General features: G+C 55.2%; 7 protein-coding genes and 1 pseudogene across 22 annotated transcripts in view; 4 read left to right on the forward strand and 4 right to left on the reverse strand.

The window, feature by feature from the left end:
• Positions 1–5,847: 5,847 nt before the first annotated feature.
• ABHD16B (abhydrolase domain containing 16B) lies at positions 5,848–7,424 on the forward strand. Its single transcript, XM_004458227.3, has one exon. It carries the CDS (start codon positions 5,889–5,891, stop codon positions 7,395–7,397), a length of 1,509 nt encoding a protein of 502 aa, XP_004458284.1. The 5' UTR covers positions 5,848–5,888; the 3' UTR covers positions 7,398–7,424.
• TPD52L2 (TPD52 like 2) lies at positions 6,255–26,259 on the forward strand. 7 transcript variants are annotated; one of them, XM_004458230.4, is made up of 8 exons: positions 6,255–9,278; positions 12,603–12,697; positions 14,604–14,752; positions 15,567–15,626; positions 19,768–19,869; positions 22,591–22,632; positions 23,616–23,664; positions 24,565–26,259. In XM_004458230.4, the coding sequence occupies exons 1-8, from the start codon at positions 9,260–9,262 to the stop codon at positions 24,658–24,660; spliced, it is 612 nt and encodes a 203-aa protein (XP_004458287.1). In that variant the 5' UTR covers positions 6,255–9,259; the 3' UTR covers positions 24,661–26,259. The 7 variants fall into 7 exon arrangements, with proteins under 7 accessions (XP_004458287.1, XP_058143312.1, XP_058143313.1 ...); XM_004458228.5 differs by having other exon boundaries at positions 9,116–9,278; positions 12,552–12,697; XM_058287329.2 differs by lacking the exon at positions 22,591–22,632.
• A 4,661-nt stretch (positions 26,260–30,920) lies between these two features.
• DNAJC5 (DnaJ heat shock protein family (Hsp40) member C5) lies at positions 30,921–85,561 on the forward strand. Of its 2 annotated transcripts, XR_009183297.2 has the most exons (6): positions 31,012–31,257; positions 80,739–80,856; positions 81,667–81,880; positions 82,404–82,575; positions 82,667–82,739; positions 83,043–85,561. XR_009183297.2 is itself a non-coding variant. In XM_058287331.1 (5 exons), exons 2-5 carry the CDS (start codon positions 80,750–80,752, stop codon positions 83,144–83,146), a joined length of 597 nt encoding a protein of 198 aa, XP_058143314.1. In that variant the 5' UTR covers positions 30,921–31,257; positions 80,739–80,749; the 3' UTR covers positions 83,147–85,561. The 2 variants fall into 2 exon arrangements, 1 of the variants encoding a protein (XP_058143314.1); XM_058287331.1 differs by lacking the exon at positions 82,667–82,739 and having other exon boundaries at positions 30,921–31,257.
• On the reverse strand, positions 70,185–70,661 carry LOC101412759 (ubiquinol-cytochrome c reductase complex assembly factor 2 pseudogene; annotated as a pseudogene).
• Positions 85,562–93,541: 7,980 nt separating the features above from the next.
• UCKL1 (uridine-cytidine kinase 1 like 1) lies at positions 93,542–105,350 on the reverse strand. 7 transcript variants are annotated; one of them, XM_058287335.1, is made up of 15 exons: positions 105,225–105,350; positions 98,951–99,141; positions 98,766–98,872; positions 98,366–98,536; positions 98,218–98,289; positions 97,515–97,704; positions 97,380–97,441; positions 95,838–95,857; positions 94,941–95,039; positions 94,782–94,875; positions 94,630–94,692; positions 94,448–94,570; positions 94,093–94,200; positions 93,861–94,017; positions 93,542–93,778 (listed from the first exon to the last, which is right to left on the reverse strand). In XM_058287335.1, exons 1-15 carry the CDS (start codon positions 105,335–105,337, stop codon positions 93,699–93,701), a joined length of 1,650 nt encoding a protein of 549 aa, XP_058143318.1. In that variant the 5' UTR covers positions 105,338–105,350; the 3' UTR covers positions 93,542–93,698. The 7 variants fall into 7 exon arrangements, with proteins under 7 accessions (XP_058143318.1, XP_058143316.1, XP_058143319.1 ...); XM_058287333.1 differs by having other exon boundaries at positions 94,448–94,585; XM_058287336.1 differs by lacking the exon at positions 95,838–95,857 and adding an exon at positions 96,776–96,792.
• A 622-nt stretch (positions 105,351–105,972) lies between these two features.
• On the reverse strand, positions 105,973–116,273 carry ZNF512B (zinc finger protein 512B). Of its 2 annotated transcripts, none has more exons than XM_071211813.1 (17): positions 114,330–114,580; positions 114,027–114,169; positions 113,577–113,705; positions 112,858–113,459; positions 112,537–112,763; positions 112,370–112,441; positions 112,137–112,283; positions 111,892–112,016; positions 111,725–111,817; positions 111,473–111,571; positions 111,134–111,304; positions 110,748–110,942; positions 110,275–110,376; positions 110,018–110,080; positions 109,551–109,675; positions 109,031–109,246; positions 105,973–106,257 (listed from the first exon to the last, which is right to left on the reverse strand). In XM_071211813.1, exons 1-17 carry the CDS (start codon positions 114,451–114,453, stop codon positions 106,116–106,118), a joined length of 2,775 nt encoding a protein of 924 aa, XP_071067914.1. In that variant the 5' UTR covers positions 114,454–114,580; the 3' UTR covers positions 105,973–106,115. The 2 variants fall into 2 exon arrangements, with proteins under 2 accessions (XP_071067914.1, XP_058143325.1); XM_058287342.2 differs by lacking the exon at positions 105,973–106,257 and adding an exon at positions 116,155–116,273 and having other exon boundaries at positions 107,437–109,246; positions 109,551–109,649; positions 114,330–114,576.
• A 2,091-nt stretch (positions 116,274–118,364) lies between these two features.
• Positions 118,365–124,368, reverse strand: SAMD10 (sterile alpha motif domain containing 10). 2 transcript variants are annotated; one of them, XM_058287343.2, is made up of 5 exons: positions 123,018–124,368; positions 120,629–120,810; positions 120,331–120,502; positions 119,877–120,017; positions 118,365–119,686 (listed from the first exon to the last, which is right to left on the reverse strand). In XM_058287343.2, exons 1-5 carry the CDS (start codon positions 123,223–123,225, stop codon positions 119,664–119,666), a joined length of 726 nt encoding a protein of 241 aa, XP_058143326.1. In that variant the 5' UTR covers positions 123,226–124,368; the 3' UTR covers positions 118,365–119,663. The 2 variants fall into 2 exon arrangements, with proteins under 2 accessions (XP_058143326.1, XP_004464994.2); XM_004464937.5 differs by lacking the exon at positions 123,018–124,368 and adding an exon at positions 122,633–122,990.
• A 66-nt stretch (positions 124,369–124,434) lies between these two features.
• The window catches only part of PRPF6 (pre-mRNA processing factor 6), a 59,755-nt gene continuing 57,119 nt past the window's right edge, over positions 124,435–127,070 (forward strand). The window contains 2 exon segments of the mRNA XM_071211832.1: positions 124,435–124,630; positions 125,911–126,090. Coding sequence (XP_071067933.1) covers positions 124,560–124,630; positions 125,911–126,090 — 251 coding nt within the window. The 5' untranslated portion in view covers positions 124,435–124,559.

Raw genomic sequence — 127,070 nt, forward strand, 5'->3', positions numbered from 1 at the left:
CCCGGGGCTCGCCGCCTGGGCCGCGGAGGGAGCGGCGCCCGCGGAAGGGAGGCCCGGGGGTCCCGGCCGCAGGGCGGGTGCGCGTGGGCTCAGCCAGGCGCGCGCACGCCGGCCGCTTCCGCGTCCACGGGGCCTCCCACCCCGGCGCGGGCGCCTGGTTGCCTGCGCGCGCCGGGGCTCGCCTATCCTCCCCCAGCGGCGCCCTCGCCCCGCCAGGCCTCCGGCCCCTCTCCAGGCGCTCCACGCGCTCGTGCGTCCCCACCTCCGCCCGTCCGGGCCACTCTTCTGCCCTGAGTGGGCCCCAGCCCGGGACCAGGGCTCCTAAGGAGGCGTCATAATAATGCCCGGCCAGGGTGCCCCCAAAGACGCCCCGCTGCGCCCCTAGGACCGAGCCTGGAGGCACAGGCGCGTAGGAGGATTAGAGGGTCCCTGGCCGAGCCCCCTGGCCGCTCCCCCCATCCTCCCGAGACCGCCGGGACAGCCTCCTCAGCGACAGCGCCCAGAGCCGCCCTGTGGAATGGACCGACTTGGAGGAACCAGGAAGGGGGGGCGGGGGCGGCCAACCTCTGTGCCCACGGGGCCTCAGACCTGCTCAGGGAGTCGGAGCCCCCAAGTGAGGCTCAAATCCTGGAAACAGGGGGCTTAGATTCGGCAGTTGTGGGCAAAGTGGGATGGGAAGAGCCCTTACACCCCTCCCATCCCTGGCTTTTGGGGTCCCGCGCAGGCACGGCAAAATGAGACTGGATCCTGCAAACACCGAGCTGGTTCTCGGCTGAGGTGCCCCGTCCTTCTCCTGCACCCCACAGCCTCTCCTCCTCCACAGCCAGGGCTGGCTGAGATCCAGGTGTGGTTTCTGACTGGGTCCCACAGGTGAAGGATCCCCAGGAGTAGCCAGGGAAAAGCTGGACCGGATCCCCGGAGTGGACGGAATGGCTTCTGGTGGCCACCTTGTCGGGCATCAGGACCAGGTGCTGTTAAACCCAGACACCCACACCCACACTCATGCATTCATCAGAGGGACAAAACCTGACAGCACCGTGCAGCCCAGGGGTGCTGCAGAGCCCCAGAGACGAGGTGGGGGGTGAGTGGCCACACCTTTGGGGAAAGCAGACTGACCACATTTCCAGACACAGGAACAAACGCCTGTCGAGGCAGCGTCGCCACTCCTGGGACTGCCGCATGGTGTAGGGAAGCAAGGGCCAAGAGGCCAGAGAGGCGGAAGTTCTAAAACCTGCTAGAACTGCACGGTACCTGCACCCAGGGAGCTGTGTGCTGCTCCCTGAGAGGAATGAGTGTGAGCTGCCATCGGCCGAGGGGTGCTGGGGATGGTGTCGAGTGAGAAGAAGGGGCTGCTGAGCAGCACACCCCTCCTCACTTCTGGGAAACCAAGGGACAGAACAACCCCCTGGCTGAGTCGACGTGTTCTGTTGGCAGGCGGGTAGAGAAGGATGCGAACAGCCAGACTGGCAACCTGGACAGGTCATGCGTACCTCCTTGCCTCACCAGTGCAGTGAGCACCTTTACAATTTGAATAACAATTCAAAATAACTCAACGTGCCCCTAATATCGAACCCAATGCTGCACGTAGCAGTGCTGGAAAGGCTAAGGCCCCTTCTCCGGAGGGCTCCTGGAGGCGCGTCCGGGCCCCAAACCCCTCCAGGGGGCACCACCCTCCCAATGGAGCCTGTGCAAAGGTGCAGGCCTGCCCTGACCCTGGGCGAGGGTGGGGGGAGCCCCAGAGTTCAGCCCTTCTCTCGTTGGCCTGCAGGGCTCCTGACCCCAACCCCAGCTTCACCTTGATGGGAGTGGGAGGGGCGGCCTATGGCTGCCCCGGTCAGCACACTGAAGGCCTGGTGGAGGACTCTGGAGTGACCCTTCCCATCCCACAGGCGAGGAGCAGGTCTGGCCGTATCGTGGGTCGATGAGCACTAGGAGCGGGGCTGTGCTGGGGCAGCAGAAGCTGCTTTCTCACGGCGGTGGGTGGGGTTGGGGCTGGGGCTGGGTGATGAAGCCAGCCACTGAGGGGGTCTTCTGGAGAGGGTCTCTGGGGTGCGGCCCTCCTGCTCACACAGAGCAGGGCCACCCATGGGTGTGTCCGATGTGGTCAGAGGCTCAGAGGGACAGCTATGGCTTCCTCGCCCCCAGGAAAGAGTGGAAAGGGACCGGCTCTGGGTGCCCTACCCAGCACCAGGGGCTGGGGCCGGGGCTGGGGGGGGCAGGCGATGGGCTGGAGGGGCCAGGGGCAAGGCCGGGGCTGGGGGGGGCAGGCGATGGGCTGGAGGGGCCAGGAGCTGGGGCCGGGGCTGGGGGGGGCAGGCGATGGGCTGGAGGGGCCAGGGGCAAGGCCGGGGCTGGGGGGGGCAGGCGATGGGCTGGAGGGGCCAGGAGCTGGGGCCGGGGCTGGGAGGGGGCAGGCGATGGGCTGGAGGGGCCAGGAGCTGGGGCCGGGGCTGGGGGGGGCAGGCGATGGGCTGGAGGGGCCAGGGGCAAGGCCGGGGCTGGGGGGGGCAGGCGATGGGCTGGAGGGACCAGGGGCAAGGCCGGGGCTGGAGGGGGCAGGCGATGGGCTGGAGGGGCCAGGAGCTGGGGCCGGGGCTGGGGGGGGCAGGCGATGGGCTGGAGGGGCCAGGGGCAAGGCCGTGGGTGCATGCCCCTCCCCACCGACACCCCCGTCCTTAAGGGCTCTGGGTGACTCTGGGATTCCAGATGTTCAGCAGCTGTCTTGGCCATTTCCGCCCCTTCTCCTGACCCCGCATCCGCCAGGAAGCTCCCCTGCCTGTCCTCAGGCCCTGACCCACCCCACCTTCCCTGCACCCCATTTCCTGAGCAGAGGCGTTTGTGCAGAGTCAGCTCCCAGCTCCCAGCTCCCTAGAGGCGGCCTCCGCTGCTCCCAGGGCCCCGCCGCTGTGGTCTGCGCCCGCTGGGCTGGCTGCCCGTGCCAGGGGCTCGGCCCAGCCCCGCCCCGCCGGCCTCTGGGGCTGTTTTTCTCTCTTCCTCCCGCCCTTCCCCAAGGTTGGCTCTGCTGGCCCCAGCATAAATCACGGGCCTCCAGGGAGGCAGAACACAGGCAGGGTGGGGGGCTCTGTGGGGGAGGGAATGGAGCCAGAGGTCAGAGGGCCACGGAGAAACCTGTGGGGGTGGGGTAGCTGCTCAGATGTCTGCCCTGGGCTGGCACTGGGGGGCAGAGGGGACTCTGAGCTGATAAGCAGGGACGCAGCCCCACCCCCGGCCCCACTGCCATGTGCCCCTGAGCAGATGGGATGGGGGCACAAGCGACCCTGCTGCTGCAGCTGGTCCCGTCTGGGGGGCCTTGTGGAGAGGGGACAGCAGGGAGGGCTCTTCCTGTCACATGCCTTCCTGCCTCACAGCAGAGACGGTGCTGAGGCGCTCCCAGGAGCCTGCGGGAGGCTGGAGGGGTCAGAGGCCAGGCCAGGCGCAGGGTGAGGGTGCAGCCCCAGGGGCAGCTCTCCAGCCTCTGACCTCTGCCCCTCAGAATCCGGTCTCCAGCTCCCCGCCCCCTCCCTGCTTCCCACCCTTCCCTGGGAGCCAGGCTTTTGCTTTTGGGGACGAGGGCTGGCAGGCCCTTCCAAAGGAAAACCTCCATCCCAGACTCAAATCTCAAAGCAGACAGAGGCAGGGAGAGGCTCACCCGCAGCAGGAGATTTTCTTGGGGAGTCAAAACAAAACGGGCACGACAGAGCTGACTGCCGGGACGGCTCTCCAGCCCCCCACGGCTGGTCTGCCCCATCTGGGGGCCCAAGTGGCCAGGCGCCCTCAGGGTTCCCTCACCCCACCTGGCGGGGACTCGCACCCTCCAAACGAGGGCTCTCCTCTGGGCCTTGGGATCTGCTCTCCCCACACACGGGGGGGAGGGGGGACAACATGTGTTTATGTACGAGACACCTGGTGAGAACATGTCCCCACGCTCCCCCAGAGGATCCCACACCCACCGCAACGCTGTCTTCCCTTCCCTGCAGGGTCAGCGGTGGACGACCCAGGAGGATGCAGCCCTGCCCGCCCCTTGACTCAGGTGTTGGGGCTGGAGGGCTCTCCCCGGGGCACAGTGGAGAGGTGCGACAGGACAGAGGGAATGGGGGAACTTTGGCCAGGTGGACAGTGTACCCTGAGGTACCCACTTGGCCCTCAGGACTGGACCAATGAGCAGAGCAGCCCAACTTGGGATGAAAGCTGGATAATCAGGAAAATCTGGCTCTCAGCTGGCTGGTATGAAGGGGATTTCTGGGAGCAAAGTAGCCAAATTCGGCAACAAACACAATACCCACAACAACAACAAAACAAACACAAAAACCCCAGGATATCCACTCAAATTTGAATTTCAGAAACAATTTTCAATATAAGCATACCCTGTACAATATTTGGGACATACTTAAAAAGTATTCAATTTTTATCTGAAATGAAAACGTAACTGCTAGTGTTCTCTATTTATTTGGGTACCTGGGGGTGTCAGTCCCCAGTCCCCATCCAACTCTGTGGACTGACCACTGGATTGCCCGGCAGTCCTCAGCTCTAATCAGACTGGATTGGGACTGATAGGGTCTGGCAGTGCCCCCCACCCAGACTCGCAGAGCAGGAGGGCAGAGGTCTCTGGGGCCCAGGAATCCCCCACTGCAGAGGACTGGGGTCTCTCAGACGGTCTTAACTCTTGGCTCAGAGGGTCTGGCTGCGTTTGCCAGATTCCTTGATTTTAACATTATGCATTTCAGGTCAAGAGCTGCCACGAGGGAGACCCCTGCCCCACACCCATCCCCGGGGCTACCCTCAGGGCTTTAGTCGTGGCCCTCTCAACCTCAGTGGCGGGGTCTCTCCTGTGCAGGAGAAAAAGGGGAACCTGCCAGCGCCTTCCAGAAAAGAGGAAGGTAGAGCTTGTGGGGTGGTTAGGTGGGAGGGGGCTCGGACCAAGGGCTGAGAAAGAGGAACCCCGGCCAGGCAGAACCCACCTGGAGAAAGTCACTGCCACCCTGGGGCCAGTGAAAAGCGGATCTGGACTAGGCCGGGGGTTTCCAGGCTGTGCGCACCCCTTTCCTGGGAAGGAAGGCGCGTAGGAGCCCAGCCAGCCCGCCTGAGAGCAGGAGGGCTGCTCCGCTGCGGGGCAGCGCAGGCCCACCAGCAGACCGGCCAGGCCACTCCCCAAGGGGTGACACAGAGGGGTCCATTCCTGAGCCTGCTCCCCTGTGCAGGGGAGGCTGAGGGGCTCTGCACCAGCACGCCAGACCCTCAAGCACTCACACAACCTGAACCCCGCTGCGGCCTCTCTCCGCCCCTGGCATCCTTTCCTACCCAGCGTGGGCACGTCAAGTGGCACAGGAGGGTGTCGAACACCCCCCCCCCCCCCCCCCCCCCCGCCTCCGCGAGTTTGGGGAAAGGCTGGGGAAGCCGCGCGTTTTCCCGGCGAGACTTCGCCGGTGAGGGCAAGGCTGTGGGTTTCTGGTGGGTTCAGCCATCCCTCTGCGGGCGTGGCTAGTGGGTGCTGCTGGAGGCGGGAAGGGCGCCGGGGAAGGGCGCGGGGAGGAGGTGGGGGAGACAGGGCCCGGGGAGGGCGTGGCCGCCGCAGGCTCCCGAGACGTCTTCGGGGGCGGGGCAGAACTCGAGGTCCCCGGGCCTTCGAACCCTTTGTGCGCCCATCGCCCTGGCGGCGCGTCTTCCCCAGCAACAGTGACTCACAAAGCCCGCCTGCGCCGGGCGGTCCCGCCTCCCCGGCCCCTCGAGGGCCCAGGTCACAAAGGCCGTTAGGGCCGAGCCGCGAGGAGGCATGCCCCAGGACAGCCGCGCGCGGCGCTCGCCCCAGCAGCCGCCCGCCGGGCCGGGCCTGGGCGAGCCGCGGCGACCCGCCGTGAGGGCGCGCACAGCGCCCGGTGGCCTCGGCGCCCATGTGTGTCATCTGCTTCGTGAAGGCGCTGGTGCACGTGTTCAAGATCTACCTGACCGCCAACTACACCTACAACTTCCGCGGCTGGCCCGTGGACTTCCGCTGGGATGACGTGCGCGCCGCCGGCGGGGGCGGCCGCGGGCACCGGGCGCTGACGTGCGCGGCGGCCGCGGCGGGCGTGTGGCTGCTGCGGGGCGCGGCGCTGGGCGGGGGCGCGCCGGGCCGGCCGCCGCGCGGCGCGCGCAACCAGGTGCAGTGCCTGCTGCGGCAGATCCGCGAGCTGCCGGGCCAGCTGGCCAGCTACGCGCTGGCGCACTCGCTGGGCCGCTGGCTCGTGTACCCGGGCTCCATGTTCCTGATGACGCGCGCGCTGCTGCCGCTGCTGCAGCAGGGCCAGGCGCGCCTCCTGGAGCGCTACCGCGGCCGCCGCGCCAAGCTGGTGGCCTGCGACGGCAACGAGATCGACACCATGTTCATGGACCGCCGTCGGCACCCGGGCAGCCACGGCCGCGGCCTGCGCCTCGTCATCTGCTGCGAGGGCAACGCCGGCTTCTACGAGATGGGCTGCCTGTCGGCGCCGCTCGAGGCCGGCTACTCGGTGCTGGGCTGGAACCACCCGGGCTTCGGGGGCAGCACGGGCGCGCCGTTCCCGCAGCACGACGCCAACGCCATGGATGTGGTGGTCAAGTACGCGCTGCACCGCCTGCACTTCCCGCCCGCGCACGTGGTGGTCTACGGCTGGTCCATCGGCGGCTTCACGGCCACCTGGGCCACCATGAGGTACCCGGAGCTGGGTGCGCTGGTGCTCGACGCCACCTTCGACGACCTCGTGCCGCTCGCGCTCAAGGTCATGCCCCACAGTTGGAAGGGGCTGGTGGTGCGCACCGTGCGCGAGCACTTCAACCTAAACGTCGCGGAGCAGCTGTGCCGCTACCCCGGCCCGGTGCTGCTGCTCCGGCGGACGCAGGACGAGGTGGTCAGCACCTCGGGCCCCCTGCGCCCCCTGCCGCCCGGCGACGTGGAAGGCAACCGCGGCAACGAGCTGCTGCTGCGCCTGCTGCAGTACCGCTACCCCGCCGTGATGGCGCGCGAGGGCCGCGCCGTCGTGGCCCGCTGGCTGCGAGCTGGCAGCCTGGCGCAGGAGGCTGCCTTCTACGCGCGCTACCGCGTCGACGACGACTGGTGCCTGGAGCTGCTGCGCTCCTACCGCGCGCGCTGCGAGGAGGAGCAGGAGGACGAGGAGGCCTGGGGACCGCACGGCCCCGCCTTCCCCTGGTTGGTGGGTCAGGGCCTGAGCCCACGACGGCGCCGGCAGCTCGCTCTGTTCCTGGCTCGCAGGCACCTCAAGAACGTGGAGGCGACTCACTGCAGCCCCCTGGAGCCCAGCGACTTCGAGTTACCGTGGGTGCTGTCCTCCCTGTCCCCACAGCTCTCAGATTCGCTTACTAGCTCACTCACTAGCTCACCTGGGTCCTGGGTCCGTTCCCCTCCCCACACCCCCAACCAGTAAAGCTGGCCCTGCCTGGTGGATCCGGAACAGGACTTTCTCTCTGGGCGGTGGACCGTCTGGGCGAGGGTGCGGCAGCACACGGGGCCTGATATCTGTGCCTCACGGGTGCGTTCTGACCGTGTCCCTTCCATCTTCCCAGCTCCTTCCCTCCTTTCTCTTTCTCCCACACTTTTGGGCACTTAGTACCTAAAGGGACTGCAGAAATTAACCGGGCTCAATTTATGGCAATTCTGTGCGATAGGTGCCTAGACAACGGTAAAAGGACAGTAAGGGACCAAGAGGGGCCCTGAGTGCAGCCTGGGCTCCAGGAAGTGCAAGGACGTGTATAAGTTGCCCCAGCTGTGAAAAGAAGGCATTGGCGTTGGCGGCTAGGAAGCAGGGCTTTGCAGCTGGACATCCCGGAGCGCCACGGTCTGTAGGGCCTCCTCCCCACCTCCAGGGTTCTGGCTGGGGGGGGGGGCGGTTCACATGTGAACCTCAGGCTTCGGGTAACTGGTGCACACAGCACAGTGGCATGTCCATGTGGGGCAACAGACACGCCTGCGCTTAGCACTCATTCCTGAGCATCCCCTGGAGCCCGGCCTGAGACAAGGCCTCTTGCTCACTGACATCTGTCATGTACTACGCACTGTGCTGTCGGCCCTGAACAGCGTGAAGCAGGGGCTATTGGCCATCCCTGTTGGCCCCAGCCCCTGAGACGGCCTGGCAAGGGTGAGTTGAGCAACAATCTGTGGAGTGAAAGAAAGGCCATGCTGCTTTGATCGCAAAGCCCCTGGGCCTGTGAGCAGAGGCACGTAAATGTGACTTAGGACGCTAGGCTGTGGTCCCAAGAGAAGTTAGCCTGGGAAGGGGAGCAGCGGTGGGTCAGGATGGCCTGGACAAGTCTGATGGCAGGGAGAGGGGAGGGCAAGCCAGAGGGGCCAGATCTTTCTTCCAGGGGCCAAGAAAGGGAAGTGGTCAGACTCGTTTTAGCAGGGCCGAGGCGCCTCGTGGCCCCACACCAGGCAGTGCTGGAAGCCCCTCAACCAGCTGAGAGATCGTGGGCAGGTTTACTTTCCCTCGCCCCAAGCCGCAGCATCCTCAGCTGTAAAATGGAGAGGGCGCTAGACCTGGCTCACCCGCTGCTGTGAAGAAGAAACGAAAGGACACTGGCGGTGCGCTCAGGGCTGGGCGTGCGGGGCGCGCGCGTGTCCTCGCCGGGGATGAAGTCCCGGCGGGCAGCGGCGCCTGCAGGGCAAGGGGCGACGGCACGGTCACATCTTTTTCTGCACAAGACCCGTGCAATTAAAAATAAATAAATAAATAAATAATAGAATCCCCATTGGAAGGATAGCTCGGGGGCGAGAGGCTGATCCCAGAATCAGGGGTGTCAGGCCTTGGGGAGGGGTGCGCGTCTACCCACCAAGGCGCTGGGGCCGAGGCGCTCTAGCGCCCAGGGCTCCCGCAGCAGCCCTGCGTGGCCCGTTCGCCAGTTAGGCGGTTCTCCCACTTCCCACCTCCCCGTGCTCCTGCGCCGCTAGACCGTTCTACCTGCGCGTCTCGCTGGTGGAGCCGGCCTGGGCGGGATTCCCTCTGAACCCAGCCTCCCGTCCAGCGTCGTCCGCAGCCTCGGCCTATCAGGTTGGAGCGGTTGAACCCGCACGGCTCCGAAGAACACCCTCATTGGGCACCGCCCACGGGGGGCGGGACGCGCGCCAAACGGAAGTGGCCGTCGCGCCGCTGACTACGTCATGCCGCGGCGGCCGAGGCGGTTCCGCTGGCTGGTGTGTACGCGGCCGCCGATCCCGCTGCGGCCCGCTGGGCTCTGATCGCGCCTGCGACGCCGACCCGGACGCCAGCTGCGGCCCGGCCGCCGTCTGGACATGGACCCCGCAGGCCAAGGTACCCGCTGGGCTCGGTCTGTCCACCGCATGATCCCGCCTTGCCGCGCCCTTCCCCGGGGGTCGTGTCTGGAACTCCCGGTCCGCTCAGCCTCTACCGCCTACCCGGCAGACCCTCTTCAGTTCCTAGGGCCCTGTCTTTGAAGCCCCGGGTGGTCATAGTATGCGTTCCCCGCCCCGGGCCGGACCGCCTCGCAGCCTCCCCTGGGACCATTCCGGAGACCAGCTCCCAGAGTTTTGGGTTTCCTCACCCCAGGCCGTTCCATCCCGCTTGCCCATCCCCAGCGCGGCGATTGCCTGCCCTGCTTTCTTCCATCCCTGTGCACAGGCCGCCGGGGACTCTCCATCTTGCCCTGGACCCGGGCCGAGGTGGTGTGGGTGGATCCCGGGAAGGGAGGGGAGGTTTGAAACCATCCCCGTGTTTCCCGCAGCGCCCCTTGGGTGACAACGGTGCTGGGGCCCAACCTACTTGGGAGTTGCCTCATGGGAAGAAGGGTGGAATAAGCCTGGGCACACTCAGCATATGATGCCTGTTTGCAGAACAGGTCCCCTAGACCGGTTTGAGGTGGCACTGCAGGTGCAGAGCAGGCCCTGAGATTAGAATCTGGTGAAGAAAATGTCACAAGGCTCTGCTCTGTTCTGGGGCTTTAGAGAGGCAATGCTAAATTTGCCTAACACCATTTTACTGGATAGGTTCAGGATGCTTTTCTACTGTGTGACCTGAGTCTGGATATTAATTAAGCTTTAGAATCCCCACATCCTAATAAGTTCTAGAAATTTTCCTACTGTCAGCATCTGTTTACTAAGTAGTTGAACATCAAAAGCCCTGGCCTCTGATGAGTTCAGGAGACTTTTTAAATTGTTTGATTTGCATATGTAATTTAGTTAAGCATCAAAAGCACTGGATTCTGATTGTGAGATTTACTGGGAACATTTACTGAGCACTTGATTTATGTGAGACCCTGCACTAAGCCTGTTCCTCTAATTATCATGTCTTTACTCAGAACAACCCTTTGAGATCCATCCTTGTATTCCACCCACTTTAAAGATGAGTATTTTGGGAAGTGGATGTGGCTCAAGTGATAGAGCTTCCACCTACCATATGGGAGGACCTGGATTCAGTCCCTCGGGCCTCCTGGTGAAAAAGAAGAGAAAGTGTGCCCGCGCAAGTGCCTGCGGGAGTGCCCCCATGGTGAGCCAGTGCCCCACACAAATGGGTCATACAGCAAGATGATGATGCATCAAAAGAGCAACAAGGGGAGAGTTAAGGTAAAGTGCAGCAGAGACCAGGAACTCAGATGGCACAATTGACAGGGAACCTCTCTCCCCATCAGAGGTGTCCAGAATCGAATCCCAGTGAATCCTAGAGGAGAGAAAAGGAAAAGAGGAGACCATACAGACAGCAAAAACAGCAGGGCGGGAGGAGGGGAAGGGGGGATATAAATAAATAAGTTTTTTTTTTTTTAAAAAAAAGATGAGTATCTAGGCTCAGGGAGTTGGGGCTCACCCAGGGCAAAGGACTCCAGCACCCTTGTTTTGCCTGTGGCACGAGTGCCAAGCTTAATTCTTTGTAGGACCTTAGGTAATACCCTATCCTGGCTTCACTCTCCTCCCTTGTAATTGCAGGTGTGAATGGCATCTCCTCACAGGGTGTGGTGAGAATGAGTGTGCCTGGCATGTGTTTGGTCGTGCCCAGTTTTATCTGGCAGTGTTTTCCATGGGACCCAATTTTAGCTTTATAGGCTAAGACCTTCATTCGTTTTTTTTACTAGAGAATAATAATTGTAAAGATTTCAAGGTATTTATGAACTTGAGTAGGTTCAACACAGTGGGGTTAAATGATTAAGTGAAAGCATGTAAGTTGCTCTTAGTTGAAAACGAGAATCAACTGATTTTAAAAAGTGGCTGTTTCATTTAGTAAACTATTGAGTGCCAGGGAAGTGTGCAATTCCAGTTGTTGGACACACGAAAAGAACAAGACACAGCTACTTTTTAAGCAACGTATCTTGGGTTTTAAGTACCTTCAGCTATTTTTAGCAGACAAATATCTGTGATAAAGACACTTCAGTTTTCAATACAAAAATAAAAATTCCTTTTATTTTTAATTTCTTTTAAAGTTGGTAGCATGAAATGTGCTGGTCAGGAGGAAGGTTGTTTTCAATGTTGTCTGTGGAAACACGCCAAACAATATTAATGCATTTGGGGTTGTAGAGAGAGGAAGCAGGCCATTGTTCTTTGTGCAGTGTCTTATGGACTTTTAGTGCAGACAGGTAGATGCATTTGCAGCGAAGAGAAGATAACACCTGTGATGGTGTGCCCCTTGGCACCTTGTTGCATTCTTGCAGGCCACTTGACTGTGGGGTGAGTGTTGAGGACTGGCTGGGAGATTTTTGTTTTGTTGCCTCCCTGCAGGGGCTGAATGACTAGCACATGCTTCTTGTATGTAATTTTAGTATGTGCCTTGGCAGATGAGCCGAGTGCAAGGTGGTACTTCCTGTGTTTACAGCCATGTTATGTGCCTTTGCTCTAAAAAATAGAAGATCTAACAGATCAGTTGCCTTGGTTCCAGCCCCAGGTCCAAGAAGGGAAGCCAGAGTCAGGGTATGGCTGCCCTTGCACCAGCAATTCTAGGGCCCAGAAGCACAAGTGGTAATGGGTTTGCATCTAGGGTAGATGGAGATGTGGCCGCCTAAGTCTAAGGCCTATACTGTCTTTCCAGAACCTTTCACAGAAGAGGCTTTAGACTTTGCAGGCCTTTCTTCCTAGGAACTCTCTACTCCTGGCCACCTGCCCTCCCACCTTTGCCTTCTCCTTTTATGGAGAGCTCTATTTACTTCTTTTTTTTTAAAGATTTATTTTTATTTATTTAATTCCCCTCCCCTCCCCTCCCCCAGTTGTCTGTTTTCTGTGTCTATTTGCTGCGTCTTGTTTCTTTGTCCGCTTCTATTGTCGTCAGCGGCACAGAAGTGTGGGCGGCGCCATTCCTCGGCAGGCTGCTCCCTCCTTCGCGCTGGGCGGCTCTCCTTATGGGTGCACTCCTTGCGCGTGGGGCTCCCCTACGCGGGGGACACCCCTGCATGGCAGGGCAATCCTTGCACGCATCAGCACTGCGCATGGGCCAGCTCCACACGGGTCAAGGAGGCCCGGGGCTTGAACCGTGGGCCTCCCATGTGGTAGACGGACGCCCTAACCACTGGGCCAAAGTCCGTTTCCCTATTTACTTCTTGATAACTTCTTTTCTTGACACTTGTTGACCTCGTTTTTTGTCTGGCAGATATCAATCTGAATTCTCCTAACAAGGGTTTGCTGTCCGACTCCATGACAGACGTTCCTGTCGACACAGGCGTGGCTGCCCGGACTCCTGCTGTTGAGGGTCTCACGGAGGCTGAGGAGGAAGAGCTCAGGGCTGAGCTTGCCAAGGTGCTGTGGCTTGGCTGTCCTTGGGTGCCCTGAGGCAAGGCCCTCTCAGGGTAATGAGGGCCAGTGCTTGTCTGATTGAGGAGTTGCTGTGGGGGGGTCGCCCTTGTTCCTGCCGTGTCCCTCAGAAACTGCCCTCTGCAGCCCTCATCTGGTTTGTGCCCAGCTCCATGTGCCAGACTCAGAGTTGCCTGGTAGTGGGTCTGACTCGCACGTCTGTCCCTGGCACTTTGTAGGTGCTTGGTGACGTTAGGGATGGCTGCTCTGAGCATGCCATCTGCTGGGAGTTTTTCTGTTGTAATTAACACTTGGCCATTCGTTTTCAATACCCCCAAAATGTCATGTGCTGTCTGCCCTAGGTCTTAATCTTTCTTTTAAAAATATATCTTTTCTAAAAAGTGTTTTATTGATCTTCTTTGAGTAAGAGTCCTTTTAGAAGAAAATGGGAATTAAGAACAAGAGCCTCTCAGCATAATTTTTATTCAGACCCACTGCCGGGAGAATGATCTAATGTTTCTTTGCTTCAGAGTTTAATAGTGACTCACTTTCTATTCTGGAATCTGGGGAATGAACTTGCTGACTAGCAGACCATAGCCTCCACACAGGCAGAGGGTGGAGTGTGCGTGCCAGTCTTCGCGCCGGGCTCCAGGGCGAGCCCCGTGCTGTGTGTTCTGGGTCCCCCCTAGGTCTGAACCAGCTAGTCACACACAGCGTCAGTCCAGGGACCAAGTTTTGGCTCACTAGGGGAAATCACACGGCTGTTTTCAAGCCGAAAGGAGGTTGTTAAGAGGTTAAGGGAGCTTTAGCAAGAAGTCCAAGGGGTCTAATGCTTTGATTTTATTTTAGAATACGTTGGTTTAAAAACCAAAACCAAAACTACGAGATCTTTTTCAGAGTGGAATTGCAAAGTGAAGGTCTCATGTTACTTGAAAATTTCAGCTTGCATGCTCTCCAAGACAACTAGACTATATACTCTTAAACCCTGACTGTCTTTATACCAGAAATGCAATGTTCTGGTTACAGGTCATAAGTGTTGGAGTGACTGGAGTAGTTTGGCCTTAGGTGATCCTATTTGATTTTAATTTTTTCTTGTGTCAACTACTTTCTAAAGTATAACCTAGTGATATTCAGGGTTCTAAATTGTCTTTTAGTGCCTTAATCCAAACATTTTTTAAAGAAAAGGTATTTTTTAGAATGGCTATCTACATAGGAGCTGAAAATATTGAGATGTCTTTCTAAAGCAGTACAGCTTTAAAGCATGCTCCTTTCAAAAGTCTTTTTCCAATTTCTTTTGTGATCTGAGAATGTTAAAGTTCTTATTATCAAGAATGTTTGTGTTAGTTATCCAAATCAAACTACCTTAAAGACAACAGAGAGTTTTCTTTTTGCTTGGGCTTTGGCCCAAGATACTATCCTCAGGGCTGTCTGTCAGCAGGGTCTCCGTCCATCTGACTCTACCAGCTCTGCTTCTTTCCCACTGCTATGCGATCCCCGACAGCTGCAGATGGGGCCTGGCTGCCAGCAATTTTGGGCTTCCCTTGTCCATGCCTAGACCAGAGCCCAGAGAGGAAAGGGGCTCCTCTCTTCTGGCCTATGTCCAGTCCCAGAGAAGAGGCCTGCTGAGCCTCACCTGGGTGAGTGCTCATCCTCCCCAGTTCCTTTCATGGCCCTACCAAAACCACCTGGCCTGGGGGGTTGTGCGGGACCATTCTCCAGAAGAAATTGGTGTGCCAGTACCAGAAGAAACAAAGCCTTTGTCTGCCATAGGGTCTGTTCATAAGGTCAGTTATGTTTCTGAAGCAGAAAGCTCTTTGATAATCCTGAGAAACGTCTCGTTGCCGTGTGCATAAGGATGTTAGTCACTTCCTGCAATAGGAATGGCTAATCCCGTCACTGTGTGCTTCTGCAGGTGGAGGAGGAAATTGTCACTCTGCGCCAGGTCCTGGCTGCCAAGGAGAGGCACTGTGGGGAACTGAAAAGGAAGCTGGGCCTCTCTGCCTTGGAGGGGCTGAAGCAGAACCTGACCCGGAGCTGGCATGATGTGCAGGTCTCTAACGCGTAGGTACCAGTCCTGTGGGAAGGGGCGAGGGGTCTTATAGGAGCAAAGGGTATGTGTGCAAGGACCTTGGTGTATGCACTTCATTGCACTTACTCAGAGAGCTTCAGGTCTGCGTATGTGTAAAGGTGGGTGGATGCACTAGCTAGTTGTCCAAGAATAAATTGACAGGAAGAATGCGTTTCTGGGTCCAAATCTGAAAGAACCCTAATCCCGTCCACATAGGCCCTGTGACTGGATATCTGCTGTTGTGCACACAGGTCCTTGCTGTGCACACCCCTGGCCTGGGGGTGCCCTCTGACCCAGTCCTGCAGTGTGGTTGCTCTGAAAGTGGGAGTGCCCCCACTGTCTAAGAAGCTGTGTCCCTGCAGAAAGACAGCCCGAGTTATGCTCCATCAGTCTCCTCTCTGCCCTAGGAAGCCAGAAGTTTTGAATTCCCAAGGACGTCAGAGAAGTGTTTTCAGGGGTCTGGGCCGTTCTGGCTGCTGGCCCCCACCCTGCCTCCTGCCCCTCTGCAGCAGCAGTTGCTATCCAGAGTGCAGTTTTAGTGAGAATGACAAGGTGCCCCCTCAGTGTGTTGGAGAAGGAACCAGTCGGTTCTCCCAGGGCCTTCACCTGGCCTCACCTGGCTTCACGAGGACGGTGCTGGACACAGGTGGTGGGTTGTGGTCATGGCAGTGGCCACTTCCCGGGCCAGCTCGAGATGTTGCTGCTGCCGGTGGTTCCTCGGCGGCCTTCCCCAGAATCTCACAGCAGCTCGAAGCCTGCGTTGGAATAGCTTCTCCAAGTAATTCACCACAGACTTTCTGTTTTTAGCTATGTGAAAACTTCTGAGAAACTTGGAGAGTGGAATGAAAAAGTGACGCAGTCAGACCTGTGAGTGCCTGAGGCCCATCTCACCACGCTCCCCCTCCTGACCTCGCCCTCTGACCTCCCCCTCCTGACCTCGCCCTCTGATCTCCCTCTTCTCATCTTTCTCTCTGACGGCAGGGAGGGACTGTGCTTGGTGGAAACCGAACTTCAGTGTCTGCTATTTTTTCTCCTCTCGAATACAAATGAAATGAGAGCACAGCTATCCTTCAGACTCTTGCAAAACAGGGTGCAGTACCCCGTACTGCACATAAACTCCCTTGGTCCACCAGGCCTCAATTAAGGAGTGGTTCTAGGCTGGGCTTGGGAGGGGGGTCTTTGACAAGTAGCCACTGTGTTTCCAACAGTGAGTGGTGTGGTCGGATGCCTTCTGGCCTGGGTGTGGTGGTATTTGGGTTGCTTTGTTTTTTTCCTGTTTGTTCTCCTTCCTTTCTCTGCAAACACAGCTCCAGCACTGAGTTCTCTCAGTGTCACCAACTTCAGGTTCTTGTGTGTAGGAGCTGTGGGGTGGGGCCATACCAGGATCATCGCCAGGGACTTCCTTTTGGTCTCAGAGGTGCGGTGCTTCAGCCTCATGGTGTGCTCACAGTTCATGAGTTTCAGATGAATAGCTTTAAATTTAGGCTGGCCCCTGTCACAGCTGCTGGTTCAGAGCGACTTTTGATGTTTTACTTGAGTCTCTTAACCTAGGTAATAACACCTTCACTTGTCTTTGCTACAGTCTCGTTATAACTTCATTGAACTGGATGGGAGTGCTTAAAATTAGTTCCTTTGTGGGATTTTTCCATGTCTTGTTCAGAAGGAAGTGCTGTCATGGTTGCCAGAGAGCATGGGCAGGAGGCTCTTCCCTGCTCGTGATGGAAGGAAACGGTCCTTGCTGAGCTCGCGTGGTAGTACTGGGCATTCAGGGCCTTTGTGGCCTAATGGCACGAGAGCTGCCCGTCAGCACATCCAGCCACTGCCCTGGGTATTCTGGGGGCACTAGTTGAGCCTTTAGGCCCTGGGATGCAACCTTCCCCAAGGAGTATGCGGTCAAGCGGGCTGCCCTCTACAGTTTGGGTGTCCGGCAGACTTAGCACAGGCTCAATCTGAAAATAGTCTTAGGATGCTTTTAGTGCTAGTTTGTAAAACCATTCAATATAAAGCTACCAAGATACTATTTCACATAAATACTCACAGCTTGGCCGTGTGAAGATAAACTTGGGGCCTAGGACCAGCTTCACAGGAGCTCCCCTGGGGGCCTGTTGCTGGTTCCTAGCCCAGGAAGAGTTGTGAACATGATGCTTTCAGAACTGGAGGGATTTTTGCAGGGACAGCCCAGGAGACCGACACAGCTCGGGGACAGGTGTGGCTGCCAGTGTTGGCTGCCCTGTGCTCTCCGAGATGCGTGCCTGGCTAGGGCCTTCCCTGCCCTTTCTGCAGGAAAACAGCATTGCTGGCATGGTCTGCTGTCCAGGGCATTCCTGGATGTAGAATTGGAGGGCAAGACACAGTGGAAGCGTGGTCACTGTCTTTCTCATCTGTGTGTTTGTACAGACCTTTTAGCCAGCAGCACATTGGAGGGCTGGAACAAGAAGTTAGCCTGATAAGAAGCATGAGTGGCTGCCCTCAGGTGTAGCGCAGGCATCTGTCCTCTTGGCTGTGAAACAGCCACTGTGTTGTGCTCTTTCCTAGGTGAATTCCATCTAAAGAGAGGTGCTAAGTGTGGGTCACTAGTTCTGTTTCGCTTCTTTGGTTGCAGGTGGCACAGCAAGGAGGGTGGTGAGGGACCCCAGGCCCGCCCTGACCCAGCGTTCGGTTACCCTCTATCCCGGGCCCCTCCACCCTCCTCTCTGTGCTGGCTTTGTTCTCAAGCTGACTCTCCTTTGGTAGTGCTCAGCGATGCCAACAGGACCAGGCTGCGCCTTGCTAGCTTTGGGCCCCACCTGAAAAGTGGCCCAGGTTTGACCCTGTGGTGGTGGCATTGGTATCCGCTGGCGGTTAAGTCCCGATCCTGGGTCCTGTGCCCACCCTGGAGTGGGGAGTGGGCAGCTCCACTCTTACTCCAGGATAGGGGAGGGTGTGCTCCCAGGGGAACTGGCATTGCTCGGGAGCTCTTGAGTCTTGCTGGGGAAGAGTCATCTGGGTTCAGACATTGGCTTTGCGGGGTGTTGGGGCTGTGGAGTGGCCCCATCGGCCCTCGGCCCCATCAGGGCACTTGGGGAGGAGGACTGAATACCTCTGGGTGGGGAAGCCCCAGGATGGGTGGCCTCCACACTGCTGCTGCCCCAGGACTGGCTGGAGAGGGCGAGAGCAGAGGTCAGAGCCAAGGTGTTGGGTGGGCATGCATGGTGGGAAGAGGAGGGGCCAGAGGCAGGACGGCAGGGCGGTCAGGTCAAATGCAAGACTCTCCTGTGGGCCCTCAGGCTCCTGCGCCGTGGCTTCTGCCTGGGTTTGGAGGTTCCTATTTCCAAAGGAAAGTCACTTGTGACACCCTCATTTCCACACACCAGACGTGTCCTCTGGGCCCCAGTGTGTTTTTAAGGCAGTGTGGGGAAACTGCTTCCTGTTTGTCGGGGCAGCAGCAGGGAAGGGCGGGGCGCTGCCGTGTGGCATGCACACCCTGCGGGGTGCCCTGTGGCTGGCAGGCTCGCAGCAGCGCACTTTGTGTCCTGCCCCACGTTCTTCCTTTTGGCACAAACAAGGGATTCAGTGGTGGTCTGAGTCCTCTGCTTGAGACCACTTCAGCAAATGGTAGGCTGTTAACTTGGTTTTATGTGCTTGTTATTTCAAGAGAAATGGAACTTGGAGACTTGCTGAATTGTTTTTTTTTTTTTTTTAATTTCTCTCCCCTCCCCCCCTTCAGTTGTCTGCCTCTGTGTCCATTTGCTGTGTCTTCTTCTGTGTCTGCTTGTGTTCTTGTCAGCAGCCAGGAAGTCTGTGTCTCTTTTTGTTGCATCATCTTGCTGAGTCAGCTCTGTGTGTGTGTGGCGCCAGTCCTGGGCAGGCTGCACGTTCTTTCGTGCTGGGCGGCTCTCATTACAGGGCGCACTCCTTGTACATGGGGCTCCCCTACGCGGGGGACACCCCTGCATGGCACAGCACTCCTTGCGCGCATCAGCACTGCACGTGGGCCAGCTCTACACAGGTCAAGGAGGTCCTGGGTTTGAGCCACGGACCTCCCATGTGGTAGGCGGACGCCCTATCCACTGGGCCAAGTCTACTTCCCGTGAATTGTTATTTTTGAAATGAATCATTGCAGGTCATTATTTACCTTGTACCTGGTGTGGTTCCCCCCCTCCCCCAAAAATAAAAACAAAAACAAAAAAATCAATGGTCCAGGTGTACCCACATCTCAGTTTCTTTCAGGTAATCTTATTTTGCTCCTTTGAAGTGAAAGTATACCATCCTCTGGAGGTACAAGGAGATAGAGGGTGCTGGCGCTGTGGCCTAGTGGCACTGTGCCCAAGCTGCCGGTCAATGGGTGCAAGCAGGAGCACGGGGCAGGTGGGCCCTCACGTCTCCTGGGAAGGAGCCGGCACACCGCAGACGTGGTCACTGAACCGTCCTACTGCCTCCTCACCCCCGGTGAGGCCACTCCCTCACGGTCACTCCAGCAGGTCACCCTTGGCTACTTGTGAGGTCATCCCCAGTTAGGCCACCCTTGGCAAGGTCACCCTGGAATGGCAGTGGCCGAGCTCAGGTGCTGTACCTATTCGAGAATTGTGCTCAGGTGAGAGGAGCAAACAGAAGCTTATGTTGGTCGGTTTTCTCCTAAGTGCTGTGCAAGGTGGCTGAGCAGCTCCTGTCGTGCTCTGCAGTCCACGGGTCGCCTCGCTGTACAGGCGCTCTCTTTGCAGCGTGGTGGCATTTTCTCCAGGTAGTAAAGGTTGCTTTGGGAGGATGAGCAGGTGGCAGGTAGGGTGGGATAAGTGTGTTTCAGATAAGAAGGAAGAAACTGAACCGTACGTGACCAGAAGGGTGAGCTGCTGAGAGTGGAGGGCAAATGTCTGCAGCGCAGGCAGCTTCTGCCCTGCCCTCCGTCCACAGGGCCAGGTGTCCCCAGCCTCTGACACCAGTGCTGTCCTCTCCCCAGGCATGTCCCTTGGCTTTGGGTGGGAGCCGGCCTGCCTAGAGTGGCCGGCTGAACTGGCGTTTCTTCTTTCAGCTACAGGAAGACTCAGGAAACTCTCTCACAGGCGGGACAGAAGACTTCGGCGGCCCTGTCTACGGTTGGCTCTGCGATAAGCAGGAAGCTCGGAGACATGAGGTGAGGTGCCTGGCCTGGCTCCCTGCCCGGGGATCTGGCTTCTGCCCACCGAGGCCTGCCAGGCCGATCCAGCCAGTGGCTTCCAGGTGGAGCCTGGCCGGTACCCTGTGAGGCCCACTGGCATTCGCAGGTGGTGGCCATGCCAGCCCAGGACCACCCTGACCCCAGGCACCCTTGCTTCTGTCTGTCTCCCACATGCTGCCTTGTCGTTTCTTGATTCCTTGGCAAGAAGGGGAGGTCACCAGTGCCCTCGGGAAACCTGCTGGTGGTTGGGACTAGTGAGGGCAGGTGCATCGGGTGGAAGCTGCGTAGAGGAGAACCACCCTGGGGTCAGGGTGGAGTGTCAGTCTGGGAGTGAGAGGAGGTTGGGGGTGAGAGGTGGGGGCGTCGGTCCCAGCAGGCATTTCTCCAGGAAATGCCCCAGTGTGGTGTTGCTGGGTGTTTCCTTGGCCCAGAGTCTCTGAGATGGACTTGCCAGAGTGCTGGGTGGGATGGGCGCAGGGCGTGGCCCAGGAGGCACACCTGCCTCTGCCTTCCTGCTGGGAGCCACTCCCTGGTGCTCTCGACCTCCGGGCCACCCGGGTCAGGCGGCCTGGGCTTGAACCCTGTGCTGCTGCTTCCCAGCTCTGGCCTCAGGTGTCTTGGAAGTAGGGTGCCCTCCCTGCGGGGTCGGGCGGGACTGAGGTAAGCCGTGGAGGGTCGATGGGCAGGGTCAGCACCCCAGCCCACACCCGTGGAGCTCCCAGCTCTGCTCAGACCCCATCCCCACTCTGTGGATCAGGCCCTTGTTTCTGGACTTGGGGGAGCGCCTCTCCGCAGTCCCGCCCCATCCTGACAAAGGGTATTTCAGCAATAGCGAGGGTGGCCAGTGCTCGCTCACCTTTTACTTTGGTTTGTTTGTAATAATCCCCCTGAACTCTCCACCCCAACTTCTTTTGAAAATTGTCTAACATCTGGAGAAAACTGAATAATTTGGACACACCTGTGTTCTCCCGCACTCGAGTTCCTGTGGTGTTTCTGAGCAGCTGTGGGGAGGAGGGTCCCTGAGGGACCACGGGAGCCTGCCCCCAAGCCCTGCCGCAGTCACACCCCTGGCGAAGGCAGGCACTGCTTCAACGCAAGGTGCCCTGACTAGTCGTGCTGCCAGGGCCAGAGGGGGCGGCCTCACTGCCCTTGCAGGAGCTCCTGGGAGCTGGGCCGCAGAGGCTGGTGCAGGGGCGTCTTCCGTGGCCCACCCGTTTGTGTCGCACTCAGCGCTCTAGTCACGGGCTTTCTGGGTGTCTTCCTATGACCTGAGGTGAGGCGGTCGTGTCATCTCCACGGAGCCCACCGGGGGAGCCCGATGACCATGTTGGTCAGAGGCTGCCTGTCGCGTGGCCACACCCCACCCTGTGTTCCCGCCGGCCAGCGGCAGGGCCCCTTGGTCCTGCTGCTCTCTTGGCCCCTTGGGCCCCCCCACTCCATGGGCAGCCTTCTGGGCAGGCTCTTGGATGGTTTGGGTTGCAGCAAGTTTCTTTGGTAGATGGGTAGAGGAGGCGTCTGTCCTCTCCCTGGGGGTGCTCGTTGTCCCTGATGGAGGACGTGGGGTCAGTCACGCCGTGTGTGCCCCCTGCGGGGTGCCTTGCTTGGCCTCTGGCGCTGGAGCCAGGGGCTCTGCGGCCTCACAGTGTTCCATTGCCTCTGCCACCGCCTTCGTAGGGCTCATCTCCCTGCGCGCCTTTGGGTGAGACGGACCCTGGACACAGCTTGTGCAGGGCTCCTTTCTGGGTCTGCAGGGCACGGGGCTGGCTGGGTCCCTGGGGCGCAGCAGTGGCAGCGTGTGCTCTAGAGGAGGGCGAGGTCCGCAGTGGGCCCCCCTCCCTCCTGCCGTGGCGGTGCCTCTCGTCGGTCCTTGCTGTGCCTTAGCGCAGTGGACCCTCCCACGCTCTGCCACCTTGTGTGCCGTGGCCATCCCCTGGCTGCTCAGGCATGTTCCGGGTTCCTTTCTCCAAGGGCAGCACTCGGATGCCCCCGCTGCCGTGCCCCAGCCAATACCAGGTTCTCTCAGCTTCCTAATCCGAGTTTATTCCTGAAAAGACACTCCCGAGGGAGGGCCGCGCTGACCTCTGGGTGTTGCGTTCTCTGTGTCTTTCTTCAAAAGCTGGCTCTCTGTCTCCTTGCTTTCCTGAGGAGCAGTACGGTGCCTCCAAGTCAAATTTGCCCCATCTGTTACTAGAGAGCTCTTTTCCCCTGGGACTCACGCCTGCTGCTGGAGGCAGTGTTGAGCCACGTGCAAGCCGGCCAGTCTTGGAGGCCTGGAATCCAAACCCAGAGGATGGTTTTAAATACTTATTTGCTTGGCCTGGTTGTTTTTCTTTTGCTTTAAATTGCTCATCTGAAGTCTAGTTGTACCCAAACAAAGCACCAGGCCCAGGACTTCAGAAACGATTTTCTTCCTCAGTCGTGGCCCTTTTGGGGTGATTTCTGGTAGTCCCTGTTGAGTGGGGGCGGCTGTACATAGCACCTGTGACGTAAAGTGGGATGAGCCCCCCGTGTGGGGGCCCACAGGAGGCTTCTCTGCTGGTGGCAGCCTGCTGAGGTGGCCGTCCGCCATCTCCCGCTGACCAGTGTCGGGGCGCTCAGGAGCCGAGGCGACCAGCACTGCCAGTGCCAGGGCCTCTGCTGCGCTTGTCCTCGGAGTAATCGTACTTCCTTTTCTGCTTCCTCAATGCTTCCAAGCAGCGGCTACTCCATCCGCCACTCAATAAGTATGCCAGCCATGAGGTAACGTATGCTGCCTCGGGGCTCGAGGGCGGGGGCTGTCCGGGAGGCTGCTTCTCTCCCTGCACACCTTGGAGGTCTCGAATCCTTCAACCCAGGATTCCCTTCCCTTTGCAGCCTCCTGTTGTCTAAGGGTTTGGAAGGACCCTCTGGTCTGGGGAGGAGAAGCTAACGGTGGGGAGGCTCAGAGACATCTTCCAGACCTTCTCCTTCTGCCTGGCAGGTGCAGTCTTGGCTGCCTACTGTGCAGGGCTGCACACCTGCCCCCTGCCCATAAACTGCCTCCTGCTTGTTTTATTTGCCCCTGGAGGGGACCTTGGTGGCTCCTCCTGTAGAAAGTGCCCCTGGGCGCTCTGCTCCTGGGGGGGGAGGGGGCAGTCCCAGTTCTCTGCAGAGGCCAGTCCTGGTTGCTGCGTCTGGGGAGCCCTTGGGAGTGTCTGGTTCTGTGTCAGTCTCTGAGCCTTCTGCCTCGAGGGCCCTTGGGGGGGCGGGGCGGGCTCTGCTCGAGGAGAGCAGCTGGAGTGGAGGGCTAGGCAGGCGGGCTGGCTGGCCCTTGTCCACCTCTGCCTTCTCAACACACCGTTGTCCAGAATTTTCACTGCCTTTCCTTCGGCTTGATGTCTTGGAGAGGTGTTTGTGAACACACGGGACTTGTACTCCTGGTGCAAAGGGGCCAGGAGTGTCTGTCCAAGTGAAAGCTCCCAGTGTCCTGCCCTCCCAGGCAGGGAGTGTGTCCACCCATCCAAGTCTGGGTGTTACCGACTAGATGGTGGGCATGTGCCTGTCCTGAGGGGTCCCTGCTCTGTGGAGTCAGCAGGCACACGGACCTGTTTGATATGGGGGAATCTCTGGAATGCTTCCACTGGGCTCCCTAAAGAGGGTGCAGGGGGTGCCGCAGCTGGGTGCTTTCAGGGGTCCTTCTGGAAGATGACCCCAATGAGTCTCTCTTTTCCTTGGTGCTGACGTCCTCTCCTCTCTCTTTAAAGGAACTCTACAACCTTCAAGTCTTTTGAGGACCGAGTTGGGACCATAAAGGTAAATACCTTGACTGCTGCCTGAGTCTCTTGATGGGGTGTGATCTGTCCCTTGCATAAACTTTTTTTTTTTTTTTAAAGATTTATTTATTTATTTAATTTCCCCCCCTCCCCTGGTTGTCTGTTCTTGGTGTCTATTTGCTGCGTCTTGTTTCTTTGTCCGCTTCTGTTGTCGTCAGCGGCACGGGAAGTGTGGGCGGCGCCATTCCTGGGCAGGCTGCTCTTTCTTTTCACGCTGGGCGGCTTTCCTCACGGGCGCACTCCTTGCGCGTGGGGCTCCCCCACGCGGGGGACACCCTTGCGTGGCACGGCACTCCTTGCGCGCATCAGCGCTGCGCATGGCCAGCTCCACACGGGTCAAGGAGGCCCGGGGTTTGAACCGTGGACCTCCCATATGGTAGACGGACGCCCTAACCACTGGGCCAAAGTCCGTTTCCCTAAACTTTTTTTTTTAATCTATTTTTTTTATTGTTTTTATTTTGCTTTTTTGTTTAAATAAAAACTGTGTTAAGTATAGATTTACAGTACTAACAACAAATACCAAGAAACCCATATATCTTCACCAGCTTTCCCAGTGGTAGCTGAGAGAGCAGCACCACCTCACCCAGGACGCTGACCTTGACGCAGACACCCTGCCTGTGTCACCTCCGTCCCCCACCCCTCCTTAGCCCTGGCAACCACCGGTCTGTTCTCCAGGTTGCAGAGATGAAACGACACAGTGTGCCACCTTGGGGCTGGGCTTTCTCACCTGGAGCCTTCCTCTGGAGATGCCCGCAGGTCCTTCTATGGCTGTCGCGTTCCTTGGTGTAGAGAACTGAACACCTTGACATCCAGGCTGGGTGTGGGACCTACCAGGGATTCTGTCTCAGGCTTTTTTCTTTCTTGATCTTTCCTTTTTTAGTCTAAAGTCGTAGGAGGTGGAGAGAATGGAGGTGGCAACCTTCCTTCTCCAGCAGGAAGTGGTGATAAGCCCCTGCCGGATCCCGCTCCCTTTTAAGATCTGCTGTTGCTTTGCCCGGCCACGGAACCAGTGCAAGAACCCTCCGCTCTCCCCAGTCACAGCCGCACAGCAGCCACAGCCGGGGCCCGGGTGGGCGCAGAGAGGCCCTCTGCACACAGCCAGCCATCACTGCGCAGACGTGGCCACCAGGCTCGTGTGGTGAGCGCGCAGTCTGCACACAAGCGTTTCACACTAAAGTCTGTAGATGAATAGATCACTGTACTCCTTCCTGGGGCGCAGGAAATGGACAGGACGGAGGGTCCTGAGGGTCTCCATCCAAAACCCAGGCTCCCTTTTGTAACCTCGTGAGCTCGTCCAAATGCCGAGGGAATGGGAAGAGCTGATGTGTAAAGTAAGTGGTATTTCTAACCTCCTCTTTCCCAAAGGCACAGAGGATGCCACTTGCCTGGAAAGCTCAACCTGACTCACAATTTTTATTTCAAACGGCTGAACAAGGAAACTGTCCATTTTCTGAGGCCCCCCAGAAAGGAAAAGAATTATTTGTAGCTGCCTAATTGTTACACTAATGATTGAGCTTTAACAAAGTAAATTTTTTATTTTTTAAACACAGTGGACTTTTCAAAAATTAAAACTAAGCAAAGCAGCTTTGTCTTCATAGAGAATATTATTTCATTGGACTCAAGCTGAAACATGCCTTACATCGCCTTATGCTTTGTTTATAATCTTCTTTTATATAAAAATGAGGGTTCTTTGATGGGTTCTGAGCACTGTTTGGAATTTTGCATACATCCTGCAGGCCGGTATGCCTGTGGGTTTTATTTCACTAACTTGTTCCATCCCAGTGTATGAAACTTGCTTCTCTCTCCTCTCGACCACTGTGGCCGTCCCCGCTGTTTCCTTCCTGGGCCTTGGGGTGGGGGCTACAAGAATAAAAAGCCTCGTTTTCAGCACCCTTCACCAGAGACTTGCCTGTCTCCCCACTGTGCTGCTGCCTCCTGAGTGGGCCTGGCCCCTGACGGGTGTCTGGTTGGTGACTCCCAGCCTGCCCTCGTTTCCTGCTCACACAAGGTGGGCGAGAAGCAGAAGTGGCCACCTAGGTTGGGGGCGGGGCTGTCAAGGTCTGCAGGAATTCAGCTGTCAACTTTCTCAGGAGCTGGACAATCTCTTTCCCCATTTTAAACCGCCACGCCCTGGCAGCACCTCATGCTGGGGGCCCTGCGTGGCAGGACGTGAGGTCTGGGTGCGGTCTGTGCCTTCCTGGCTCTTAGCAGGGGACTGAAAGCTGGTCTGCTCATGCATACCAACTCACTTGGCCAGGATGGGGTCACGTGAGTCCAGGGCTCTTGTTTGGTAGAGCCTCAATATGCTTTCTGCCCCAGAGAAGCAGGTGCTGGCTCTGGAGTGCTTGTCACTTCAGGTGCCCCTTGGGGACTGCCCTGACAATATATGTCATGGCTATGAGTGTTGGGGCAAGAATGCTGCTCGCTGTCCTCTTTTCAAGGTTTTTTAACTGGCTTAAACTTGTCAGATGGAGATGTGGTGAGAAGGCAGGTTGCAGGGGTGGTAGCTGACTTATCTTTTTCTTAAAGTGAGTAATGGATAATTTGTCAATAAAGCATTTCTTTGGTGAAAGAATGTGTGTTTGTATGTGTGTTTTACCTCATAAGGAACAGAAAGGGAACAGAAAGAGAGGGGCCTGTCCTCCCCCATACAGTGGGGGGGATCAGTAAGAATACTTGCAGTTTACTGATCTTAAATGCTCTGAAGAACAACAGAGAGAGCTGTGGGAGAATATACCAGATCTGTGGGCCAGAGAAAACCTGAGGAGGAAGTGTTGGAGCCAAGCTCGGGGGTGACAAGGAGTCAGCCATGTCATGGATTGGGGTAGGGTTCCAGGAAGAGAGCAGCACGTGCTGTGATCGAAGGCGTGAATCGTGCACGCTGTGGACACAGGCACCGAGGGGGCAGCTGGATATGGGGAGAGGTAAGTCTGGTGGGTCCCTGGATCAGCTTAGCGAGTCAGGGTTTGCACTGCCCAGGGGGTCAAGTCTGGCCTAAGAGTTTCTTCCAGTCCTGCCAGCATCTAGCTGCACTTGTAAGTGAGTAGTCACAGTGCAGCGCCCTGAATTTTGCTGGGCTCCCTGTGGCCCCATGTGTGTCTGTAGTACCCCAGAGGAAAATTTGCTGCTAGGCTGGGTCACAACCAGGTGAGGGAAGCCCTGACCAGGGAAGGGGCCCGCCAGGAGCAGAAAGCCGGTGGAAGTGCTGCCTCTGCCCCAAGAGGACATCCTGTAGGCCAGTGGTGTGGCGACCAGGGGGGCCCTCCTCTCTTCATGACAGCCCTAGAAGGACCCCCTCTGCTCTGAATCAGGGACCTGAGAGGGAAGGGGTCCCTGAAGAAGGAGAAAGAGTTCAGTGGTTGGCTCAGGCCAGAAGAACCAAGATGGCAGACATGAAGTGGGGGGACAGTGCTGTCACACTGGAAAGGGAGTAGGAAGCAGGCTCCGAAGAGACGAGTCGAAACGTCTACCAACGGCACACCCAGGCTGCCAGTTGGCCATGGAGGATGTGGTCCTAGCTGGCCAGCTGGGGTGGGAGCTGGCCTTCCAATGCTCAGAGATTGGTTCCTCTTCCTGGACTCGCTTCCCACCTGATGACCCCAAGACTAGATGCTTGTTCATCTTCCCAGTGTTTCTTCATGAAAAAGATAGCAAACATGGGTAAATTTTTCTCCCCTTCTTTCTTCCTAACCATACCTCAGAATTCCCACCAAAACCATATGTAAATATCTTTCCAGGGGAGAACCTCCTCCTGCTTTCTGGCCATTCCCTTTGGGAAGGGCCCCTTTCGGGTTGGGATGGTAGTGCTTGTCCCGGATGGAGCAGGAGGGAAAGTTACTGACTTTACCCTGGATGACATGTGGAGCTGCACAGTCCAGTGCCCCAGCAAGCCTGGACAGACGGCTGGGAAGCACCACAACTGCCTTGGATGCCAGCACCATGTTGGAAATGACTTCCAGGTGGCCTTTGCTAATTAAACCTAAAATGCCCTGTGGGCTGGGGAAGTAGGCTAAGGAGTGTAGAGTTTTTCTTTTTGGAGTAATGAAATAGTTCAAAAAAAGTTTTGTGATGATGAATGGACAACATTGTGATTATACTAAAAGCCATTGATTATACACTTCAGATAGATCGTATGGTATGTGAATATATCTCAATAAAACTGCTTAATAATTATGCAAGAGTAGCCAGAAATAGCTATGTACATCAGAAGGAACGTAAAAGAGATTGTGAGGCGAAGAATTTTCTTGTTTTTTGTTATTGAAATAAAATGCTCTAATAATGATTGAAGTGATGAATGCACAACTATGTGATTATACCAAATACCATTTATTGGACACTGGATGAATTGTATGCTTTATTAATATGTATCAATAAAATTGATTTAAGAGAGAAAAGCCCTGTGGACAGGAGACTGCTTGGTTTTGTGTGGCTCAAGGGTGAGTCTGACATGGGCCCAGCTTCCATGCACTTGGCAGTTCTAGTTGTTGGAGGCCAGGTGTCCACCTAAGTAACTGAGATATAAGAGGAGGTCTGATGGGGGGCTTTGGGATTCTGAGTCCTGGTGCCATCTGAGGGGGTGGGACCAAGGGCACGAGGGGAAGGGTTTGCATTGGAGAGGAAGAATAATGCTTGTTTCTCCAAAACCTTAGTTTGCTTTTTTCAAGGAATAGGGTAATGATATTTACTTTTTCAGGTTAAAGGCTCTGAAGACAGGCCTGAGACCTTGAAGTGCATCCTGTCAAACTCCAAGAGTGCTCACCACTGTCAGCATTTGACAAATGTCCTTCTAGTCTTATTTTCTCTGAACAGGTCGGCTTGTCTGCCTGTATTTGTAATCATACTTTATCTGTGATACTTCTTGCTCATTGTACTTTGAGGAGCAATTGCAAGCATTCTTTTTTTTTTTTACACTTCTTTTTATTACAGTTAATAGATCACAAAGAACGCTAAATTAAAAACAAAAAAACATAAACATAAGAGGTTCCCATATACCCCACTCCCCACCCCCCCACCCCATCATTTTTGTAAATTGTATTTTTTTTGAAGATACATCACAAAATGTTACGTTAAAAAATATGGGGTTCCTGTATACCCCCCATCCCTCCACCCCACTCCTCCCACACCAACAACCTCCTCCATCATTGTGGCACACTCATCCCACTCGGTGAACACATTTTGGAGCACTGCTGCACCACATAGATAATAGTTTACCCTGCAGTTCACACTCTCCCCCAGTACATTCAATGGGTTATGCAGGATATATAAAGTCCAGCATCTGACCCTGCCAATATCACTCAAGACAACTCAAAGTCCCCAAAATGCCCCCACATCACATCTCTTCTTCCCTCTCCCTGCCCTCAGCAACTACTGTGGCCACTTTCTCCACCTAAATGCTACAATTTCTTTTATTAGTAGTCACAATAGTTTGATCGTATATCGATCGAATATCAGTAAATCCACTCTAATCCATATTTTATTCCTCCATTCTGTGGACCGTGGGATGGTGATGTCCACTCCACCTCTAAATCAACAGGGGGCGTAGATTCTCCTGCTTGCAGTTGCTGGCACTCTTGATTCCCTGGTGTGGTGGTTGACTATCTTCACCTCCCTGTTAGCTGACCTGGGTAAATCCAATAAACCAGAGTTTCTATGCTACTATGTAGTCTTTGTATAAGTTTTAAATGACTGTAGTATTCCCTTAAATAGGCTTAATTGTACCCTCAGCAGTTTTCCATTTTCACTATTACAAGAAACAACATCATCAACATCTTAGAGCACACATCTTTTTGTTTTGTATTGGGGAAAAAAACATTCTCAGGAAGAATATCCCTGAAGTGGAACTTCTGAGCCAAGGAGGGACTTCTTTAAGGCCAGGTTCATTTACTCATTCTTGCAGCTTCCAACACCCTCCCAACACAACTTCCATCTGCAGCTGGTACCAGGCCCGTTTTATTCCCTCATCCCTCCACTGTTCTGGTCCGAGTCGGAGTCGAGGGACATGGACACCGATGTGGCCTTTCTTCCTCGATCTTCACGGCAGCCAGGGCCTTCCTTGCTGCCTGCTGTCGTCCCACTGTCGTGACTGCTAGGGGCTTCCTGCGCTCTCTGCCCCTTACAGGCCTCGACAAGCAGCTGGGACAAGCCTGGCCGAGGAGCCGCCGGGGCTGGTCCGAGGGCAGCGGTGAGATGCCGGAGGTAAAGGACCAGGTCCCGTTGTGCCCGCAAGCAGTTGGCAGTGAGTTTAGACTTTGGTCAGCGTGTGGGAAGACTTGGACATCATCTGGTTGATGTCCTAAAAAGACGGCTCTGGCTGCTTAATGGAAAAAGGCCAACGGGCAAGAGTGGAAGCGAGGCGGCCACTGCCCCACGCCCGCCCCTCCGAGGACGAAGCGCGCAGTGGGCGCAGCGGGCAGGGGTCGGCACCCCCCGCCCAGCATTTCCTACGTGGCGATCCTGGGGGTGGTGGTGACTGGACAGGAGGGGGGCCATCTCGGCGCCCCACGGGGGCGCAAGTGTCCGTCCCGGACAGTGGCTCGGGGCGCCGCCGCTCGTCCTCTCGCGCCAGCCCCCTCTCCCGTTCTTTGGGAAGGACAGTTTCGTTGTGTCGGTCTTACGTAGACCGCCGAAGAAATTCAACTGCGGGACAAAACAGTCCGCACCCCTCCCCTGCGCCCTCGCGGGCCTCCCGCTTCCCGCGGGCGGCCACTCGGCCCCGCCCCTCCGGCCCCGCCCCCGGGCTGTCGCGTCGCCCCGCCCCTCCGGCCCCCGCCCCTCCGGCCCCGCCCCCGGGCTGTCGCCCCGCCCCGCCCCTCCGGCCCCCGCCCCTCCGGCCCCGCCCCCGGGCTGTCGCGTCGCCCCGCCCCTCCGGCCCCCGCCCCTCCGGCCCCGCCCACGGGCTGTCGCGTCGCCCCGCCCCTCCGGCCCCGCCCCCGGGCTGTCGCCCCGCCCCCGGGCTGTCGCGTCGCCCCGCCCCTCCGGCCCCCGCCCCTCCGGCCCCGCCCCCGGGCTGTCGCCCCGCCCCGCCCCTCCGGCCCCCGCCCCTCCGGCCCCGCCCCCGGGCTGTCGCGTCGCCCCGCCCCTCCGGCCCCCGCCCCTCCGGCCCCGCCCACGGGCTGTCGCGTCGCCCCGCCCCTCCGGCCCCGCCCCCGGGCTGTCGCCCCGCCCCCGGGCTGTCGCGTCGCCCCGCCCCTCCGGCCCCGCCCACGGGCTGTCACCGTCCCCGTCCGCCCCGTCCACAGGACGCCACGAGGCTCCGCCCCCGCTGAGCCCGCCCACGGGCTATCACTGGGCGCCGCACCCCGACGCACTCGCGCCGGCCCCTCCCGGCACTCGGATCCGCCGGAGCCTACGTCCTTCCGGGGACGCGCGCGCTGGTGCGGGTGCGTGCGTGAGCGTGCGCGTCCTACCGCCTCTGCCGGTTCCGCTCCCGCGCCCTCTGCTGCCGCCGCCGCCGCCGCCCGGGGTCTCGGAGGCGCAGTCCCCGCTGAGGAGCGCGTGGGCCGGCCGCGCAGCAGCGCCGCGGAGCGCAGGAGCGAGGAGCGAGGAGCGGGGCCGCGGGCGGGCGCGCGCACAGGTGAGCTCGCTGCGGGCCGGGCCTCGCGTCGGGCCCGGGCGGGTGGGGGCCCGAGGGCGAGGGGGCGGGGGGCCAGTGCGCCGCGGCCGGAAGTGGCGGCGCCCCTCGCGCCCCCGGGCGTGCGGGCGGGCGGGCGCCGGTTCTCTGGGGCTGCGCCGGGCGCGTCGCGCCGGCCGAGGCACCTGGGGCGCGCGGGCCTGGGGAGAGGCTGGGGGCGGCCGCCCCTGGACGCGTCTGCGGCGGCGCGAGCAGGGGCCGAGCTCGGCCGCGGCCGACCCCGGGGACCCTCGGGCGGGCAGGGCGGCCGGGGATGTTGCTGGACGACGCAGGGCCGGGACGGCCGGCGCTCTTGCAAAATCGTGCGCTGAGTACCTGCCGCGCGGGCCTTGCGTCAGGAGCGCCTGCCAAGGTGCCCCGTGCGTGCGCCAGGCGCAGCTTCCCCGTGCGCCGCTGTCGGCGAGCGATTGGCTCTCGGCGAGCGCGTTACCTCATCGTCCCGGGTGGGCTGCTTTTAAGTGAGCGGTTCTCCACGCGGGTGGGTGGGCCCTCACCCCTGTGGGGGTCTTGCCGAGTCCCCGGGGAAGCTCCGCGCGCCCGTGGCCTCCATTCAGCCAGGTGTCCTCCTCCTCGGCTTTTCCCTCACGTGGGGGACTGGTAAGGGTGAGAACACCAGATTTAGTCTCTAGGTCATTCTGTTGCAGTTTGAGGAATTGAAAGTTGCCCCTAAGGCAGTGCAAATTAATCGTTTAAATCGGCTTCTTAACCAGGGGTCCGTGAGCTTGAATTGAAAATTAAAGAAGCTTTATTCTTGTGGGGACGTGTTGGTACAAGTGTGATGTATTTATTGAATAATACACAGTATAGTGTGGATTTAGTAAGAGGTCCATGGTTTATCACCTCACTGGCAAAGGGGTCCGTGGAACAGAAAAGGTGAAGAACCCCTGATTTAAATGTTTATTGTAAATTCCAGAAATCACTAATTTGTACAAAAAAAAAACATCCCGTGAAGACATTATTCAGAGCAGTGATTTGTGTTGTGCTCCTGAGGAGACAGTACTGATTACTCCATTTAGGTTCTAATTTGTGGATGGTTTGGGGAATCCCTATTTCATGTGCCTGAAAGATGATTTCTCAAAAAATTAATTAAGTTGTGTCATACAGGAAAAGGAGTCTGGAAACGAAAGTTCTGACTTTATTTTTTGTTTTCAGATTTAGGCTTGATGTGGGAGGCGTGGGTTTGCTGTACAAACAAACATTTTAAGCCTTGTAGAAGGCTGTGTTTGAATTGTTAGACTCCTTAGTCCTTAAACAGTTGTCTATTTAAAATAGTCTGTGGAAGCAGATGTGGCTCAAGTGATTGGGCTCCAGTCTACCATGTGGGAGGTCCTAGGTTGGGTTCCTGGGCCTCCTGGTGAAGGCAAGCAGGCCGTTGCAGAGAGCTGACACAACAAGATAATGTGGGGGGAAAAAAAGGCACAGAGGAAAGACAATGAGAGACACCACAAACCAGGGAGCTGAGTGTCTCTCCCCCACATTGGAAGGTCCCAGGATCAGTTCCTAGTGCTTCCTAAGAAGAGAGGACAAGAAGAGAAGACAAGCAAACATAGAAGAACACTCAGAGAATGGACACAGAGAGCAGACAGGCACTGCAAGTGGCATGGGGTGGGGAAAAAAAATAGTCTATGTAGATGACAAAAAGCATTTATATTGCCCATGTATTATCATGGCTGCCTGAAGGCGGAACTCTAGATGAAACTAAGATTTTATGTTCCTTTATTTGCTTCTCTCTCACCCTCTAATTTTTTAATACGTTGAGTTTCAGGAATACAACCAGGAGATGAAATTAGAAACTAGAACTTAAGAGCTTTGTGAAACTTTATAATTGAGTGTGTGACTCTGGGCTGTGAGGGGCCAAAGGAGGGATGCAGTGAGCAGGCTGTGGCAGCTTACTTGCAGGGTTTGTGTCACCGCTGGCCCTGGTGACAGCAGAGCGCCTGGCAGGGTAGGCAGGAGATACTCTGGAGCCTGGCTGAAGAACCCCTGCTGTGGGGCGATGGTGGTCCTCGGTGGTCTCTTGGTCCCCACAGCATCTGAACCACCGCCCCTTGGCCACTTTGCTACTGCTTGCCCCTCTGTCCCTGCCACACCGGCTGCCTTGCCGGTCCCTGAGAACTCCGAGCTCTGTCCTAGGGCCTGCTGGGAACACTTCCCAGAGACATGACTCACTTCCTTTTCCTTTTGTGAGGCCTTTCTGACTACCCCACTTCGAATTTCACCCCTCTGCCTCCTATTTCCTAACTCCCTTCCCTTCTTCACCTTTTCCCACAACACTTAATTCTCCTGCCATCTTACTTGGTAAATTTGTTAGACTTAATATCTTAACTATAGGTAAAGATCCATGGGGAGTGGTTCTGTGCCCTGAACAGTTGCTGGCACCTAGTGGGTTGTTGAATGAATGAGTGAAGTGATGAGCTTAGCAACAGCTGCGAGGTAGTGGCTGCATCCAGCATTCAGGGCGCCTGGGTTCTGAGGGAGGTGTACAGTGGAGCCACCGTGTCCTCCCCTGCAGGTAACAGGCAGGCTGAAGAGTGCATACATCTTTTCCCGACTTTGAATCTATAATTATTTTTACACTAAAGTTTTTGAAAAGTCAGTTCTGCCACTGGTAGTAATGCTTTTAGAAATTCTGTCTTTGGTTAGAGAAAAAAAACGAAACCCATGTAGTGAAGTCTTTACACTCTGCTGTGACAATTTAGTGAGTCAGTGGAATTAGTTGGTTATCTGCCTCGCTCTTGACTTGGGAAAACTGCACGATGACCAGGTGTTCGGGATGCCCTTCAGCCCAGGGCCCACTGACCACTGGTGCTAGGGCGAAATCAGATTTATGCCTGCTCTGTGACTGAAGGGCTCTAGTGTCGTCTCCCTGCCCACAGGACCTCCACGTTTGGGTTTTCTTGCATTTTGAAGAATGGCTCCATTCGTATGACCTGCCCTGCCTACCATTTGCAGAAGCAAAGGAGATGATATATGTTCTGGAAGTTTTCTCATAAATTGCTTCTTAAAAATAAATGAGGATGGAGATAAATGATATTTTATGGAAGTGCTATCCCTAGTCGGAGAGAGGGGTCTACTATACCTTCTCTTTTCTGATACCAGGGCCAGTTCACAGATAATGCCATCACCTGAAGAGGATTAGCAGCTCGGCAGTTGTAGGTCACTTGCAATTCAACCCGGAAGGTTTAAGGATTAGATTACCGAACAACCTTTAGCTCACTAATATGATTTTGTCTCTTGTTACCCCTTCCCCTGAGCACATTGTGAGTGGATGAAAAAGCATGTTTCTGCAACTGTGGTCTGCCTCAGTTCTTTGGTATGAGGCAGGTCGTTAGCAAGTAAAAGTTGTTTTAGAGTTTTGCAAACATGCTGATATTTAACATTTCAGTTGCTAAAATGAAGTGTAGCTTCTCATTCTCCGGAGAAAGAAGTTCATAGTAAGGCCAGGCTTGGGACATGTCCCTGGGCGTTTTGCTGGGAAAGGTTTTCAATATACTAAAGTGGCACTTTTATTGCAAAATTATTCTACATTTTACCTGTATCGCATAAGTGGTTTTTTAAACCTAGTGCTATAATAGAGAACTTTGCGGGTTATTTCTAACATATAAACCAGGTGATGTTTTTAAAGTGTATGAAATGTAGTAGATGCTCAGTGAGTATTTCTTGAATAAATGAATACGAGTGAGCTTTATTCATCGTCCTTGTGGGTTATTTGTAACTTTGATTTTCCTGATTGAGCATGTGTTATATCACTAGCAGAAACAGCCATTTATGAAGTGACATGTACAAAGCCATTTGGTATCCCCATTGTTGTGTTCTGAGGAATTCGGTGCTGACTGGTTTACACGGTTGTCCTGACTTGGGTGGAAGGATGCCTCGCTCACCCTCTCTCATCTGTGCTTCGCCCCTCGGGCACCAAGAGAGGTGTACGGAGCCTGTTTAGAGATGCCTAACCTGGAGCCTCTCCTTTTTCACTGGTAGAGGAGAGTTGTCTTCTGTTGAAACCAACAGAAGGTCTTCCATCTTATTCTAACCCTGAGCAGAGTCAGAGAGCTGGGGGGCCAGGGTCGCCAGGCACAGCCGGGGTGCAGGCAAGTGCCGTTCTGGGGGGAAAGAGTGCAGGGGAGGGCGAGGACCCACGCGCCCTCTGAAATAGCGCATGCCACTGCCTCCTTTTCAGTTTTTCCCTTCTGTTGTTGGAAGAGTGGCACCGCAAACGTTTGCTTTTTATTAGGCAGTCCCATCAAAGTTTTCTTTATTAAATAGAGATCACTCTGTTGTGAGAGGGTTTCTCTAAGGTAAATAAAGAGAAGTAGAAAATAATTTTTGCCATATAGTACCAAATTTACATTTCTTTGAACAATGGTTTTAAGTGTCTTTTCCCGTCACCCTCACAGGATTTTAATATTTGTTTTGATGCATATTTAGCTTACTGTTAAATTGAAATGTTTTTGTCAGTTGCAGTAAATTTTGCTAAAATTCTCTTGATGTGGCCTTTAAAATAAATTTCTAAGTATGAATGGACTTTGTAAAAATGTATGAAATCTGTCAACAACTGCTTTTTAAATTAACTGAAAAAGAAATTGTGTTCCAGATGAGAACTTCTGCTGAGTTTTGTCCATCTTATACTTTGAATCATGAGACTAATTGCAAAGGTTTTAATGCAACCTAATGGTCCAGTTTAACTTTGAATGAAACTCAAAAGTCTACAGTTTACCGATGACAGTTGTTTATGAAGTATTTCTGTACTTGTCCAAACAGTTGCCCTCTCTTTGCGGTGTATTTTCTTATGAAATTACTTAGAAGATTTCCCTGATAGGAATTGCAAACACTCTGAAAATGACACCACCTCCCATTTTTGTGGAGCACTTCCTCTGTGCCAGGCCCTCATAGTCACTGACGTGAGCCCTCCATAAACATAGGACGGCCTTGCAAGGTGACTGTTACCTATTTTATAGAGAAGGAAAATGAGAATTATGTTCTCTCCAGTGTGAAGATATAGTATTGAAGAGTAAGCACAAATGAGCCTTATTAAAATGACAGTATATAGAATTTATACCTTTTAAAATGGTGTCTGTTGCTGCCGTTTTCTCTTGCATCATCCTGTCTGATTGGGTCACCCTAACTGACTGTTACTGACAGAGGCACCTACATGTTGCTTTCCTTTGAGCATGGTAGTGATGTGGCGCTCAAACTTGTTTCATTTGCCTTTGCTTTTATTTTTTATTAAAATTTAACTCTGAAAATGCTGTGTGACAAAGGTTCAAAGGTAATTATGACCTCTAGACCTTCTGAGTAAATGACCAGCTCCGAGACCGAGTGTGCTTTTGTGTCCTTTTGTGTCCAGCTGGCCTCTTCCTCAAGTGGGTTGAGATGCAAATAGGTGTTAGGAGAGTAGGCATGACCTTGAACCTGTGCTGCTTTTTTAGAAATATGCAGGTGTTCCCAAGCTTCTGTGCCTTTAACTGACACAGAAGGCCTCGATGTAGCAGTTTGCTGTGGAGCTGGCTGCTATGCTCAGACTCAGGTGTGTTTGGGAGCCTCTGGGGCCTGTCAGTTTATCAGACACACAGATTGCACACGTATCCCAACCTCAGGGTGACCACTTAGGAATGACAGCTTACCTCTCAGCCTGCCTGTGATACTCAGAAGGAACAGGGCCCATCTGGTGGGCCACAGTTAGGTGCAGCCTTCACTACCAAGATGCCAGCCACCTACTGAGATGCCAAAATGCCAACAGTCTGCAGTGTCACCTGCCTATTGAGATGCCAAAATGCCAACCATTTACCAAAATGCCAGCCACCTACTAAGATGCTGAGATACCAGCTGCCTACCAAGTGCCAAAACGCCATGTTTGCCAAAATTCCTGCTACCTACTGAGATGCCAAAATGCCATGTTTGCCAAAATGCCAGCCACCTATCAAGATGCCAAAATGTTAGCTGTGTACCAAAATGCCTGCCACCTACTAAGATGCTAAAATGCTAGCTGTTTGCCAAAATACCAGCCACCTACTCAGAACTGAAAATGCCAGCTGTCTACCAAGATGTTAAAATGCCAGTCATGTACTAGGATGCCACTACCAAAATGCCAGCCACCTACCAAGATGCTGAGATGCCAGCTGCCTACCGAGATGCCAAAATGTCAGCCACCTACCTATTGAGATGCTAAGATGCCAGCTGCCTACCAAGATGCCAAAATACCAACCATATACTGAGATTCCAGCCACCTACCGAATGCCAAAATGCCAGGCAGCTATTGAAATATTAAGATGCCAGCTGCCTACCAAGATGCCAAAATGCCAGCCTTCTACTGAGATGCCAAAATGCCAACTGTTTACCAAAGTGCCAGCCACCTACTGAGATGCTAAAATGCCAGCTGTTTACGGAGATGCCAGCTACGTACTGAGATGTGAAAATGCCAACCATTTACCAAGATGCTATCCACCTACCAGGATGTTAAAATGCCGACTGTCTACCAGGATGCCAGCTTCCTATCAAGATGCCACTACCAAAGTGCCAACCATCTACCGTAATTTAATCCAGCTTTATAAACTTTGCTATACATGTATTTGTTTTATTTTTATTAACAAATGCATGTCAAGGGTCAATATAGTACCTTATACAAGAGAATGCTTGATATACTCGAAAATAAGTTTTTACCAAGACAAGGGAGAATTGCTCTTATTTGCCAGGTAGTTAGTTACCAAACACTGATTGAGCTGCTGTACAGAACTTCAGAGAGGATGGTCAATAAAATGAAAAGACAGCCTAAAAAAAAAAAGAACTTTGGAACCAGACTTTGACTGACACACAGCTCTGCCAGTCACTAGTGTGGGAGCTTTTCTGAACCGTGGTCTTTTCCTCTGTCAGTTGCAGATTGTAATATTAGTAGCCAATATTTATTGTGTGCCAGGCCCTGTAGTAAGTGCTCACACAAGCTAGTTTCTTGCTACTCACAGTCCCACCCCATTCGACAGAGGAGATGTTCCCTCACTGGCCCTGGGCACAGTGCCTGCCTCACGGACCATTGGGGAGGGTTCACTGGGATGCTGGGCATGGGTGCCCGCCGTGGGGAGACTTCCTGAGCAGCAGCGTTGAGAATCACAGCAGCAGCCACATGTCCAGCTGCAGTCCTGCTGCTTTGCAGCTCAAGGCACATGCGTGTGTTAGCAGTTCAGTCCTGTGAAGTTGGCTCGTTGCAGTCTAATGGGTGGACCTTGTACTTCCTTGCACACAAGATACGATGGGATAGTTTAATTGTAGTCACAGGGCGGCAAGTTAGTTTGAAGAAGGGTCTGTTTGCTTCCACAAAGGCAGTGCATGTGGGAAGAAGCGTTCAGTGCCTAGGCTTTCTAGGAGGACAGTTCTTTAACCAGAGCTCTAGGCCGGGGGCTGCAGTGCATGGGGCACTGCTGTTTCTTTCCATCATTTGCATTTCAGAAAATGTTCCTGTGGAAGTTTGGGAAACACCCTAGTATTGTCAATAGCATTTCATGTGTGTTCTGGCATCTGCACTGTGGGAGCATAATTTACTCTGTGCTGATGGTGGAGTAACACCCGGAGGAGTGAGCCTTTTGAATCATATATCCAGTGGGGCCGAGGCAGCCTTTGGAGTGCTCTGAACCTGCATGTTGCTCCCAGAACATTTCAATACGTCCTAACCTCCTTGTTCCCTAACTACACTAATATGGTAGTATTATTTTAAAGTATTTTTATGAATTTGTGTCATTTGAAGTTGAAGATTTGAATATGAAGTTGTGATTATCTTCTCCAGATGATGAGAAAAGTTTTCCTAGTGGGCACCCACAAGCGTTGATCTCTTCCTTCCTTTTTATTTTTTAAAACTTTTTAAAGTTTATTCCCCTGCCCCGTTGTCCCATTGTTTGCACTTCTGTCTGTTGTCTGGGTTTGTTAGTTGTGGGCCCATTTTTTTAGGAGGTACCAGGAACTGAACCTGGGTCTTCCTGTGTGGGAGAGAGGTGCCCAACGGCTTGAGCCGCCTCCACTTCCTGCTTGTTGTGTCTGTCATTGTGCTTCCTTGTTGTGTCACTTTGTTGTGTTATCTTGTTGCGTCAGCTCACTGCGCCAGTCCATCATGTCAGCTCGTTGTCTTGCTGGTCTTTAGGAGGTACCAGGAACTGAACCTGGGACCTCTCATGTGGTAGGCAGGCACCTAACTGCCTGAGCCACATCTGCTTCCCATAGATTTCTTTCTGTAGTCGGTGAGACCACTCAGCTGAAATGTTTTACTATAGTTGCTAGTTGTATTATGCTGTTTCTGTGGTGACACAAATCATCTCCTTGTTTGGCTTGGTGTTCCTCAGATAGAAGAGGGCACTTAGAACTGACAACTTGTGAGTTGTCTGTGACTTAAATACCCTGAGATTTTTAGATATTATGAGATTAGAAAAACTCTAAATCTATGGAAAATACTTTAACTTCTGCCTCCTAGTTTCCTGTATGGATGTGAGACTATGCTGAGGATTTTTGGTGTATTTCTGGTGTTAGCAGTGGGCCTACCCTAGATTATTTCTGTGGAAGACAAAGGTTTTCCCGCTCCGGTGCTGTGCTGGCGGCAACATTGCGGCTCTCAGGCAGTCCTGGTCTGTTTGCAGGGTTCTGGCTTGCTCTTGGCCCCCTCCCTTTGAGTGATTCAGAGCATCACTGAACACAGGCCGCCCAAGAGCATACAGGCCCGGCTCCTCTCTTTGTGCCACCCGCATTCTCTTCCCTGCCATTCCCACTGCCATAGGTACTGTGCGAGTGGGGCTGGGGGCTGAGATGCAGGAGAGGTGCCTGAAAGGGTGTGGCTTGGGCACTTGGCAGCATACAGAAATGTCACATGGTTCCTTCACACATCGGTCCGTGGATAGCCTACTTTCTGAGTAATACATTTTAGCAAGTGCTCGGTTCTTTTTTGACCACGTTTGGATTTCAACATATCAGTTATTTTTCTCAACTTGTGACCTCCTTTTGAATTCTTGTGTTCTAAGCATTAGTTTACTGAAGAAAAGTCATCTTTTATTTGGTTTCTGGACCTAAGTTATTACTGATAAAATTAATTCGGCATTTATTAAATATTCCGCTAGGTCTTGAAACAGGAGCTCTGTGTGCCGCGTTAGAAGGGCCTCAGGGTGGCCGTGTTTGTGGGTCTCCGTAGCTCATCCTGCTCAGGGGGAGTTTTATGATTTGGGAAATCCCGGGTTCGGGCAGGGGTGCGACCCGGGTTGAGGCGATGATGGGTCAGGCCTCTGTCTCCGAGCTGTGACTCCTGGGTGCTTGATCTTGTCATTTCCTTTTTTGTCAACTTTGTCAACGCTGGAGGACAGAATGCTGGTTTCTTTAGTGCAGAAATGCACGCGCAGCACCCTGGAGAGCGGGCCGTGCGCGTTGCTCTGTGAACAGTGCGGCTCACCGGCCGGGTGCTGTTGGCTGATGTGGTGCTGCCAGGCGCTTCTTAGGCTTTTGGTCTAGGTTCATCCCTCTTGTTGGTTGGTTTGTTTTTTTTTTCTTTTTTGGTCTTTTTGTTTTCATACTTTTTAAAAATACTTTTTTTTTTAATGATACTGGGACCAAGGAATGAGCCTGGGAGTTATGAGTGGAAAGCTGGCGCTCAACCACTGAGCCACATAGACTCCCCCAAATTGTTTTTTTCGTTTGTTCTTTGTTTTTAAGAAGTATTGGGGACTGGCTCAACTCCTTGAGCCACATTTGCTCCCTAGTCTCTCATACTTTGATGTTAGTTCCTGCAGGTGTGGCAGGGAGCCAGTGCTCAGAGATATGACCAACTTTTGCTTTTTTTTTATTCCTCTTTTTTTTTTTTTAAGACTCAGCATCACTGTTGTTTTTTATTATTAGAATTAAAGAGCAAAGGTGAAACCTTTTCAGGGTTCTCATATTTTCAGTGACTGTAACAGTTTGATATTACTGAATTCCAAAAAGAAATATTGGATTATGCTTGTAAACTGGTCTGTCCCCTCCAGGCATATTAGAGTATATTGGATTCAGAGGTTTTGCTTTAACTTGATTAAATAGTGATTAAGACTTTGATTGAGCAATGTCAGTACCACGGAAAAGGGAAGTTGGAGTTTCAGATGTTGGAGTTTTGATGCTGGAGTCTTGAGCTGGAGCCTGGGGAAGTAAGCACACAGGGGAGCTTGGTTGTGAGGAAAGAGAAGCAAACCCTGGGAGAGAGGAGCCAGGAGCCTGAGCCCTGCAGACATAGGCAGCCGTAGTGCCCAACATGTGGCAGAAGACTTTGGTGAGGGAAGTAACCTACGTTTTATGGCCTGGTGTCTGTAAGCTTCTACCCCAAATAAATACCCTTTATAAAAACCAACCAATTTCTGGTATTTTGCATCAGCATGCCTTTGGCTAACTAATACAGTGACTTTTGAAATTCTTTATATTTTGAAATTTAATTTAGAAATGAAGACTGGAATTCTGCTTTGTAACATGCTCATCCTCTTCTCTTCCAGGCTGTCCATGTTTGTTGACTTTTGATTATAATTTCTTCACATACATCTGTCAGGCTAATTGGTGGGCTGATCCTTTCTTTTCTGCAGTCTATTACATTTCCTCTTGGAATGTGTAATAAATTCTGAGTTATACACACAGCTTTTAAGCCTTTTCATTGTATTTTAGTTGCCAGCCCTCCTTTGCCAGAGGCAGCTGCTCACTGTGACCTGTTTCTTGAGTGCTTTTTGGCAGTCTCTTTTTATATGGTTCATCACAGATTTTAAATAGATTCTTCAAAATATTAGAAATTAGTTGCATTCAGAAGTTTTTCTTCTGTAGGTTAAATCAAGAGCTTACTAGGAGAAGCAGTAGGGCCCTCCCTGCTCTCCCATCTCCACCTTCTCTCTCCAGAGCTGTCCTTGGTGGCACCCTGTGGTGGTGTCACCTAAGCCACCACCTACCCTCCATCCTCTTCTTTCTCGTGTTTCTCTTGCTCTTGGTAGTTTCTCAGATGTTTACCTTTGTATCTTTGTGTAATGCAGCTTTTTCCTCTTCCATCAACAGTCTGATTTGTCTGTCATGTTTCAGCTTTTTTTTTTTTAAGATTTATTTCTCTCCCCTTTCCCCCGCCCCCTTGTCTGCTCTTTGTGTCCATTCTCTGTGTTCTTCTGTGTCCATTTGCATTGTTGGTGACACTGGGAATGTCTCTTTTTTGTTGCGTCATCTTGCTGCGTCAGCTCTCCATGTGTGCAGCACCAGTTCTGGGCAGGCTGCGCTTTTTTCGCGCTGGGCGGCTCTCCTTACGGGGCGCACTCCTTGTGCATGGGGCTCCCCTACGCGGGGGACACCCCTGCGTGGCACAGCACTCCTTGTGTGCGTCAGCACTGCATGTGGGCCAGCTCCACACGGGTCAGGAGGCCCTGGGTTTGAACCGCGGACCTCCCATGTGGTCGGCGCACACTCTATCCTTTGAGCCAAATCTGCTTCCCACGTTGCAGCTTTTTGACCCGAGTGTTGGTGTTTCCTCCTTCCCTTTGGTTCTGGAGGGTAGAGGAGCAGGAGCAGGAACGTGGGGCTGCATCCTGGCGGGTCTCCACTGCTGAGCGGCTCCCCTCCGTCGTCTTCCACGCCTGAACCTGAGGGCTGGGGAGACGTGGAGCTGTGTCTTGTGCTTTGGAGGTGCTGCTCAGCTCATGGGTTTACATTTACCGGGTAATCGCATTCTCTTTTTTTGAGTTAGGCCAGTAAAAAGAATTTACTTGGGAAATAGCAGAAAGGACAGAGCTTGCTGAGAAATGGGAGAGAAAGGCAGAAATACACAACAAGATTTGGTGCGGGCTCCTCTAGGCAGAGAGCCAGTAAATGCTTTTTTTTTTTTTTTAAGGTATGGGGTGGGGGTGGGGTATTGAACCCGGGACCTCTTATATGGGAAACTGGTGCTCAACCGCTCAGCCACATCAGCTCCCCAGTAATTGCTTTTTAAAAATTTATTTACTTATTTCTCTCCCCTTCCCCCCACTCCACTTGTCTGTTCTCTGTGTCCATTTGCTGTGTGTTCTTTGTTTGCTTCTATTGTCAGCGGCACTGGGAATCTGTGTCTCTTTTTGTTGTGTCATCTTGCTGCGTCAGCTCTCTGTGTGTGCAGTCGCCATTCCTGGGCAGGCTGAACTTTCTTTCGTGCTGGGCGGCTCTCCTTATGGGGCACACTCCTTGCGCGTAGGGCTCCCCTACGCGGGGGACACCCCTGCATGACACGGCACTCCTTGCATGCATCAGCACTGTGCGTGGGCCACTCCACACGGGTCAAGGAGGCTGGTGGTTTGAACTGCAGACTTCCCGTGTGGTAGGTGGATGCCCTATCCATTGGGCCAAGTCCACCTCCAACTTTTTTTTTTTTTTTCAAGATTTACTATTTATTTCTTTTCCTTTCCCTGCCTGCCCCTCCCCCCAGTTGTCTGCTCCCTGTGTCCATTTGCTGTATGTTCTTCTGTGTCCGCATATTTTGTCAGCAGCACTGGGAATCTGTGTCTCTTTTTGTTGGGTCATCTTGCTGCGTCAGCTCTATGTGTGTGCAGCGCCACACATAACTGCAGGAACCTTTGGCCGGCACAGGCTGAATAGTCAGAAGTCTACCCAGAGGAACTGTGGACCCGCACAGCATAGATTGCTGCCCATGCCTGCACTCCATCCCTGCCCCAGGAATGGGAGAAAGGGACTTGGAACTTCATCAGTCTCTCTGGGCAACTACAGTCTAGGCCTGCACAACTTGACTTATTCCACATGGCTGCGGCTTTGTCCCTACCCCTGGCAAAGGAGAAATTTGGGAGAAGCTTCATTGGTCCCTGGGCAATGAGGGCAGCTTGAGCCTCCACAGCTTGCAGCACCAACTACATCCTTGGCTCCTACTACACACCCAGCAAGGGAGAAAGGGCAAGAAAGCCCTAAACTAAAGAGAGAAACTGCTCCCAGAATAAATACATCTAGTAAGCCAAATGTCAAGACACCAACAAAAAAATTACAATCCACACTAAGAAACAAGAAGATACGGGAAAGTGGACTTGGCCCAATGGATAGGGTGCCTGCTTACCACATGGGAGGTCCGCGGTTCAAACCCTGGACTTTCTTGACCCGTGTGGAGCTGGCCCATGTGCAGTGCCGATGCATGCAAGGGGTGCCGTGCCACGTAGGGGTGTCCCCTACGTAGGGAAACCCCACGTGCAAGGCGTGCACCCCATAAGGAGAGCCACCCGGCATGAAAGAAAGTGCAACCTGCCCAAGAATGACACCACACACATGGATTGCTGACACAGCAAGAAGACCCAACAACAACAACAAAAAAACAGATTCCTGGTGCAGCTGATAAGGATAGAAGCGGTCACAGAAGAACACACAGCAAATAGACACAGAGAGCAGACAACTGGGGGAGGGAGGGGAAGGGGAGAGAAATAAATTTTAAAAAATAAATCTTAAAAAAAAAAAAGATTTGGCCCAGTTAAAGGAACAAGATAAGCCTCCAGATGACATAAAGGAGTTGAGACAAGTAATCATAAATGTTCAAACAAATCTTAATAAATTCAGTGAGATGGTTAAAGAGATTAGGGGTATTAAAAAGACATTGGATGATCACAAAGAACTGGAAAGCATGCATAGAAAAATAGCAGATCTTATGGGAATGAAAGGAGCAATAAATGAAATTAAAAATATGTTGGAATTATATAATAGCAAAAGAATAGAAAAAATTTAACAAGGTCTCAGGGAAGTAAATGACAGCAAGAGACATGCAACATGCAAGCATGTGTGTCATGGGTGTCCCAGAAGAAGAAGAGAAGGGAAAGGGACAGGAGTAATATTTAAAGAAATAATGGTAGAGATTTTCCCAACCCTATTGAAGGACATAGATATCCATGTCCAAGAAGTACAGCATACTCCCATCTGAATAAATCTGAATAGACCAACTCTTAGCCATGTACTAGTCAGAATATCAAATGCCAAAGACAGAGCATTCTAAGAGCAGCAAGAGAAAAGCAATGCATGGCATATAAGGGATTCCCAATAAGATTAAGTGCTGATTTCTCACCAGAAACCATGGAGGCAAGAAGACAGTGGTATGATATATTTAAGATATGGCAAGAGAAAAAACTTCAGCCAAGAATCTTATATCCAGCAAGACTGTCCTTCAAAAATGAGGGAGAGTTTAGACTATTCATAGATAAATAGAAACCGAGAGAGTTTGTAACCAGGAGACCAGTGTTGCAGGAAATACTAAAGGATGTCCTATAGCGTGTAAAGAAAAGACAGGAGAGAGAGGCCTGGAAGAGGCTAGAAATGAAGATTATGTCAATAAAAGTATCTAAAAGTGTCAAAAAAGTGGTGAAAATAAAATATGACAGATAAAACCCAAATATTCAGGAATAACTTTAACCGATGATGTAAAGCACTTGTATTCAGAAAACTACAATTCATTGATAAAAGAAACCAAAAAAGGCCTAAATGACTGGAAGAATATTCCATGCTCAGATTGGATGACTAAATATCTTTAAGATGTCAGTTCTACTCACATGGATATACTGGTTCAATGCAGTCCCAATAAAAATTCTACCAGCATTTTTAAACAAATGGAAAGCATGACTATCAAGTTTGTTTGGAAGGGTAAGGGGTCCTGAATAGCCAAAGCCATCTTAAAAGGAAAAGCAAAGTTGGAGGACTCTTACTTCCAGACTTTAAATCATAATACGTAGCTTCAGTGGTAAAAACAGCATGGTACTGGCATAAAGACAGACACACAGACCAGTGGAACTGAATTAATGGTTCAGAAACAAACCCTCACATCTAGGATCAAGTGATTCTTGACAAGCCGGTCAAACCCACTCGGCTTGGGCAGAATAGTCCATTCAAGAAATGGTGCTAAGAGAACTGGATATCCATAGCCAAAAGAAGGAAAGACCCCTTATCTCACACCTTATACAAAAATTAACTCAAATTGGAACAAAAATCTAAATATATAAAAGCAAGAGCCATAAAGCTTCTAGAATAAAATGGAAAATATTTTCAAGACCTGGTGGTAGGTGGTGAACTCTTAAAGGAGATAAGAGGAGGACTGAGATGGACTACTGGTATTTAATGTGTGTAGAAGTTTTAATTAACTTTACACTAAAAGTGTGGAAATGTATAGTTGATGGAAACACATTATAGTGAGTAACAGCTGGTTTAAAAATGGGAGTGTCGCTGAAACGGATCATCTAGGGATGTAAATGCCAATTGACAGAAAGCTAAAGAATAATCTAGGGACTGAATAACACAGTAAACCCAGAGGTGGATGAGAATTGTGGTTGATGTCACAGATGGAAGAGTGTCCTTTGTGAGATAGAACAGATGTACATCACTACTGCAGGGTGATGGGAAAGGGGGGAAGCATGAGAAAAATACAACTGGAATGACCTATGGACTGTGATTAACAGTAATAATGTAATATTCATGTATTTATGCCAGAGTATACTGTGTTGATAATAGGGAAATATGGAAAAAGTGTTCCAAATGTATGCCATGGACTGGTAATAATACTGATGATATTATTCCATAATCTGTAACAAATGTTCTACCACGGTGTGGTGTGTTGATAGAGGGGTTTTGTATGGGAATTCTGCACATGGGCATGATTGTCCTGTATTTGTATATTTATACAAATATAAAAATATATTTTAAAAATTATAGGGTACATTGGGGAAAAATACACTAAATATAATCTAGGGACTATAGTTAGTAGTAAAATTTTGACAGTATTCTTTCATAATTGGTAACGAATTTATCAGAATAATGCAAAGTGTTGGTGGTGGGTTGATGTATAGAACCCCTGTACAATGAAATGTTATGCATGTTTGCTTTATAAGTTCACAAATTTTACAATACACTTACTGTTTATGTTAATGTATAAATGATATTAAAAAAATAGGTTGGGTTGGGGAGGAAATATACCAAATATAAGATACTTTGGTTAGTAGTAATATTTTGAGGATGTTCTTTAATAATTAGTTTAAAATGTTTCACAACAATACAAGGTATTCATGGTAGGGTGAGGTAATGAGAGCCCTGTATGATGTTTTGTATATTTGTTTTGTGAGTTCACAACTATTACTATACACTTACTGTTTATGTATGTTTATGCATGAGTGATATACCACAGTAAATTTTAAAAAACGTTTAAAAAATCGTGCAAAGGATCTTCTCTGACCACAGTGGTATAAAGCTAGAAATAATAAAAAGGGAAACTGGAAAACTCTCAGATATGTAAAAATTAAACAACACATTGTTAACCATTTGGTCAAAGAAGAGAGCACAAAGAAAAATTAGGGAATATCTTAAAGCGAATGAAAACGAAAACACAAAAACTAAAGAGATGTAGGAAATGCAGTGCTGAGTAAGAAATTCAAGCCATACTAAGAAAATGGAAGAAGTGGCGCAAGCAAAGGAATATATCAAAGCCCCAGATGAGATGCAGGATTTGAGACAACTAATCAATGAGATTCGTACAGATTTCCTAAATTATTATTATTTTTTTTTAAAAAAAAAAGATTTATTTATTTATTTAATTCCCCCCCCCCCTCCCCTGGTTGTCTGTTCTTGGTGTCTTTTTGCTGCGTCTTGTTTCTTTGTCCGCTTCTGTTGTCGTCAGCGGCACGGGAAGTGTGGGCGGCGCCATTCCTGGGCAGGCTGCTCTTTTTTTTTTTTCCCACGCTGGGCGGCTTTCCTCACGGGCGCACTCCTTGCGCGTGGGGCTCCCCCACGCGGGGGACACCCTTGTGTGGCACGGCACTCCTTGCGCACATCAGCGCTGCGCATGGCCAGCCCCACACGGGTCAAGGAGGCCCGGGGTTTGAACCGCGGACCTCCCATATGGTAGACGGACGCCCTAACCACTTGGCCAAAGTCCGTTTCCAAGATTTCCTAAATTAAATCAGTGAATTGAAAGGCAGTATGGCTAAGGAGATAAAGGACATTAAAGAAGACACTGGCTGAATGAGCACAGAGAGCATTCAGAACCCTGAGTTGAAAAATAATAGAGCTTGTGGGAATGAAAGATACAATAGGTGAGATCAAAAACACATTGGAGGGAAGCAGACTTGGCCCAGTGGTTAGGGCGTCTGTCTACTACATGGGAGGTCCGTGGTTCAAACCCCGGGCCTCCTTGACCCGTGTGCAGCTGGCGCATGCGCAGTGCTGATGCATGCAAGGAGTGCTGTGCCATGCAAGGGGTGTCCCCGTGTAGGGGAGTCCCATGTGCAAGGAGTGCATCCTGTAAGGAGAGCCGCCCAGTGCGAAAGAAAGTGCAGCCTGCCACACACACAGAGATCTGACATAACAAGATGATGCAACAAAAAGAAACACAGATTCCCGTGCCGCTGACAACAACAGAAGCAGACAAAGAAGATGCAGCAAATGGACACAGAGAACAGACAACGGTGGGGAGAAGGGGAGAGAATAAATAAATCTTAAAAATTATATTAAAAAAAACACATTGGAAAAAAAAAACACATTAGAGGAGTAGAGGTGGCTCAAGCAGTTAAGCACCCGCCTACCCCATGGGAGGGCCTGGGTTTGGTTCCTGGTGCCTTCTAAAGAAAACAAGCAAACAGTGTGAAAAAAAAATGAGCAAAACAATCAGCAAACAGACTAGGGAGCCAACACAGGGGAGCCGATGTGACTCAGTGGCATACAAGGTCTTGGGTTCGATCACCAGTCCTGGTACCTCAAAAGAAACAAACAAACAAAAATATAAGAGGCATACAAGAGCAGAGTCAAAGTGTATAAGAAAGAATAAGTGATGCAGAAGACAGAACAGCTGAAATGGAATCGGAGAGAGGAAAGAAAGAAAAAAAATTGAACAGAGGTTCAGGGAGTTGAATGGTACACGAAGTGCAGCAACATATGTGTAATGAGAGTTCCAGAAGGAGAAAAGATTGGAAAAGATAGAGTATTTGAGGAAATAATGACTGAAATATTCCCAACCCTCATGAAATAATTTATATGTCCAAGAAGAACAGCATACCCCTATCAAAATAAATCCGAATGGACCTACTTCAAGACCCTACTCAGAATGTCAAATGCCAAAGACAAAAAAGAAAATCCTGAGAGCAGCAAGAGATGCCCAGTTAGATTTCTCATCAGAAATCATGGAGGCAAGAAGACAGTGGTGTGAAATAATTAGGATAATGAGAGAGAGAAACTGCCAACTGACGATTTTTATCAAAATTGTTCTTTAGATATGAAGGTGAGTTTAAAATAGTCACAAATAAACAGAAATTAAGAGAGTTAGTAGAAAAGAATCTGCCTTTGCAGGAAGCATTTAAGAGAGCCTTCATAGCCCAAAGGAATAAGACAGGAGAGAAGAGGGTTGAAGGAGAGTATAGGAGAAGACTAGCAGAAAGGATAACCAAAAGAGTGAAAAGACAGATGAAAATAAGATACGACATATGAAAGCCAAAGGATAAAATGGTGGAAGTAAATAATGCATTTACAGTAATATCACTGAATGTGAAAGGATTAAACTTTCCAATCAAAAGATACACGCTGACAGAATGAATTAAAAACAAAACAAAAACATGAGCAAGCCATATGTTGCCTACAAGAGACTCACCTTAGTCCCAGGGATACAAATCGAAAGTGAAAGGTTGGAAAAAAGATACTCCATGTAGATAGCTCTTAAAAAAGAGCTGGGGTAGCTATAGTAATATTGGACAAAACAGACCTTAAATGCAAAAGAGTTAGATGCAGAAGGCTGTTATATATTAATAAAAAGAACAATCCACCAGGAAGAAATAACAGTCTTAAATACCTATCCACCTTAACCATGGTGCTCCAAAATACATGAGGTAAAAACTCTGGTAAAACTGAAGGGTGAAATAGGTATCGCTACAAAAATAGTTGGAGACTTCAACAAGCCACTCAGATCATTAGATAAAACAAGTAGATAGAAGATCAATAAGGAAATGGAGAAATTGAAAAATATGATAAACTAGTTAGAACTAGCTGACGTATAGAATGTTGCACCCAAACTTATATATAGGGTTATACGTTTTTCTCAAGTGCCCATGCATCTTTCTCCAGGATAGACCACATTTTGAGTTACAGAGTAGGTCTCAATAAATATAAAGATTGAAATTATACAAAGCATCTTCTCATTTCATAATGGATAAATAATAGATGGGAAAAGGGAAACTTTACAATTGTGTGGAGACTCACCAACACACTCCTAAACAATCAGTGGGTTGAAGGAGAAATTAGTAAATACATTGAGACCACTGAAAACAAGGTCACAACTTTTCAAAATTTATGGGATAGAATGTGCCACAATGATGAAAGAGGTTGTTGATGTGGGAGGAGTGTGTGTGTGGGGGGAGTATATGGGAACCTCTTATATTTTTATTTTATTTTATTTTTTATTTTTTAAAGATTTATTTATTTATTTAATTCCGCCCCCCCCCCCCAGTTGTCTGTTCTCTGTGTCTATTTGCTGCATCTTGTTTCTTTTTCCGCTTCTGTAGTCGTCAGCTGGCATGGGAAGTGTGGGCGGCGCCATTCCTGGGCAGGCTGCACTTTCTTTCGCGCTGGGCGGCTCTCCTCACAGGTGCACTCCTTGCGCGTGGGGCTCCCCTACGCGGGGGATACCCCTGCGTGGCACGGCACTCCTTGTGCGCATCAGCACTGCGCATGGACCACCTCCACACGGGTCAAGGAGGCCCGGGGTTTGAACCGCGGACCTCTCATGTGGTAGACGGACGCCCTAACCACTGGGCCAAGTCTGTTTCCCTATTGTATTTTTTAAAGATTTTTTTTTTTAAATTTATTTCTCACCCGTTCCCTGCCCCCCACCCCCCACCCCCCCGCCGGTTGTCTGCGTCCATTCGCTGTATGTTCTTCTGTGTCTGCCTGTATTCTTGTCTGCGGCACCCGGAATCTGTCTCGTTCTGTTGCATCATCTTGTGTCAGCTCTCCTTGTATGCGGCGCCATTCCTGGGCAGGCTGCACTTTTGCACTGGGTGGCTCTCCTTACTGGGGTGCACTCCTTGTGCGTGGGGCTCCCCTACGCAGGGGACACCCCTGCGTGGCAGGGCACTCCTTGCGCGCATCAGCACTGCACATGGGCCAGCTCCACACGGGTCAAGGAAGCCCGGGGTTTGAACCGTGGACCTCCCATGTAGTAGACGGAGGCCCTAACCACTGGGCCAAGTCTGCCGCCTTATTTTATTTCTTTCTGTTCCCCTCCCCGCCCATTGCCTGCTCTCTTGTGTCCGTTCGCTGTGTGTTCTTCTGTGTCTGCTTGCATTCTTGGCAGCACCGGGAGTCTGTCTCTTTTTGTTGTGTCATCTTGCTGCGTCATCTTGCTGCGTCAGCTCCCCATGTGTGTGGTGGCACTGCTGGGCAGATTGCGCTTTTTTCACATGGGGCAGCTCTCCTTGTGGGGTGCTGTTCTTGCGTGTGGGGCAACCCTATGTGAGGGACACCCCTGTGTGGCATGGCACTCCTTGTGAATGGCAGCACTGCACATCGGCCAGCTCATCACACAGGCCAGGACGCTCTGGGTTTGAACCCTGGACCTCCTATATGATAGGCAGACGCTCTATCAGTTGAGCCATATCTGCTTCCCTCTACCACTGACTCTTGACAAGGGTGCCAAGTACACTCGATTGGGAAATAATTTATCTCCTCAAAAAATGGTGCTGAGAAAACTATCTCCATATGCAAAAGATTGAAGATGAGAAAGAAGAACAAGAATGAATGTGGACCCTTAACCTAATATCATATACAAATACCACCTCAAAATGGACCTAAATATAAGAACCAGAACTATAAAACTCGTGGAAGAAAGCCTAGAGAAGAATCTTTAATACCTTGTGTTAGGTATTAGTTTCATAGACTTTATTTATTTATTTGTTTTTAAAGATTTGTTAATTTATTCTCCGTCATTGTTTGTGCTTGTCGTCTGCTTTCTGTGTCTATTTGTTGCGTGTTCTATTTCCTCATCTTCTCTTTATTTTATTTTTATTTTTTTTAAGATTTTTATTTATTTAATTCCCCTCCCCCCCGGTTTTCTGTTTTCTGTGTCTTTTTGCTGCGTCTTGTTTCTTTGTCTGCTTCTGTTGTCGTCAGCGGCACGGGAAGTGTGGGCGGCGCCATTCCTGGGCAGGCTGCACTTTCTTTCGCGCTGGGCGGCTCTCCTTACGGGTGCACTCCTTGCGCGTGGGGCTTCCCTACGTGGGGGACACCCTTGCGTGGCACGGCACTCCTTGCGCGCATCAGCACTGCGCATGGGCCAGCTCCACACGGGTCAAGGAGGCCCGGGGCTTGAACCGCGGACCTCCCATGTGGTAGACGGATGCCCTAACCACTGGGTCAAAGTCCGTTTCCCTCATCTTCTCTTTAGGAGGTATAGGAAACTGAACCTGGGACCTCCCATGTGGGAGAGAGGCACTCAATCACTTGAGCCACCTCATCATCCTGGGTTGTTGTGTCTCATTGTCTTTCCTCTTTGTATCTCTTTGTTGCATCATCATCTTGCATCAGGTTGACATGCCTGCCCATCACCAGCTCGCTGTCTTGCTCGTCTTCTCCAGGAGGCACTGGGGACCCAATCCGGGACCTCCCATGTGGTAGGCAGGAGCCCAATTGCTTGAGCCACATCTGCTTCCCAGTTTCATAGACTTTGTACCCAAAGCACAATTAACAAAATGAAAAAAAAAAGATTTCATCAAAATTTAAAGATTTTGTGCATCAAAGGACTTCATAATGAAAGTAAAAAGACAATCTACAGAATAGGAGAAAATATTTGGAATCCACTTCTCTGATAAGAGTTTAATGTCCATAATGTATAAAGAAATACTACAACTGTACAGCAAAAAGACAAACAACCCAATTAAAAAATGGGCAAGAGACTTGAATATATATTTCTCCAAAGAATATAAACAAATGGCATGTGAAAAGAAGTTCAAGATCATTAGCCACTAGGGAAATGCAAATCAAACCATTATGAGAAACCATTTCACACCTATTATTATAGAATGGCTACTATTTTAAAAAATGAAAAATAACAAGTGTCAGAGAGGATCCAGAGAAATAGAACAGTTGTTCATTGTTGGTGGCTATGTAAAATGGTGCAGCTGCTGTGGAAGACAGCTTGTTGGTTACTTAGATTGTTAAGTATAGAGTTCCCATATGACCTGTCCACCCTACTTCCAGGTATATATTCAAAGGAATTGAAAGCAGGGACTCGAACAGATACTTTCACACCAGTGTTCATAGTAGCACTACTTACCATCTGCCAAAACATGGAAGCAACCCAAGTGTCTCTCCACTGACGGATGGATGAACAGAATGTGATCTATCCATGCGATGGAATATGGTTCAGCCGTGGAGAGGAGTGAGGTCCTGATACATGTGACAGCGTGGATGAGCCTTGAAGCTCATGTTGAGGGAGATAATCTACACACAAAAACGACAAATACTGTGTAATTCACTGAAATAAACTAGGTAGAATAAGGAAGTTCATGGTGTCTGAAACTATAATAGAAGTTACCAGAGGCCTGAGTGGAGGTAGTGAATGGGATGTTAATGCTTAAATTATACAATTGTTTTTTTATTTAACGTTTCTTTTACAGCATTTCTATTTGGGGTGATTGCAAAGTTTTGGTAATAGATAGTGGTGATGGTAGCACAACATTATGACTAATTAGCACTGAATTATATCTTTGAATGTGGTTAAAGGGGTGTCCCCGTCTCCTTCCCGCCCAGTATTGGCAGCCGGCGCTGTCCCTCCTTCTCCCCCTCTCCGTCTTCCACCTAGCCGTTATCTAGACAGCCCACACTTTCCCCTTCCCCTCCCTTGCTCCTAACCTCTTAGCTTACTGTCCAGTAACTGCCTACGCAAGCAACAGCACCCGCCGGCACCAATCAAGTCCCTTTACGTATCCCTAGACCCTATAAAACCATGTCCCCTTCAACAATAAAGTAGACTTGTGCCTAGACCTTGTCTCCGTGGTGTTCTTGCTTGTACCGCGCGTCCCCCGTGCCTGAGCGGAGAGAGCGAGGGCCCAACGGCTTCGTGCCGAACCCCCTCCTCTCCTTCGACCGCGAGGCAGCCCCCGTCCAGAGAGCCCGCCCGGCCAACCGCGCCGACCCTCCCGGAGGCCCGCCGCTGCCCGCAAAGGGGGAAATTTTAGATTGTGTATATGTTAATAGAATAATCATTTTTCTGTAAATTAGAATTCTGCAGGTTGAAACAAAAGGGCAATAGATTGAAGCCACATGAAGAAATAAAGACCTCTTCTAAGGGTAATGAAGTGAAACTATAAATGCCGGCACTACTGTATTTTTGGTTTGTAGCACCACTACTTTTTTACTTCCTACAGAATCTAAAAGGCAAATCCATAAAATCTAATGACAAATTAGTGGTTCTGGACTTGCCGTTTTTGACAAGGACTACGTAATGGCGTTTTGGCAGAGATGGATAAGAATGCTGTTTGTATATAAGTTGAGATCAAAGCAAATGAGATTGTTACATATTTAGGATGTTAAATTTATGCACCCTGGTAACTACAAAAAAAAATGAGAGAATCTGTTAAGTTCATAGAGTCAGAAAGCAGAGTCCAGGTGCCTGGGCGGGGCGGGGTGCTGCGCGGGAGTGCGCGCCGGTGTCCGTCTTCTGTCTGGGGAGACGGAGCGTGGTCTCAAGGCAGCACGATGCGTGGGATCAGGCCTCTGAGCGATGTGCTTGGGAGGGACTGAGATGGGAAAATTTGTTGTGTACTTGTTCTCAAAATTTTAAAAAAAGAAACTTCAACTAAAGAGATAATTCACTGCAATACATGATCCTGGGCAGGATCTAACGGGAGGAGAGAAGACTCCAAAGGACATAGGGATATATGAAAAATTGGAACATAGATTGTAAACTTTATATCAGTGTTAAATTTCTTGAACTTGGTAACTACTTAAGGCAGATACGTAAGTGAATATCCTTGTCTTTAGGAAATGTCCATGGCGTGTTAAGGAGCATGACATTCAAGGAGCATGATATATTCAACCTATACTTAAGTGTTCAGAAAATGGATTGATAAGCAGGTGGATACATAGATGGGTAGCTACGGTCTTTTGGAGTTTTCTGTATGTGTTTTGTATTATTTTTGTAACTGTCCTCTAAGCTTGAAAGTGTTTCAAAATAAAAAATTTTAATTATAGAGTAGTTAAAAATTTAACTCTTACTGTCAACTTCTTTACTTAGCACTTAGTTGTAATAAGCACTTTGCCCCTACACCTGCCTACGAATTCCATAACAGAACTTGCACGGGGACTGTTCAAGAATGCTCAGAATGGTGCAGGTGAATCAGATGTATGCCAGTAGAAGGATGCACTGATCAGTGTGGTCTGTCCACATACCAGAATTTGTCCAGTAATGGAAATGGATTACCGCTGCACTCAGCAATGTGGGCGAATCTTAAAACATGTTATTGATATTCAAAAGCAAGTCACGGGGAAGCAGATCAAGCCGTTGAGCTCCTGCCTTCCACACAGAAGGTCCCAGGTTTGTTCCCCGTGCCTCCTAAAGAAATCGAGTGAGACAGTGAGCTGATGCGGTGGTCAGGTGTGGTGAGCTGATGCAACAAGGCGACCTAACGAGACATAAGGAAACATAATAAAAGATACAACAAAGCAGGGAGCGGAGATGGCTCAAGTGATTAGGCGCCTCCCTCCGACATGGGAGGTCCCAGACTCGGTTCCTGGTGCCTCCTAAAAAGAAGAGGAGCACACAGTAAACAGATAAAGCAAATGCAGACAGCAAGGGGGTGGGGAGAAAGAAGTCAAATCTTAAAAAAAAAAAAAAGGAAAGGGGGGAAGCAGCTGTGGCTCAAGCAGTCGGGCTCCTGTCTACCATACGGGAGGCCCTGGGTTCGATTCCCAGGGCCTTCAGCGAAGGCCAGCTGGCCGATGCTGCCACCGAGAGCTGACGGCCCGCGCCACCGCAGAGAGCTCAGAGCAGACAGCGTAAACAACAGGGCAGGGGGGTAAATAAAGTAAAAAAAAGAAAATTAAGTCACGGAGGGGAGCCAGCCAGTATAGCTCAGTGATTGAGCACCGGCTTCCCACATACAAGGTCCTGGGTTCAATCTTGGACCCCAGTACCTAAAAAGTAAAAGTAAAAAATTAAGCCACAGAAAGCTACATATAGTGTTAGATTATTTTTGTGATGTTCAAAATATTGCAATCATATTTAGGAATAAACATGAAGTACTTTTTTTTAAAAAGCAAGGCAATAATAAACATTACATTTGGGAGAAGTTCTTGGTTACTGATAATTTTCTAGTTTTTAAATTGGGTGATATGACCACGCTGTTTATTTTATCACTGCATCATATCAGGTGTTTTCAAGTTAATCTGTTCTTCCAAACTGCAAATGAATTTTTTCCCCCAACAGTAGATTGGATTTATTCACTAGCAGCCATTTATAAAGCGTTTACTGCATGGTGAGCCTTGCCTAAGAACAAGTGATCCTTCTGCCAGAGCCACCACTGCCTGGCTGGATGGTGAAGAATTCTCTGGGAACCCTATTACGATCTCCTTTGCTACTCAGCGAGCGGATTGAGTCGGGGCGGTAGCCGTGGTGGTGGAGGCTGAGGCCCTGCGGGCTCTGGGGGAGGTGGCAGAGCTGGAGGTGGCCAGAGAGGATTCCCCTGTGGAGGACAGCCTCAAGCTGGGCCTGTGAGGGTCCTGATCTGACTTGTGCGCAGGAGCTTCTCGGAAGAGGGGCGCCCCTAAGCCGAGGCCCAGGAGGAGCCCAGGAGGCTCTCAGGTGGGGGTAAAGCACGGAGAAGATTGTGGCAGAGGAGGTCGTGACCCTGGGCTTTCAGGGGGGCCAGGTGGTGGAGACAGACATGCCTGTGTCAGTCAGGGTGCTCTAGGGAAACAGTCAGCAGGAGGTGTACGTTAATAGTATGAGATGTTATCAGAGTCTCTCACGTGACCGTGGGGACACACAAGTCCAGGTTCCGCAGGCAGGTGCAACCAGGGGCTCCAGTGAAAGTCCCATGAAGGTCCTTGATGAGTTTCTGGGAACGTTGGCTGTCCAAAGGCGAGCTGGAAATTCTCTCTGAATCCTGGAATCACTTTCCCTTTTAAGGCATTCAAGTGATTGAATGAAGTGTCACTCATTGCTGATGGCAGTCTCCCTGGTTGATGTGGATGGAATCAGCCGTCTATGTGGTAAACTCACTGATAGCTAAAACCCATAAATGCCCTTGTATTACAGTTAACCCGGAGCGTGCTTGACCAAACAGCTGGGTACCAGTACCTGGCCGTGCTGACACATTGGCTTAGCCGTCAAAGTGGCTTAGGCCCTGGCAAGGTGGATTCTAGGGGTGAGCACAGACAGGAAGGCTGGGGGGCCTGGAGCCTGGCTCCTGTGCCCAGCTACCCTCATTACCTTGTGGTCCTCCAGCACCACTCTGGGTTTTTGTGTGTGGGTCTGTGTAATTGTAACTGTACACCAAGGGGGCGGGGACTCAATCAGAGCCATGCCCTATTGACGTGGTCAGATCAAAAGCCCTAAATTGATTTAATCAAGAAAACTTAAAGCCTTTGAATTTAATACACTCTAAAGGTGTCATACCCCGAGGAACAGACTAGTTTACAAACATAATCTTTCTCTTTTTTGGGTGTGTGGGGGTTCATAAATAGTATCAAACTGCCACAGTTGTAGAAGTGTGTTCCAGCACAGTGTAAAATATGAACAAATGCATATTCTTACTAAATTCTAGTACCTAGAATGTTAATTTTTGAAACAGGTGAAAATGGGGGTAGATAATTTCTGTTTGTGCCGCATTTATCATGTCATCTTCTGACTCAGTATATTGAATATCAATTTGAATACTGTTCATAGCAGCTACTTCTGGAATTGGCTGTTTATGTATTTTTTTCTTAAAAGGCCAAACCAAAATATTTTTTAGCCTTTGCATGTTATTCAGTCTCTCTTTCATTTACTAAACTCTTGTAGCAGAAAAACAACCATGGACAATATATAAAAATATTTTGCGAAAATAGCAGTTCATAGTTTGCTAACCCCTATTCTAGAAGTGGGGAATTTTATATTACACTTGATTTTCTTATAGTATCTGATTTGCTTTGAGAACAATTTTAATTATAATAGCTGCTTTCTCACTTTCTTTTAAAATGCAGATAAAATTTGAGACAGTGAAATGTATGATCTTCACTAAACTTCAGTGAGTTTTGGTATATGTATACACTTGTGAAATCACTACATCAATCAAGTTATAGAATATTTCTGTCACCTTAGAACAAGGGTTCTTCTTTTTTAAAGATTTATTTTTTTTAAATTTCTCTCCCCTTCCCTCCCCCCCACCCTAGTTGTCTGTTCTCTGTGTCTATTCGCTGCGTATTCTTCCATGTCCGCTTCCATTGTTGTATTGTTAGCGGCACCAGGAATCTGTGTCTATTCTTGTTGCATCATGTTGCTGGGTCAGCTCTCTGTGTGTGCAGTGCCATTCCTGGGCAGGCTGCACTTTCTTTCGTATGGGGCAGCTCTCCTTACAGGGTGCACTTGTTGCGCGTGGGGCTCCCCTACGCGGGGGACACCCCTGCGTGGCAGGGCGTTCCTTTGAATGCATCAGCACTGTCTGTGGGCCAGCTCCACACGGGTCAAGGAGGCCCGGGGTTTGAACCGCAGACCTCCCATGTGGTAGGAGGGCGCTCTGTCTGTTTGGCCAAGTCCGCTTCCAGAACAGGGGTTCTTAAGCTTTTTTGTTCTACGGACCCCCTTGCCAGTGAGGTGAAAACCATGGAATACTACTGTTATTTATTCCATGTATTCTTAAGTGAAGGAAATGCTTGATTTCAGTTAGAGGTCAGAGAAAATAAAGATAATAAGTTAATTTTTTTTTTCAATTCAAGCTCTGGGACTGCCTGAAATCTTTCCACAGGCCCCTTGGGGGTCAGTGGACTCCTGGTTAAGAACCCCTACCTTAGAAAGTTCCTTTTATCACCTTTATAATTTTCTGATTGTTTTTCCTGTTCTTAGTCTTCACATAAATGGAGTTACTTGTGTAACTTGTTTGACTTTATGTACTGTATTTGAGATTTGTCTTACTAGTGTCAGGATGTTATTCTTTTTTAAATTGGTGAGTATCCTATTGTATGAATAAACCAGAAATTGTTTATCACTTCTTTCATTGATGGCCATTTGAGTTACTAGCTCTACTTAGAGTTGACATACCACTTCACATAAAGTGTAGAAACCCTACAGCCATGTGGGTCCACCCCACCCCGCTTTGCACGGTAGCTGCTGTGGGTGTTCCCATATGAACACTGCATTACCTGCCAGACAATGTGGATTTCCAGTGCTCCTCATTCCTCCAAGACCTATATTTCTATCTGGTGTCATTTCCCCTCAGGCCAAATAACTTTTTTCAGTATTTATTGTATTGCAGGACTCCTCGGTGGGTTCTCTTAGCTTTTGAAGTTTGAGTATAGTTATTGGCATTTTATTGAGGCTCAGGGGATTAATTCCAAGGTTTTAAAAGTCTATAATCGGGAAACGGACTTGGCCCAGTGGTTAGGGCATCCGTCTACCACATGGGAGGTCCGCGGTTCAAGCCCCGGACCTCCTTGACCTGTGTGGAGCTGGCCCATGCGCAGTGCTGATGCGCGCAAGAAGTGCCTTGCCACGCAAGGGTGTCCCCCGTGTAGGGGAGCCCCACGCGCAAGGAGTGCGCCTGTGAGGAGAGCCGCCCAGCGCGAAAGAAAGTGCAGCCTGCCCAGGAATGGCGCCGCCCACACTTCCCGTGCCAGCTGACGACAACAGAAGCAGACAGAGAAACAAGACGCAGCAAATAGACACAGAGAACAGACAACCGGGGGGGGGGGGGATTAAATAAATAAATAAATCTTTAAAACAATAAAAGTCTATAATCTGTACCAGTACAATGTCGAATAACAGTGGTGACAGCAGGCATCCTTGTCTTGTTCCTGATCTTAGGGGGAAAGCTTTAAGCTTTTTACCATTGATATATTTGCTACTGGTTTTTCTTTTTTTATTTATATCTCTCCCCTTCCACCTCCCCCCTCTCCAGTTGTCTGTTCTCTGTTTCTATTTGCTGCGTGTTCTTTGTCCGCTTCTCTTGTCAGCAGCACACGAATCTGTTTCTTTTTGTTGCATCATCTTGTTGTGTCAGCTCTCTGTGTGTGCGGTGCCATTCCTGGGCAGGCTGAATTTCATGCTGGGCGGCTCTCCTTACAGGGGTGCAGTCCTTGTGCGTGGGGCTCCCCTACGCGGGGGACACCCCTGCGTGGCATGGTGCTCGTTACACACATCAGCACTGAGCTTGGGCCAGCTCCACATGGGTCAAGGAGGCCCGGGATCTGAACTGCAGACCTCCCATGTGGTAGACGGACGCCCTAACCACTGGGCCAAGTACACTCCCCTGGTTTTTAATAAATGCCCTTTATCATGATGAGAAAGTTCTCTTCTATTCCTAGTTTTCTGAGTGTTTCTATCATAAACAGATATTGGATTTTGTCAAATGCTTTGTCTGCCTCAATTGAGACGGTCATGTTTTTCCCCTTCATTCTACTGATGTGGTGTATTTCTTGGATTGATTTTCTTATATCAAGCCATCCTTGCATTCCCAGTGTAAATCCCACTTGGTCGTGATGTATTATCCTTTTAAAATACTGTTGGATTTGGTTTGCTGTTTGAGGCATTTTTTATTTTATATTCATCAGGGATATTGGTCTGTAATTTTTTTTTGCGATCTTTATGTGGCTTTGGTAACAGGATAATGATGACCTCAGAATGAGTTCAGAAGTAATCATTCCTCTTATATTTTTTGGAAGAATTTGAGAAGGATTGGTTTAAATCTTTTTTTTTAATGTTTGGTAGGATTCACTATAACCGTTCATTCCATTCCTGGACTTTCCTCTGTTGGGAGGTTTTAATTATTGATTCAGTCTCATTACTTGTTATAAGTTTATTGAGATTTTCTGTTTGTTCTTGCATCAGCATATGTAATTTGTGTGTTTTTAGGAATTTGTCCATTTCATCTAGATATTCTAATTTGTTGGCATTATAGTTGTTCATAGACCTTATAATCCTTTTTAAGATCAGTAGTAATATCCCCACTTTTATCCCTTATTTTAGTTGTTTCTTCTCTCTTTTTTTCTTTGTCAGTGTGGCTAAAGTTTTATCAATTTTATTGATCTTTTCAAAAAACTAACTTTTGACTTTCTTGATTTTTTTTTCCCTATTCTCTATTTCGTTTATCTCTGCTTTAATCTTCACTGTTTCCTTCCTTTTGTTCACTTGGGGTTTAGTTTTCTCTTCTTATTCTAGTTTATTTGTGAAATTAGGTTTTTTTTTTTTAACCCTATCCCCTCTTTTTTGCAGTCGCTGTCTGCTCTCTGTATCCATTCACGGTGTGCTCTTTCCATGTCTGCTTGTCTTTTTCTTCTTGTCTTTCTCTTTAGAAGGGACTTGTGTGGGAGAGAGGCACTCAGTACTCGAGCCACCTCAGCCCCCTTGTCTGCTGAGGCTCTCAGTGTCTCCTCTGCATGTCTCTTTGTTGCGTCATCTTGCTGTGCCAGCTCTCCGCAGTGTGGGCCATCAGTGCTCCATGGCACGGGCCAGCTTGCCTTCACCGGGAGGCCCCGGGAAAAGAACCCAGGACTTCCCTGTGTAGACAGGAGCCCAGTCACTTGAGCCCCATCTGCTTCCCAAGCGGGGTTCTTGATATGGGATATTTCTTCTTTTTTAATATAGGTATTTAGAGCTCTCAGTTTCCCTCTGAGCACTGCCTTATATCCCATAAATTTTGGTATGTTGTGTTTTAATTTCTGTTCATCTCATTCCCTAATTTCCCTTGTGATTTCTTCTTTGACCTATTGGTTGTTTAATAGTATGTGTTTTTTTAAAGTTTCCATATATTTGTAAATTTCCCAGTTTTCCTTCTGTTGTTGATTTCTAGCTTTATTCCAGTGTGTTTCAAGAAGATACTTGATATGATTTCAATATTTTAAAATTTATCAAGATTTAATTTGTGGACTAATATATACTCTATCCTGGAAAATATTCCATGTGTACTTGAGAAGAATGTATATTCTACTTTTGTTGGATGGTATGTTCCATATATGTCCATTAAGCCAACAAGTTAATAGTGTTCAAGTCCTCAATTCCCTTTTTAATCTTTGGTTAGATGTTCTATCACTTATTGAAAGTGGTATATGGAAATCTGCAACTGTTAGTGTAGAGCTATTTCTCCCTTCAATCCTGTCATTTTTCGCTTCATATATTTTGGTGCTCTGCTGTAAAGCGCATATATGTTTATAATCTTTACATATTTTTGCTGGATAGAACCTTTTATCAATATATAATATGTTTCTTTGTGTCTTTTAATCTTTTTTTTTTTTTTTTAAGAAGTCCCAGGGATTGAACCTGGCACCTCGTACATGCAGAGTACACACTTAAACTGCTAATCTACACCTACTCCACCTTTTTTTTTTTTAAGGTACCAGGGACCAGAGATTGAACCCAAGCTACATCCGCTCCTCAGGATTTGGCCCTCATGGCCCCCAGGTCTCTGTTCCAACATCACCTTAACTGAGCCACATCAGCTTCCCTTTGTTGGTTTTTCCATTTGTTTTGCTTGTTTGTTTTGTGTTTAGGAGGCATGGGGAACTGAACCAAGGACCACCTGTGTGGGAGGCTGGTGCTCAACCACTTGAGCCACATCTGCTCCCTGTGCCACTCTTACGATCTTTTTTTCCCCAAGATTTATTTATTTTATTTTTATTTCTCCCCCCCCCCCCACTCCAGTTGTCTGTTCTCTGTGTCTATTTGCTGGGTGTTCTTCTTTGTCCCTTTCTATTGTTGTCAGTGGCACGGGGATCTGTTTTTTCTTTTTGTTGCATCATCTTGTTGTGTCAGCTCTCTGTGTGTGTGGTGCCATTCTTAGGCAGGCTGCACTTTCTTTTGTGCTGGGTGGCTCTCCTTATGGGGCGCACTCCTTGCGCGTGGGGCTCCCCTACGCGGGGGACACCCCTGCGTGGCAGGGCACTCCTTGCGCGCATCAGCACTGCGGGTGGACCAGCCCCACACGGGTCAAAGAGGCCCGGGGTTTGAACCACGGACCTCCCGTGTGGTAGATGGATGCCCTAACCACTGGGCCAAGTCCACTTCCCGATCTTTTTTTTTTAACAAGGTATTGGAAATTGAACCCAGCACCTCGTGCAAGCGAAGCATTAGCTCAACCATTGAACTGCACCCACTCGATTCTTAGAATCTTTTTTGACTTAAAGTCTAATTTGTCTGACAATAATATAGTTACTCCAGCTCTTTTTTTTCCCTCTCCCCTTTCCCACCATCCCCCCTTTCCAGTTGTCTGCTCTCTGTGTCCATTCGCTGTGTGTTCTTCTGTGTCTGCTTGTATTCTTGTCAGCGGCACCCAGAATCTGTGTCTTTTTTTGTTGTGTCATCTTTTTGTTGTGTCAGCTCTCCATGTGTGCTGTGCCATTCCTGGGCAGGCTGTACTTTTTTCACTCTGGGTGGCTCTCCTTACGGGGCACGCTCCTTGCGCGTGGGGCTCCCATGCGTGGGGTACAGCCCTCTGTGGCACAGCACTCCTTGTGTGCATCAGCACTGCGCATGGGCCAGCTCATCACACGTGTCAGGAGGCCCTGGGTTTGAACCTTGGACCTCCCATGTGATAGGTGGACGCCATATCCCTTGGTGCAAATTCGCTTCCCCCCAGCTCTCTTTTGATTATTATTTGCATGGGATATCTATTTCCACCCTTTTACTTTCAACCTTTTTGTGTCTTTGAACCTAAAGTGAGTGTCTTCTAGACAGCATATAGATGGATTATGCTTTTTCATCCAGTCTGCCAATCAAGAGGGGATTGTTTACCACTGACATTTTAGGTAATAACTGAGAAGAAAGAACTTACTCCTCCCATTTAGTTATTTTCTGTATGTCTCGGGGTTTTGTTTTGCTTTTTAATGTACTGGGGGCCAAGAATTGAACCTGGGACCTCGCATGTGGGAAACTGGCATTTGAGCCACATCCACTCCCATGTCTTATGTGTTTTTTTATCTTCAGTCTTTCCATTACTGTTTGTGTGTATGTATTTAGTTGTTTGGTTTTTTATAGTGTACCATTTTGATTCCACCACTTCTTTCTTTTTCTCTATATTTTTTAGTTATTTTCTTAATGGCTGCCTTTGTAATTACAATTAATATCTTAAACTAATCACAACCTACTTTGACTAGTACCAACCTAGTTTTGGTAGTATACAAATGCTTCTATACATTGTATGCCCATTAACATAGAGTTAAAATATTATTTTACACATTTGTCAGTAAGGGGGAAAATGCAGTTATAAATCAAAGGTAAATAATGTAGGACTTCATATGTACCTATGTAGTTTTGGCTTTCAGTTATTGTCCAGTGTCCTTTTTTTTTTAAAGATTTGTTTATTTCTCCCCTTCACCCCCCCCACCCTGGTTGTCTGTTCTCTGTGTTTATTTGCTGCGTCATCTTCTTTGTCCGCTTCTGTTGTCAGCTGCACCAGAATCTGTGTTTCTTTTTGTTGCGTCATCTTGTTGTGTCAGCTCTCCGTGTGTGCGGCACCACTCCTGGGCAGGCTGCACTTTCTTTCGTGCTGGGCGGCTCTCCTTATGGGGCGCACTCCTTGCGTGTGGGGCTCCCCTACGCAGGGGACACCCCTGCGTGGCAGGGCACTCCTTGCGCGCGTCAGCACTGTGCATGGGCCAACTGCACACAGGTCAAGGAGGCCTGGGGTTTGAACTGCAGACCTCCCATGTGGTAGATGGACGCCCTAACCACTGGGCCAAGTCCGCCACCTGTCCAGTGTCCTTTTATTTCAGCTTGAAAGATTTCCTTTAGCATTTCCTGTAGGGCAGGTCTTCTGGTAATCTCATTCAGCATTTGTTTATCTGTAAATGACTTAATTTCTTTCTTTCTTAAAAATTTTATTGAAGTATATCACTCATACATGAACATATATAAACAATAAGTATATACTAATAGTTGTCAACTTACAAAACAAACATATGTAGTGTCGTATAGGGCTCTCATACCTCACCCTACCACCAATACCTTGCATTGCTGTGAAACATTTTTAACTAATGATTAAAGAGCATCCTCAAAATATTGCTACTAACCAAAGTGGTTTTCTCCCAACCCACTCTATTATTATTATTTTTATGTCATTTATACATGAACATATATAAACAATAAGTATGTAGTAAAGTTGTGAACTTAGAAAGCAAACATGTATAACATCATACAGGGGTCCCATACATCAACCCTCCACCAACACCTTGCATTGTTGTGAGACATACGTTACAAATTACAGAAGAATATTGTCAAAATTTTACTACTAATTACAGTCCCCATATTGCATTCGGTATGTTTTTCCCCCAACCCACCCTATCACCATTTTTCAAACATATCTCTATGACAGAGTTGTAAACTTACAAAACAATCATGCACGTTGCAGAACTCCCCAACAGCACCCTTGCATCAACGCACCACACCGCAGGGGAACATCTGCCACAGACCATGAGACAACGTCACCCGACTACCACCAGGTCCCTAACATACACCTGGCACACATCCTCCGTACTCCCCCCATCATCAACACAGTACATCTCTGGCATAGCTGCAAGAGTATTACATTATTGCTGTTAACTACAGTTTATAGGTCACTGCAGTCGAATTTTTCTCATGCTTCTCCAGATTCTCACCACTCTACAGTAGTGATGTACATCTGCTCTAACTCACAAAGGACTCTCTTGCATCTGTACTTTCTCATCTACCTCTGGGTGTACTCTGCTTTTCAGTCTGTAGATTATTCTCTAGCTTTCTGTCAGTTGGCATTTATAACCCTAGACGACCCTTTTCAGCCACACTCCCATTTATAAACCTCTGTTACTCACTATAATGTGTTGCCATCAACTCTGTACATTTCCACACTTATACTGTAAAGTTAATTAAAACTTGTACATATATTAAACATCAGTAGTCCATCTCAGTTCTCCTCTTATCTCCTTTAAGAAAATACCACCTACCACCAGGGTTTGAAGATATTTTCTTCTAGAAGCTTTATGGTTCTTGCTTTTGTATTTAGGTTTTAGATTCATTTTATCTATCTTTTGTATAAGGTGTGAGACAGGGTCCTCTTCTTTTGGCTGTGGATGTCCACTTCCCTCCGCTCCATTGGTTGAGTGGACTCTTCTGCCCCAGCTGGGTGGGCTTGACAGGTTAGTCAAACATCACTTGGGGGAAGCGGACTTGGCCCAATGGATAGGGCGTCCACCTACCAAATGGGAGATCTGCAGTTCAAACCCCGGCCTCCTTGACCCGTGTGGAGCTGGCCCACAGACAGTGCTGATGCGGGCAAGGAGTGCCCTGCCACACAGGGGTGTCCCCATGTAGGGGAGCCCCACGTGCAAGGAGTGCACCCCGTAAGGAAAGCTGCCCAGCGCAAAAGAAAGTGCAGCCTGCCCAAGAATGGCGCCGCACACAGAGAACTGACACAGCAAGATGACGCAACAAAAAGAAACAGATTCCCGATACCGCTGATAAGGATAGAAGCTGTCACAGAAGAACACACAGTGAATGGACACAGAGAGCAGACAACTGGCGGGGGGGGGGGGGGAGAGAAATAAATAAAAAATAAATCTTAAAAAAAATCACTTGACCATACATGTGAGGGTCTATTTATGAACCATTAATTCTGTTCCATTGGTCTGTGTGTCTGTCTTATGCCAGTATCATGCTGTTTTTACCACTGTAGCTAGGTAATATGATTTAAAGTATGGAAATGAGAATCCTCCAACTTCGCTTTTCCTTTTTAAGATGTTTCTGGCTATTCAGGACCCCTTACGCTTCCAAATAAATTTGATAATTGTGTTTTCCATTCATTTAAAAAATGCTGGTGAAATTTTTATCAAGATTGCATTGAATCTATATGTTAATAAGAGTAGAATTGACATATTAATGATATTTAGTCTTCCAGTCCATGAGCATGGAATGTTCTTTCAATTATTTAGGCCTTTTTTGGTTTCTTTTAACAATGAATTGTGGTTTTCTGAATACAAGTGCTTAACATCATTGGTTAAAGTTATTCCTGAATATTTGGGTTTTATCTGTCATATTTTATTTTCACTACTTTTTTGACCCTTTTAGATACTTTTATTGATATAATCTTCATTTCTCGACTCTTCCAGGCCTCTCCTGTCTTTTCAGGCTGTAGGACACCCTTTAGTATTTCCTGCAACACCCGTCTCTTGGTTATAGACTCTCAGTTTCTGTTTATCTATGAATATTCTAAACTCTCCCTCATTTTTGAAAGACAGTCTTGCTGGATATGAGATTCTTGGCTGGAAGTTTTTTCTCTTGCCATATCTAAATATATCATACCACTGTCTTCTTGCCTCCCTGGTTTCTGGTGAGAAATCAGCCCTTAATCTTATTGGATATCTCTTATATGCTAGGCATTGCTTTTCTCTTGCTCTCTCGGAATTCTCTCTTTGTCTTTGGCATTTGACATTCTGATTAGTATGCGTCTTGGAGTTTGTCTTTTCAGATTTTTTTGGATGGGATTACGTTGTGCTTTTTTTTTTTTTAAAGATTTATTTATTTATTTCTCTCTCCTTCCCGCCCCCCAGTTTTCTGCTCTCTGTGTCCATTTGCTGTGTGTTCTTCTGTGTCTGCTTCTATTCTTGTCAGCGGCCCGGGAATCTGTGTCTCTCTTTGTTGTGTCATCTTGCTGCATCAGCTCTCTGTGTGTGCGGCGCCACTGCTGGGCAGGCTGGACTTTCTTTCACGCTGGGCGGCTCTCCTTACAGGGCACACTCCTTGTATGCGGAGCTCCCCTACGCGGGGGACACCCCTGCGTGGCACAGCACTCCTTGCGTGCATCAGCACTGCATGTGGGCCAGCTCCACATGGGTCAAGGAGGTCCTGGGTTTGAACTGCCTACCTCCCATGTGGTAGGCGGACGCTCTGTCCGTTGAACCATGTCTGCTTCCCACGTTGAGCTTCTTGGACATGGATATCTACGTCCCTAGGGTTGGGAAATTTTCTTCCATTATTTCTTTGAATATTACTCCTGTCCCTTTTCCCTTCTCCTCTCCTTCTGTGACACCCATGATGTGAATGTTTTCATGTATGTCTCTTGCTGTAGTTAGTTCCCTGAGAACCTGTTCAGTTTTTTCCATTCTTTTCTTCATCTCTTCTTTTGTATGTTCACTTTCAAAGGCCATTTTCTTCAAGCTCATCAATCCTTTCTTCTGCCTTCTCAAATCTGCTATTATATGATCCCGGTGTATTTTTTTTTCCCAGTGTATTTTTAAGTTCATTTATTGTACCTTTCATTCCCATAAGGTCTGCTGTTTTCCTATTAATGCTTCCAAATTCTTCTTTGTGCTCATCCGAAGTCGTCTTAATATCCTTAATCTCTTTAGCCATCTCATTGAATTTATTAAAGAAATTTGTTTGGACATCTATGATTAGTTGTCTCAACTCTTTTGTCATCTGGAGGCTTGTTTCTTTAACTGGGTCATATCTTCGTGTTTCTTGGTGTGGATTATTATAATTTTTTTGTTGATGTCTTGGCATCTGGCTGCTAAAGTATTTATTCTGGGTGCACTTTTTCTCTTAGTTTAGGGCTTCCTGCCCTTTCTCCCTTGCTGGTTGTGTAGTAGGAGCCAAGGATGTAGTTGGTGCTATAAGCCGCGGAGGCTCAAGCTGCCTTCATTGCCCCAGGGATCAATGAAGCTTCTCTCAATCTTCTCCTTTGCCAGGGGTAGCGACAGAGTCACAGCTGTGTGGAATAAGTCAAGTTGTACAGGCCTAGACTATAATTGCCCAGAGAGACTGATGAAGCTTCGTGCCCCCTTCTGCCTTGTCGGGCGGGGATGGAGCTGCAGGTATGGGCAGCAGTCTGTGCAGTGCAGATCTAAGATGACTGCAGTTGCCCTGGTAGACTTCTAACTATTCAGTCTGTGCCAGCCACATGTACTGCAGTTACCTGCATAGGCGGGTGCAGGGCCCGCCAGCCTCCTCCCTGCCAGAGGTGGAGCTGAAGCCTAGCCTAGGGCTGGAGACCAATCTGAGTGAAAGAAACTGGTCCCTGCCACCACTGATTTTCACCAGCCCCGCTTCCCCTCATGCTGGGGGCAGAGTTAAGATGGCAGCTACCAGCTCTTTCTGATTTGGACAGGTTCAAACTTCAGCTGTTCTTAGCGTTTTACTTTAGCCCACCAAATGTACTAATCAGTAGCTGAAGTGGGTGCTCAACCGTCGCTTCCTCCCCCATTTTGGGGAAGTGAGCTTCCAATTCCAGTCACAGAATAGCTCCTGGGGAGGCTTGTGCCTCCAGTGGAGGATGGGCACTGGCCTCCAGGGCGTGGCACTTACAGATCTTCTCTCCAGATGGGCATTCTCCTGCTTCCATCCTTTCAAGGATGTTGCAGGATATTCTTCTGGAGCCCCCAAACAGATGCTTTAGATAGTGCTGGGTGATTACTAACTGCCCTGTAGCACAAGCTCACTCTAGGAGCTCCTTACTCTGCCGCCATCTTGCTGGTTGTCCTTCTCCTTTATTTTTGAACAATAAATTTGCCAGGTATGGGGTTCTTGACATTTTTTCTCTTTGGACTTTAAATATGCTATCCCAGTGACTTCTGGTCTCCATGGTTTCTTCTGGGAAATCCATGTTAATCTTATTGGGGATCCCTCTTTTGTGACAAGTTGCTTATCTCACAGTTTTCAAAATCCTCTTTTTATATGGATTTTGATAAATTTTGCTGTAATGTGTCTTGCTGTAGATCTTTTTTTTTTTTTTTTTTCAAGGGAAATCAGGGCGGTTTTATTTACGACGGTGACCACCAAGACTCTACACTTAGGTCTGGGGGCGAGACAAGGACCGAGCCCAGACCTTCTGCTTCTCTTCAGATCTCTTGGGGGTAAACTTCTCCTGCAGTTTCTTCCACATGCCTTTATTCATTTCCTTAAACCCTTCCAAGGTGTCTGTGGCCAGGACGAGCTTGTACTCTTCCACGGAGAGGCCGCTGAAGCTGGTGTCTCGGGGGCGAGGGTACTTGTGTTTGTAGTAGTTGGAATGGAGTCGTGCTAAGCTCTCATACATCTGATCGCAGGCCTCGGGCTCTGCAATCTGGGTGTTCTCTCCCTCCCGAAAGGCCTGTGCTACCCGCTGCCGCAGGTCAACGCCCAAGTCCCGGCCCCGTTTGGTCTCGTCCACTGGCCATTCCTCACAGAGCTTAAGAAAACGCCGATAGCGGCTGGCCGCCATTTTGGGCCCCTTGCTGTAGATCTTTTAGTGTCTATCCTGCTTGGAGTTTATTGAGCTTCTTGGGTTTTTTGTTGTTTTTTTTTAATGTGTCTGGAATCCTCAATTACTTTATATTCCCCTTTTTAAATTTTTTAAATGATACTTAGATTACATAAATATTACAGAGAATATATAGGGTATTCCCATATACCCCATTCCCTACACCTCCCACATTTTCCCACATTGGCAACATCTTTCATCAGTGTGGTACGTTCATTACAATTGATAAACACATTTTGGAGCATTGCTACTAAGCATGGATTATAGTTTACATTGTAGTTTACATTCTCTCCCATTCGACTCTGTGGGTTATGACCAGATATATAATGGCTTGTATCTGTCATTGTAATGTCATTCAGGATGATTCCCAAGTCCCGAAAATGCCCCCCATTACACCTGGTTTTCCCTCTCCCTAACCGCAGGACATCCATGAGTCGCTGCCTCCACAACAATGGTATTTCTTTTCTTGGATGTTACATTCGTGTCTTTCATCAGATTTGGGACATATTTCAGCCATTATTTCTTCAAAGACACATTCTGCCTCTTTCTTTTCCACCTGGGACTCAAGCGACGCATATGTTGGTATGTTTGATGGTGTTTTAGTTTCCTGGCTGCCAAAGCAAATACCATGCAGTGCCTTGGCTTAAACAATGGGAATTTGTTGGCTCACAGTTTTGAGGCCAAAAGTCCAAAATCCCAGCATCGTTAAGGGGATGCTTCTTCCCAGAAGAATGTGGCGTTCTGGGGCTGGCTGTTGGCGACTTGGTCCTTGGCTTTTCTGTCACGTGGGGATGTGCATGGCACTTTTTTGGCTTCTGCTTTCTCTTGGGTCTTGTTGGGTTTCAGCTGTTGTCTGCTCCCTCTTGCTTTCTCTTTCTCTGGCCTTCTCCAGAAGACCATCCATATAGGATTAAGACCCAGCCTAATTCAGCTAGGGCACACCTTAACTGAAGTAGCCCCATCAAAAGGTCCTCTTAGCAGAGTTCACACCCACAGGAGTGGGTAAGTTGAAGAACATGCTCTTCTGAGATACATAGCTCCAAACCACGCCTGATGGTGTCCTGTCGGTCCCTCAGCCTCTTTTTTTCTTCATTACTTTTTCTTCTGCTTCTCACACAGGTTAATTTCAATTATCTTGTCTTCAAGGTTGCGATCCTTTCTTTAGCCTATTCAAATCTGCTGTTAAGTTCATCTGATGAAGTTTTCATTTCAGTGACTGTAACCTTCATCTCCAAAATTTGTTCGGTTCCTTTTTATAGTTTTTACCTTATTTTGTCCAAACAGCATTTTCCTGATTTCCTTCTAGTTCTTTGTGTACAGATTCCTTTAGCTCATTGAAAATATTTGACAGTTGAGTCAAATTAGTCTTTGACTAATAGTTCCAGTGTATGAGCTTCCTCAGGGGTGGTTTCTGGAGAATTACTTTTCCCTTGTTACTGGGCCATACTTACTGTTTCTTTGTGTGTTTCTTAATTTTTTTGGTGAGAATTGAGAACTAAACATTCTGAGTATTAGGTTGTTAAAACTCTGGAAATCAAGTTGTCTTGGACTCCTCTAGGATTTTTGCTGTTTTTGAGGGCTGGAGCTGTCAGTTTGTAACTCTTTCAAACCATTTTTGCTCCTAAACACAGAAAAGTAAAGACTAAAGAGAAAAAAATAGGGACTGCCTCTTCTGCCATTTTGCCTGTGGAGGGTTAGAACATTGACTTTCTTCGGAGCTAGCCCCCCTGAGATCTGAATTAGCTGATCAAAGCCATGAGCAGGAAGCAGACATGGCTCAATTGACAGAGCGTCCACCTACCATATGGAGGGTCCAGGGTTTGATCCCCAGGGCCTCCTGACCTGTGTGGTGCACTGGTCCACACGCAGTCGTACGCAAGGAGTGCCATGCCACGCAGGGGCGCCCCCTTTGTAGGGATGCCCCACACGCAAGGTGTGTGCCTTGCAAGGAGAGCCACCCAGTGTGCAAAAAGAGCAGCCCGCCCAGGAGTGGCACCACACAGACGGAGAGCAGACGCAGCAAGATGACGCAACAAAAAAGACCCAGTTTCCCAGTGTTGCCAGGTAATGTAAGCAGCCACCGAAGAACACACAGCAAATGGACACAGAGAGCAGATAATGGGGGAGGAAGGAGAGAGAAATTAATAAAATAAATCTTTTTAAAAAATAAATAAACGCCTTGCGCAACCATCAGACCACTCAGCTCCAGATTACAGCCCGCCCCCACACCAACAAGCTGCACCGGGAGCCCAGGCAGCAGCCCCCACTGCTGCCTGCCCCACTGTTGGGGTTGGGAGGTGGTAGCCCCTGCACAAGGGTGAACTTCACCGTTTTCTGTAATTTACCAGCCTCTTCCTCCAGCTCTTCCCTGGATGCCGCACAGTGCTCCACTCGACTCCAGATTCTGAAATAGTTGATGGAGACTGTTTCTGCCAGTTCAGTAGTCGTTTTGGTGGAGGACTGACTCCTCCTTCCCCATCTTCCAGCTCGCCTCCCGTCCACTTCGTGGTCAGTCAGCCTGTAGCACACGCAGATGGCTGACGAGGAAATGAACTTAGAAGTCTTGTCCAGCCCCTCATTCTGTGGGGACTGGCCTCGGAGACTAATGTGATCCTTGATGCCCATCTGCTGTGATCTTAGGGCGATTGGAAGCCCTCGTTTTAGGGTGTTACTGGGGACTTCACCCAAGCATTTCCTAGAAAGGCAGCTTATTTATTTAAGCAGTGGAAGATAATCCAGCTGCAATTCTAGACAGTTCCTTTTTATGTTGCTTATTTATTGCCCAGCAAGTTCCAGGCGTTTAGCTGTTGCCTTATTTCAGTGGGGTTTTGGTAGAGGCATCTTTGTGCGCTTAACCCCTTAATATAAAACTGGGCTTCTCGTCCTGATCCTGTTGCTAGGTATTAGTGTAAATTGTGACATATCAGTTCTCTGGGGCTGTGAGGTGTGGAAATTGGACCATATTTTGTTGTTATTGGTTGTTTAGATCTGGCCTTTGGTGTTGTAACAATATGCTATGTTGTTTCCAGTTAAAACTTATTTTAATGTTCTAAACTTCCTGTGCATCATTGAATTGGCCCAATAATGTTAATTGAAATTGAAAATTTTGGGAAACGGACTTTGGCCCAGTGGTTAGGGCGTCCGTCTACCATATGGGAGGTCCGCAGTTCAAACCCCGGGCCTCCTTGACCCGTGTGGAGCTGGCCATGCGCAGTGCTGATGCGCGCAAGGAGTGCCGTGCCACGCAAGGGTGTCCCCCGCGTGGGGGAGCCCCACGCACAAGGAGTGCGCCCGTGAGGAAAAGCCGCCCAGCGTGAAAAGAAAGTGCAGCCTGCCCAGGAATGGCGCCGCCCACACTTCCCCTGCCGCTGACGACAACAGAAGCGGACAAAGAAACAAGACGCAGCAAATAGACACCAAGAACAGACAACCAGGGGAGGGGGGGAAATTAAATAAATAAATAAATCTTTAAAAAAAAAAAAAAGAAAGAAATTGAAAATTTTATTGAGATAATAGTAGATTTTCATGCCCTCATAAGAAATAATACAGAGATACTTGGCCCAGTTTCGCATGATGGTAGCATTTTGCAAAAAGTATGGTTTACTTAATCATCAAGATGTTGATATTGGTAGAATCCAACATTATTCTGATTTTGCCAGTTTTACTTGTACTCATTTGTGTCTCTCTGTGTGTATATGTGTGTGTTTGTTTTGAGTTCTGTATAGTTTTATCACATGGATAAGTCTGTGCATCCAGCACCAGAGTTGAAGTAACTGAACAGTTCCAGCACCAACAGGGTTGCCCTTTTACAGCCCACCGTTCCCATCCCTAAGCCCTGGCATCCACCAGATCTTCTCTCCATTTCTAAAATGTTGTGTAGTCTTGTGGGATTGGCTGTTTTTGCTCAGGATAAGTCCATGGAGATTTTTCCAAGGTTTTGTCGTGTCGATAGTTTATTCCTTTTTAAGGCTGAGCAGTATTCCTTGGTTTTGATGTACCACAGTTGGGTTAACCATTCATTTGTGGAAGGAAATCTAGGCTGATTCCAGTTTTGGGCTACTACAAATAAAGCTGTTGGGAATATTTGTGTACAAGTTTTTATGTCAACATAGGTTTTGTGTGAACATATGGCTCTTACAGTAGGCGAATGCTAAGTTGTTTCCTGAAGTTTCATTGTTGAAAAAAGTATTCTTCCCCTTACTGCTTGATCTTGGTACCCTTTTTGAAAACCAATCGACCTTAGATCTGTGGATTTATTTCTGGGTCCTACTTCTGCTCGCTTGGTGTATATATACATATATGTCCTTATGCCAGTGACACACTGTTCTGATTCCTATAGCTTTGTAGAAAATTTTAAAATCAGGAAATGTGAGTCCTCCAACTTTGTTCTTTCTCAAGATTACTTTGATTAGTCAGGGTCCCTTACAATTCTATATGAATTTTAGGATCTGCTTTTCCATTTCTATATTTTATTACTTTCAACTATGTTTTGTAGTTTTCACTATACAAATCATAAAACTCCTTGGTTAAATTTAGTCCTAAATATTTTGTTCTTTTAATGCTATTCTAAGTCAAATTTTTATTTTTTTATTTCACTTTTAGAGTGCTGCTAGCTGGTTTTTGTATGTTAATCTTATATCCTGCAACTCTGCTGAATTTGTTAGCTAATAATAGTCCTTTTACTTAAAAAAACCACTTAATCTGCTTACAGATTTTTATTTTATTTCTCCCCCATTGCTGTTTGCACTTGTTGTCTGCTGTGTCTGCTTGTCTTCTTTTTTTTTTTAAAGGTTTATTTTTTATTTATTTCTCCCCCATCCCCTCCCCCCCCCGCTTGTCTGCTCTCTGTGTCCACTAGCTGTGTGTTCTTCTGGGTCTGCTTGGATTCTTCACCAGCGGCGATGGGGATCTGTGTCTCTTTTTGTTGTGTCATCTTGTGCATCAGCTCTCCGTGTGTGCAGTGCCACTCCTGGGCAGGCTGCGCTTTTTTGTGCGGGGCGGTTCTCCTTACGGGGCACACTCCTTGTGCGTGGGGCTCCCTTGCGTGGGGGACACCCCTGCATGCCACGGTACTCCTTGCGTGCGTCATTAGTGCACGTGTGCCAGCTCACCACATGAGTCAGGACGCCCGGGGTTTGAACCCTCGATCTCCTCTATGGTATGTGGACGCTGTGCGAGTTGAGCCAAATCCACTTCCCTGCTTGTCTTCTTTTTTTTTAGGAGGCACTGGGAACCAAACCCAGGATCTCCCATGTGGGAGGGAGACGCCCAATCAGTTGAACCACCTCCATTCCCTGTTCGTTGTATCTTTCATTGTGTCCCTTGTTGCACCAGCTCGTTGTGTCAGCTCACCATGCCAGCCTGTCACATCAGCTCACTGTCTTGCTTATCTTCTTTAGGAGGCACTCGGAACTGAACCCAGGACCTCCTGTGTGGTAGGCATGTGCCCAACTCTGCTTCCTGAGCTCTAGTAGTTCATAATGGATCTTTAGGATATTCTGTATAAGATCATTTCATTTGCATATACCTTTTATGTCTCTTCCTATGTCTTGCCTAATCGTACTAGCTGGAATTTTCACTGCAGTGTTTGAATTTCAGTGGTAAGAGCAGACATCCCGCCTTGCACCTGATCTTAGAGGGAAGCTTTCAGTCTTTCACCATCAAGTATGTTTGTTGTAGGCTTTGCATAGATGCCTTTTAGCAGGTTGAAGAAGTTTCCTTATATTCCTCATTTGTGGAATGTTTTTATCATGAAAGGCTGTTCAGTTTTTCAAATGCTTTTTGTGTACCAGTTGAGATAATCTCTTCCATTCCTTTATTTTCTTAATATGGTGCATTACATTGATTGATTTTCACATTGAACCACTCTTCATTCCTGGGAGAAATCCCTTTTTTCCCATGCATGGGCCATACTTTTTTTTTTCCCCATGCCCTGTAAATTTTTGTTGAAAACTGGATGTTTTAAATATTAACATGTGGCAACTCTGGGAATCGTATTTCCCCCTCTCTCAGGTTTTATTATTGCTGCTTGCTGTAACTGTTATTTGCTTAGTGACTCTTTTGAACTAATTTTGTGGCCTCTCATGTTGAGTTAACCTGGGATTGGCTACTGTTGCAACAGATTTCCTCATGCCCTGAAATTCAGGTGTTTGTGTTTATTTTGTTTTGATTTCCCTTAAGTGTTCACATGGTTGCTGTAAACTTTTGATTAGTTTCCAGAGTTTCAGTAAAGTTGACTCTGAAAATTTTGCTAGTTTACATTTCTGTGGAGTTACAGGCTTCCAACATTCCTTTTTCTGCCATTTTTGCTGACATCAACTCCTAAAGATTCTTGGTGCCCCTCTACCCTTGCCCCCAAGGCAGCCACAGATCTGCTCTGGGTCACTGCAGATCAGTTTGCATTTTCTAGAGTTATTTATCAGTCGTTTTCTCCCTTTTATTGCTGAGCAGTATTCCAATGTTTGGATATACCATATTTTGTTTTTCTCTTTACCTTTCGATGGACGTTTGTTCTATTTCCATATTTCAGCTTTTAAGAATAAAGCTGCTGTGAACATCTATGTATACATTTTGTGAGGACCCACATTTCATTGCTTGTGTGTAAATACTTTACCTACCAGTAGAATTGCTGGTTCCTATGTTAGGTGCACTCTTAACTTCAGATCCTGAGGAACTGATTTCCAAAGGGCTGTACCATTTCGCATTTCCAACAGTGTGTATGGCAACAAGTGTATGTTGCTTCACCTACTCACCAACATTTGATAAGTTTTTTTTAAAGAATAACCATTCTAATGAATGTGAAAGTGGTATCTCAATGTGGTTTTTGTTTTTTTTTTGTATTTCTAAATTACCAGTGATGTTGAGTATCTTTTCATGTATGTATTGGCCATTTACCTATCTTTTTCTCATTTAAAAATTTTTTTGTTTTTCTTAATATTGACATATAAGTTTTCTATGTATTCTGGATGTGAGTTTTATGTTCTATATTGTAATGCAAGTATTCTCTCCCATTCTATAGCTTACTACTTACATGGATCTGTCTAGACTCTGTTCTGTTCTGTTGATGTACTTGTCCATTTTTTTGCCAACGACAAAATGCTTTGATTAATTTTAGTGTGTTTTGAAATCAGGTAAGATAAGTCCTTCAACTTTGTTTTTATAAAACATCATTTTAATTATTCTAGGTCTGTTATATTTCCATTTAAGTTTTAAATCAGTTGTCAGTTACTACCAAAAAAAAAAAAGCCTGCTGTAATGAGTTAAGATTGTGTTGAGTCTATAGATCAATTTGGGGAGAAATGATATTTCAACAATATTGAGCCCTCCAATTCATGAACATGGTATATCTGTATTTTTAGCTTTTAATTCCTCTCAGCAATTTTGTATAGTTTTCAATATAGAAGTCTTATATGTCATCTTAATTTTATTCATAAGTATTTTATGGTTTGGGATGTTTGTTGTTGTTGTTTAAGATTTGTTTTATTTCTCCCCACCCACTGGTTGTTTGCACTTGTAGTGTCTGTTCATCTTCCTTGTTTCCTTAGGAGGAACCAGGAACCGAACGAGAGACCTCCAGTGTGGGAGGGAGGCGCATAATTGCTTGAGCCACCTCCACTTCCTGCTTTGTTGTGTCTCTCATTAAGTTTTCCTCGTGTCTGTTGTTGCATCATATTGTTGAGTCAGCTAGCCGCGCCTGCCCGTCAGGCCAGCTTGCTGTCTTCTCTAGGAGGCACTGGGAACCAAACCAGGGACCTCTCCCCCTCACCCCCCAATGTGGTAGGTGGGAGCCCAACTGCTTGAGCCACATCCACTTTCTGATGGTCTTTTGAATGAAATTTATTCATAACAAATTTTCCAATTGTTTGCTACTCTCAAATACAGTTGTTTTTTCTCCAAATACTGAACTTGTATCTTGTGACCGTGACAAAATCACTTTTTCATTCTAATAGTTGTTTTGTTGATTCCTCAGGACTTTCTGTGTAAACCATCAATTTATTTGTGAATAGAAACAATTTTATGTGTTCCTTCGTGGTTTTTTTATTTATTTGTTATTTTTTCCTTATCACAGTTTTAGATCAATATCGAATAAAAGTGTAAGAGCAGGTACCTTTGTCTTGTTCCCAGTCTTAAGTATTCATGATTTTAGCACTAAGCATGATAACAATTTTAGGTTTTTCATAGATGCCCTTTATTAGCCTGAAGAAGTTCCCTTTTAGTACTAATTTGCTGAGATTATTATTTTTAAATCATGATTCTGTGTTGCGTTTTGTCAAATGCTTTTTATGAATCTATTGAGATGGTCATTTGGTTTATCTTCTTTATTCTGCTAATATAATGAATGATATTGATTTATTTTTAAATATATGATAAACCTTGTAGTACTGGAATAATTTCTACTTCATCATAGTATATACTTTTTGTATAGTTTTAGATCAATTCACTAATATTTTGTTTAGGATATGTACATTTGTGTTCATGGGTTTTCTTTCTGGTAATGTCTTTGTCAGGTTTTTGTATCAGGATGACTCCAGCCTCAAAAATCAAGTTGGGAAAAAGTTCCCTCCTCTTGTTTTTGAAAGAGTTTGTGTAAGATTGATGTCATTTTTTCCTTGAATATTTGATAGAAAAACCATCTGGGCCTGAAAATTTATGTGTGGGAAGGTTTTTTAATTGCAAATTCATTTTCTTTAACAGATATAGATGTTCTGTCTCACCTTGTGTTAGTTTTGTTAAGTTCTGTTTTTCAAGGTATTTGTCCATTTCATCTGACTTTTTAATTTCTGGGCATACAATTATCCATAATGCTCTCATTGTGTTTTTCATGCTCATAAGGTCTGCAGTGATTATTAGCCCCTCTCTCATTCCTGATGTGGATGATTTCTTTTTGTTTCTTGGTCAGTTTGGCTACTTGTTTATCAATTTTATTCTTTTCAAAGACCTAAATTTGCCTATGTTAAATTTTTCTGTTTTCAAGTTTTCTGTTTTGTCAATTTCAGTACTAATCTTTATTTTTCCATCCTTCCACTTATTTTGATTTTGCACTATTTTCTACCTTCTTAGGGTAAACCTTCAGTCTTGATTTTAGACCTCTCTTCTTTTCTCATCATATAAGCAGTTAGCCTTGTATGCATGGTTTCAGTCAATACCACAAATTTTAATATGTTGCATTTTATTAAAAATATTTTCTAATTTCCCTTATCATTTCTTCTTTGATGTATATTTTATTTAGGAGTGTATTGTTTAAAATGAACTTGAGGTTTTCCTAGATATCTTACTGTTGGGTTTCTAATTTAATTCTGTTATGATCAAAGAACATAGAGAGTGTGTGATTTAGAGTCATTTAAATTTATTGAGATTTGTTTTAATGCCCAACATCTCTTGGTGAACAAAGAATATATATTCTGTAGTTGTTAGGTTTTCTGTAAATATCAGTTAGTTTATGGTGGTTGAGAGGGGTGTTAAAAATTTCTTTGGAGAAACTTCTGGCAAAATCTCTCTGGAGTTACCTGTTTCTTCCTTTAATTTCTGTCAACTCTTGTGGACAACATTTAGTTGGGTCTTGCATATTTATCCAATTCTAACAAGCTCTGCCTTTTAATTGGAGTCTTTTGTCCACTAATGTTTAATTATTGATATAATTAGATTTAGATCTACCAATTTTTTACTTTTCTGTTTGTTCCCTGTTTTATTCCTCCTCCTCCTTCTCTTGTGTTTGAATATCTTTTTTTTCCCGTAGTATTTTTGGCTACGTGTGTTGGCTCTAGAGACTACAGTGTACATCTTTAATGTTTCAAGGCTGCATCTTATCACATTCACACCATGCAACCCCTCACACAAAATGTGGAAGCCATGCCAGCCTGTTGCCTGCTCTCCTTTGTGCTAGAGCATCTGGCATGTTTTATCCATGCGCACATTACAAACCCCACCAGACAGCGCTTTGGGTTTTTACTTTAAACAGTCTTATGGAATTAAGTCCGTCAGCTCCACGCTTGGAATTCTGCACCACGTGTTTTGATGTTTTGTTCTACTTTTTTCTTGTAGATTAGTCTAACATGGCAGATCAGAGGCAGCGCTCCCTCTCTACCTCAGGGGAATCGCTGTACCACGTGCTTGGGCTGGACAAGAACGCAACCTCAGATGACATCAAGAAGTCCTATCGGTAAGGCGCAGGTGTGGGTCCCCCTTGCTCCCCGAGGACACATGTGCCACTCGTGTGGTTGGATCTTTAGTCTGTCTAGAACCACTGCACATACTTTTTTCCTGGCAGACTCAGTATTAACTGGTAACAGTTCTGTTGCATATTTGTATTTGTAGCGTACTTATTATAGCTTAAAGTTGTCACATTCTCAATATTTTCTTGGCAAAAAAAAGTACTTTTTAGGTATTAGAAACTGTCTAAAGTAGGGTTACCAGTTCTACAAAGAAGCAGGTTCACACTTGTTTAGAGACTTCCCAGGTGCTTGTAGAGCTTTGGGAAGACTTGGAGGAGCTACTTGTTTCAGCACAGCGACTGCAGATGCCCTCTGAGGTGCGCTGGCCACAGGCACCCTCCCTTAATCCCGGCATTTCAAACTGTCCTCCTTTTGTGCGGTTAGTACCCAGGCATGAACTGTCCAGTTGCGCCCTCCATGCTGGCCGCTTGGCTTCGCAGTGCAGCCAGTGGTGAGGACACTGGGGTCAGTAGGGCTTGCCCCTGCTCAGGTGGATGGTCCAGGCAAGAGGAACGGCGCACGGGTCAAGGTCGGGCCTTAGGGCTCCCAGGGCTGTCCTCTATCCCAGTCGGCCTCAGCCACCTCTGCTCGAATGAGCAGGCTGCTGCGGTTTCCCTGGACTCAGATGTTCTGAAATTCTATGGAATTGGGCGTGGGAAGTTGGAAAGTGGTGATGGAAGAGGGGCGGCGACTGTCCTGTGTGTGAGCCTGAGACTCGGAGACCAAGTTCGAAACCTGGAACTGGTGTTGGTTTGCAGGAAACTTGCCTTGAAATACCACCCCGACAAGAACCCCGATAACCCGGAGGCCGCAGACAAGTTCAAGGAGATCAACAGTGCCCATGCCATCCTGACCGACGCCACCAAGAGGAACATCTACGACAAGTACGGCTCCCTGGGCCTCTACGTGGCCGAGCAGTTTGGGGAGGAGAACGTGAACACCTACTTCGTGCTCTCCAGTTGGTGGGCGAAGGTGAGCCCCCCCAGCCAGACGCACCTGGTTCGCCTCAGGCTGAGCGTGGCCCTAGTCTGGAAGGGCCATTGTGATGACCGCTCTGCTTTGTGCTCTCAAGTCGGCGAGGTGGTCTGGCAGCCAGGCTCCCCGGAGGAGCTCTGTGTTCCTTAAGGGGTGGGTCCTGTTATGGGAAGACTCCTTCGAAATCTGTCTCCCTTCAGGAGCTGTGACTTCCCCATTGGTTTGTTTTATTAGCATTTTTCCGTTCCTGTTTATTCCTAGCACCTCCCCTACTGCCAGGGTCTGGCAGTGCCCCACAGCCCTCAGCTGGAGGGGAGCGCCTCTTCAGTGCAGGTGCTGGCGGCCCTTCGCGGCCTCGAGCACCGCGCCTCTGTCTCCAGTGAGGTCCTGGGCCGAGGCAGGGCAGCCCTGCCGGCAGCGCACGCCCGGCTTCCCCTGTGGACGCTGCAGGCTCACCGTCCCCGGCGGGCGGTGGAGCCGTCGGCCGTGTGGCCCTGCAGCCTGCACCTCTTCCACCCAGGCCCTCTTCGTGTTCTGCGGGCTCCTGACGTGCTGCTACTGCTGCTGCTGCCTGTGCTGCTGCTTCAACTGCTGCTGCGGGAAGTGCAAGCCCAAGCCCCCCGAGGGCGAGGAGACCGCCTTCTACGTGTCCCCTGAGGACCTGGAGGCACAGCTGCAGTCCGACGAAAGGGGTGAGTGTCTGTCCGAGGACCCGCACCCGGCCTGAGTGCGTGGGTGGAGCCAGGACGGGCCCTGAACGCGACAACCTGTCTTGTCAAACAGGAGGGCACTGAGTCTGTGCTGGGAGTGTTTGTGGTGCAGCTGGGACTGTTGAGGTGTGCACGTGGACTTGGAGGTAAAGCAGAGCAGAGAGCTGTCCCCCCCACTCGGGGTAGCTGTAGCCTGGAGGGGCCGACTAGAGGCGAGGGTGGCGGGCAGGCCGGGGGGGGTGGGCCCAGCGGGCCAGGGGCTGTGGGTGGGCAGCGACCCGAGGTGGATGAGTACGTTGTCTTGGGGTGGAAATAGGCAGAACAGCGTCTTGGCCTCAGAGCATGTGTTCTGACATCTGCAGCCCCAGGAAGCTACCGAGTGAGTGTGCCGCACGGAGGAGCTGGTGGGCGCCCCGTGCCTGCGATGACATGCTGTGCTTGCTTTTCAGAGGCCACAGACACGCCCATCGTGATGCAGCCAGCCTCCGCCACAGAGACCACCCAGCTCACAGCCGACTCCCACCCCAGCTACCACACTGACGGGTTTAACTAATTGAGCCGTGATGGAAGGATGTCAGCACCGGCTGCTTCGACCTTAGAGTCACGTACTGTAGTTCTAGAGATGGGGAGTTGCCGCTCCGGCCACGAGGAAGGGCCGCTCCGGCCACGAGGACCCTTTGTTGCCCCCCTCCTCTGTGCCGCCCGTGCGTCGTTCCTGGGTCCATGAAGTGCGGTAGCATGCAGTATTTAAAGCAGTTTAGCTACGGTCGTCGTCCTCTTTCTGTTTTTAGAGCATGTACGGGGCTATGTTTTGTGTCTCTCTGTGTTGTGGTTCTGCGGCGTCCCGCGCTGGCTGGACGGTGGAGCCTTCTGCAGCTTAAGCACTGGACACAGCCTCAGCGGTCAAGCAAGAGTGGGCCTGAGCGTGTCTGCAGGAAGCGGCGGCTCCTCCTCCTCCTCCAGGCAGAGCTCCTGCCGCTGCTCCCTGCTGCGCTGGGCCGGCAGCCAGGGCCTCGTGGCAAGAGCTGCATCTCCCCCACTGGCTGCTGCCCCCGGCTGGCCGAGCTGTTTCCAGCAGGCCTTTAGAGTCCCCTGCAGAGGGAGAAGACTGGACCACATGTTCTTGGACGCCCCGCTCCAGAGTCCAGCACCACAAGGGGCCTGGGGCTGTGCGCGCCTCCTCGCCTTTCCCACGCGTTCCTGTTGGGTAGCTCGCGCAGGATCTGTCCGCCTCTGTTTACTTCACCTCGTGGTAGGGTGTTTCCCATGGGTAAACGTGTTGTGGAGAGTGTGGGACGATGCCCTTTGATACTGAAACCAGCCCCTCTGCAGTGTTCTTGCCATAGGTGTCTGCACAGGCGACTCGGAGGTCCTGTCCCTGCAGGTGTCTGCACCAGGCATGTGCTGCCTTGCATCCTGCACCCACACTTCTCCCAGCCCCGGAAGGGCCAGGGCACGTGGGCAGCCCTGGGCTGGGGTCGGAGTGGACAGGCCACGTTCCCGCCGTTCTCCCTGCTCCTCTCTGCTGCATCGCACTCCACATTCCTTCAAGGCTGCATGGCCTTTCTGTCATCTTTTTTTGGGTCTTTTAGAGCCACAAATGGTAGTACCAACCCCAACTAATCTTAGTCAGATGGGTTGAGATTTCAGGGTTGTTGATGGGTGAGCCACTTCCTATGTCTCTGGGAAGAAAGCCTCGGGTGACCTCGCATCCTTCCCCAGAGCCCAGGTCTCCCAGGTGCACGCTGCCCGTCCCCTTCCCCCTGGTGGCCCTAGATGCCCGGGCGCTGCTTGGGCCCTCTCCACGGGGTCCAGGCAGAGCGAGAGCCGGGCCTGGGGGTTGCAGGAGCCTTCTTTGTCCCAGGTGGTTGCTGAGAAGGTGCTTGTGCCAGCCGAGGGCCCCAGCCACGCCACGCTGCTTGCCGGACCTGGCCGTGGGCTGGTGGGAGCAGCCGGTGGGCTCCCCGAGGGCAGCAGTTGTCACTCATGGCCCTGGCTTCTGCGGAGGTGCCTGGCGGCTGTTGCTTGGGCATCAGCTCAGTAGTGAGAGGAGCAGGGAAGGAGGTGGCCTGGCACCCTGCTCTCTGGGCCATCCCCAGGACGCCCGGCCCTGAAGCCCAGTCTCCCCAAATGCCTGCCGAACCCCACCCAGGCGCAGCTGCCCCACTGCCCTTGCCTGCCAGCCAGGGCTCTGGTGGGGACTGATCAGCTTGTCCAGGAAGTGGCCAGAGGGAAGTGATTTGAAGAGAATCTGCATGTTGTTTTGAAAGATGCTGGGCCCAGCCTGGTGCTGGTATGAGGCGCCCAGCCCTGCCCGGGGCAGAGCCGCTTCAACTGGCGCCTCCAGGCTGGTCCTCAGGCATTGCGCTTGTCCGTCCTGTTCTGTTCTTCGCTCGTTAGGATGATCACACTGCGCTCTTAAGTAGAGACAGCCTGCCAACTGGTGGGTCACCAGCAGGGGAAGGGGTGAGACAGCAGGGCCATCGCAGTGCAGATTCAGAAACACAACAGTGATAACCCTTTGCAGTTTTTCTGGAAATAACTTAAGAAATGAGTTATTTTGCCCCAGAATGGCCAAGAACTATATTCAAAACTTGAACTTGAGTTCCCCTTAAGGTAGAAACCTCATTGTCTTCAGTGCTGTGGTACTTCAGCAGCGGGGCGCCGGGGGCCTGGGGGCCCGGGGGCCCGCCCTCCTTCCAGCTTGGGCTCCTCTGCGTGTGCGTGCACCTCTGCCTGGCAAGAGCTTTTAACCACTAGCAGCTCGATGGCTGGAAAACACCAAGTCCTTGTCACACCCGTTGAAGCAAGTCACTTGCCAGGCTTGTTTTCACTTTACGGAATCATGTGTCATTAAGGAGAACTGGGGGGAGGGGGGAGGAGCGAGAGGCCGCATCATCAGGTTTGGTGAGCCCAGTGTCTTCTCTGTAGAATTTGTAAAAACTAAATAAATAAATGATGATGGTGATGATGGTGCACGTCTTGTTGCCCACGGCCGCTCGCTGGGTGGAGGGGGCAGGGTGGCGGCAGAGGTGCTGCGGAGGCAGAGCTACGGGGGCCCAGGCAGCCAGGGGCCTGGGATCCTGCAAGCCTGAGCCACGTAGTTGTGTCCGGAACGGAGCCCCTTCCCTCTTAAACTTGGCCCACATTAGCCTGAAGGCCCTTGTCTCCCCCTGGTGGTGTCTGCTCTCGCTGCGTGCAGCATTTGCGTGCTTGGCTCTGTAGCCCTGGGCTCCGCCAGCAGAGGATCTGTCTGGTGTCACTGCTGGGGCCTCACGGGGCCCAGGGTGGGCAGGGCATCTCCGTCGTCTCCCATTTCCACCCAGACATTGGCAGTCTGCACTGTCACTTTTTGTGTGTTCACTCTGCTTTGGATGTCACTTCTCGGTGTTTGTAAATCTTCCTGAAGTTCCCTGGTGCCCAGTCAGTGCAGCCGGCAGTCCAGGTGGGGCCTCTTAGAGGAAGGAGAACACTGCAGGCCACGGCTGGCCAGCAGCTTTGCCGCAGCGTCGCTGGCTGCTGAGGCTGGGGCGAAGCTCCTTGTCCTGGAAGGGCCCGTCAGTGCCGGGGCCGGCGCTGCTCTGACCGTGCCAAACCTGAGCGTTACCAATGATGGCGAGCCTGGGGCCCCTTCCCTGGTGCAGCGTGGGCCCGCGCCTGCGCGTGTCCACTGGTGCTGCCAACGCTGTGGGCACACCCGCCCTAGGCACCTGGGAGGCGGGGGCTCAGCACACCCGGGGCAAGAGGCGGCGTGAGGCAGCGGCTGGGGCTGTGGGCGGCAGGAAGGCCGCTGGGCGGGTGTGGGGCGGTAGCCAACTGCCAGATTCCTCTCTGTTCCGAGCCGTGAGCCCATGGGACACAGAACCTACCTGTTTCTGCTTTTGTTATTTTGGCTGTGCATCATTATCCTTGGAACTGGCAAAAATTAGGTTTGTATTGTGATTGGAACTGGCAAAAATTAGGTTTGTATTGTGATTGCAAAGCAAGGCTCCAGCCCCCGCTGCTGCGAGCATGTCCAGGTACAGCAGCGAGGACAGTGAGGCTGCTGGGCAGCGGCTGCTCCCGGTGCAGGTGGAGTCCGAGGCCAGTGCTCCTGCCCCGGGGCACCAGCTCGGCCGCTGTGGAGCCCAGTGGCTGGACTGTCCCAGCGCCCCTGTGCCTGTCCTTAAGGTGTGCGTGGTGCACACACGAGCTTGTGCCCACCCCCGGGCCTCCGCTGCATTCACTGACCCACAGGTGTGTCCCCAGGTGAAACTCCCCCCCCCCCAAAATGGTCAAAACCTGTTTTCTGAGCATCAGGTACAATCCATGACCCACGCTGCCATGGGGGCTGGGCCATGCGCACCCTGGGGGGGGCTTGCTGGGCCCCAAGCAGGACCCAGCCCCCTCCTGCCCCAGGGTGGTGCCAGGGACGTTCAGAGGAGAGGAGCAGCTTATCCAAGACTGGATGAGCAGCACTTTTTGGTAGATTTTATCCTGGAAAATGGGAGTATTTCATCCTGAGGTAGGGAAGTTTACATGGAAATACATATATGTGCGAACAGTTTCTTTTAAACAATTAAACCGAATGCCCCTGGAAAGCAACTGTCCACAGGCCTTGTGTGTCCTGGTGTGTCAGACCGAGGCTGAGGCGAGGCCGCAGCTCCCCCTGGTTCCGCGTGGCCGTCTGCAGCCTGGCATGTCTGGACAGTGACCCCAGGACAGATGACTGCTGCAGACTGGGGTCTGGGGCAGCTGGCCTCCGGCCCCAGGGTGGGGACCCCACCTGACCCAAGTATAAAGAGGACACCCCTTGGTTCTGTGTTCAGCTTGACTTTACTAAAGACCAAGAATGGAGGAAAGAAGGGACCAGGTGCGCCCTGAGGCCCTCCAGCCCAGGGCAGCTTCACTGCAAGTTCTGGAACTTTTTCAGACAGGTGCGGCCCTCAGGTGTGCTCGGCGTCCCTGCCCCTGGCCTGGGCTGGCCCATGTGGCGCCGTCTTGTTCCTTGTCACGAGGATGCCTGAGGCCTCGGTCGCTCCTGGCTGGCATTGCCTGCACCTCCCTCCCTCAGCTGCCTGGACTGGTCACGTCCCTGCTGAGTCCTGCTCAGCCTGCAGTGGGCACCACTGCAAACCAGCACCCGGCTCGTGACCTGCTCGGCCCATCCTGGGCCTGAGGCTGGCTGCAGAGCAGGCCTCTGTCCTGAACCAGTGGCAGAGGGGAGGGAGGGGAGTGATGACAGAGGACTGACCCGTAGCCAGGAACCTGGTGGAGAAGCCGAATGCCAGCCGGCCCCGCCTGCTCCCTGGGGGTGGCCCCAGCGTGGACAGGAGCACCGCCTGCTGTGCTGGCTGTAGGCAGCCCATCCTGCCGTCCACTTCTCGTTCTGGCCACTGCACCACCTAGGTACCTGGACATGGATTGGGGCTCATGGACCTGTGCCATGGCAGCCCCCTTGTCTGAGATGGTGCCGTGACACCTTTCTGGAGGGCCCATCTGCCCTGCCCTCCTCCAGCCACCTCCACCCAGCCCCCCGGGAGTCATGGCCCTGGGAGCATCCCAAGAGTCACTGCACCCCCACAGTCTCCACAGCAGGGAGAGGGGCCGGTGCCGTGCCACCCTCTGCCTGCCCGTGTGCCTTGGTTTCCTCCAATCTTGGATAAGCCGCTCCTCTCCTCAGCGCCCCTGGGCCCCACCCTTGGGTAGAAGGGAGTAGGTCTTGCCTGGGTCCTTGGTCTCCGAAAGGAATAGTAACTTAATTGGCAGCTGCTTTAAAATGCTTCACAAGTCTGCTTGTCCTTGCGCAGGGGGCCATGCCAATCTCTGAACTGTTCCAACTTTCAGTATATGTGCCACTGAAGCGAGCACTAATTGAAAATTATTATAAAAAATACCAAAACACCTTGAAACTCGCCATTCAGACTTAGAAGAAATACGAGGCTATTTTGCTTTTATTTTCACATTAAAAATAACAAAATGACTTGTCAGTTGAAGACCCCTTGCACCTCACTCCCCAGGTGTGTCCAGCCCTGGTGGCTCTCCCTTTGCTCGTATTTTTAAACCGTATCAGTGTATGCATCCGTAGTAGGCACCGCTGGCTCTTAAAACTTTACGTACATCGTTCAACACTACCGTATTCATGCAATCAGTTTTTTTAAAGATTTATTTTTTATTTACTTCCCTCCCCCCCACACCCCACCCCACCCCACCCCACCGCCCCGGTTGTCTGTCCTCTGTGTCCATCTGCTGCATGTTCTTTTTGTGTGCTTCTGCTGTTGTCAGCGGCATGGGAATCTGTGTTTCTTTTTATTACGTCATCTTGCTGCGTCAGCTCTCCGTGTGTGCGGTGCCATTCCTGGGCAGGCTGCACTTTCTTTGGGGTGCACTCTTTGCACATGGGACTCCCCTACAGGGGGACACCCCTGTGTGGCTCGGCACTCCTTGCGCGCATCAGCACTGCGCATGGGCCAGCTGCACATGGGTCAGGGAGGCCCGGGGCTTGAACTGCGGACCTCCCATGTGGTAGACGGACGCCCTATGCACTGGGCCAAGTCCGCTTCCCTGTTTTAACGTGTTTTTTTTTTTTTTAAGATTTATTTATTTATTTAATTCCCCCCTCCCCTGGTTGTCTGTTCTTGGTGTCTATTTGCTGCGTCTTGTTTCTTTGTCCGCTTCTGTTGTCGTAAGCGGCATGGGAAGTGTGGGCGGCACCATTCCTGGGCTGGCTGCTCTTTCTTTTCACGCTGGGCGGCTTTCCTCACGGGCGCACTCCTTGCGTGTGGGGCTCCCCCACGTGGGGGACACCCCCGCGTAGCACGGCACTCCTTGCGCGCATCAGCACTGCTCATGGCCAGCTCCACACGGGTCGAGGAGGCCCGGGGTTTGAACCGCGGACCTCCCATATGGTAGACGGACGCCCTAACCACTGGTCCAAAGTCCGTTTCCCAGTTTTAACGTTTTTAAAAAGCATATCCAGTGGATGCAGGTAGTTGGTTTATTTTCTGTATGGCATTACATCATGTGAGCAAACCCCCACGGATGGAATTCTCCACCACTGATAAGAGAGGCTGCCCCATGCCCAGGGGCAGGGCTGTGGCATGCGGGGCTGGACGGGGGGTCCCGGGTCCTTTCCCACCCCCCTGCTGGCCTCGGGGTTCTTAGGTGGCTTTCCTTATCATTTGGTCTTCTGAATTTTTGTAATTCGGCTGAGTCACGTTTATTATTTGGAAAAACTCACAAACGACCCTTGCAGAGAAGTGGGATGAAGAACTCCAGTCCCAAGAAAGCCACCAGGCGGGGTGACTGTGGGGAGGGTAGCGCATTCCTCCTGGCCCCGCTGTCCAGCCCCCAGTCCCCCGCCCCCGGGGCTGCAGGAACCTTGGCAGGAGCAGGCGGGGTACGTCCGGTACCCAGGGAGCCAGCGCCGGCCTGCCCAGAGTGGGCGTGGGGCGGGGTCAGCCCAGGGGAGGAGGGGAGGGGCGGGGGAGCATGGGTTGCTGGGGCTGGTGGCGCCTGCGGGGAGGGGGCGAGGCCCGCGCCGGGTGCTCGGTGGGGGGCGGGCCGGTCCCTTGGTTCCCGCACTTGGCAACCCCCGCGAGTGTGGCCAAGGACCTCAGGGCTTGGCAGCTGCGCGTCGCGTGGGGGTCGGGCGTCCCCCGCTCACGAGTCGGGCCAGGCGCTGCTGGAGTCGCGGCGTGGGATCCTGCGGCGGCGTGGGGCCCCGGCCAGGTGGTGACGGCTCGGCCCTGAGCCCGGGTCCCGCCCTCCCGGAGCCACCGAGGCCCCGCAGCACTCGCCACCGCGCGCAGAGCCGAGGAGGTGGAGGCGGGCGGGAAGCTGAGCCAAAGCCGCGGAGCCCGCCTCGGAGGCCCCCGCGGGCCCGGGGGCGCGGACACCCGCCTCGCCGGGCATGGGCTCCGGGAAGAACTGTCTGGAAACCGCGTCTCAGGGGCCTTTGGCCCAGAGTCTCGCGCCAGATGTCCCGGTCCACACGGACTCGTGGCCGGTGGAGATGGAGGACCCGGGTGGGGCTCTGTCCCCGCGGCGGCCGCAGGGCGGGCACGCAGGGATTTCCTCCAAGAAGGGACAGCGGCGACTTGGAGAGGCCCCTCGAGGGCACCGAGAGGAACTTGGCCCGGAGTCGGGGACTGGGGCCAACAGGGCTCGCGGAGGTGGGCGCGGCGCGGGCTGCGGGACGCGCGGGGCTGGAGGAGGGCGCGGGGCCGACCACGTCCACTCGTCCCACTGTCACGCACCCGCGCGCTGGAGCGGCGTCTCGCCGAGCACGTGCTGCGGCAGCTCCGGCTGCCCCTGGGATGGACCCCAGCCGGGATCGGGCTTCGGGCCTCGCGGGAGGACGGCCGCCGAGCAGCGCGCACACGCGGCCTAGGCTGGGCGCCAGGGACGCTCGCCGTGGGCAGCCCCTGACCTCCCAGCTCGCCTGTCGACACCAACCCTAAGTCGGGGGTGGGCGAACCCCCGTAGAGGACCCTGCTCGCACCTCTGCCCAGCCTCGGATCCCCCAGACAGCCGGGAAGCTCGACCGCGCGGCCAGGCACCCAGCACCCCGAGCCCTAGCGCCCCCGGCACCTCCTCTCAGCCAGGCAGACCCTGTCGGCCTGGGCGGAGGTAGTCGGGCTGTGCTAGCTCCAGTACTGGGGGCACTTTCCCCCCTCCCCCCTCCCCCTGCTGGAAGCTGGTAGGGGCCCCGAGGCGCGCATGGGGGTGGGCCCTCCCCCTCCCCCCTCCCCCTCCCCCTCCTCCTTCCCCCTCCCCCCCCTCCCCCCTCCTCCCCAGCTCCCTCCCCACCCCTGCTCTGCGTCAGGGCTCCCCCCCCCAGTCTCAGTGGATGGCCATCCCTGAGGTCATCGTTGCCCCCTACCCTGACCCTCCCCGGGCCCCATCCCCAGTCACCCCATCAGCAAAGTGCCCAATGCTAGTCACCCCAACCCTAGCATCCCAGAAAACACACCCACTCCCGGACAGGCCACTCCCCACCCTTCCCTTGGTTCCTCTGCTTGGAATCCTCCCTGGCTCCCTAAATCCTCACCCTTCTTCCACCTCCCAGCCTACAAATCACCACCCCCAACACCCCACCACAGTGTCCAGCTGCCTCCCAACCCTCAGCCCTCCCTCGCCTCTGCAGGCATTTCTGCCCCAGACCTTCCCCAAGGACCGTCTTGTTCTGGAAGGCCTGGGGCCTGGTGCCGTGGGGCCAGGCTGAGCCCAGGAACCCCCACCTTGCACCTGTGTGGGGCCGGGTCCTCCCGCAACAGGCTCTCCCAGATCACCCCGCCCTCCACAGCCTACGGGAGCCCGTGTACCGGGCAGGCTGACCCACGCGGAGGACCACGTGGGCCTGAGGCAGGCATCCAGTAGACCCTTGGCCAGGCCAGGCCATCCACCCCTTGTTTCTCCGGCAGCGCTGGGGAGGGGGCAGCACCTCACGGGCTGACGAGCCTGAGATGGACCCTGGACTCACCATTCTCAGGTTGGACAGTCCTGGGGGCACTGCCCAGGGCAGGGGCTTCTCCTTGGGGACCCTCTCCAAGCGGCAGAACTTCTCACAAAAGGGCTGTAGGGGGCCCAGGGGCCCCAGCACCAGCCCCAGCCCCACAGCTCTCCCATCCCTTCCCCAGGGCGCCAACACCCTCAGCTCCCAAGCCTGGCAGGGCAGCGTGTTCCCAGCCCCGTCAGCCCGTCACGGTGACCAGCTCTGCCCCTGGAGGGAAGCCCCTGACATCTTCCGCAGCTGTGCTGAGGGCTTGGTCCCCACAAGCTCTTGGGCCTTGGGCCCCTGAGGCTCCCAGAGGTCTGAGGAGCTGCTCCCCAGGCTCAGGGCGCCCCAGAGCCCTCCCCCCAGGGTTTTTTGGAAGGCGGTGACTTCCGTTGGCCCCACGGGGCCCAGGCAGGAAATGGGCCCAAGAACCCAGCACCACTAGCCTGCGGCCTGACCTCCCAGGCCCGAGCTTCTCTCTGAGGGGCCCAGCCTTCGTGATGAGGACTCAAGCCAGGCCCCCCCCACCATCGCCCTGGGCCCCAGGCTGGTGGCTGAGTGGACTCGGGGCCGCAGCCCCTCTCCTGTTCAAGCTGCACTGAGCACCTGGGCACCTGTGGGTGGGCATGCGGGTGGTGCACGGGTGTGCGTGGCTTTGACTTGTCTCTAGAACTCGGCCTGGCCCAGCACCTGGCTGAGCGCGGACAGGCTCCACGTGGGGCTAGCCGGCTCGTTTCTGATGGGGAAGGCAGTGCCCATGCCCCGTAACTGGGAGGGCCCCCAGGCGCACGGCCTGCCGTGCCTGCTTCCGCCTGGCCAGATCCCAGCACAAGGCACAAAGACCGTCCACTCACCTGGGCCAGAAGTCCCTCCACACTGGTCCTGTCCTGGAGCCTGGCTGTCCTTTGGACAAGCCTCCTGCCTTTATCTGTCCGCGTTTGGTCTGGCTCCCCACCCAGTGACTTCCTGTCCCCGCCCACGGCAGGCTTTTCCATGACAGGGTTCTTGGGGGGGAGGTGTGGGGGGGCCAGGCCTGGAGGCAGGTGGTAGGTGTTGGGGTGCTGGGCCTGTCTGCAGCAGCACAGGCGCAGGCCCCACAGGTGCTCCATGCTTGTGTCCCTGCGCACATCCGCGTCTGCCGCCTGCCGTCACCTCCAGGTCCAGGAGCAGCTTAGGTGGGTGAGCTGGCCCACTGAGGCCTGGTCCCCACCCCTCACTATGCCAGGCCCGTTGGCCGACTGTGGGGCTCTAGGAGCCTCCACCCGCAGAGCCAGGCGCCCCTCACCCCATGAGCCACAGGTCCTGTGGGGGACGGAGGGCCCTGACCTGGAGCCATGGCGCCTCAACCTCTCTGGCCCCAGGAGGCCTTGCAGCTGGCCCCGCCCCTGCCACACCAGGGTGTGCGGACCCCAGGCCGGCTCCCACCTGGCCTGACACCACTCTGGCCTTCCTTTCCAACTCACCAACTGCTCCGTGTTCATAAGCCTTTATTTATCTTACAAAGTACGTACATTGTCATACCGGTTGCACTTTTAAAAATTAAAATAAGTTAACGTTTTGTGTAAGCAAAGACCAGAAAGCAGGAGGAGCCTGGCGGGGGCTGGGCAGGGTGGGGTGGCCTGGGCCACTAGCTCGTGGGAGCCACTTCCTCCTCGTCGCTGCCGTCGGGGACCGCATCTGTCCCGAAGTAGCGGTCACCAAAGTTTCCTGGAGAGAGAAGGAGGCCACGTTGGGGGCACGCCCGGCTCTACCCGCCCAGGACCCCCAGGCTCTGCCCCAGGGGTCTCACCAATGCCAGGGATGATGCGGAAAAGGTCATTGACGCGCTTGTCCACGGCTGTCGTGATGATTTTCACGCGCGGGAACGCGTAGGCCACCGAGTGTACGCCCATCTCGGCCATGAGCAGGGACAGCAGGAAGATCTTGTCCTCGGGAACGTCGTGGTCCTGAGCGCGAGATGCAGGTCACCCCCAACCCAGGCCGCGAGCCCCGGCCCGGCCCGCCCACTCGCCGGCGCTCACTAGGAGCACGCGCACGGCCATCATGGCGGCGGCGCCCGTGGACACGGTGCAGTCCATCAGGATCACGTGGTCGTCGCTGATGTCCTTGGGCAGCCGCAGGTAGTGCAGCTGCGGGCGGGCGGGGGGCTCAGTACCTGCAGGGCAGGCCCAGGCCGCGCCCCCCCAGAGCCCGGCCTCCCCCTCAGAGACCCCCGCCCTCGGCCCCGCCCCTTACACCGGCCCCCCTCCCCCAGAGCCTCGGCCCCGCCCCTTACACCGGCCCCCCTCCCCCAGAGCCTCGGCCCCGCCCCTTACACCGGCCCCCCTCCCCAGAGCCCCGCCCCTCACACGGCCCCGCCCCGGGCCCCGCCCCCACCTCGGGCTCCCCCGTGAGCTGGTTGGTCTGGATGAGGATGGTGCCGATGCGCACGTCTTTGCACACGGCCCGCAGCGCCGGCTCCATGGTCTCGCCCGCCCGCAGGATGGACACGCCGGTGATCTGCGGGGCGGGAGGCTGAGCGGCGTCCTCGGCCCCGCGCCCGCCCCCCCGGCACGTACCTGCTTCCCGGCGTAGCACTTGCCCGCGTAGTCCTGGCCCTGCGGGGTCTGCACGACGCAGTCCTGCGCGCAGAGCGGGAGGGGGCGCCCGTGAGCCGCGGCGCGCCCCGCCCCCAACCCCGGACCCCGGACCCCGGACCCCCGCGGCGCACCTGGAAGGGCAGGAAGGAGAGCGCGTGCTCGATGAGCAGCCGCATCAGCCTCTTGGAGTAGAAGATGAACTCGTCACGGCTGGTCTCCTTGTCCCTGCGGGCGCGCGGTTTCAGCAAGGGCAGCCCCGGGGGCTGCCGCCCCGCCCGCGGGGGTCTCACCTGATGATGGTGTGCATCCCTCGCACCTGCGGCGTGCTCTTGAGGACGCTCAGCGTCCGCGGCAAGGGGTGGCACTGGTGCGCTGAGGCCAGCGCTGCCCTGGGGACACAAGCGACCCATTGGGGCCACTCCAGGAGGGGCGTCTTCTCCCAGGGCCCTGGGAGGCCGTGCTCCCCACCCCCAGGGCTGTCGGACAGCAGGGTGGGCGGATCTGGGGTGGGACCACACCCTAACTGCAGGGCAAAGGTTACAGAACACAGAGCAGCGGCTGAGCACAAGCAGAGGGCCTGGGGGAGGACAGCCCCCGCCCAGGCCAGGGCGCCCAGGCTGGGGGGAGCAGAGGGTGGGGCCCCTGCGGGCAGGCCCAAGAACAGGCAGACCTCCAGCCCAGGTCCTAGCCAGCCCCAGGGCTCCTCACTGGCCCGTAGCCCAGGCCCTTTCCCAGAGGAGCTGGTCCAGCCCCTTGGGACGGGGAAAGCTGGCACAGGGCTGCCTGCAGAACTTGGCGAACTCGGGTGACCGCTGCCAAGAGGCGCTGGGAGGGCAGCCAGGGGTGCCTGGAGAACGGGAGGGGATTAGGGTGGGCAGGGGCATGCGAGGGAGGGGAGTGGAAGGGGGAGGCTCAGGAGCCACAGGAGTGGGGGGGAGGGGCCATGCAGGGGGCAGGGCCATGTAGGGGGAGGAGCAGGGGCGGGGCAAGGTAGGGGGAGGGGAGAAGAGGGAGGAGGCAGAAGGGCAAGGAAGGGCATGGGGCAGGAACCTGCCGAGGGTGACAGGGTGGGGGCAGGAGTGTTGGGGATGGGGGGGGCATGCGAGGGGGCAGGGGCTTGGGGTGTTGCCCAGTGACCCCCAGCGCCCAGCACAGGCAGCAGCACGCCAGGTGCACTCTGAGCTCACATGTCCCAGCGCAGCTTCCTCTGCTCGCGGGTGGAGATTAGGTCAGGGAGGGAGCAAGGCAGGAGACGGGGTTGTAAAGAGAAGGAAAGAACAAAGCCCGTTCAGCCTGGGCAGAGGACGGTGGTCCCTGGAGCTCCAGGGGAGCCACTGCCCTTGGCCAGGCGTGGAGGAGACCGTAGCTCTGGCCGCCGGGCCCTGCGTGCGTGAGTGCGTGTGAGCCTACGCCCACCGCCCAGGCGAGGACAACCCCCACCTCACTTCCGGGCGCTGAAGGAGGTGAGCGAGGCCCGGCCACCACTTCCTGTGGCCGACCAGGACGGAGAAGGTAGCCTGCCGCCCTCGGGTATTTTCTCAAGTTTGAAGCCCTGGAAACTTTTTTTGGTTTGATTTCTCTGAACAAAGACTTCAAAAGGAACCTGACAGGACGAGGCTCCGGCGGCCTGCCCTGGTGAGAGCATACAGCAGCGGAAAGCAGGCAGGGGCAGGGGTGCCAGGCAGGGCGGCAGGTGTGGGCTGGGGGACGTCTAGCACACGTGAGCTCGCGGGCTGCTCCCCGATGCCCGCAAGACCAGAGCAGAGGCAGGCAGCGTCCTCTGGGTGGGGGCTGCCCTCACGGGCAGCCAGGGCACCCTGGACACTGGTGCTGCAGCACAGGGCAGGATGGGAGCGGCTGGCTGCGGCCGAAAGCAGCCCTCCAGGGCAGGGCCTGGGACACCTGTGGCTGCCAGGAGGCCAGACCGCGAGGCGTGGGCACGTCCCGCGAGGCACCTGCGGCTCCCGTCCACCAGCAGCAGGTGGTGCCGGGGCGCGGGGGGGGGGGGGGTGAGCTACGGCAGAGGCAAGGTCTCGGGAGGGAAGACGGCCGCCCCCCTCACCTGCCCGGGCCTGGCTGTGGCAGCACCTCCCTCTGGGCAGGTGTGGGGTGGGAGGAGTCTTACCTGACGCTGAGTTCACGCTGCGGCAGCGACGCAGGGAGACAAGGGAGCGAAGGGGGTGGGCGTCAGCGACGCCACTCACCTGCCGCTGACGCCGCACAGCCCAGCGCCCCCTGGGGTCACCCTGGGCCCTCTGCGGAGCCTGGCGCAGGACGGGCGTGTTTTCTGCATGACTTCCAACCTGGGGATAACTGGGACCCTGGGACCCCGGTTCGGAGCTGTGGACCGCCTGGGGAGGCCCCGTCTAGGGTGCCTCTCTGCACCAAGTCCCCACAGCCTTGGGGTCAGCCCGGTCAGGCCCGCTGGCTGCGAGGGAAGTTGGGTGCCCAGCTGGGGCCTGAGCACCCGGCCGGCTGCACCTTGGCGGCCACGCTCCCCTCAGGGGCTGCAGCCCCCTCTGCCTGGCATGAAGGCTGGAGGCCAAGCTGGGCAACCGGGCTGCCCTGAGCCAGACGTGTCCAAGCAGGCAGGACGCCGTGGGCCAGGCTGCTTGGGTGTTGCTGAGGTGGAGGCACGTGGACGGGGGACAGCCTGGCCCAGGGGCCGTGGTGCCAGCACAAGCAGCAGGGCAGTGGGCTGGGGGCTGCCGAGCACTGGGCCCTCTCACCTCCTCCAGCTGGCTGTGCACGTGCTGCACGATGAGGTCGATGGCCACCGCGTTCCCACTGCCTGGGGAGGGCGGACACTGCGGGTGAGAGGGGCAGAGCCGCCAGCCCCGCCCGCCCCGTGGTGCCCCGCGCACCCCTGGGCACCACGATGTCCGCCAGCCGCATGGTGGGCTGGATGTACTGGTCGAAGGCCGGCTTGACAAACTTGTTGTACTGCTTGATGACACCCTCGATGTCCCGGCCCCGCTCGCCGATGTCCCGGCGCAGACGCCGCACCAGGCGTATGTCCGAGTCCGTGTCCACAAAGATCTTCATGTCCAGCAGCTGTGCCGAGGGCAGCCATGAGCGCAGGACGGCGGAGCCGCAGCGCCCCCCACGACGCCACCGGTCAGCACAAGCAGTGCCCGCACCTCCCCCCTGCGACGCCACCGGTCAGCACAAGCGGTGCCCGCGCTGCCCCCCCGTGATGCCACTGGTCAGCACAAGCAGTGCCTGTGGGGGGTGGGCTGTGAGTGCAGGATGGTGGAGCCGCAGTGTCCCCCGCTATGCCACCGGTCAGCACAAGCAGTGCCCATGCCTCCCCCCTCCAACGCCACCGGTCAGCACAAGCGGTGCCCGTGCCTCCCCCCTGCAATGCCACCGGTCAGCACAAGTGGTGCCCGTGGGGGGCGGGCGCTGCTCACGGCGGCCCAGAGTGTCTGCCCTGACCCGCCGAGGCCGCGTGGCCCCGGCAAGGCTCCGACACACCGTCCCTCCAGCCAGGCACGCGGGAGGCTTCCTGATGGCACCCGGGCAGCGAGGTGGGGGTCCCGGCCCGGGCCCACCTGCCCCGCTCACCTCCAGCAGCGTCTTGTCCGCGAAGGCCATGATGCCCTCGAAGATGATGACGTTGGCGCCGTAGAGCGTTTTCTGCGGGAGACCGTGCAGCAGCCCTGGGCCCAAGGGGACACGCCGGCAGCCCCACAGCCCCCGGCCCGGCCCCTACCCAGTCCTTCTTGCGGCTGTGGGTGGTGAAGTCGTAGATGGGCACCTTGACGCTCTTGCCCTGCTTCAGCTTCTTGAGGGTGGACACGATGAGGTCGAAGTCGAAGGCGTCGGGGTGGTCGAAGTCGAAGTTGTTGTGGGCGGCCTGCTCCTGCTGCTGCTGCGTCAGCACCTGCGCGCACGGTGGGCTCGTGGGGCCGCAGGGGGCGGGCGGAGGCGCAGCGAGGGGTGAGGGGCAGGGCGGGGGTAGGGCGGGGGCACAGCTGGGGGCACAGGTAAGGCTGGGGCGCGCAGGGCGGGGGCGTGGGTGGGGGCGGGGTGGGGGCACGGCTGGGGCGTCCAGGGCGGGGGCACAGCTGGGGGCGTGGGTGTGGGCGCGGCTGGGCGCGGGGCGGGCCCACCTTGTAGAAGGAGTCCATGGACAGCAGGACCACCCAGGGCACGTCCAGCGCCTCGATGATCATCCTGGCCACCGTGGTCTTCCCGGAGGCGCTGCCGCCTCCCAGGCCTGCGAGGGGAGTGGGCGCTTGGCGCTGCTGCTGACCCGGCAGGGCCGCCCTCCCGCCCGCTGCCCGCCGCCGCGCACCGATGGCGAAGGCCTCCTTGGACTGCGTGCCATGCTCGTTGTACCAGGGCGGCCGCCCCGCCGTGTAGATGGTCCGCTTGCTGGTGCGCAGCAGGGGCGGCTCCGACTTGCACTGGCTCGTGGTGCGCCTCCGGGGTGAGCGCCCAGCGCCCACGGCGGGCAGAAGCCTGTCCAGGGACTCGGCGTGGCTGCTGCAGAAGGCGCACGCTAGCCTCAGGCCCTGCACGCACCCTCCGCTCAGCCGAGGCGGGGAGCCGGCGCGGGGCCCCGGGGCACAGGGCCAGGCCACCTCGACATCCCGGGGGCGCTGGCTGCCGCAGGCACCCGGGGTCTTTGTGCTGTCTCACACCGTCCTGCGCGACACGAAGCCCGGTTCGCAGGGGAGGAGGCTGGGCCGGAGGGGCCCGCAGGCGCCACGCGGCTGCACTCGGCCTCACTGCCCGTCGGCACCAGGCAGGCAGCAGAGGGCAGGGGGACGGGTGGGGACCCCTCTTTCTGTCTGGGACTCTCCTGGTCCTGAAACAGAAACCTCCAGCAAACCGCAGACGCCTCTCCTAGCTTCCTGGGAGCCCCTGTCCAGCCCGCCTGCAGCCCCCCGCTCCTCAGGGTCCGCCAGGGGAGGCCCCAGAGGCTGCAAGGGGCATGACCCACGGGGGCCTCCAGTCCCCTGCAGGCTCAGGGCCCATCCATGGACCCCTGCGGTTTCTCTCCCCACGAAGGAAGAGGTGACCGACTGGCCCAAGACCTCGAACCCCAACGGCAGAGGTTTCGGGGGGTAGGTCAAGAACGCTGGCTCTGGCTGCACAGCCGTGTCATGGCAGGAGCTGGTGGCCAGTGCGTTTGTGGCCACTGCCAAGGAGGGACGGAGCTGAGGGCGGGGGCTCCTGCCCGTGTGGGCAGCTATTCAGACGCACGGTTGGGGACTGGCCAGGCCTCTGCAGCAGGCGGCGGTGCCCTGTGACCTGGCGACCACACAGCCCGGAAGAAAACCCAGAGGTGCCCAGGGGCAGCAGGCGAATGCCCACAGCCTGGAGTGCAGCGTCAGTCATGGGGTGTCTTCAGAGCACAGGGCAGTCCCGAGACGAGCAGGGGGCTCAGCACTCACAGCACAGGAAGGCAGCCTCACGGGCATGGCGAGGGGCGAAGAGCGCGCTGCATGAGGCGCGGTGCTCACCTAAGAGCAGCTCCCCACATGCAGCCCGCCTACGCGCCCGTGCGAGAGCGCGAGCGTGTATGCACGGCAGCAGCCAAGAGCACGAGCCAGACTCGGGGACCTCTGCTAGTTCGTGTTTTTGCACCACCACCGAGCCTCTCGGTCAGGGCCACAGAGCTGCCTGCGCTGAGCCGGGGGCCTGACCTCGGGCAGAGAGCCATGGAGACACACGGGGCCCTGGACACAGGCTTTCGCTGCTGTGGGGACAGTGAGTACCTCCGCTTGGGAGCACGGACCTTTCCAGCTGCATGGTCCTCCCAGAGCACTCAGAAATGCTGAGAGCCAGGAGAAAATGTGTCTGTGGACGCGCATGTGGGCTGGGGCCGGCGGCAGTGGGGGAACTCACTAAAGCACAACCCGTGACGGTGCAGCAGCACCTGGGCGAAGAGAGCAGCGTCAGGCACAAGCTGAAGCAGCAAAGCTGTCTCTACATGGCAAGAACAGTCTGCTCCTGTCCTCAGAGAAGAGGAAGGCAGAGCTGCCACTTGCGCTCTGTCGCAGGGAGCACACAGGGCAGTGCACGTTGGCCGTGTCACTTCTGAGGCCCTGGGGACAGCTCTGAACCACATGCCCACTGTGGAGCTGGCGGCTGACGTTGCCCTGGGGCTGAGCAGACGGTGCCAAGGGGATGCAGCAACGCCAGCCATGGAGACGCACCTCCCTGGGTGCGGTGATGTGGCAGGCACACTGGCAGCGCCTCCCGCGGGCAGGAGGGGCGTGGGGGGCACAGGCAGGGCCAGGAGGCACCTGCAGCAGCAGTGAGGCCAGGGTTTCCACACGGGGCTTCTCACCTTGACCCCGAGGAGGCGGGCAGCTCTCCTGGACACACCGCCCGCAGGAGCAAGCAGGTGGCGGCTCAGACCCAGCGCGGCCAATGGGCGGGTGGCATGTGCCCGGGGGCCTGGCTGGGCAGGGGAACACAGGGCAGCCCCTCCCCTCCTGCCCAAGCTCAGCCACGGGACGTGGATCCCCAGAACGCCGCACAAACTCCCACCCAGAGCTGTGAGGGGCGCTGCCCTGCTGCTTGCGTGCCGCTGAGCCAGGCGGAGCACGCTCTCCAGGGTGGCCGGGCGGGGTCCCAGCCGCTCAGGCGCAAAGCTGCACTTGGCAGAACAGACACAGGCTCCCAGCCCACTCCGCCCCGTGGTCCGTGGGGTCTCCTGTTTGGGGTGCTCTTCTCTTTCAAGCTTGTGCTGCAGGGAAAGAATCTACAGGTCGGGGGGCATCCGTGTAGGCCGAGGCGTCCGTCCCACCAGCCTGGCAGCTGACCTGGACGGTGCCACCCCAGCGTCTGCGGCCAAGCTCTGCTCGGTGCCCTGTGCCAAAGCTCGTTTGTCTGCTGGAGCTGAGTGGAACCGCCGGGCCCGGCAACAGCCTCGCCCCAGGCCTCACAGAAAAGGTCTCGTTAACAACCGGAAAAGTGCATGAAAGACTTCACTTTCCTGTGCACAAGTGGGCAAGGACGCCTCTGGCCAGCATGAAAAAAGCCTCGTTTCTTCTAAGACCGACTACTGCCGACAGCCCGGAGTAGACCCGCGTGCCTGCGCCTGCCCCCGCGCCGCCCCACCCCATGCCACACAGGTCAGCAGGCCTGGGACTCACCTGCCTTCTGCACCAAGGGCCCAGCACCCCGAGACCCTGATGCCGGGGTAAGCAGGGAGGCTGCTCATGGCTGAGGAATGCGTGGCGTCCAGCAGATGGGGACTCGGGGCTGTAAGGCACTCCCAGGGAGCGTGTGCCCAGGGCCTGGGGGCTGCTGGCGAGCCGGGGGCCTCACGGCCGTCTCTGGGACCCAGTGTCCCCCAGGACAGCTCAGGAGCTCTGGCTGCCTGCACTGCCCCCCATAAGCAGCCTGCAGCTGGGGGGTGGCCAGGTAGTGGCAAGCAGAAGCTGCCCACGCCCGGCGGAGAGGTGCAGCTCAGGGGCCCCGTGCGGCGCAGCCTCGCCGCGGGCCTAAGAGGATCAGCGGTGGGAGGGGGCCTCGCCTGATATTAATAGCTCGATGCTGCCAGTGCGGGCGGCGCGGCCAGGCCAGCACCCAGGTCAGCCCTCGGGGGCGGTGGGCACTGCCACGCACCTCCTGGGCGCCGGCCACACCCTTGCCTGGGCCCTGGAGAAAGTACCGGGCCCCCGGCCTGCCTGGGAGATCGACCCCGGGCCCTGCCGGCCTGGGCTGAGGCGCCTCCACAGGCACAAACAAGCCTGAAACTTTACACTCGGCACATCCAAGAATAACTGCCCTGTCCTGCCCTGCCAGCACGCCGCCCCTCTGCCACCTGCTCCGCCCTCGGCCGGGGCACCGCCGTGCCACTCGGGGTGGCTGCGCTCGCCATCGCCGCACGGAGGTCTCCAGAGGGATCTGAGCCGGTGAGCGCGGGCCCAAGCTGCCGCCTCTCCCACCTGCCCCCCACCCCCCGCAGCCCCTCTGCTGCCAGCTGCTTCCTGCGGCAAGGCAGAGATCGGCGGTGCAGAGGAAAGAGGCCAGGCCAGCTGGGCCTAAGCCTGGGGAGCCCACCCCAGGAGCCGGCTGTGCTGGCGGGCACCTTCCTCTGGCGCTGCCATGGCAGCCTCTCCTGGCCGCCCAGGTAACCGCGCCTGCCCTCTGGGGACACCCGGCGGCAGGACCAGCCCGCCGGGCTCTGTGCACCTCCCTCGGCCCTGCTCCCAGGTGGCGCATCCTCCGCACCCTGGCCTGGTGGAGGGGGCAGTGCCTCAGTGCGGCTCCTCGCACTGACCTGCGCCAAGTCGCAGTGCGGACACGGGCTGTGCGGAGGCCTGAGCCCTGGGAGCCCCGACCGAGGGACAGCTGTCACGGGCCCCGACGTGCAGCTGCTGTCGCCAGAATGGGCTCGGCCCTGCCGAGCAAGCTGCCTCCAGTGCTGGGGCCCAGCAGAGCCAGGGGGGCCCTGGCCTGGCCCTGGAGCAGGGGTGCCCCGCATACGGCCCCTGCACCCGTGTCCCGGGTCTCGGCAGGGCCCGCCAGCCTGCGTTGCACCTGAGCCTGAGCGCTCCGCCTTGGCCCTCTCGGGTGGGATGGCTCAGCAGGGGCCTGTTTCAGGTGTCGCACCTGCGGTGGCAGCTGCGCCCTGCCAGCTCCTGCTGGACAGGCTGGTCCTGGGGCCAAGCCTCTGGGGACACATGCACAGTGTGTGCCTCAACTTAGACCCGAGGCAGTGCCCTACTGCACCACCTACAACGTGACAAACACGTGATGGTTGCTGATCGTGTAAATATTTCATGGACTGTTGAAGATTGATGTAAAAATAGTTACATGAGAAAACTCACAGGACGTACAAATGGCGGCCGCCTTTGCGTCTGTGCTGTGGCTCGTTGGCGGCCACCCAGCACCGGTGGAAGCTGACCACGCCCCTGCCCTGCGTGGCGAGGATGGGAACCCGCCAGGCCCCTCCGTGCTTCGTGGAGGTTTGATGAAGCGCAAATAAGAACAGAGGGAAGGGAGGTGCTGGCCCGGGGCTCCGCACGCGACAGCTCAGACACCTTCTTCGGTGGGGCCCCGTCGGGACCAGCACGGGGACCCTGCATGGAGGGCCAGCGCAGCCCTTTCAGGGGGCGGGGAGCACTGCGGGTTTTGGGGGGCATGCTGAACGGACTCTGCACTGGTCTGCCTCACCTTCTTGGGGTTCCCAGAGACAACTGTGTCCCCAGCAACCCCTCCCCGCCGTGTTCCAGCCCACAGCTGCAGCCCCAGCCCTGCTCTGAGTGGGTGGGTGAGTGCGGCTTACATGGCAACGGAGTCGTTGAGGTGGCAACTGTGGGAGGAGGACCCCATGGACCCCGCTTGGGAAGGCACTGACGGGAGCTGCGAGCAGGGCTGACAAGGCCGTCTGTGGGGGCGACAGCGTGGCGCGCAGGGAGGGCACCACGAGCCAGGCTCAGAGCTCCGTGGCCGGGAAGGAAGTGCAAGAAATTGCCCCTTGGAAATCCAGAGGCCTCGGGGAGGACCCAGTGGGCTTTTGAGGAAGGGGGGGGGCATCTAAATGTACACTTAAAGCGCGCTGGCCCTCACTCTGCTGTGCCCTTGGGCAGAGCCCAGCAGGCGGCCACGAACCTGTGTTGTCAGGAAATGCTTTTTCCCACAGCCTTCCAAGTTACTGGCCTGGCCTTTTTGATCTTGGGTTAAATAAAGAACTTTTGGAAGCAGGGGTCACCGGTTCAGTTCTTGTCAGGCCTGGGCCGTGACCCGCTGCTAGGCGAGGCGACCCACTCCTGTCATTGCCGCTGTGAAGGAGGAGCAGGGGTGGGGGGCACAGACGTGGCTCCCTCAGGTGCTAAGGAACCTTGCCCCACTCCCCTCCCGCTGTTCCCTGGGTCCCAAAGATTCAGGGATGAGGCCTGCTTCCTGTTAGCCATTTCCACTTCCTAAGGGGTGGCTAACCCCCTTGCTGCACCGCACATCGCCCCCATCACACTCCTGCCAGGCCCCTGGCGGGCTCTGCAGGGAGCTGCCAGCACCCCCAGGCAGGCAAAGGCACCGCGCACCTTGCCCCTGCCAGAAACATGGCGTCCGCCCGCCGGGAGGGGCAGGGCTGGAGTCCCGCGGAGCCAGCGGATGCAGCACCGGTGCGTCAAGCACGCACACACCTCCCGGGCTTGCAGGCGGAAGCCTTGTCCACTTGGGGCTGAAACCACTGCCTGTCCCGAGGGTGCAGAAACAGGGTCTGCCCATCAAGCCGCCACCCTTCCCTGCCTGGGGACACCTGGGTACTTGGGCAAGGGCCATCGCAGTGCCCTACTGCAGGCCCCCGCCGCGCCCCCTTGCCACTGTCATCCAGGCACAGTGCTGGTCCCCGCCCCTCCCACCATGGCTACCACCAGGGCGCCCGAGGAAGCTGCATCCCAGGGCGGGGGCTGCACACTCCCGCCCTAGGAGTGTGTGGGGATGTCCAAGGAAGCCACCCTTCCTGCCCCAGCAGACGGGGCTCCAGGCCGCGGCGGCCTGGGCCGGGGGCCGGCCTACAGCACACAGGCGGGGGCTCCAGCCCACGTGCGTCGCCGACCCTCCGCGCTCCGCGGCGGCACGGGAGGGGCGCCCTCGCCTACCGGTCCTCGCACGCGGTCTCGCTCTTCCCCGCCGGCGGGCCGGGCGCCTCCCGGGCGGTGGGGGGCAGCGGGGGCGCGGGGGCGGCGGCCGCGGGGCGCGGGGGAGCCGCCATGGAGCTCGGCCTGGCCGCGCGCGCGGGCCGCCGGGAGTTGTGGTTCCGGCCCCCGCGCCGCACGCCCGGCTGCGAGCCCTGCGGACTACAAGCCCCACAAGGCCGCGCGGCGGGGCCCGCCGGGCACCGCGGTCGAGCTGCGCCCGCCACGTGCGGGCTTTGGCCCGGGCTCCCCCGCTCGGCGGCCGCAAGCCTGCAAGGCTTTGCCCCCTCCCCACTCGCGGTGTTCCACAAACTCAGCCACACAAAACCCTGGAAAAAAAATCAATAGACATTTATTTGATACAGCCATTCTTAATACATACAGTTGGTGGCCCACCCCCACGCCACCTTGAGACTGGGGGCAGGGCAGGGACAAGGACCAGGAACAGATGGTCACAGGCGGGCAGGGCCCAAGCTCACCGTCAAAACATCTTGCAAATAAACACTTTGTAGATAGAATATATATGTATATATATGGTTACAAGTGATAGCTGGAACTCTTCCAAAATGCACTTATGTACTGAGAACTGGCATTAAAAATTCCAAGCCAAGAAACCCAAAGTATAAGATGTGTGGCCAACTAGGCCAGAGAAGTGACCAGCTGGCCCTCCTGAACTCTAGGCCTCCCGTGCAAAACACACCCAGGGCCAACAAGTGGGAGCACACAGGGACAGCCCCCTCCACAGTAACGGGGCACTCACTCTTTTCCGCCTGAGCCGTCATTTACTCTCCAGGTTTGGAGGACCAGGAGGAAGGCTATGGCGGGAAGGGCCGAAGGTCATACCAGGAGGCACCCTCATCGGCCTCTGCACGACAATAAAGTGCATCCTATTTTGTGTGAAGTGTCAGTCCTTTGAGTCAGCCCCACATTCTGTGTGCAGGCAGCGGGCTCTTTCCCGTTCCCAGGATGAGAGGGATGGGGTAGGCCAGAGGTAGATCTGCAGAAAGGGACCCAACTGTAGCATCACGCCCAGGATTTGGGCCTCCAGGCAGGGTCTACACCCACCACGCCCCAGGGGCCACACTGGTTCCTCCCACTGACCAGGTCAGTGGTGGCTGGCCGTTACTGGTCTACAGCCACCAGTGGAGAAGCTGCAGGTGGGCCAAGGGTGGGAGAGGGCAGACCCCCACTGAACTCCACCAGGAGCCTACTCCACCGGGGCGGGGTGGGCAGGCTGCTGGCCCCATCAGCCAGAGCTCCTGGCAAGGCCTTGGTAGGGGTGGAGGGAGGGGTAGAGAGGTGGAAAGAGGGAGGGAAAGAGGAGTCTGACCCAAAAGCCACCACAGTCAGCAGCAGCCCCACCCCCGCTTGAGAGACGAAGGGGGTTAAAGTGCTTAACGGCAAGTTACCCAGGACCCCAGCTCTTCCCAGCACATCTAGATGGGGTTCCCACACTAGGGGCTACCTGTGAACTATGGGGTGTCCTAGAAACTCATCCCCCAGCCAAAACCAGACCCCTCTCCTACCCCCCAAGGGCTGAGTACCTGAGTGGCGGGTGGGCTGCCTACCCCCAACAGAGGTATTGAAGTCAGCTTCCTTCCCACCACTGCTAACAAGGACAGATGGAATCACCTGGAGGCTCCTGCCAGATCCCACCACCTGACCCAGGCCCCTTTCCACAACAGAGCCAACAGTTGAGCCAACAGCCCAGCTCCCCGGCTCTACCCCGCCCCCGCACACCATAAATGATGCTCATGAACACAAGACCACCCCCCCCCCCCGGCCCCAAAGCCCCCGGCCGTGCTTCCCCCTCACTCCACCCCGCTCTGCCCACACCTCCGGCTCGCCGGTTGATCTGAGGGAGTGTGTGCGTGTGCAGGTAGGTTTCTGCTTCTCCCTGCCCAGCCTCACAGTCCAGGGCTGCCAAAGGTCAGTGCCTTCTGACCAAAGGAAAAAGCCAGACGCAGGAAGCATGCCGGCGACCCCTGCCCCAAGACCCCCCCTGGAGCTGGCTCTCTTGCTCAGGGCCAGGAGGGTCACGCCCAGCTGGGAGCGTCTCTTCCAGGGGACCGACAGGGGGGAGCCGAGGCAGCACCACCGCCCTGAGCAGGTGGCCCACCGGACAGAGCGACCCCAGCCCCACGGTCAGCACTGGGAAACCCTTAGCACCAAAATGTCAGATTGTTGTGAGTTTTTATATAAAAAACAATTTAAAAAAAGGTTGTTACTTGTCACAGCAAGAAGACTGGCATCCACTACACCCAGAAGACACGCGCACGGGCAAATATCAAAATTCACATCGTCCAGGATCGGCAAGCCCTCGGCCCACCCGCCCGCCCCCAGTGGAAGGTGGTCTCTGTCCAAATCCAGCCCCTCTGACTGCCGTCCTCCTTTCCATGGCCTGGGGGGGGGGGCCATGGGAGCAGTGGTGGGGGACCATATGACCACCTCCTCTTGGCCCCTGCCTGACCCCCGCCCAATCCAAGGATCAAGCTGTCGACAGAGCCCTGGCTTTACCAGCCCGCTTGGGCCCTGGCCAAGCCCGCTCCCCTTGCTGGCCTTCAGCTACTGTATCAAAAGACCACGTGACCAGCAGGAAAGAGGCAGTAAGTGGGGGGAGGCGCGAGCCCCTGGGAGCTTGGCCCCCGGGCTCGACCAGGTCAGCAGGCCGCAGGCCGCCTCCCTGCAGAGCAACTCCTCAGGAGCCGGGGCCCCTTCTGCCAGCTTGCTGCCCCACATCCCCTCCCAGCCCCAAGTACACCCCCGAGCCAGACTAGCCACCCATGCCCACAGGCTCGCCCTGACTGGGCCAGTGGTGTGAGCAAAGCGGGGGGCTGGAGGCAGGCTGCCCCCCAGGGCCCTCGCCCCTCAGCTGTGCACCCCGAGGGCCTGCTCTTGGTCCCTCTGCAGAGGGGGCAGAGTCCTTCTCCCCCATGCCCCGAGCGGGGAGCACCTCTGGGTGAGGCCAGGGGAACCCTCCACTGGTGGGGCTGCCTGTCCTGTCCCCCAGGAATGGACATGGGTCAGGGGAGCAGGGGACGTGGGAGCAGGGAGGGCAGGGCTGGAGAGGTAGACAGAGCAGAGCTGCAGGAAGCATTGGCAGGGAGAATGGGGCGAGCCGGGGGGCGGGGACACAGCGGTCAGACATGGGGTCTGCCCTGGGAGGTAGCTGGGGGTGCTGGAGCTCCAGTGTTGGGGTGGGAGGCCCAGAGGGTGATGGCCAATGCCACTCAGGTGCCCTCATCAGCCCAGAACCACAGGCCACCTGGGACCCCAAGCCTCGCAGGGGGAGGGGTCCTGATTCCCAGGAGGAGCCAGGGTGGGCCCCACAGGGGCCTGGGGAACCCGAGGCATGGGTGTGAAGCTTGGACGCCAAGGGGCCACTGCCCGTCGACACCCCTACCCTGGTACCGAGGCCCCAGGCAGCAGCCCCCCTCCTGCCCAGGCCCCAGCCCCTGCCCCTGCCTGGCCTGGTGGCCTTCTCGAGGGGGGGAAGCCCCTCCAGACTATTGCACTTCTCGGGCCAGGCTGCTGCCTCCAGCCCTGTCCCCAGGAAGCCCCAGCCCAGGGGTGCCAGGCCCTGCAGGAGAAGGGCCACCTTCAGGGGAGGGGGGTGGCTGGCCACTTGAGGACGAGGGGGCTGGAGGGTGGGAGAAGGCCAGCGTCAGGCACCTCCACCGGGGCAGAGGGAGAGTCCGCAGCCAGCCGGGGCCGGACCCACCCACCCACCAGCCCGCAGCTCACTTCTCGGGCCCCTTGCTGGCTCCCACCTTCCGACTCGTGGGGCCCCGGCCCCCCTTGTCTCGGCCTGCCAAGGGCCAGTCGTCCCGCCGGGGGGGCAGCTTGGGCTCCACAGCGAGCCGCTCCTTGGGCTTGCGGCCTCGCTTCCTCCCGCCCCCGGGGCTTTTCCTTTCCTCCTTCTTGGGCGCCAGTGAGTCCTGGCTCCTGTGCCTGGGTGGGGGGTCCGCCGAGGTTCGGAACCAGTTCTGCGGAAGAAAAAGCAACCCGTGGAGGTGCCAGGCTGGGGATCGCCGTGCACCCGGGCGGGCCCTGGCCCTGCCCCTGGCCCCAAACTCGGGGGCCTCTTGGCTCGGCAAGGCACCCGCTTTGGGTGAAAAACCTAGGTTTGGCAATGGTGCCCGCCTGCTCAGCCCCGCCCTGGCCCAAGCCGCACCCTCGGGCCCACCCATCCAGCTCAGGCTGTTCTCTGCCAACCCCCCTTAGGCACCCACTCCCGCTCTCTGCCACCCACCCCATCCGCTCCCTCCCTGCGCCCAGCTCGCCCCACACCTCTGCGTGTGTCTTGAGGATGTGGTACTTGACGCCGCTCTCAGAGCTGAACTCCTTCGGACACAGCAGGCAGTGGTACTTCCCCACCAGGTGGTCTCCCTACGGCGCACGGCCAGTCCAGCACCCTGGAGGGCGGACCCAGACCCCAGATCCGACGCCCCCGGGCCTCACCCCGAGTGAGGGGTGTGGGGACTGCCCCAGGGTCACGGAGGGAGGCACTGAGGAGCCGCGGCGAGGCCGGGCTTGCCGACCCCAGGGGCCCACGAGGTCGCCTTGGACCCGCGTGAACCCGACGTGCCGCTCCTGCGCTCGGGCGCCCCAGGCGCTGGGTCACCTTGGGACTGAGCCCCGCCAGGTGCCGGGGCAGGGAAGCGGCTGGGATGGGCCGGCCGCGCAGTGCTCGGCCAGTCCCTGGGCTGGAGGACACAAGGTGCAAGGGGAGGCGCGCTCGATGTGTGGGAACTGACCTTACTGCAGCTGGCGAGATGGGCCTTGAGGCCCGACACGCTCGAGTAGATGGCCTCGCAGCACTGCGGACAGGAAGGGGCTTGTAGCCGCCATCCCCCGCAGGGCCCAGCCCACGAGTCCCGGGGGGATGGTCAGGGCCCTCCCAGCAAGGCCCTGCCCCACTTACTCCCACCAGAGGGGCTACACCTGGGCTCTCCGAGGCCCAGCCCCCCCAGCGCCCCCAGCCCGCCCGCTGCCGGCTACCCGCCCAGCTCACGTCGTTGGGGCAGCTGACGTGGCCTTTCTCCTTCACTTGGCTCTTCCACGCCTCCAGCAGCTGAGGGCTGAGCGTGGGGAGCCCCGGCCGGGTGTAGTTGAGCTGCAAAAACCAGGTGGTGAGTCCAGCTCCCAGGGTGATGGGACCATCGGGCGGCCAGTGCCTGGGCCACAGCCCACCCTGACCCTCCTGGGGGTGGGAAAACCCCAGCCCGACAGGGGCAGAAGCCCCCAAATGCCAAGCACCCTTCCTCCGAGGCCTGGCAGACCCCCCAAGGCACAGCAAGGCTGCCAGGAGGATGCAGGGGATGGGGCGGGGCCACCGGGGGACCCTGGGCTAGGCACGTCCTACCGAGGCCAGGAGTCTGGAGGCGTGGCGGGAACCAAGGGTGACCCACGCCCACGGCTCCGGGTGGCACTCGGGGGTGGGGCCCCGGGGATGCGGCGGGGGCGGCTTGGGGGGAGGCGGCCTACCCGCGCCGTCTCAGGCACGAGGTCATCCTTCATCCGCCGCTTGGTCCAGTCTCGGGCCAGCTCGTCCTCTGCGATTTCCTGCAGGTGGAACACGGCGACCTGGGCCGACGTGCGGCGGATGCGGCCACTTGGCGTCCGTTCAACACCCAGCAGGTCCTCGGCCTCGGGGGGCTTGTCCACGGGCTCCTCGGGGGGCTGGTGGTCAGGGACACACAGGTATGAGGACGTGCCCGAGCCGGCGTGGCGAGGGGCCGCAGACGAGCGCAAAGCGGAGACCCGCACGTTTTAGGACCCGGCAGCTGTGGGGGGACCCGGGGCGGTGCTGACGGCCCAAGGGAGCATGGTGGGCACCGGACAGACGCTCTGCATGACATGCAGCCACCCACCGGGGCCGAGTGCTCTGAGCGCACGTGGTAGTCGTGGCCAGCCTTGGAGCGGTAGTTCTTGCCGCAGTGGACGCAAGGGAAGGACGGGCTGTCCAGCTCACACGGCGGCTTCCCACAGCGCCGCTGGTGGTACTGGTAGCCCATGAGGCTGGAAAAGGCTGCCCCACAGCCCTGGGCCGGGGGGCACAGGCCAGGTCAGCAGCTGGCCAGGCGCCTCCCTGTCCCCTGCCACCCACCTCACGTCACTACGTCCCCACCACGCTCCCGTCCGCTGTCCTACCGCCCTCTGGCCCCTGCCGTTCCCTGCCCCGCGCTGCCCCAGCGCCCCCGCCGACTGACCTCCTGAGGGCAGCGCAGCTTCCCCATCTGCTTCAGCACCTTGCGCAGGCGGTCCCGCTCCTCCTGCTCACCCCCCTCCGAGGCCTCGGCGTCCGAGGGCTGGGGAGGCAGGGCCGGCATCAGCGCCCCCCACGGGGACCCCCACCCCCTGCCCAGAGGTCCAGGTGGGGTGCGGGGTGGTGTAGAAACGTCAGCCGTCAGGGCGGGGGCTGGGGTCCGCGACGGGACCGGGTGGGGCTCGCCGGGGCCCACCTTGGCGCTGTGCTCGGCCATGGTGTGGTAGTTGAGGCCCGCCTTGGACTTGAACTGCTTCCGGCAGTGCTGGCACTTGAGCGCGTCCTGCAGCTGCAGACACAGCCCTGCTGGTCGGGCGCCCCTCCCCGCCGGCCCCCCGCCCCGCTGCCCCCGGGCGGCCTCACCTGCTGGCACACCTCCATGTGCTTCTTGAGCCCCACGAGGGTCTTGCGAGTGACCACGCTGCAGGTGGGGCACACGGCCTCCCCCCGCTCGTGCAGGGCCCGCAGCCACGGCTCCTCGGGGCCACCTGGGGGGGCCGGGGCCTCAGAACGCAGGGTCCACCCAGCCCCCACCCGTAGGCTCCATGGACCCCCCAGCCCCACCCCGTGAGGCCCACCCTCGGCTCCCGCCGCACGGCAGCCCCCACCTGGGGCCGGGTGGGCCGCGGGGGCCAGCACCTCCTTGCCGACCGTGCAGGGGGCGGGCGGCGCTTTCTTCCGTGCGTCCTCGGGGCCCGTCGCCTCCTGCCTCTTGGCCCGGTGGGCGCGAGCCTTGTCCTCTGCCTTGACCAGGCCTGGGAGCACACATGGGACAGGCAGGTGAGGGTGCTGGGACCACGGGGGGACACGGCCACGGCGGCGCCAGCCGGCTAGCCCTCACCTTTGAGCCCAAAGGTTCCTGAAATAGATGGCTGCTCCCCTGTGAACTTCTTGGGTGTTTTCTGTTTCCTTCCTGACTCAGGAGAGGAAGTGGGGACCAAGAGTCTGGTCAAATGGCCATCTGAGGCTGGACGCATCCCCACACTGCCCCCCGGGCTCACATCTTACTGTGCTTTGTGCGTTCTGGGTCCTCCTCGGGCGGGGACAAGGGGCCTGCCGCCCACGGCACCTCCCGGCCCCCAGAGGCCCTGCTGCCCGGTGACAGGCCACCGCCCGGGAGGTCCACGCTCCGCTGGACGCCAGAGCTCTGGCCCACAGTGGACGAGCCAGGTGCCCCGTTCTCCGGCCTCGCCTGCTTGGGCGGGATGGGGCAGGTGTCCAGGCTGTCAGTGGCCCTGCAGGGGAGCGGCGAGGTGAGGATGGCTGGAGCCCAGAGCTGGGCTGCCCCCAGGCCGCGGCCAAGCACCCCGGCCTGGACAGGCCCCGTACCTTTTCTTACCGCTGCTCCTCCCCACGGCACGAGGGCTTTTGTTCTCAGACTTGGTCAGCAGCACCATTTTGCAGGGTGGGGGTCTGCTGATGGCCACGGGCCTGCTGACCGTCACTGGCTTGCTGACGGCCACGGGCCTGCTGACCGGCACCGGCTTGCTGACCGGCACGGGCTTCGTGACCGTCACGAGCTTTGTGATGGGCACGGGTTTGCTGACCGGCAGGGGTTTGGTCACCGGCACGGGCTTGGTGACCGGCACAGGCCTGCTGACCGGCACGGGCTTGGTGACCGGCACGGGCCTGCTGACCGGCACGGGCCTGCTGACCGGCACAGGCCTGCTGACCGTCACCGGCTTGCTGATGCCAATGGGCTTGCTGACCCCCACAGGCTTGCCGATGGTGACTGGTTTGCTCACTCCGATGGGCTTGCTGACCCCCACGGGACGGGAGATGGTAACTGGCCGGCTGACCGGCCCAGGCTTAGGGATGGACAAGGGCCGGTCCATGTGGTTCCAAATCCGGTGCTTCTCCAGCTGGGTCTTGGAGGTGAACGCGGCCTCACAGAAGGGACAGGGGAAGGTCAGCCTTTCTGAGATGGCACCCTGGGTGGGAAGGGCAGTTGTGGGATGGGGCCTGCCCAGCGCACAGGAGTGGATGCTGGTGTCCAGGGCAGTGGGCCGGGCCCACGGCCTCCTCACCCCCAGCCCACAGGCCCTTACCCCTTGGCACCGCTGGTAGTGGTACTTGAGCCCATAGATGCTGGGGAACTCCAGCCAGCACCCCGAGTTTGGACACTTCACCCTTGAGTGGGCCTTGAACTCATCCTTCCACTGGTTCATCAGAGAGAGCTGGTGTAGGGAAAGGCTGGCTGCTGACCCCTCCACCCAGGCCGGGCCCCGGGCACGGTGCCCTCCCCAGGCCTGCAGGCTGCTGGCCCCCAACCCGGGCAGTGGCTGAGGGCTCAGTGTGCGCTGAGCACCCCGCTGACGGGGTCCCTGGCCCTCAGGCAGCCCCAGGAGACTCCAGGCCACCCAGCAGTGGCGCTGACCAGAAGCTGTGCCCTCCAGCTCCCGGCTGTGGCTGGGAGGGATATGTGAAGGGCAGTGGCCTCGGGGACGGGCACAGGCACAGCCCGGTGCAAGTCCCCACCCAGCCCCCAGGGAGCTCACAGGAATGTCTCGGAGGGCCTGGTTCTCGGCTTTCGGACGCCCTTTTTTCTTCCCTTCGGTCCTGTCGCTGGCGGGACTCCCCGGGTCAAAGCAGAGCGGGGCCTGGCTGGGCACCGGCTGCCCCCCTCGGACCACCGGCATTCCTGCAGCATGACACGCCCCAGCTTAGACACAAGCTCAGGGGCCCCAAGGCCTGGGGACATGGCCAGCCCAGGACAAGGGCCTGGGCCCTGGCTACTACCGAGGGGGGCCCCCTGCTGCTCGGGACCACGTGGCCTGCGTGTCTGCCCTGACTCCTCTTACCAAGCTTCGGGGGGCTGGGGAGCGCAGCGAGTCGGACCTCGTTCCGGCCTCCGTCTTTCCCGGGCCCGCTCTTGCTGGACCCCAGGAGCCGGCGGCCCCCTCCAACACAGAAGGGGTCAGTCATCTCTGCAGAGCAAGCGGCAGGCGCTGCTGATCCACGGGGTCTGTCCTGGGCCAGCCGGCTCTGGCCCTCCTCGGGACGCAGGGAGGGGTGCCACGGGCGCCTGCTCTCTGGCTCAGGGGCGGCCTGCGTGTGGAAAGCAGGTGATGGTGGGGCGGCTGATACAGGGGAGGGCCTCCCCGGAGAGCCCAGGGGTCACCTTCTGCTCGGAAGGACCTAGTTCGGTGTCCCTGAGGCCTTGCCAGCTACAACAGGCTCCCTCCATCGCCAGACACAGAGGCCCAGGGCAGCTGGGAGCTGTGCGCCCCACGGTGCTGGGCAGGCAAGGAGCATCCAGGAGAGGGGAAGGGTGCAGGGGAGGAGGTGGCTCCCCTAGAGCCCAGTTAGGACACCATAAAGAGATGCTGGACTCTGTCCCCCAAAGCCCTTTACCCCCTCCCCCACTCAAAACTGAAAGCAGTGTGTGTGTGGGGGGTGAATCCTTCTCCCTAGGACAGCCAAGGTGGGTGCTAAGAGGCACCAACCCACCCTTAACCTCAGGCAGCCCCTCTTGAGCTGGAAGGCCTGGTCCTCCGGCCAGCCGAGGCCCCCTGCCAGGCCCCCACCCAAATGGTGGCCTCGTGCTCAGCCCCTGCAGCCCGGCAGACCCCCTCGCCCCCACCCCAGGAGCTTCTCTGCCACCAGACCCGCCAGCACAACTTCAGCAAAACAAGTCAGCGTGCACAGAACCCGGAGGCGCCCGGTGGGGACCCCGCACCCGGAGAGTGGGCAGTGGCGGGGGGTGGGGGGGGGTTCTGCTCTCTCAGTTCCTGGCAGGGGGACACCGAGGCAGTAGGAGAGAGCTGATGCAGGGCAGCCTCCTCCGCCACGCACTCAGAGGGGGTGGCAGGGGCTGCTGCGCCCAGGAGGGTAGCCAGAGAGTCACTGCCCTCTGCCAGGGGGTGCCCGTGCCCTGGGCTCGCAGGAGGCAAGGTCCAGGAGCGCCAAACAAACTTGTCTCGGGCTCTCCATGCCGCACTTCCTAAGGAGGCGCTGTGGGCAGCTTCCGCCCAGGCCCACCGCAACCGTCCGCGACCCGCTGTGGGCACTGCTATTTCCTCGTTTCCGGCCTGGGCGGAGAGCTCAAGAGTCCGCGGGGTCCGCGGCGACCCCTCCAACCACCGGCCTGCCTCGCGCACCGCGATCACAAGGCTTGCCCGCTCCCGACACCCCCCCCCCGCCCCCCGCGGGGTCGCGGGGGGGACCTCCGCGGGGCCACCCCGCCCCCGCGGTCCGCAGGCGACGCCGCCCCTCCCCCGCGCCACAAAACTCGCGAAGCGCGCGCAGGCCGCTCGGCCCCCGACCCCGGCCGGGCGCGCGGAGGAGGCCGGGCAGCGCGCGCACCTGGAGGCCCGGCCTGGCCGCCACCTGTCACCTGCGGCCCGGGCGCGGGGCCGGGGCGGGCGCGGGGCGCGGGCCCAGCCCGGGAAGGGCCGCGCGCGGGCGCCGTGCGGGGTGGGGGGGCGAAGGCGGTGAACCAAAATGGCGACTTTTTCTGGAGGAGGCGGAGGCGGGAGGGCGGCGGGGCGCGGGGCGCGGGGCGCGGCCCGGGGGCCTGGCGCGGGGCCGGGGGCGGCGGGCGGGGTCTCGGGGCCCGCGGGGCTGCGGGCTGGGTCGGGGTCGGGGGCGCTGTCGGTGCGCCGGGGCGCGGGCCGGGGCGCTTACCTGCGGCGGCCCGGAGGGACAGCGGGCCTGGGGGTGGCACAGGGCGCGGCGCGCGGGGGGCGCGGGGGCGCGGGCGCGGGGCGCGGGGTCCGGGCGGCGCAGGCTGCGCGCCGCGCTGCGCACATGCGCGCTCCCGCCCCTCCCACCTTTGACAGTTTTACTGTGGGGGGGGGAGGGGGCGAACTCTCGCGGTATTCCTGCATTCGCTCCGCGACGGGGAGGGGGCGGGCCCGGGGGGGATGGCGGCAAAAAGGGGGTGATAGGGCCCATCTGGTCCGGCTGGCTCCGGATCCATCGCCGATCAATAAGGCCGTGCCTCCAGTGCGAAGTGGCCAGTTATGCTGGGAGGGAGGTGTTTGGCCGTCGGTAGGGTAAACTGAGGCACGGCAGGGACACTGGGTGCTGCCCGCAAGCCTGGTGCACACGGGTTGAGGCGACCAGATGTCTCCACCTCCTGGTCACGGGGAAGGCGGAGCAAGGGGAGACCCCCGAGCTCCCTGGACCTCGTGGGGGCTGGCAGGAAGACGGGCCTGTCTTCCACTCTGGCCACCTTCCAGGCTTGCTTGACAGTTGGATCGGCCTCTCCCCTCTCTGGGGTTGTCCCAGCCAGCAGCCACGGCCCTGCACCCCTCCCTCCAGAACACCAGCCTCTCCAGGGATGCTGGTGGGGGGTGGGCTGCGATGGGGCCCCACCTCCAGGACTGGGGATGAAAGAGGCAGGGAAAGGGAGGGGCTTTGTGAGCCCCCTGGCCTGGGGAGGTGGAAGGAGCAGGCCTCACCTGACAGCACCCACTTCCATTTTGTGCCCCTTAACACAGTTATACTTTTTCTTTTTACTATGTTCATGGCAAAACTGAGTTTACTACTTTTACAGTCAAAACTGAGTTTAAAATTTTTAAAGTGCCACTTTTTACATTCCACGAGCATTTGGACTCCTCAAAATTGATGTGAACTGGAAATTGCTAGTTGGGAACCAAGGCCACAAGGTGCACCCCCTCCCTGAGGTCCTTCCCACTCTGAGCCCCAGGCACAGCCTACCTGGGGGCACACCTCTTCTCAAAGGGGAACCTTCGGATCTGCCTCCCCAAAAGCCTGCAGAGACCAGGAGCAGCTCGTGCAGCATCAGTGAGCAGAGAGCAGGAAGGCAGGGGAGGTGGGAGGCGCTGGGGAAGACGGCAGGCCTACCTTCCTGCCTTCCCTGGAAATCCAGCGAGATCGTCCGTCCCCAGGAGAAAGGTCATACACCTCCGTCACCGGCCATCCCCATGCCCAGGAGCCTGTCCTGCAGGGCTTCTGGGAGGGGCTGCTGCAGGAGAGTCGCGAGTCAGCCCTCCCCAAGGAAGGCCACGTGCCTGTCGGGAGGGGCAGGTGGCTGGGCACCTGGATTCGGGCGCCGGCTGGGGGTCAGCCTGCTTGTTAGCACCAGCGTGTCACTGCTGCCACGGCAGGCGTCACAGGGCCGGGACCGCCTGTGCCTGCGTCACGTGTGTCTGGAGGCCAGGCTGGTCAGTGCGGCCTTGGGGGAGCAGGGCTGTGCCGTGACTGCTAGGGTGTTGTCGTAGGTCCGGGGTTAACGTTTGCGGGTCTGTGGGGGGTGGGGGGCAGTTGCTAGCCGTCTTGGGGGGGACGTTGGTGACAGACCGGGGAGCACGGCTGTGGGGGTGCCGGGCGCTGCCCTGCCGGAGCTGGCAGCTCGGGTGTCCTGGCTCAGTTCAGGAGTTGTGGATAGGACCTTACTAGGACTCAGGGTCTCTCAGGTGAGGAGGGGCCTTGAGGGGAGAAGACCTGGATCTTGGGTGTGCCCTAAGACCCGTGAGAAGTGTCCTTCCACGAGAGGAGAGGGGACTCGGGCAGGAAGGGCAGGCCCACGCATCGGGACCTGGCCAGAACAGGGAGGGAGGCTGGAGGGCACGGCCCGGGCCTGCCCTCACCAGCTTCTGCTGCTGGTCCTCGGCCTGCAGGAAAGGAACGTGCGCTGTGCTCAGCCTTGCTGGCGGGTGCTTGGCGTGTCGGAGGACGTCACGCGTGTGTAGCACGGGGTTCACTCACCTGGAGCCCACGTTCCCAGCCTCTGCCTCTTGCCCTGCTGGCACTGCTGGGGCAGACCTGCTGCCCCTGCCCCGGTGTGGCACAACCGCCCCTGGTGGCAGCGGCCGAGTTGACCCCCGCCCCCACCCCCTCCCTGCCCCCAGATCCTGGCACCACACAGGCCCTTGAGAACCAGGTTTTATTTCTGATCTTTTTGCCAGAATATAAAAAAGTGAACACAAAACGAGGAAGACGAGACAAGACAGGGTTGGGGAGATAAGAGGGTCCTGGGGCAACCTCGTGATGGCACAAGGCCTGGGGACCTCGGGTTGGCCAGATTGAGACGAGGGGCTCCCTGCAGTGGAGACAGAGGGTGGGGGCTCCAAGGGGCCCCAGAGTGAACAAGCTCGGCTTCCAAGGCCAGCTCAGGGCACATGGGGAGGGGGCTGGGGCCCGGCCTCATCTGTCCCTGAGATTTTCAGAGTCCCCAAGAGGATGGGGAAAGGGCAGAGGTGCGGGGCCGGGCGGGGGCTGCCAGGCCACCCTGCCCCCCTGGCTGAACCTCCGCAGGCAGCACCGTCCCCAAACCCCCAAACCCCCCACGCCCTTGTGGTCCAGGAGGACGGGCGACACCGGGGGGCGTCTACATGCGCCAGGCGCCCCTCAGGGTCCAGGTGTTCCCGGGCAGGGCAATGAAACACTCCAGTAGGAGGTCTCCCACGTTAGCGGGTATGAAAGATGCCTACAGACAAGACCCACGCGTGCGGCCACAGGGCCCTGCTGAGCTCTGCTGAGCCCACCCATGGTGCTGGGTGGGAGCCTCCGGCCATGGGCTGCGGCCATGGGCCCTGACCCCTTTGGCCTCGGTCTCCCAGTGTAGACACAGGCTGTGCTGAGGGTTCCTAATACGTGAACGCGCTGGGCACGGTGCCTGGCTGGCCGGTGCTGGAAACAAGACCAGGCAGGAACGGGCAGGGGCAGGGCAGAGCACACCCAGGGAGGCAGCGGCCGTCTGTCCAGCCCGCGCAGGGCTCCTCCTTGCAGTGCTGAGTGAGGCAGGCAGGCCTCGCCCCTGGGAGAGGGCAGGGATGCCCCGGAGGGTACATGACGAGCAGGCAGTGGGTCAGGAATACAAAAGAACACGCTCCCTGGGGCCCTGGGGGATGCCCACCCGCCCTCTGCTCCCCGCAGCTGCACCCTGCCAGGCGCTGCCGGCAGCACCCGCACGGGCCTGGGCTCCCGGTCCCCAGCAGGGCGCACTCGTGCAGCCCCATGCCTGCCTGGCCCCAGGGCGCATCCGGAGTGCCCGACCCGAGGCCGGTGCAGGTGGGGCTCCTGGGCCGGCCCGTCCACTCGGAGGGGCTTGGCCACTGGGGCGCCCTGCAGGGTCCGAGGGGGGCTATGCAGCCAGCTCTGCCTCGTCCTCTGCCATGGGCTCCGGTCACAGTGCTGGGGTCTGTGGATCCCGCCTCCGACAGCAGCTAGGACATGTTTCCGAAGGAAGCTGCGGGGTGGGTGGGGGTGAGGGAGGGGCGCGGGCCCAGGGAGCAGCCCCGGGTGGTCAACTCTGCCCTGACTGGGACCCTCAGCTGCCCTCTGGAGGTCAGCTTGCCTAGGGGTACTCGGGAACATCCAGCCCAGGCCCCCAGGCTTCCCGCAGCCTCTCCCCCTTGCTCCCAGCCCCTCCCACTGACCTTGGCTGAGCAGCTGCAGACTGCGCCCCTCCTCTCGCACCTGCAGGCGCAGCACCTGCTGCAGCACCTCCTGCCGCTGTGCCTCCTGCGCCAGCCCCATCCGCTGCAGCTTCTCTGCATTCAGCCGGAGCAGTGCCCGGCCTGGGTCAGGAAGAGGAGAGACGCGGAGGTCAACACCGGGCACTGAGAGTGGGGCGGCGGGGGAGGGGGAGGGAGTGAGGGAGGAGAGGCAGAGACGGAGAGGCACTGGCAGGCTCGGAGACACATGGCTGACGGCGGGGGGGAGACAAAGACCAAAGACGGAGAACAAGACATGGAGACAGAGACGAAGAGCCTGGGAGAGGCTCACAGAGACCCCGAGGGAGGGGCTGACAGAGGAAGAAACAGGCTGGAGGAGTGGGAAAGGCAGGCCGGGGTCGAGGAAGGGCTCTTGGGTCCACGGGCTGCCCAGTACCGGTAATGGCGTGCTGGGAGAAGGCCTCGACGTAGACGAGGTAGTTGTGGGGACAGTGCTTCTTGAGCCACTTGCAGACGTCCTGCTGACTCCACAGGACGACAGGCCGTCCCAGGCCACCTAGCGAGGGGCTCGTATGGTACAGGCCGTAGTGGTCAGAGTATAGCCGGCCCTGCAGGGGGTGGGGCAGGTGGCCATAGTGGTCAGAATTCAGCTGGTCCTGCTGTGGAGGGGGCAGGCAGGTAGAGCCAAAGGTGGTGGCACAGGGAGGGCCAGGCTGCGGGTGGGCAGGAAGTACCTGGGGGGTCTCTGTGCCAGGTTGCTGGAGGAGCTTGACAGGTCGGCCACGGGCAGCCCTCTGGCTGCGGGGGTCATGCCAGGTGAGGCTGGCACCTGGTGTCCCGGGCAGATGGCAGGGGATGGTCTCGGCTGACACTGTGTGCTCCAGAAGGGTCCGGCAGAAGCTGAAATGGGTGGTGGCTGGAGTGCAGGGGAGCCTGGTCAGCGGGCAGCCAGCAGTGAAGCCAGAGGCTCCTCTCCCTGAGCCAGCTCCCTGCTCAGCCACCTCTCCCCTGCACCAGGGAGGGACCCCAAGATCCCAGAGGCAGGAGGAAGCATGAGGGGAGCTGGCTCTAGGAGACCACCAGGCCCAAAGATGAAAGCCCTGGGAACACCTTCCCCTCCCAAGCCACCCTAGAGCAGGACAGACTCTCCTAGGTCAGACAGAATGCTTGCCCCAGGGGGCCCAAGACCCCCTAGCTAGGTGAGGGCTCTATTCCGGGCAGCCCTGACGCTCACCTTGCTGGGGCTGGCCTCCACGCCACAAAAAGGACACGAGGCTTGGAGGTCCTGGACCCTAAGGACCCGAGTGTGGGGGCTTGGGGGCCTCTGAGCACATCTCCCTGCCTGTTAGCACCGATGGCTCCCGTTCTGCAGCTGCACCTGGCCGTCCAGGCCGGGCCCCTGCTGGAGCTCACTGACGTGACTCATTGAAGAGAAACCCGAATTCTGGGCAAGCAGACAACCGGAGTCCCAGACACATGCTGGGCTTTCCCGCCACACTGCCTCTGCACAGGCTTGTCCCCACGGGGCACCCGGGCCAGCCAGCACTGGGCATGTGGCAGGGCCCGCGGGCAGACGCCGGCTCAGCACAGGCATGCTGGGCGCTGGGTGCAGATGGGCTCGGGGACCACGGCGATGCCCGCGCTCCCTCTCCCCACACTGGCTTCATCCTGCTCGTCAAGGGTCGCCTCGCTGCTGTTTCTGGGGTCGCTGCCGGCTGAGCTCAGGCAGGACAGATGCCTTGAGGGCAGCCAGAAGCTCAGCCAGAAGCATCGTGAGGGAGGGAAGGAAGGATACGTCCAGAGCGGAGAGGCAGGTGGGACGCAGGCTCGCCACCTCCTGACGGCGTCCAGCCAGCAGGTGCGGCGTGAGGCCAGGGCCCGCGCCTCCCCCTGGCGCAGCAGTCCTAGGATGAGAGACCCTCCCTCCCGCAAACAGCCGGGCCCTGTGCTCAGGGGGTCTCAGGAACAGCAAAGAGCATTCTAGCCTGCTCCTCCCACCTCTCCCAGACTCCTGGGAATTAGGCTCTTCTCAGGGGGGCCGGCGCTTTGCAACGCTCCAGGAGCAGATGACTCCGGTTGACCCTAAGTTTGAGAGCTTGAAGTCGTAGGTCAGACAGAGGGTGTGGCCGATGTGGGCACCGCTGCAGAGCTGTCTTCTAGTAACAGTCGGCAAAGACTTATTCTAAGGCCGCACCTTCCAGGGGAGGGGCGGCGGGGTCGGCTGTGCTCCCCGGACCTCCGGGCAGCGGCTGGAGCGCGCTCCTCCTGGCCCACCAGTCAGCTGCCTCCGCACCTGCCCAGGGCCGGCTGGGCCGCGCCCACTTCCTGCTCGGCGCTAGGGGTGGGGGGCTGAGTTGGTGGAGTCCCTCCCAGTCTAACGTCCGATTTCTAGCAAGGAGTGGGGCGGGGCAGCGATCTGGGCTGTGACCGCAGACCCTCTCTGCCCCGCTGCAGGGCCGGGCAGGGTGTCCTGCGCGCGAAGAGAAAGGTGACCCCAGTGTGGGGCTAGCCTGGAGACAGGAGCCCGGCCAAGCCCCCCGAAGCCAAGGGCGCGCCGGTCCCCAAGGCCTGAAGCCTCCTGGTCCTCCTCTCACCCTCCGCGCAGGACAAAGGCCACGGGGTCCCCGTTCGGCCCGAACCCGCCCCTCCGAGCCCGCAGGGTCCCGCCTCTCTTCCCCTCCGTCCCCAAGCCCCGGCCCGCGAGGACCCCCGCGCCCGGCCCGACGCGGCCCGCTCACCATCCACATCTCGGCGCTCCCCGAGGCCGGCGCGCACCGCCCGGGTGCCGCCTCGTGGGGGGCTCGGCTTGGACCTCAGCTCGGTGAACATGGGGCCCGCGCGCATACGCCCCTCGCCCGGCGCGCCGCGCTGCTGTCGCCGCGGGGAACGCGCGCCGCCGCCCCGCCTCACCGAGCGCCGCGCCCCCTGCGCCGGGCTGCTCCTCGCGCCCGAGCCGGAGCCCGCAGCTGCGCCGGGTCTCCGCGAGCGGCGAGTCTGCGCGGGAGGCACCTGCCCGCCGAGCCCTCCGCGCCGGGCGCGCTCTGGGAGCTCCGCGGTGTGGCGGCGCGCGCGCGGGGCTGCGTGTGCAGAGTGCCGGCGAGGGCAAGGGGCGTCCGTGCGCACCTGGCCGGGCTCCGAGGCCTGCGTCTCTGTGCCCGGGGGCCGGACGTCCGAGGCGGGGTCCGCGGGGACGAGCGGCCGCCTGTGTGTGTGCGCACCACCCTGCGGACTCCTGGGTCTTCGACCCCGGGGCCTTGGCCAAGGGCCGGGCGGCCCCCCAACCCCGCCCTCCGCTCTCCTCCCGCTTTAAAGTATTCGCGCACTCTTTCATTCACGCCTTCGCATCCTGCAGACCTCTTCTCCAACGGGCCCTGCGTGGTCTTCCGAGGACCCAGCTGCATCCCCGCGTACCCCCGCCAGCTTGTGAATTCCCGAGGCGCCGCGCGCCTCTCCACTCCCCTCTGAGTATCTGGAGCCGTGCCCGGCACATGGTGTAGTGCTCAGGGACTGAATAGGGCCAGCTGGGGGAGACTGCAGGGGCGGGGGAGGCTGTCGCAGGTGGAGGGGATGGGTTTGCTCCACGTTTCCTAGTGAGAAGCGCTCGGGTGGGCTGGGGGGCCGCGAGTGCGTGGCTGCCCGGTGCAGCCAAGGGCTGGGCTTTCTTTGCCTGCTCTTCCAGAGCAGGTGCAGTTGGACTGAGGTCCTGGGGGCTGGTGGATGCCCCCACGGCCAGAATGAGCAAGGCTGCTTATGACATGCCGGAATGCACGCAGGTAGCCTCATGTCCACCTAAAGACACGCACGCCCTCCACTAGGACACAGAGTAAATAGGCACACAGAATTCACATGCTGTGACCACCCACGCACACATAATAACTTGCTCGTGGGCATATTTGTGGCATTTATTTATTTTACGAGTTAGTTCTCCTTCAGGAGGCTTGGTGGGCAAGGAGCTGCTTTCTGGGTTGGGGACAGGGCCATGAGCAGACAGGCAGGCTCTGGCCTCCACCAGAATGTTCAGGGAATGGTGGGGGGTGAGGGTGGGCCCGACAGCGACCGGCGTCCCCGTGTTAGCTGCCAGGGTCCGGTGCGCCGACCGGGGCCCAGGAATCTGGGTGTTAGGAGCACAATCAACACATTCCACACCCAGACAGGCGTGCAGCCCCGATCAGACGTGAGCAGGCCTGCCCAAGAGCCAGCTCTGAGGGGCAGCGCGGGCGGCTGGGCCCGAATCGAGGGTCCGCGGCTGCCGGGCCGCTGTGACAGGCTGGGGGCCTGCTCGCGAAACGCATCGCGAAACTCAGGGCACAGAAATGTCACGTTCAGCAGGGTCGTCCCGCAGGGTTTGTAGAGGGTGGTGTCGCCCCTTGGCCCCTCGGTGCCGCGCGGGCGCTGCCCACCTGGCCACGATCACACGCTGCCACGCACGCTCCCGCCGCCTCCCCGCCCCACAGCCGTGGCCGGAAGCCGCCGGGAGCACCGCCGGGGAACTTCCGCCCGGACAGCCGTGTGGGCGGGGCTTCGTGCGGACCGCGGAATCTGCTTCCGGGGCGCGGGTGACGCGGGGCTGCGCCCTCTCTCCGCGGCGAAGCGTCGGGCGTCCGCGCTCTTTGCCCGCGGCCGCGGCCTCCGTCCCTTCCCTTGCCGGCCTTCGCCGCCGCCGCCATGAACAAGAAGAAGAAGCCGTTCCTGGGCATGCCCGCGCCGCTGGGCTACGTGCCGGGCCTGGGCCGGGGGTGAGGCCTGGGCGGGCCGCGGAGCGGACTCAGCGCGCGCGATGGGGAGGGGGCCGCGGGCCGGGCGCGGGGAGCGGGCACTTGGGAAAGGGGGACGCGGCGGGACCGCACTGAGTGTCGCTCGCACTCCTGGCCCGGCCCCCTCTCGCCTGCCCCTCTGCATTTCTGGTCCAGTTGGGAAGGACCGCCCCGTTTGTACCCACACTTCTTTCCTGGAGGCAGCAGTACTTAGGACAGCTCGCAGAACGAGAGCAGTAGTAAGTTAGGGCCTCCAGCTACGCAGTCGAAAGGTAGCAGGTCAAGGTTTGGCCCACGCAGTGGGCTTGGGGGTCAGGATAGACCGGCAGACTCTAGCAGGTGTGTGTGATTTGGCGCTCAGAGACCCGCGGGGAGTAATACCAGTGCGATGAATCCCAGGAGAGGGATTCGTTGAGACTGAGCCTGTCTGGCGGTGCAGCTGGGATGAGGCCCCACTGCTGTGGCTGCCCCTAGAGTCCCGCTCGTTCCCTCTGGCATTTTTCACCCTCTGCTGCTGGTTTAAACCGTCAGCCTCCCAGGCAGGGAGGCATTTGTGAGGTTTGTGCCAGGTCCCCATGCTTGTTGCACAGGCAACCACCACGAATGGTTGAAAGACCGAACAACCATTATCCTCTTTGCTTAGTTTTTAATTTGATTAGGAAAACCATTGGGCTTCTCGTGGGTATCCAGCGGGGGTGAGGCATTCTCATAAGTAACCTGAAGAGGAAAACAGATTGAGAACTTGGGTACCCGAGACCAGAGAATACTCTGTGGCAGCATTTGAGCCAAGTTTAGAAGGAGGGTTGGATTTAGAGATGTATAAATGTGGCAGAGGTTGAGGAGAAGCTGACATTTTGTATACGAGCAGTAAAAAAAAAAAAAAAGGGGGGGGGGGAGCAGGGAGAAGCCCTGAGGAAGGTAGCACAGCACGGGGCACAGCGAATGGTAGGCATCGGAAAGGCAGTGTTGCTGCAGGATGCCAAGGTGGAGAGGTCAGCAGGTTGTTGAAGATGCGAGGCTGGAACCTAGGAGCAAGGAGGGCTTGATACCCTGGCATCTCATGTGGAAGAGAAGGTGGGGCCGCCCCCTCACAGTATGTCGGAAGGCTCATCACCCAAAGAGGCGATCCACCAGCTCCTTTTGGAGGTTTTCTGAGGTGTTAGAAAAAGAGGTGCTGTGAGTGAGGACTGAGGGTGGAGGGGAGAACACAGGAACAAGGTGACGAGATCCCGCCTTGGTGGGTGTCTTGGGGTCTCCTGCAGTGCCACTGGCTTCACCACCCGGTCAGACATTGGGCCTGCCCGGGATGCCAATGACCCTGTGGATGACCGGCATGCACCACCGGGCAAGAGGACTGTTGGTGACCAGATGAAGAAAAACCAAACTGCAGACGATGATGACGAGGATCTGAACGACACCAACTACGATGAGGTGACCCCCATGTGACCTCCCATGTGACACGCCTTTCTTGGGCTGACCACCATCCTCACCCAGTGTGCTTGGAGTGGGTGGTGCACTTAATATCTCAGCTATTTGTGGTCTGCTGTTAGCAGCGTATAAGAGGAGAGCAGGGAAAAACACCAAAATGTGCACTTGCTCTCTCTTCAGGGGAGACATGCTTGCAAATTTTAGAACCACTGCCTTGGTGCTTTGTCTTGACTGGTCTTTAGCAATGAAAATTTAGGGTAAATGGAATTGGTGATAATATTTGCTTTCTTTTGCTTTTTTGTTTTTTAAAGATTTATTTATTTTATTTCTGTCCTGCCCCCCCCCCGCCCCCAGTTGTCTGTTCTCTGTGTCTGTTTGCTGCGTGTTCTTTTTTCTTTGTGGGCTTCCATTGTTGTCAGCGGCACGGGAATCTGTGTTTTTGTTGTGTCATCTTGCTATGTTGGCTCTGTGTGTGTGCGGTGCCATTTCTGGGCAGGCTGCACTTTCGTGCTGGGCGGCTCTCCTTACAGGGCGCACTCCTTGCCCTGTGGGGCTCCCCTGCGCGGGGGACCCCCCTGCGTGGCACGGCACTCCTTGCACGCAACAGGATTGCACGTGGGCCAGCTCCACACGGGTCGAGGCGGCCCGGGGTTTGAACTGCGGACCTCCCCTGTGGTAGACGGACGGCCTGACCGCTGGGCCAACTCCGCTTCCCCGCTTTCTTTTACTTTAATGCTCGCCCTGTTAGTTAATTGGGTGACTGATCTTTGGTGAGTTGAGATTTTCTTTAGGTGTATTCTGATAAATGGCGTTTTTCTTTAGTGATAGGAAATGATTAGAAAACTTAATTCTGAAAAAATTTCAGAGAGTTCTCTTCACTAAGCTTCTCTTTATTTTTAAGCATTATTTTAAAAAAAGCTTATTTATTTCTCCCCCCTTGTTTGTATGTACTATCTGCTCTCTGTTTCTGTTTGCTGTCTGCTCGTCTTCTTTA

This window comes from Dasypus novemcinctus, chromosome 24 (assembly GCF_030445035.2).
Source record: "Dasypus novemcinctus isolate mDasNov1 chromosome 24, mDasNov1.1.hap2, whole genome shotgun sequence".
Taxonomy (NCBI): domain Eukaryota; kingdom Metazoa; phylum Chordata; class Mammalia; order Cingulata; family Dasypodidae; genus Dasypus; species Dasypus novemcinctus.

Coding starts and splice junctions, on each gene's coding strand:
- UCKL1 (XM_058287333.1), bottom strand. CDS start 105,337: ATGGCGGCTCCCCCGCGCCCCGCGGCCGCCGCCCCCGCGCCCCCGCTG. Junction 98,873..98,950: donor CAAGGAGGCCTTCGCCATCG/GTGCGCGGCGGC, acceptor CTCCCCTCGCAG/GCCTGGGAGGCGGCAGCGCC. Junction 93,779..93,860: donor CCGCATCATCCCTGGCATTG/GTGAGACCCCTG, acceptor TTCTCTCTCCAG/GAAACTTTGGTGACCGCTAC.
- ZNF512B (XM_071211813.1), bottom strand. CDS start 114,453: ATGACTGACCCCTTCTGTGTTGGAGGGGGCCGCCGGCTCCTGGGGTCC. Junction 113,460..113,576: donor ACTACCAGCGGTGCCAAGGG/GTAAGGGCCTGT, acceptor CTTCCCACCCAG/GGTGCCATCTCAGAAAGGCT. Junction 110,081..110,274: donor ACGTCAGCTGCCCCAACGAC/GTGAGCTGGGCG, acceptor TCCTGTCCGCAG/TGCTGCGAGGCCATCTACTC.
- DNAJC5 (XM_058287331.1), top strand. CDS start 80,750: ATGGCAGATCAGAGGCAGCGCTCCCTCTCTACCTCAGGGGAATCGCTG. Junction 80,857..81,666: donor GACATCAAGAAGTCCTATCG/GTAAGGCGCAGG, acceptor GTTGGTTTGCAG/GAAACTTGCCTTGAAATACC. Junction 81,881..82,403: donor TCTCCAGTTGGTGGGCGAAG/GTGAGCCCCCCC, acceptor TCTTCCACCCAG/GCCCTCTTCGTGTTCTGCGG.
- TPD52L2 (XM_004458228.5), top strand. Junction 14,753..15,566: donor GATGTGCAGGTCTCTAACGC/GTAGGTACCAGT, acceptor TTCTGTTTTTAG/CTATGTGAAAACTTCTGAGA. Junction 22,633..23,615: donor ATAAGTATGCCAGCCATGAG/GTAACGTATGCT, acceptor CTCTCTTTAAAG/GAACTCTACAACCTTCAAGT.
- ABHD16B (XM_004458227.3), top strand. CDS start 5,889: ATGTGTGTCATCTGCTTCGTGAAGGCGCTGGTGCACGTGTTCAAGATC.
- SAMD10 (XM_058287343.2), bottom strand. CDS start 123,225: ATGAAAGAGTGCGCGAATACTTTAAAGCGGGAGGAGAGCGGAGGGCGG. Junction 120,811..123,017: donor AGGCCTCGGAGCCCGGCCAG/GTGCGCACGGAC, acceptor CCTGCACTCCAG/CCACCACCCATTTCAGCTTC. Junction 119,687..119,876: donor TCTGCAGCTGCTCAGCCAAG/GTCAGTGGGAGG, acceptor CCCACCCCGCAG/CTTCCTTCGGAAACATGTCC.